Genomic DNA, 144,179 nt, shown 5'->3' on the forward strand with positions numbered 1-144,179 from the left:
GGAGTGGCTGAGCCTACCAGGTTTGGACTGAAGGTATCCAGGCTTTCACCCTAGAAATTCTAACAACACAACTAAAGGGCTCCTGCCACTAGGGCAGGAGAAAAAAACTGGAGCAACAAAATGTTTTGGCCTGGAAGTGACATATCACATCCATTTATAGCCTATTGACCCAAAGTAATCCAGTTGGCATTGTCCATCAGTCAGGGACTCAGCAAGAGAAATCTCAGCATCAGTAAACACCAGTCATGGCTTATCACTTTGGCCTTACCAGAGCCAAGGCTCTTCATGGCCAATCTGTACTTTCATCCAGCTTGAGCACTGGTTAAATTCTCCTAGGTGCGGTGTTTCACGGGTTTGAATATACTTGCATTCCTCCAGCACATGCTGATTAACTCCACTGTACTGGATGATGGGACACTAATTATTGTGGATCAGGTGTGGTGGCACTCACCTGTCATCCCAGAACTCAGGAGGCAGAGCCAGGAAGATTGCCCCAAGTTCCACGACACCCGGCCTTACATAGTGAGTCCCAGTCCTTGTACTATAGAGTAAGATCATTTCAAAATAGATAGACATATAGATTTGTGATAAAGTAATGCGTTGCCTCTGCCTCCAACTGTAGTTTAAGGTTTATCGGACATGGGACACATGTCTGTAATCCCAGCATTTGGGAGGAAGAGGCCAGCCAGGAGTGAGACCCTGTCTTAAAATGAAACAAATCCACAAAAGCCCCTAAACAGTAAAGAAGGAAAGTGCTAATGTGTCAGACATAACACCCTAGGATCAAAGCAGAAGTTATAAATGAGTGTAGACCAGCTTGAGGCTTCTCAGGGTGGAAAAAGGGTGATTCATGAGTTAGGTGAGACTCTTTTTAGGGTAAGGCCTTTGAGGTGGGCTCTGGAGAAGAGGTCAAGGGCTCCTCCAGGCAGAGACACAGCAGCAGAGAAACGCAGGGCAAACAAGGCACAGTCCGTCTCACTGGGTTGAAAGGTGGGGTGTAGCAAAAAAGGTGAGTGGTCCGACTCCTTGAGAGGATAACTTGGGATCATATCCTGGAGGAGTTAGAGCTTTTCTCTTTGATTAGAAAGTGCAGAAAGCCATTGTCTAAAGCTAGACCAAGAGCTTATGTCCTGAGTCTGAAGACCTCACAAGGAGGGAGTGGCTTCTAAAGCATCTGAAGGCTTGGTGATAAAGGCCATGTCTTTATTATTTGTCCTTGAGCCTTAGATAATTTCCATGAAGGGCTGGAGTCAGGATGGGATGTAATGTATAGAAATAAGTATAGCCTGTATGACCTTCTTGGGGTTCAGTAGGTTTAGGCCTTTGGATAAGTGGGGTGCTATATACAGTCTAGTCTCACAGTAACGCTGGCCCTGTACAGGGTCCTGGTGCCCACAGCACAGGAAGCATCCTACCCAACATCATTTGGCCTCATCACTCGGGCCTCCATCTCTGTCCGTCTAACTTTGCATTTTGCCCTGCCCCTCCACCCTCTTCTTTCTGTTTCTGGATCCAATCCATGCCACTGCTGCTTCTTTAAAGACAAACAAACATGCCAGGCGGTGGCGGCACATGCCTTTAATCCTAGCACTCGGGAGGCAGAGGCAGGCGGATCTCTGTGAGTTCGAGGCCAGCCTGGTCTACAGAGCGAGATCCAGGACAGGCACCAAAACGACACGGAGAAACCCTGTCTCGAAAAAAAACAAAATATACATATAAACAAAACCCCCAAAACTGTCTTGGTTCAATTCACCTGACTGTGGCCTCTAGATTCACCCTGCACCTGGGCCTCATTTCTCCAAACTCCAGCCGCTGTGGCAGCTGCCTTCTTCTGGGGTAAACCTTCAGAGTTGGAATCTATAACCCTGTGGTAATGGCTTGCACCTGCTTCCCTGCCATTCTCCTCCCTCCCCGGCCCCCAATGCCTGACACCTGATGCATGTAGGACATGAACTCTACCAACTGCCCTCTATCCCCAGCCTTGCGTTCTTTCTTTTTCACCTCTCATATTCTGTTTCTAGCGATGTTCTGTGTTCCTTGTATGTAAAAAGGCTCCCAGGACAGTCTTGACTTTACTTGGTCGTTGAGCAGACGAGGACAACAAACCACGGCCTTTCTCTCCTGACTTACAGCTTCAAAATCATTATCTGTAAACGGTTCCGTCAACCCTGGACCACTCCCGTGAGGTGAGCAGGATGCACAGGTCATTAGGTAGAGCGTGCGGCTGCACCATCGGCTTCTGCACTTTTACTACCAGCAGCTCGAAAGGTCAGAGACCTGCAGACTGCTTTTACCCAGACCACGGCATCGGAATATATAAAACAGCCCAGATGTGTGCTGAGTCCCAGTCCCTGTGGGATCCGGGCTGCCGATGCCGAGCCTCCGGTTTCTTTATCCTCACAGTCAAGCCTGGTACCAAGCATTCGGATGCCACAAAAGCACAGAGCCCTTCGGCCTAGAGCTGCCAGAATGGGCCTCAGGCTTCTCTAATGCTCACAGACTGGTGGGTAAAATGTCTATCACATGACCTTGAAGTGAAGATACATAACTTTTACAATCTCGATCTTCAACCCTCCCCCCGCCAAAAACCTGGACCATTTCACACAAAACTGAGCAACCTTTTAAAGTAACCAATTGCTCATATATTAAATAACACAAAACATAGTACTTTTTAAAACATTTATATTTATATATATAAAATTAAATATATAATATATAGTGTGTTTGAGGCTAAAAATATAGTACACAATATTTTTTTTTTTAAAAAAAAGGAAAAAAATGTCAGAATAGGAAAAGGTGTAAAGGACACACAGATACACATTGCTAAAAATCTATGATGGTTTGTCCTAACAAAAATACTTTTTTTTTCTTAGTTGTCATCATGGATCCATCTATGATGAGGATTTTGGTAGAGATAATTTAACTGGCATCAGAAATGGGGATTGCAATCCCAGGAATGGTTGGGGTAGACAGTTTGACCCCAAGAGCCCTGGGTGCCCTGTCACAAGTGGCAGCATGGCCTTGTAGGTCACTTTTGCTAAGGAGCCTGCTTTTGCTGTATCAGCAAATTGAATGCTCTCTCCCCAGAGTGCTGGCATTCCCAGGGGCTGTAGACAGCTCCTGAAAGCAACAGAAGAACCTGGCCACCAGTTTGCAAAGGCCAGTGCTTGGGGGCAGCAAGCAGCAAAGATGGGCTACTGAGACTGGTAAGTGGTGTTCTATGCACACAAAATTATTACTACTGTTCAGAGTAGGTTTGCACCAGAAGTTCCCAGTATGGCCTCTGTCTTCTGTGCAACAATTGTTTTCCTCTGGGAAAGGGCCCTGGGGTTCCCTCACAGTGATGCAGGAAGACTAAATGCTGCACCCTCCTCTCAAGTCTCTACTCTGCCAAGCCACAGCCCCCGCCCTCTCCACTGAACCAAGGCTGGTATCAGTGGTGAGCCGGCAAGGGTTAGCCAGCACTGGCCGGAAAGCACTGCTTTTAGGAGAAAAGGAAAAATACCATGGGAGGTGGGAAGGATGCAGGGGGAAGGGGATGTTCTGTTTAGGTGACAATTTAATAGTCCTTTCGCAACAGTTAATGCCTCACCAATGGAGTCTTGAGGTCTGTGTACCTCAGCGTTCTATTATCAGCGAGGCACTAGGCTCTATAGGTGTAGAGCATGCATGCCTGGGCTCAGATTGCACAGAAGTGAACTAGTAGGAAAACCAGGGTTTTTTGAGGCTGCAGTGGCCTTGGGAGGTCATGTGATTCACCCACAGGGACAGAACTGCTCACACAGCAGGATGAGGCAGTGACTGAGCCAGCAGACTCCACATGTCCACACAGGGTTTACCACGAGTTTCTATAAATCCCAACTGCCTCAGATTGCTATGGAGTGGGCCAAGTATACAGGGTCACCCAATCCCGTCTTAATTGGCCCAGGAGCTGTGGCTCCTGCCAGAGCACCCACATATTGACAGAGCACAAGGGGCAAGACACAGGTCAGTGTGCCCCATCCCACAGGGCAGGAGTTCCTGTCAACAGAGAGAGGGAAGCAGCAGCCAGCCTGAGGAAAGCCTATCACCAGAATCGTGGGAGCTGAGCATTGCCCCCATTCTTTCTCTCATAATAGATTTTGCTTTGTGCATATTCTGTGGTTAGACTTTGGGAGAACCAGGACTCAGCAAGCAGGCTGGGCTCTCTACAAAGAGCAAGGCCGATCCGGAGCCACAAGGACTTTTTGCATATGCAGAGTTTATGTTAAAACCACTAACCCATTCTTCCTCCACCAGCTTCCCTTTTAACCTACAGGAATGGGTAGCCGCTCTCACTCCTATCTTATGGTTCGAGACTGCTAGGACCATAGGCTTCACCTTGCTTGGTAAACAGGGGGAGCCGCCTTTGGGCCAGATGACTGTCCCCGAAGACCTAGTGGAAGGCAGCTTCCCTATCTCCCCCAGTCTATGTGTGGCAGTCTGCATCCACAGTAAAGGACACCGAGCCCTCCCGTGATCACAACAACCTGTTGAGCCTAAGAGGAGAACAACGCAGATTGCTTCATTTCACTCACGGTTAGGGTGATGGACAAGATCAAGAAGTTTGTGGTACAGGCAGGCCTCCCCTGCCCTAACCCTCACCTTGATTGCTTACTGTTTTGGGGTTCTTTTGAGAGATGGGAAATCCCTAATTTTGCCTCCCCAGATGAACACAGCCAAGACAGAATAGTTGTAGGTAAAGACCAGAAAATTGGAGGCAATGAAAACAGAGGTCAGATCATGGTTACTCAGCAAATGGCAGCTGCAGAACAGGGTCATGGATCTCTTGACTCCTGGTTCCTTATTCTTTCAACTAAAGCAATAACACTTGGGGTGCTTAGAATCATTAAGTAATAGGACACTAACATGCTGGTACCAACTAGCTTCAGATGCAAGAGCCCCATTATTAGGGGACCTTCAATTCCCCAGACACACAATTCCACTGGTCATTCAGCAGGGCCCAACTCTGATTCTGATTGCAGAATCTGAGTGGCCGGAGACAAGTCTGTCTCAGTTGCTGCTTCCTGTGCCTTGCACGGTGCTTGATAACCACAAATTTCCTGCAGGGCATGACCTTAGTGATGCTCTTGTTTCCATGGGAGGGACCTACTGCTTAAATCAGAGAGAAATAAGAGAATCAAGCCAAACCCCAAACAAAATGATTATTTTAGAGAGTATTGATGTTTAAAATGCCACTCTAGTTAGACTTGGAAGTGTCTGGTTCACCCATGGCTTCAGGTGTCAATGAAAATGAAAAACTTGCATGAATTCATATTCACAAGAACCTACACTATATGTATACACACTGCCTCACTGAGTTCTCATGAAAGGTCTCTGCAAGTGTGAGTCCTCTGAACTGGAATCCAGCTACGAGCCTGTCAATGATACAGGAAAGGCCCACTCTGTGCAGACGCAGTGACCGGAGTACAAGAGGAAGGAAAGGCTGTCTGCCAGGCTGGAAATGGAGCTCCTTGATTCCCGGTACCCAGTCCTTATCAGAAAGGAGATGGCTGAGAATGTCACCCCACAGGCCCATCTATAAGGTTAGTGATAGACCGTGGCTGATGAACATGTAAGTCATGAAAGTAAACATGACTAATGGTGACCAATGAGAAAAGGCAAGGGGTACTCTGGGAGTACTCCCTCCCATCACGTAGGCCTCAGTGGGGAGGTGGACAGTTGACTCCAGATGGGCAGAAGTTTCTTGGGAAAGTGAGGCTGAAACATGAGTTACAGATTCTCTTTGGTCAGAAGGTGGTAGATGAGAAGTGGAGTGGAATGTATGTGTGTGGTTATGTGTGTGCTGTGTGGGAAGAGACAACATAGGCCATGGAATACAATGCCTGAAGTGTTCTTCTGCACTGGGGGCTCCGTCTAGGTCAAAAAGAATTTCCCTTTGGAGCCATGTCCAGGTCCCTTCCCTTCACATCCCCTCATTTGTCTGTCCTTGACGCTAACATAGTACAACCTGGCGCTCACAAGCTCCTGCTCCCCACACAGGGACAGCATCACAAACCTGACACTCAAGGCACTGAAAATGGAAGAAGAAATTTGATTGGCCTGGGGGTGGGGTAAGGAGGAGACAAAACCAAACTTTGTCTGGATAAAGCATCTACCATGTCACCTGCAAAGGGGGCTGTAACTAGGGTGAGTCCCAGGGCAGGATGGTAGTGTCTGAGGTTCAGGACTGCTTAACTCTATCAGAACCCAGCAGTAGGCAGGTCTCACCATTTGGATGGATGTAATAGATTCAAAGTGCTTGGAGACTCAGAATAATGCAAGGTGTTAGGAGCCTGGTGGAGGACAGGTGTCCCTTTCCTTTCCACGGGGACTTGTATATAGTGGGGGAAACCCCTAGAGCGTTGCTTTCCAAATGAGTTTTTTATTGTCTTTGAAAAATATAGCTCCGTGACACCTCTGCCCTACCCTATTCTCCAAGGCTCAAGAGTTAATACCAAGAAGTGGGGCAATAACATGAGAGAAGGAAGCTGGTGAGGTCCCCACTACTGTTGGCTCTGGGAACTGCCATGTAGTACACAGTGGTCCCTGGCCAGTCAACCAGGTCACGGTCCTAACCATTCTTTGTTCACATCCAGGACACATCTGACTGGTCTAGCACAAAGTTGAGAAAAAAGGGAGCAGTGTTACCAGGGATTTCTGGAATCCTCGGCACTCAGATAGCCACGGTGACTGGCATTTTGACCCCAGCTGACCAAGGGCTGGATTTGAACTCATTGTCCCATCTGTAATCCCCTGAGATGGGAAAGATGAACACAAGGTATGAAAGAAATCAAGAGAGGGACTGGTGGGCTGTCCCGCATTCCGGCTGCCTGGACTAGAGCTGCCTAGGCCAACGCCTCCCCACCTCAGCATATCTCCATGCCCACTTACGGGAGATCAGAGGAGCAGGACAGAAGGGAAATGGTAATATGTGCTCTTTCCTCCTTTGCCCTCTGCCCCCCACCCCAGCCTCCACTGCCCTGTGCCCATGCTTGGGTCAGGTATGAACAGACGTCAGTAGAGACATCCTCCCGAGGAAGGGCTCAGCAGGCCTAGGAGTGGGGCATGCCCAGAGCGCCATCCTTGGGATGGGGTGTTCCTGGGAGACCTGCTCCTTATTTGTGACGGCAGGAGGAAGAAGGCTGGGTCCAAGAAAGGAGCAATGAGCAACGTCCCTGAATGTCAGGGAAGAGCTGGGAAGCCTTCTCCTCTGCCCCGCAGAGATACCCCAGCCAGACTCCAGCCTCTACACATGAGTCTGCATCCGCTGCTGAAATCGCTGGCCGTAGTCTGAGTGCTGAGAGGTGTAGGAGAATCGAGTGGCCGTGGCATACTTGCCAATAGGGTCATATGCCTCATAGGGGGTCCTCTCCAAGCCGGATGGTGGGGCCTGGGGGTAGCCTAGACGGTAGGTAGGATACCCGGCTGGCCCGGGGAAAGGGTGGGAGTTGAACTTCTCATAGTTCTCATAGGATAGCTGGCTGGTTGTATCGGTGCCACCTGGAGCGGAAGGGCCAGAGGGTGGGGGCTCTGTGCCATAGTCAGAGGCAGGGGCCCGGCTGTACGTATTGAGCTGGGCATAGCCACTGGAGTGGGAGAGGCGAGATGGTGGGCGGCCATCAAAACGTGTAGGGCCAGGGGCACGGTAGTCAGCATACAGCACCGCCCTGGAGGATGGGCGATCTTCGTGGGCACGCACATTGTAATAACCGTTGGTGGGATCCTGGGGGAAGGCAGCGAGAGAAGAGGGTAAGAGTGGGAGTCTCCTGCAGTGTGAGAAGATCTGAAACGGTCTTCTGCCCAGGCCCACCCCAAGCCACGTTCTTCTCCTCTTCTCTCCCGGCATCACTCTATCTTCTGTTCCCTCTGTAGACTTCTTGACCACTCCTCCCTGGCTGTCCTCACCTCTCCCTGCAGACCCTCCTTTCCCATTTCCCTTGTGCCTCCCTTCCATCCCTTTTCCCACCTTCATCTCATACTCTTCCCGCGTATCAATGGTGTCACAGCGCAGGTCCTGCTTCAGATCCACATCATCCTTAAAGGACTAAAGAACAGGAGCGGGTGTCAGGAGACGGGCGCTGCTTTTACCCCCTCCCCCACCTCTACCAATTCCATGCCCAGAGGCCGCCAGCTAAAGGAAGCTCTGGGTTAGGGCAGACTTGTGTCTCACATATAGGCTGAGGTAGGAGGACACCAGGGACCCGGCTTCTAGCATTAGCTTTGTTGCTAACATGTAATATGATATCTTGAGTATGCCATTGCTGCTGTCCGGGAGCACATCTCAGCAATGAGGAGGTTGAACCAAAAATATCTGCAGATTTCCCTCCATGTGAGGGAAGGACGGGGCAAAGGAAGTTGGAGGGGAGGGGAAGGGAGAGCAGCTTTGCACATGTATGTAAAAGTGTATATGAGCAAGTGTGCATGAGGGTGCCAATGTATGTCCAAGTGTGAGTGTGTCTACTGGTGAGCAGGTTGGTACAGAGGAGTTGAAGTGGCAGGAACAGGTTAAACTCACTGAAGAAGAGGAGGTGACAGAAGCTATTAAAAACGGGTGGGGCTGGTCTTAGGACTACGACGCGCCTAGGCGTGTGGTCCTCACCGAGTAGATGGCCTTCATGACCCGAGTTGCTGTGGAAATGCTGGCGGTATCATCCTCGCGGTCAGAATGCATTGTGAGCGGCTCCCGATTCACCGTCTCCACCTTGATGTCCAGCTTCCTCAAGGTCACATCCTTTCGACCTAGGACAGGGAGGTGTGCCCGGGCCAGGTACTTTCTACTGGTCTCTGTGGCAGTGGCTTCCAGCCCCCCCCCCCCCCCCCCGCGCCACCCCTTGCTGTGACCCTGAAGGGTAAGGCTGGGGAACGCAGGGTTCGCCGTGGCTGGGCCAAGCCTGTACTCACTGCCTTTGCGACGGCGGTAGAGGAAGAACACCAAGGCGACAAAGAAGAAGATGACCAGGATGCCTGCACCAATGGTGGCCCCAGCAATGATGCCCACAGGTAACACCTCTACAGACGAAGAGGAAGAGCAGGGGTGAGGATGGAGCCATGCGGGGACATGAAGACTTGGCCACGAGATACCGCAGCAACTCTAGATTATGGACAAAGCTAAGCTTGGCCTGAGCTGGGCTGTGTTGCTATCTGAGTCCAGGCCACACTGGACAAGATCTGGGCTGAGCCTGCCTTGAGATCTGTGCTTTAGTTTACCAGAGTTCACGTCAGGGTAGTGTTCCATCCCTGCCATCAGTTGGCCTCAGAGCCCAACAATCCATGAAGCTTGGTCCCTCCTTCCTGTAGTGGGGTAGCTGTTCCAGCTTTGACCTGGAAGTACTACCTCCAGTGAGGCTTCCAGTAACTGTCACGCCTACCTAGGACTTGCCCCTGAGGCGGGGCCAAGAGGGGAGCCCTTAAGACCCTAGATCCGGATGTGCCGGCTCTCTTGGTTCCTGGTGATCCTGGATGCTGGATGGTAGACTGATCGGAGTTCTCCAGTGAACGAACCCAGTTGGACTGCACCTCACCTCTCCCTGATCCTGTAACCAACCCCTTTACTAGCTGTAAGTTACCCGCCAAAATAAACCTCCTTTTTAACTAAGTGGAGTTGTCTGAATAAATCCTCCAATACCTTCCTGAGCTGGGCTTTTGTCTGAAGTCCGCTCTCTCCAAATTCCATCTGCCATGTCTGCTTCAACCTCCTCTATGACCTTTCTTGCCTGCAAAACTGTCTCTTCTACCTGCACTGCCCACTTGTGGCTCCAACGGTCCTCTTTAGTGCCCCTGCCTCCCTAGCTGATAACAAGTCCAAGAATTCTCCCGTTGGTCTTCTCTCTGTTTCTGGAATTACTAGTCGGATCCAGACTCTGACTATGGATCTGCCTCTGAGATCCTTCCTCCTGAGCCCCACATTACTCTTCTCTGTTCCCACACCCACCCTGCAGGTATTTTTAACTCAACCTGAACTGTTAGCTTTCCCAGACATTTCCCAGGGGTCCCCCAGATTCTCCATCTCTCTCTTTTCCATGACTAGTTCTCAAAAACCAAACAGGTGTTATTTTTCCTTCGCCAAACATCTGTCAAAGTCTAGACACCTGCTTCATCTTGCCAAAGGTACCGGAGAGAATATATCTCTTCTATAAAGGGGATTCTATTGAAGGGGTAGGGGAACCTTTAATTTTACAAAAAAAAAAAAAACCCATTCAATCCTCTCAATAACTCGCTGACTTAGGTGGTGCTAATCTGCTGCATGCATCGTTTAATTTTCCTCTGCCTGGATTCGTTTGTTTCCACTCTAGAAGTTCCTCCACTAAGATGAAGGTTTCTCGTGGACAGAGATGATGCTGTGTTCACACCCCAGCCCTTCCTTCAAAGTTTGACATATAAAGATGTTCAGGGAACATTTACACAGTAGATTAATTAGCCAAGCACTAAAGTCAGCTTCCAGCAGAGAAGCCAGAGAGCGAGAGAGAGCGAGAGAGAGCGAGAGAGAGAGCGAGAGAGAGAGAGAGAGAGCGAGAGAGAGAGAGAGAGAGAGAGAGAGAGAGAGAGAGAGAGAGAGAGAGAGAGAGAGAGAAGACGAAGCTTCAGGCTCTCCTGAGTGGCCCCCATGGCTGACCTCGCTCTTCCAGCTGGATGATGGCAGTGCCTGGCCCAAAGCTGTTCCAAGCAGTGCAGTTGTAGTGGGTCTGGAAGTCGGCCTCCATGACGTTGTTGATGGTGAGTGTGGACAGCACACCACTTCCCGAGTTAGTCCTCTCCACAGTGTACCGCTCCAGGGTCCCCACCTCCAGGAAGTTCTCCTTCCATGCCCAAGCCTGGGGTGGGGAAGGCAGGATGGACGTAAGAAAAGGGTACGTGGAAGAGGCACATGCCCCAAAGACACCTAATCCACTCTCAGGTAGCCTTACCCCAGCACCCAACAATCCTTCACCCTGAAACAACCCATGTCACACCAGCTACCACAAATCCTTGACACTGAACTTCTGTTCCAGGAGCTGTGGCTCCCACACAGTCATCAGATTTCTCTAGAGAGACTCTGAAAACTACTACCTTGAGACTTAGGTACCAAGTATGAATGTAAGGGAGAGATCCAGGAACCTGCTTCTACAGAGCTCCATGCTACAAGTATGACATTGCGTGGTATTTTGTGTTATGGAAGCAGCTGAGCGAAGGAGCCAATGTCTGAATCTTCGATGTTGCAGGGACTTGAGATCCCTGGGCTCCAGCTCATATATTCCCACCCCAGAGCAGCTACGTGGCCATGCTTTCTCTGTCTAGGCCTCCTTTTCTTCTTCTCTGAAGTAGCAGATTCTGGCCAGCATAGGACAATGCTCAGCCCTGTGATTCGAACGGCATACATGTCTATCTTACCAGCCTTACCATTAATCAACCCACAGAAACCTGCCTGGCTCTCTGGAGATGCATCTGCCTGCTCCTAATTATGAGCAGGGAGTCAAGGGGAGTGTCCCCCAGGCCTCCCATCCCTGACCTCCCCAGCTGAGGCATTCCCAACTGTGTGTTCTCATGACAGAGGGGAGGCTAAGGAGGAAGAGCAGCTCAACGCTGGCTCCTTTCCAGGGATCAGGCCTCCCAGCTCCAGGAGGCAAACCTCCCGGGAGCCAAACCGTCTTCTGCCTAGGCAGCTGTGGTAATGAAGCATCCCTGGGCAGCCCCGGAGTTAGCCAAATGGTCATTAAATGTGATGAGGGTTTTGATGGTTAGTGGCCACAGGAGGAATTCATTGTTTATGGTGTAGGGGAGTGAAGAAAAGAGTGAGGAATGGTCAGGGGCTGGTGGAGGGAAGCCAGGCAAAAAGAGAAACGAACGGGACAGGTGGGAGGGAGAAGTGATGGGGAGGGAAGAGGGGGCAGGCTGGCGGAAGGAGGGAAGAGGGGAGGGGAAGGCCAAAGAAAAGACGGGGGGGGGGGTCATAGCCAGCGTGGAAGATGAGGGAAGAGAGAGAAAGGACCTTCACTAGGAACGGGAGGGAACCCATTGTCCTCTGACTCCAAGGAACTAGGCGCTTTACATCTGCTGCTGTAGTGACTGATACATAGGGATATGGCCTCCTCTTCGAGGATGAGGAGCTGAGGCCTAAACCACTCATCTGTCCAGGGTCACACAAGTAAGGGAGGAGGTAGAATGTGGGCAGACAAAATGATACAGAAACTAAAAAGGCAGAGGATTGCAGGACCAGAAAAGGGTGGGGAGACGCTGGGCAGGTGTGGACACATCAGGGCTGCCTGGTAAGCCCGCCCGGCACTCACAATCCGATCTGGAGGTGGGGTACTCCCGATGAAGCACTCCACCTTCCCACCATCACCCCTCACAGCAAACTGCACCGCCTCGCTGGAGATAATGGGGGGTCCTACAAGCAGGAAGACATACACAGTCAGGCCAGGCAAAAGCCGTGCGGTGCTTCTCTGCTGGGTCTCGCACCCAAGGGCACTCACCATTGACGTACAGCGGTACCTCTCGCTCGGCCACTCCGATTCGAGGCACGATGGCCCGGCAGGTATAGGTGCCAGCGTCTGCCTGGGTCACTGACTTCAGCAACAGCTGATTGCTGTTACTCAGGACCTGGGCAGAGAGATTAGCCTCGGGTGGGGAGCCAGGAAGCCTGGGCCCCTAGGTCGGTGGGGGCCCCCGCATCAGAGGCATGGGAGAGAAAGCATGAAGGGCCACAGGTGAATTCCCAGAAGGCAAATGGGTTCCTGAGTCTGGTTGACCCATCCCCTGACTCTAAGCAGGCTGGCAGTAAGGCTACCATTTGTACAAGAGCGGGCAGGTATTGGCTACGGCAGTTGTGAAAGGATGCAGTCCTTTCTGACGGTCTGTCCCCGCGCTTTTATTACTAAGCCAGAGAAGACGGTTTATTTTGAAATCCCTCTTTATATCCTGGCCCAAACTGTCTAACACAGGTCTTGAGAACTACACACTGGGACTTTCTTATCCAGCTTCACCCCCTCCCTGGGGACCAATACCGCACTGAATCTGTGACTAGTGAGCAGGACCACCTGCCCCTTCATCCTCGTCACCCCGAGTTCTATGCAAAGCCCAAGAAGGGGTATGGCTGATTGCAAGTATTCTCTTCTCTCCCAAATCCCAAGACCCTACCTAGAAAGGTCCCAGTTTTGATCTGAAAACCCAATCCTGACCCCTCCCCCCATTGTCTACCCCAGGATGTCTGTGTCCCTTCCTCCCAGCGCTCCGCACAGGCAGGGAGAGGTTTACCATGTTGGAGTCCTTCTTGGTCCAGGTGAGGGTGAGGGGGGGATTCCCAACCCAGACACAGGTGAGGGTCACATCAGAGCCAATGTCTGTGGTCGTGGGCTTTGGGTCAACTACAATCCGGGGGGCAACTGAAGGAGGGAGAAGGGGCTGGTCAGAATCACAGGGCCCGAGCGTTGACTCCAATCTGCCCTCTTTCCGCTCCTGTCCACTACCTTCCCGTGTGTGTTCCCGTCTCTCCAGCTAGGCAGGGCTTCTCCTCCCCTGTACCCAAGGGACCTTGAAGGCCCCTGCTCTCTGTCGTCCCCCCCCCCCCCCCCCCCCCGCTGCCCTTCCAGCTACTCACAGTGAACGTTCACTAAAGTGCTGACGTTGGTGCTTCCCACTTTGTTGTGGACCTCACAAGACACAGGCTCCGTGAAGAAGGAGTAATCAACGTTCGTCTCATAACGACTCTCGTGGGCGTCTTCAATCAAGAACCCCCCTTTGGCCCACCTAGAGGATGAGGCAGCACAGGTGTGAGAGCAGAACTTGGGACTCTCTCACCTACAGTAATACCACCACCACCACCACCACCACCACCACTACCACCACTGCCACACCAGTCTTAGGGGCCTATATCCATTTATCACTTGCATAGCACTCCAAGACCCCGACCCTTTCACCTGTAGCCCAAGATCTCAGGGTTGGCTGTGGCCTGGCACGTGAAGATGACTCGCTCACCCTCCTGCACGGTCTGAGGCTCAATGGACAGAGTCACCGTAGGAGGATCTGCAAAGGAGGCAACAGGAAGTCAGGGTCTTTTCTTCTCTTTCCCTCCGTAACAGATGTATTCATACCACTCTGATGTGAAATGAAAATTCAGGTTTACAAAGTATCAGCTATCACCCTCACCCTTTCTACACAGTCTTTTCCAGGGGCCCTGGCCAAGAACCATACTAAAGAAACCAATTAGCCAATGGAGGTAATGATCCAATATGGCCACTAGGTGCCACTGTGGGTCAGTTTAGCTTACTGTCAGGGATAGGGTAAGAGCATCTGTGACTAGAACAGATGCCTTGGAACATCTGCCGGGAAAGCATACTCTAGCCATGCTACACGCTCTTGTGCCATAACTTCTTCAACACTCACAGCTTCGGTAAGCAGGTATAATACTGTACTCAGTGCTCCATCTACCACCATTATTACTCACGGATCAAACAGGAACGGAGGGGAGCCTTGGTCCTGGGATTCTCGGATCCCCATTCTGGGCTCTAAATCTGCCCATGTTCTGTCCCCACCTCACGTACCCTACCCAGTACTCCACTTACGGTGTACATCCAGCTCAATGGATGTCTCCCTCCCATTGGGGATGGCTTCATTCATGCTGCGGCAGGTGAAGACACGACCAATGTCTAGGTCTGTGGGGTGAATGAGCAGCTGGCTGATTGTAGTCTCTCTTTTCCCATCCTTCAGCAGTTCCTGGGGAGAGGGAAAGGTGGAGTTAAGACTAAAGCCCCTCCTCTGCTCTCAGAGAAACCAAGAATGGACCTTTATAGTGAGTTCCTTCCCCACTCCAACATCTTTATATTTTAAAGAAGTAGGCTATTTTCAAAAGCTCTCTGAGATTTACAGAAAAATCAAACAGGTTTGGCCATAGTTTCCCTTTCCACCACAGCATCCCTCGTTATTATACTTTACAGTAGGTGTGGAAATCTTACTATGACAGACACATCCATATTGATATCTTACTACTAACTGATGTGTGGTGCACATGAGCGTTTGCTCTTTGCAGTATAATTTTCTTCTGTTCAACTGAGCCTTAGTCCTGGAATTCTCTAAGTCCATGGTTAAGTTTTTCCTCTTCTAGAAAGCCTCCCCGGGCCAGGCCAGACCTCTGGGCTCTCTCCCGCCTGAACTGGTACCACTTACAGTTAGGGTGTCTTCCATCTGGCCTTAGGCACCGTGTGTCACAGTGGTGACTCTAAGTGCAGGGCCAGATTCACCAGCTGAAAGACTCGCCGGCTCAGTGACATCCCAAGCCATTTTCTATACTGTCACCTACCTGAGGAGACCACACTATGAACAAGAATAAAGCTTCTCATTCAGACAGCCGTGCATGCATCTTTGTGGGACCACAGCAGCACCCAACTGATGCAAAACACAGTGATATTTTGAAGCTCCATAGTCTTAAGTGAGTAAGCAAATGAGGGGAGCAGACAACCAATGGTATTGACAAATCAGCTCGTCTGGCTGCCGAGAGAGTTTAAAAGATGTAACTCCTCCTGCTCCCCGGAGAAAAACAACAGGTCTGGGGTCAAATGATCATTTATCAAATGATGGCACTGAGGCCATCAAGAAGACCTTCGCCCAAGGCCACAGAAGTCACTAAGAGCTAAAGCCGGGACCCAATCTCTCCATCCTCACAATCCGGGAACACAGGTGGCGGGCAGTTTCTCTCCCCACCGGGAAGTGTCTCTCGTCGTACCCAGCACAGGGCTTGGTGCACAAACATGCCGGCGGCCACAGCTGGCGGAATGGGCAGGATGTTCCTCAAGTGCAACATCTGGATTCCACAGCCATCGGCTCGGCCGTGTGATTCTGGGTAAGTCACTTAATGCCTTTGTCGTGCCTTGCCCACCAGAGGACGTGCACAACAACCCTGACTTCCACAGCTCCCAGCTGTGCCGAAGGAGGAGGGTAAAGGGGATCAGCAGGGCGGTCCGGCTCGGGTACAGAATACCAACTCTGCTGCTTGCTCTCTGCGTGACTTGGGGCCAGGCACTGGACTTCTCTGACCATTAATTTCCCCCTTTGGAAGTTGGAAGTAATGCCTACTTTATGGGACTCTTCTGGGGTTTAAGCGAAATAGCCCATAAAGCACCTAGCACACAGGAGTACTTATGGAATGGCACAGTGACCCTGGAAGTCCATTCCCTTTAGGAAAGGAAAGATCACCGGGAGCTGGGTCTAAGAGGGGCCAGGGGAGTGGGCGGGTTCTCACCGTGCTAGCCACAGCCCCCTCCTGCTGTGTTCCGTCCCGGAACCAAAGGATGGTGGCAGCAGGCTTGGCATTAAAGGCTCTGCATGTGAGGTTGTGGGGGGTGCCTGCTTGCAGCAGAATCACGGGGCCCCCATCAATCCTTGTGTCCTCTGGAGGAACTGGAGGGAAAAGGAGAACAGAATCAGCTCAGGATGCAGCCAGCTGTGCCCCCTGCCGTGGAGGTGTCCTTCCATCTGTGTGTGTCCCTCTAGGCAGGGCAATGCCACCCTCGCCCAACTCACAATCACTATATACAGTGCTTACGAAGAGGCTTCACTCCGCCCACACGCGGTCTCAGCTTGCCCGTTACTCTTTCACGGCTGCTCTTATGGTGTGAGTCTGTACTCACCACTGTTACTCAAAGGGGCTTACCTCGGATGGAGGGCTATCTCAGGTCTTGAGTAGAGATCCCGCCCTGGGGAAGGAAGGGCGTCTCCTTCACAGGATCCCTGCCATCTATCCCCTCCCATCGGCTCCTCTGCCTGGAACGGCCAGATGGGCAACTCTATCCATTACACCTCCAGCAGGCTTTGTTCTCAATAGCAGTTAAGACTATGTTCCTCTGTTCAAACACCCCTAGAGGCTACAACTGCCTGTGGCATGAATTCCAAACCCTCCAGTCTCCTGTTTTAGATTCTGCAAGCCTCGCCTTGCAGACCCTTACCTCCTCACTCGGCTTCTGCTGTTTTCTCCATGGCATGCCCTCTCTCAGGGCAGCTGTGGAGGAGTTAGCACCCTGGTCAAATCCTAGGTGATGTGGAAAGCTTCATGCGTCCACCTGAGGCAGTATTCAGCTGCCTGTTGTCTGCCCAGTGGTTACTGTCTCTCCCTGCCTCAAACCCCTTGGAAAAAGCAGGTCCCAGTCTCACTGGCATTTAAAAATAGTCTCCACTGCCTAATGCATGGCTAAAACAGGCCTTTGCTATGTGCTTGAGGAACTGAGTTAGCTATACATCTGGTTTTAAGAAATAAGACACCTTTCCTTATACTACAGCCATAGGCTTCTAAATGTTAACGTGAGTTCCCCAAGGCTAAGGGGTCTACATTCCCCGAGGGCAGGGGTTCCTCTTCATTTTTAAATAAAGTATTTATATATTTACTATTTTGAGACAGAAGCTCACGGTGCAGTCTAGGCTGGCACTGAATTCATGATTCTCCATTCTTTACCTCCCAAGTGCAGAGAGAGCCGGGATTGAGAGTGACATTGTATCCATGTCTTCCTATTAACTCTTACTATACCAGCAGGGTCTAGTCAGAGTGTGGTGAACAGCAAGCTCTTAGGGGCTGTCGGCTGAACCAGCCATTGATGGGGTAAAGAGAAAAATTTTGATAATAATCTAGGTTCACTTGATGGTCAGCAGCCAGAAATGAGCAAGGATTTGGTTTTCTTCTTTCCCAGAAAGACAAGGGAGACTGAGAAGAAACTTCTAGAGGAGACCCTTGAGGGGAGACCTGGGGAGGTCCCTGAGCTGGAGCCTGTCCCTGCGTGGGAGAAATGAAGGTCTCTGTGCTGGAGGAGCAGCTGCTGACACAGCTTTCTCTTCAGTTTCTGCACGTGGAGTGGCAGAGTGGAGGAGGAGTGGAATTTAGATCAGTACCCTTCAAACGCTGGCACCCTCCTTTACCATCGTGCGGTCTTGGTTGAGCCCCTAAAGGCACTGAGTCTGTTTCTCCCTCAAAGACCTAACAAAGCCCTTCACCGAGCCTGTGTGAGGTCAGTGTGGAGCTGCACACAGAGTACGGCATGCAGGGTATGTGTACTGTGCAAAAATGTGCTACTTTTGCTACAATGAAAGGGTGCTGGCTTCTGCCCACCCAACTCTCTCAATCCCGCCCGGCTCTCCCACCTCTTCCCTGCTCCCTGCTCCATATAATTCTGGTAACAGGGGCAGGGGTGTGGTTGTAAGTAGGAGAAACTTGAGAAGTGGAGAAATGGGGGAGGGGCCTCCTGGTCTGCCTGGCTCTCTACCGTTGTACCTCCACATGAGCTCGGTTCCCGTATGCCCAGAGATGTTGGGGCCCTGCTACAAAGAGAGTAAAGCACCTCCTCCCGCTGGTCTGTCTGCCCTCGCCATGTTTCTGTTCCCTTCACTCGGGCAAAGACCATCTGTCACCTCGGTCACCAACCCACATTTCTCTAGAGTTTCTCAAAGTCTTTGAAGCCAATTGACAATAATTTCTACCATCTACCCAATGTTTACTTGTTGTTCACTAAAGCACCTTGTGCATAGGACTTCATTTAACCCTTATCATAAAATATTAAATCTCAGGAGGAAGAAAGGAAGAAAGGAAGGAAGGAAGGAAGAAAGAAAGAAAGAAAGAAAGAAAGAAAGAAAGAAAGAAAGAAAACAAGGAAGAAAGGCTAGAAGCATGATGGTGTATTTCCATGCCAGTGATTAGGGTCACAGCACAAAAATGAACAAGGCACAACCTGAACCCAGGGCTTGGGATCCCCAGCAGCCTAGAGCTCTTTCTGTTACTAGGAGCCCCACCCCCACTCACCCTCCCTCAAATAGGAGGGAACTGGGGACACAGACTCACTTGTCTCAGTTCCTTTCTCCCTCCTCCCCACGTGAATGACTTCATGTTGGGGGAGAGCAAGGTTGAGAAGTGGAGGTCAGAGAAAAGGGACAGAGTCGGTTAGAAGGGAAGAGGGACTCACAGGAGACGGGTCCAAGCCAGAGAAAGCACTACAGAAGCACTCTGAGTTGGGGGGGATCTTAAGACCTGAAGATGGGCCACTACTGACTTTACTTTTGTTCTGTGTGGAGGACAGTCCTCTCATTATTCAGATGGCCCAAGGCTGACATGGTGACATCTACTCGGTCCCCCTGTGGGCTGCTGCTGGGAGCTCAGCTTTCAAAAGACAAGCCATCATGCCACTCTAGATGCAAACAGTCTGGCCCCTGGGTCCAGCCCCCCCCCCCCCCAGGCTCATTTCTTCTGGCTCTGGTCCCCTGTTCCCTGGTGTTCTAGGGAACATCTGACAAGAGAGGAACAGGCTGAGGGAAGGGCAGCCAAGCAGGTTGGGCTCAAAGGGAAAAGGTCTGGGCTCAGGGGCAGCAGAGAGATGGAGAGGAACAGGGATGCTCCCTAAACAACAAACCTGACTACAATGTAAATCAGGAAAAGTACAGGCTATGTCTCCATCACCATACTTCTCAGTGCAGAGAGCCCTGTTTCCACAGCTGTGCTTCACAGAAAGCTCTGGGTCCTTAGTGTGATCTGGGCAGAGGTCGGAGCAAAGGATATCACACGTGCAGAAAACATAATTCCCAGTAAATACACAGCCTCCTCCACTCTCCACCTGCTTTGAATTTTTTTTTAAGTATAATTTACATCGTGCATGGATCTAAAAACACATCTGCTTGTCTGTGTACCACACACATGCATGTGGCTGCAGAAGCCAGAAGGCATTGGAATCCCCTGGAACTGGAGTTATCAGTGGTTTTGAACCACCAGATGTGGGTGCCAGGTACTGAACCCAGATCTTCTGCAAAAATAGCAAATGCTCTTAACCACTGAGCCATCTTTCTAGTCCCGTTCACTTAGTTTTTAAAGAAGTTCATGTAAGGAGTTGTTGAGAGAGAACCAGGGAGAATAGGGACAGCAGGGAAAAAGGTGAGGCTAGGAAGAGAGGAAAAGGTTGAGACACTGAAGAGGGAACTGGAGAGGGGAGAAACGGCTTGGGAGTCATTACTGAGCACGGTGAGTTTGGCCCGTCGGGAGCGCAGGGCGGCCTCTGTGGCCTGGCACTCATATGAAGCGTCGTCAGAGAGCTCGGCATCTGTAATCTCCAAGTTGTATTGCCCAGCATCCGCAGAGCCCACGACCCGGTACCGTGGCCAGGCTGCAGGGACAGAACGGGAAAGACTAGAGTAAGACCCGGTCTTGAGGACTGGACCACACCGCCATCTGCCACCCAGGGCTCATCATGTTGGACCCTCCCCAAAGCAGAACCCGCGTCCATTCCCGGCCAGCTTTCCCCACTTGGCTCTCTCGTGGGCACCACTGGCAGGTGAGACTGTGAAGCACCAGACACAGACTTCATAACGTTGGGACCATAAAGCAGGAGGGGATGGTGAGGAATAAACAGAGAGAGAGAGATGAGCAGATGAAATCCATAGCTGTTTGCAGGTAAATGTCTCTCATTACAATAGCAAAGGAAGAGGAAGAAAAGAATGGGAAAGCAGCCAGGAGAGTGGAGAGAAGAGAGCGTGCATGCGGCACAGGTAAGCACAGGCCACCCTTCAGCACTTACTGGGCACCTCTGTGTGGCTCACAAGGCCTGGTCCCCACTCACCATGGAAGGAGAATGAGCAAGGTTTTCTGGCTCCTCAAAAGAGGACCCAAATGAGATTTCTACTTCCTTTCAAAGACATAGGGTGGGCCTCTGTATCTAGTCTGCCTTGCTCACAGGCTCCCACTAACTCCCACCATCTCCTTCCCACTGCTCCCCTTCCCCCACCCTCAGAGGCTATGGATTTTTCTGACTGCATATCTATTGACCTCAATCTCTCTCATTTTCTCTCCCATCAACAATAGATCCATCAAACTCATCTCTTTCCTTTATAGATTGTGCCATGCAGATTTCCTCAACTTAGACCCACAGCAAAGGATCTCACCACCCTCAAAAATAACGAGACCAGAAGTATACAGTCCCTCACCCACTCACATCATCATGGGGCTTCACAGTGAACAACATTATCCTCATAAAGCACAACCTGCCACTTGGTGTAAAAACCAGGGGTGCACTTTTTAGATAGGTAGGCTGTGACTGTTAGATCCGCTTCACAAATCAGCTAACCATGGCAGAGAGAGCAGTGCAAAGTGGTTTTCCTCAAGTCCATCAGTGGGCAAGTGACTGAGGTGTAGTGAGAGCCAGGTATGTTGACTCTCTACCCTCTCTGCCAAGAGGTGTTCCCAAGGCTCTCTGTGCTTGCTTTGGGATATAGGAAGTTAGGGTTTTTGTTGCTGGCCAAATCTTTATGTTTTCTTCAGCCCTGGCCGCATAGCCTGTGCTTAACAAATGCTGATGGAATTATTAAACAAGAGAGCGCTTAGGCTGGTGTTAAAAAGCGAAAGGTTGGTCTCGAAGCAGACATGGACTACATAGGTCAGAAGAGAAAAGCCTGAAGTACACAAAAGGCAGACAGGGAAGGGAGAACTGCTGTAATTATGTTCTAATTTCAAAAATTTAAAAAAAAGAGAAAGGGTAGAGGGTAGCTGAGCGTACAGCCTAGGGTAGACGGCAGCTGAGTGTACCACCGATGTAGGGTTGGGCGGGCTGGGCTTTGCTCTCCCAGCACCTGTCTGCAGCACCCCATGGCGCCTCCCTGACTCTGTCTGTCTAAAGCTCTCAGTGTAGAAGTCTGTTTCTCTTGATCTCGGAGGCTGCACACCACCTTTCTTGAGCTATTCCACGGTCTGAGGAAAGGGAGAGTTGCGGGGTAAAAGTGACAGACCTCAGAAGTCAAGAACAGGACAGAGGAAAGGATGGGTAGCGAATCCAGGAGTCTAGGCTGTGAGTGGGGAATAGGAAGAGTCCCCGGATGCTGGGGGACTGAGCAGCCACACATACACAGTTTGTTCTTCTGTCCTGTGGGTCAAACTCAAGGCCTTGCGCACCATAGCACGCACTCTGATAAAGGGGCGGTCCCAGCCCAGCACTCACCTTTGAGGCCCTGGCCCATGCCCAGAGCCAGCCCGTCCTTGGTCCACTGTACAATCCCAGAGTAGTTGAGAAGCACGCAGGAGAGCACGGCCCGCTGCCCAGCCACCACGGTCTGATCGGCTGGCTCCTGGCTGAAGCGAGTCTGGGTCCCGGGGACAGCCAAAGCTAGCCGTGGGTAAAAAGAGGAATGAGGAGGGCCTCCACCAAGGCGCTCCTTGTACGAGTCTGCTCTTATCCTGCAAGCCAGGGCCATGCCTTCCCCCGCAGGATGCCACGAGCTCCCGCAAGATGCCACGGGCTCCCTTTATTTCAGTCTCCCTTTCAGGGCCCCAGGGACAGGTCTAAGAGGTTCTGGAGGGCTGAGCGATCACAGGAATGGTTTGGCACTACCTAAAGGTTTTCGGATTGGGCCTGACCCAATTTTGAACACCGAAGCCCAGAGGGCGGCATTTACCCAATGGTCACCCACTGAACAACAGTCGAGCTAGGGCTAGACTAGGGTTAGTCAAGCCCTGGCTATCTGGGTCCAAGGCTCTTTTTTACAAGGCATCTGATGCCAACCTCTTAGACACTCAGCTTCATGGGTGATGCATTCATAACAAAGGCGACTGTTCTGCCACAATCCCTTCCTTCCCGTGCAGTGTGGACCAACAGATGCTCAGCCTCACCACGTACACCATGTCTACTGGAGTGCACAGACAATTTCAAGATGATAGTATATCCAAAGCCCAATAGCCCTGAACCTGCTTTTGGGCACACTGGCTCCGTGCCATGTGTTTACCCTTGACCCAAGGGCTGGAGCGCAGCGACGTACACACCAGTACATCTGCATGCACACAGCCTCCTGCATCATGGGAGCTGAGACAGTGTGGGACTTTGTTCAATTCTCCCTCTCGCTCCAGGAGCTGCACATGGCTGCCTGGCTGGTAGCTTGGCCGGGAGCATTTGATTAGAGAACTGCAGAGTAATTGCCTTTAATTGTGGAGCCTAAATGGAGTAGGGAATTGGATTGCAGATTTCTTCTCTCTTGCTCCCACCAACAGGCTTGCCTCATCACAGCCTGGTCCCAGGGGTGGGGCAGGCCTGCATACTGACATAGCACAATGTGACCATTAGCATCCTACACTGGGCTGTAGGGAAGGAGAGGGGCGGAGGAGGGGTCGGCAAAGGGTTAAATCGGAGGCTTCCTTGTCACAGCTCCAATAGGTCACACCAGGCAATCAGAAGCAGCTCCCTTCCAAGCTAAGACTCCTGGTTCACTTTTTCCTCCAGCTCACTGAGTTTATAGAGGCCACAAGCCCCTAACGCAACTCCTTCCAAACCCAGCTTCCCAGTTCATCCCTCCCCATTTCAAGAGCCCCCCTTCCATCCAGTGTATAGGCTTCTCCCCACCTCTTACTCTGGGATCAAACACAGGGCACTCTACCAGGAAGCAACACCCCTGCCCTGAGATCCTCGTCCGGCCCACGTCCTTTCTTCTCTCCAGTTCCATTTCTCCCCTTCCTTCCAAGCTTGTTTCCACACTCTCCATTCAGGAAAGCCTCCCAGGCTGATTCCGTAGGCCCTTGTGCAAGCACAGCCTGTCCCATCGCTCAGCCTTGCTGTGGCAGCTCTAGCTGCAGGATTTCCTGTCCAAAGCCGTCAGGGATCATGCCCATGTTTTTGTCATCAAGAGGTGGAAGGCAGCTTGTGGGTGGAGGTGTCTGCCCTGTCTGTTCCAGGAGAATGGAACCTCTCTGAGGCGGAACTCTCTCCTCTTTCTGGGTCTCCTGGGATCTGGTGGTCAGAATAAAACCCAGGAAGCAGGCTCTGCCCTTGGTTAAAATGTGGCAATGCAGCTCTTTAGATCTTGGTGGAGCCAGGAGGTGAGAAAATGGGCACCTGTGTTTTCTGTAAGTGGCTCCCCAACTCTGCAGACCTGATTCCCCATACTGTCTCTTAAAGATAAGAAAGATAAGGCTCATCCGCACTTCCAGAGAGAAGGATGGCAGGAGCTGAGGTCCTGCAGGAAGGATTGGTCAGGTGAGCAGCCAGTGTTATTAATTCAGGCATTTGCACTCATTAGTATTTAAATTTATTCATATCCTTGCACGTTCTCAAGTGTAGCTTTGTGCAATAAACTGTACTTCTGTTTCTCTTCCTCAAGGCTCCTACAGCCCAAGTCAAGGACTTGTGACATGGGTGGCCTGTGAGCTTAGATCAGTCTGGATGGATAGCCATAGCTTTTTTACATGAAGCCTGAGGGCTGGTCTTTTCTTGGCATCTCCAGAGAACAGTGGGCAGCCGGCTGCATGTTTACTTGCAATGAGATGCTGAATGACCCTGCAGTGGGATGGCGATGGGATGCACCTGAAGTCAGGAGACAAGGGTCTTGCTGGAGTGAGAAGCCAGCCACCCTGGTCTGGCTCTTCCTTACCTGGACCTCCAGTTGCTCACCGTAAGACAAGTCTGGGAGAGACTGCCAAAGACCCTCTCTGCTCAAATACTAGAATTGGCTTAGAGGAAGACAAAGGTTTCCATGGTCCCTCTGCAACTCTTCCTAAGTGGGTGGCCTTGGCCAAGTTACCCTCAAACTGCATTTTCTTACCTGGGAATGATATATCTACCTCCTGGACTACCGTGAAGCCAAGTGTGGTGCAGTGGATGCTAGACTTACCAACATCCTTTGCATGTACCTACTAAATAATCATGACCATTACTTATCCCTGAGCAGTCGGACAATGAGAGACACTTTCGGGAACCTAAGAATGAGTGACAGAGGGTAATGTCTGCTTTTCTGTGAATTTTGAAGTAAAATACATTTTTGATTTAGCTCTAGTTGAAGCGATTTGGTCTAAAATCAGAATGGGAAAAATGATGAGCAGAGAATGAGGAAGGAAATGAGGGGCCTCCCGGATTTGAACCCATGGAAAGACCACTTTCTGTACCAAAGTCACAAGCAGCATTCCATGTCCCCAAATAGCCCTGCAGCCAAGACAGCATATGACCGAGACCAGAAGCCATGGGTGATACTTCAGTCAACTTATGATTAGGGAAAACTCCATCTGATCTAATCAAGCTCTGTTCTCGAAACTATATAAGCTGGTATAGGTCACCCTTCAGGTCCTCACACACTCCTTTGGGTGTGACAGAGGGTAATCCTTTGGGATTCAAAAAGTCACCTCTTTTGGGGTGCGTTCCATGACTTACTTGCACTGCTTCAGAGCCTATCTATTGACTTTTTTGTTTGTTTGTTTGTTTTTGTTTTTTGAGACAGGGTTTCTCTGTGTAGTTTTGGTGCTTGTCCTGGATCTTGCTCTGTAGACCAAGCTGACCTTGAACTCATAGAGATCTGCCTGACTCTGCCTCCCGAGTGCTGGGATTAAAGATGTGTGCCACCACTGCCCAGCTTGACTTCTTTTTTTTTTTTTTTTTTTTTTTTTTTTTTTTTTTGCCATAGTAAGGACCACACTGCCCAGGTCACCTACCTCAGCACAGCCTGGGGCATCTTTTTGAATCTGGACTGTGCCACTCACAGCCCTAAGCCACATCACTTGGCACAGGTGCCCGACTGCCAGGCACACAGGGGTGTTCTAAGTGAGTTTGTTAATGGGTGGATTGTTAGGAGCAAACAGCCAAACTCCTTCAGGAGAAAGCAGATCTCTGCCCTCTCCCTCCACCCCGCCCCATCTAAGGGAGACCAAAACAGGCAAGATGTGGAAGGAATAGTATGCTCTCTTCTGTGAAAGGAGGAACCCTGAAAAATGGGCTGGGGAGTAGAGCTGGGAAGGATAACACTCAGTCTAGAAGGTTCTCATGCAGATGGTGAGGGGAAGTGGAACAGTGGAAGGGAATGCTGTGAACAGGAAGGGCAGAAGGGCCCTGGTAGTCCTAGTTAAAGACGAGACATAAGGTGTTGGTAAGTCCTGTAGGGTCAAGAAGGCGCCAGTAACCTAGAACATGTGGCCTAGCAAGTGGCGCATCACAACTCAAGCATGCCTCTGAGGTCCTGGGTCCTGGGTACCTGAGCTAAGCTTAGTGGAGCCTGCTCTGAATTGAGAGGAAAAATCTCAGTCCCATCTTTATGTCTGGGTCTATGCACATGTCCTCATCCATGTCCGGGAACAGAACCAGCATAGTATAGTAATGCTATATATATATAGTATAGTAACCAGAAAGGGCCTGGCCACAGACAGGTGAGCACAGACTAGCCTCTTGCTGCAGCATCAAATCAACAGCCTCATGCTTCTGATGGTATTTGAAAGTGAATTTCTACTTTGATCCTGCTTCCCCCCAATCTTCAGACTCCATCACAGATGAGATGAGCCAGCCACAGTGAAGACAGATCACCACACACTGCGCACACACACACACACACACACACACACACACACACACACACACACGAGGGGCCGTTAACAGAGGCACTGAGACAAACACTGAGAAACAGAGTCAAAGACAGACATCCACACAAAGGCAGAGGAGCAAGGAACAAGGAAAGACCCTTTAGACAAAGATGTCTGTAGAGTCATAAAGGGGCCAAGGTGGAAGGAAAGACTGCAGACAGCTACAGACAGAGAGAGCTCAAGAGCAGACAGGCCCAGGGCCTGCAGAGGTGAGGTCGGCTCAGCCTTTTCTTCAGAAGGAGTTACCTAGTAAGTACCCACTGTCTGAACAACCCTTTCTCTCCTACCTCCACTGGGGTTTCTAGGCACTCAGCGTGGATTTTCCCGCAGGGCAGCAGTGAACAGGGCGGTAGAGGTAGAGGAGAGATTCACACTGGAGAGGTAAGGGGAGCAGAGGGGTCCCAGTAGAATTTGGGAGTACAGCGGGAAGACTGCAGAGCTCTGTGCTCCCTGCTAGCCTAAAGAGTGTGGGAGCTGAGAACCCCGATCCCTGCCGCCATCCTTCTGTTTCATTCCCAGATCGCCTTCCTTCCAAGTCACCTGCCACCCCTTAGCGCCACTTTGAACCACAAAGCTTTTCTAACCTCACACTCAAAATGGTTCCTTCCTTTATTCTCCCACAGCGTTGTCTGGGCTTCTGGTTAGAGCACACACCACAACCTGCCTTGGATTAAAAATTGCTCGTGTGTGTTTTGTCTCCCCACTCTCCTGGGAGCCTCTGAGAACAGAGGTTTTGATTTACCATTTCTGTTCATTCAGTCCCAGCAACGCTCCATAATAATAAATACCTCCAATTATAAAATGCTGATTGCGTGCCACTCTGATGTCTTACGGACATTGTTCCCAGCATTATAACCCGCTACACAGTGGTAGTTATTACCTGCATTTTAAAGAAAGGGGAATTATGGTCTGGCAGAAACGAGATAAAAGCGGGCTTCTCGGCTCCATGGTCGCCACTCTTGGTATTCTGTCACGTTCTAGGAATATCCAATCTTGTAAAGGAACTGGATTCATGCCTCAGCCTGAGAAAGAGCTACTGGTAGCCTGAAGTTTCTGACCTCTCCTTTACAGCTTAGACTTCCATGTCCACACTGTTTACCTCTTGGATGGACAGCGGTGCTCAGGTCTGGAGTTTGGACCCACAGTCTGTATGTAGTACTTGCCTTGCATGCTACTATCAGCACAGGAGAGTCTTGATGTAGACGCATGGAAGGAACAGTGAGTGGTACCCAAGGCCAGAGAGAATATCTCTGTCAAGCCCAGGGAGTGTCAGCGACAAACAAAATGCCAGCCTTTAAGCCACCAATGGTTGCCAGCGCGCGCATGTGTGTGTATGTGTGTGTGTGTATGTGTGTGTAAATAGGTCCTGCATATGAAAGACTTGCTGCTATACTCAGACACACTGGTACTGTTTTACCAGGCTTGAGGACACCAAAGCTCATGGAACTGGGTAGTTACTGCTCATAATAAGAAACCACAGCTCAGAGACACTGAGTAGCTTCCCTCAGCCACATAAACATTAAGGCTGGGACACAGAAAGCCCAGGAAGAAACCAAGTTCTCCCCGGGATGCTATCTCGGTAGCCTGGCTGCTGTCTTCTCCTGGGACCCCCTGAGTCAGACACTGATGCCCAGGCCTTTACACTCTCTCCTGATGTTATCTCTGCATCCCCTCATCTACTACATTCTCGCCCATTCCTCATGACCCAGGTCTGTCCTTCAGCCCCTTTCTCCATTATCACCACAGCACTGGGGGCCAGGGCCAGGCCAGTCTTTGTTCATGAACAAATTTCCAATCTCCTTTTTCTGCTGAGCCTAGCAAGGACAGAGAGGTCAAATCTTTTTTTGTTGTTGCTTTTTTTTTTCCTGGCACTGGGCATTGAACCCAAGTACTCATGCATGCTAGGCAAAGCTCTACCACCAAACTACACCCCTAGGCCTCAAACCCTATTTTTGATGGAGAATTAGGAATTGGCCCCTAAATCTACGATATGATGGGCATGTTTATAACTTCTCACAGCCATAAACTTCATATGGTCACACATGGGCAGAAACAAGCAAGCACATGTGTTCCCTTTCCTGCCCACGTGAACACCCCTTCTGTGTCCTTGCGTGTGAGTACACATCTGTCTGTGCCCGTGGGCACCAGTCTGTTCCCTGTTCTGGAGCACGTACCCTGGTGGTCATGTTCCCAGAGCCTAGCCTGACAGGACCAACCAGAACCAGAGAGAGTGGGGCCAAGCATGAGGAAGCCAGGGAGCTAAGCAGCAGGAGAGCGGGATGGGAGGGGGGCTGAGCCCCGTCTCCCTGGATTTATCAAAGAGCAGTAATGAACCCCCTGGGCTGAAGCAGTCCCTGAGCTCACCACTCCAGACCAGGCTGCTGCTCAAAGGACAGCCTTTGATTCACACTGACAGCTTTCAGATGGAACTAAATCTCTCCACTCTACTATCCCTCCCTCCCCGTCTTCCCTCTCCTCACCCTGACAGGGCTTCCTTCCCCACCTCAGCCGTTCACTCACAACCATCACAGAGCCTTTCACAGTGGATCCTCTGAGAAAAGAGGATTTCAAGTCTTTGGGATGGGCCTGCAGAGAAGGAAGGCGAAAAGAAAGAAAGATTTGTACTTCTGATGGAGGAGGAGGAAGGTCATAGGCGAGGCTAAGGCTGGTCAGAGTGAGGACAGATAATGGGAAAGAGCAGAAGGCCGGGTCAGACACCCCGAGGCAGCCCCTCAGACTGGAAGCTCCAGGAAAGACGCTCTGTGTCAGCTCGGCTGAGCGGGCAGGAAGAATCCAGGCCTGCTGTCTCTGCTCTATGTTGAGCCCTGCCTGGAGTCCTAAAACGTTCAGATAGATGTGAGTGCCCTGTAGCGCCATGGCCTCCTCCTCCTCTGACAGATGAAGGCTTCACTTTGTGAGATGGACAACTTACAGACTCGCTTGGAGGAATGGTCTAATCAGGTGCTATGGGTAGACAGTGAAGAGCACAAATAGACCACAGCCCCAGACTCCTATCCCAATACTCAGAATGATTGCCGCATCTACCATCCCGCCCACAGAGTCCCCCAGCGTCCCCTCCCTCTTTGAGTGGAAAAACATCAGGTGGTAGGGACCTCAAATGTCCTCTTCACCACCTTCCTCCTTCCAGGCCCTTCTCCCCCACACAACCCCAATGTCCATTTCCAAAGCTGGGGATAGAGAGAACAGCCAAAGGGCACTTTTTCCAGGCACCAGATGGGATTTTGTAAATGGCCACAGCCTGGCCTGTGTCCACGCATTGGAGCAGACTACACAGGCCGTCTGGTATTTGCTGTGACAGGAAAGGAGGTTTATGGGTCTGGACAAGTGGATCAGTCTCCCAAAGAGACAGGAAGAGGCCGTGAAATACAAGGGGAAGAGTAGGGGTGAGGGACAGACTTCACACAGCTTTACCGGGGAGAGGTAGAAAAATCCATGGACCAGAAGTCAAAGAGGTGTGGGTGGACCTGGCCTCGGCTTTGCCACCGCTCTGGGTAACTCTGGGGAAGACACACCACTCCTCTGGGCAGTGGCTTCTTTAGGTGTAATAGGAAGGAGCAGAGTAATGTGGCCACAGGAGCCTCCTGACTCAGGTCACAGAGTCCATTATCCCTGCCTCTTACTTGTCTACACTTTGTCCAAGCCTTGAGGATATCCACCCAGTCGCCTTCAGACTAAAGGGAGCCTGTGCGCCTGGGCCGATCCTCATGTTTCCTGCACGGTAGAGTGTGTGGGGACAGCTGTGGGTGTGTGACAACAGGACAGTGAGTGGCCAAGAGGACCCAAATGTGGTACCCAGACTAGGAGGCAGAGGCCACTCTTTTGTTTTCCTCTGGAAGGAAGTCCCACCTGAGTTCTTACGTTCCCTCCCACAGGCTCACAGTCAAGCAACAGAGGAGAGAGAAAAGACAAGCCTGGACTCTGAGGTCGCCTGCTAGCCTGGGCCAACTCACAGGGACACTGCTCTTCAAATGTAAAGGGCTGGCAGGTGTGGCTAGAAGCAGTCCCGCCTGTCCCATTGTGGCCTCTAGCCCCGAGGTACCTGGGCCAGACCTGATCTGACAGCTCTACGCAAATACGGCCTGGCAGGGGGCCCTGACAATGTTTTATAGAACATCGTCGTCGTCGTCGTGGAATGGTCTGGAGAGCCAGGTGGGGTTGGCTGCAGCAGGTACGCCAGGCAGAAGCAGAAGGGGAACAGCAGGGCTCAGTGTCTGGTTCTGCCGAAAACACAAACCCCGAATTTCCATTTGGCTCCAGTGGGCAAGGGAAGAGGGGAGGGAGAAGAGGCGGGCGGCAAGCAGGGAGCCAGCTCAGATGGGTGAGGGGTAAAGAGGGAGAAGAGGGGGGACAAGAACAGAGATAGAGAAAGCAAGAGACAGAGGTGGGCAGGAAGCCAGCTCAGATGGGTGAGGGGTAAAGAAGGAAGTGGGGAGGGAGAAGAGGGGGGACAAGAACAGAGATAGAGAAAGCAAGAGACAGAGGTGGGCAGGGAAGGTGGGGCAGGAGACCTCTGCGATGAACTAGAAATGATTCAAACTAAGGCTGTCGATTCGTTGGTAGAGCGCTCCAATGGAATCCCTGAAAGGCCAGGGCGCCATCCCCAGCACCACAGAAAATCTGGCATGGTGGTACATGTCTATACTCTTAGAATTTGGAAGACAGAGGAAAGGCAAGCAGGATCTTAAGGCCAGCATCAGCTACATGACAAGTTCGAGGCCAGCCTGGACTGTATGAGACTATCTCAGAAAAAAAAAAGTTAGCATCAGGGAAGGAAGGAAGAAGGAAGGATGGGGTGAAGTGATACTATGTTACAAAAGAGAAAAACAACAACAACATAAGGGCACAAAGGGCAAGAGAGAAAAATAAATCAGAAGTAGAACCCTGAACATGCATAGCCCCTGAGGTGGAGCCAAAAATAAAAAGCCTAGGTCCCCGAGGCCATCTGCTAGAAAAAAAGAAAAGGAAAAAAGAGGAGCAGTGGCCTGGAGGCTAGGACTGGAAAGGGCACTGGTAAAATCCAACCCGAATTCCTTTCTTTTGAAGAAATAAACAGAGAGTGGGGGTGGGAATCACGGGGCACAGGGAAAAACCTCCAAATCCCCGGTGGTTTCAGAGCTAGCCTCCCAGTTACAGGGTTGGGTACTCCACAGTGTGCCTGTGCTAACAGAGCTGGATGGAAGCACTCAGGCCCTAAAGGAAGAACGGACAGATTGAACAAAGCACTGAAGACTGGCGGGGAGGAGAACGTCGAGAATTCCAGAGATGGGAGCCAAACTGAAGACAGGCATGAGGGCAGATCACCGCCCCTGTCCTCATCTGAAGGTTTTGATGTTTGAGGTCAAAGAAAAGGAAGGACATCTCTGAGAACTGGAGCGACTCTTGAGAGGATTGTACAAGGAGAGGAAAAGAGGAAGAGATTGGCCATATCTGAGGCAGTTCAGAAGGACCCTGTCTATCAAGGTCCAAACCTGGTACTCTCCTACAAGGTACTCGGGAGGTCTAAGCTTCGCTCTTATGTCATTTATACCTCATTTCCTACTGCCTGCCCCTGCCTCTGCACACACATACTTTCCTGGTTCTAATCCTATGGTCCCTCTTCCATGGAAGCTATTTTCTCAGGCACATGGGTCCCCAAAGTGATAGTTCTGCCCCGAAAGCCATCCTCTGCCTGTTTGAATATTCTTAGTTATTGCTGTAATGAACTTTTAGCAGAGTCAGAATGATACCTGAGTCCCCCCCTCACAGGCTTAAAGCCTAGGAAGAAATGTAGGCTAGGTCCCTCCAAAAAGATTTTCTGGAACATTCTCCAGAATAAAAATCTCAATTCAGAGACCCAGAAAGGTCTAGACAATAGTAAGAAGTTTTTCTTCACTTAGGCACTGAAAAAGCCAGAAGGAAATCTAGGTCTTGGGACCCTGGGCTTTCATTCCTGAGGGTACATCTCTGCTTTTGAGTTTATGAGGTTTATTACATTCCCATTCCCAGCAGATCCAGGGTAAATACTAATCTCATAGAATCTTCAAGCCATCATTACAGATGCCCTTTGCAGGTGTCTCTAGCCCTTTTAGAGTGATCAGCTGAGTCTATGAGCAGGATCAACCTATCTAGGAAGGCATGAGTCTTAACTCCATGAGCATTCAGCTCTTCACCGCAATGGCTAAAAAAGATGGAGGAGAGAGATACTGTGCATACACAACCTGAGTGCGCCCCGAGATACCAGGACTGTACTTCTCCACAAGATACAGGAACACATTAATGACTGTGGATCCTGGGGAACAGAGTGTTCTAGTTACATAAGAACTTCCTGAATTCCCTTTTCTCTCTTTGGAGACAAGGTCTCACTCAGCTTCCTGGGCAAGCTTTGAACTTTCAACCCTCCTGCCTCTGTACTCAAGAAGCTGGGGTTACAGACCTGTGCTACCACTATTACCCAAGCAAACTTTCTAGAAGTACAAAGCCACGTGCTCCTGTAACTAGAGGCATCACTATGAAGCAGGATGGCATCTCTCAGTAGTGTTCTAGAGAACTCTGGGTATAGGTATACTTATGATTTCTGTTTTCTTTTTTCTTTAGGTAAACACCTATCAAATAATCAATCCATGATCGTTCAGTCAAGGTAGATTTGAAAAGATAAGGAAAGAAACACTGAATCAGGACAGTTAAAGGGGAAAGAATAGGTCAACAACTATAGGTCAACAACGATCTAAGAGAGAAGTCGAGAGAAAGTGAAGGGTAGACCTTTAGTCCACAGCAATTAACCTAACTAGGAGAATTCAACATAATAGTGGTGGGCTTTGGACATGATCAAGCCTCACCTTGACTTAGACCTATGCTCATTCTATATTTTATTCTGGGTCTGTGTTCAGATGATGAGATAGAAAACCCCTTGGAATAACAGATATAATCTCATTCATCTTCTGAAATGACTAGCTTTGTATATCATGGGTTCTCAATACATACTTATTCAGTTATCTTCATTAATGATTATATCAATTAAATATACTTTATGTAACAAATATTTATTGAGTGCCTACTACCTACCAGGCACTGTTCTGGACTCAGGATGCAAAGACAGACTTGGTAGACCTGCCCTTACCCACTAAAATTCCACTAGACACACACACACACACACACACACACACACACACAAAAAAAAAAAAAAAAAAAAAACAAAAAAAAAAAAACACACCAAACAAAAAAAACCAAAAAACCAAAAAAACAAAAACAAAAACAAAAACAAAAAAACCGCTGTGTCTTCACCAAAAGGGAAAACTTGGAACCTTCTGCCTACAGACACTATAGGGTAAAGCAGAATGGAGGAAAGTATCCGAGGTTGTAGGAAGAATCCTCAAAGAACTGTTGGGTATCTATGCTGGACTTTGAGGAACGTGCAGGAGTTATATTGGACAGCAGGGAGGGAAGGGAGAATAAAATGTTCTCAGAAGACAGAAGGGCTGGGTAGCAGGACAGTCGGGAAAATACATCCATTCAGGATCCTAGACGTAGCTTAGCCTGACCACTGTGTCCTGGAAGCCAAGCATCGGAATGGACATGCTGTAGAAATGGGAAGCTGTTCTTGCTATCACATTCTATCAGGGGAGCTGGAGGAGGTGATAACCAGTTAACGGCTGAAGAGTTCCATCAGTGTCATGCTAGACAATACCAGCTAATCAATGGTGAAGAGATAAGGCCATGGGAGTGGGTTTAGTAGAGCCGTGGTATGGTTGCCCCCAACTCTAAGCATGGGGGTGTGGATCTTAGAACGTTAGCAGGCGCTTCCTGCATGAATATCATTAATGGGTATTTACTGAATGGATAAATAAACCTGATTTTGTTACATGTTTGACCTGTTCCTCCTTTGGAACTACTACTAGCTACTAGCTATAGCCACAGACCCTTTTCGTAGGTCACACACACACACACACACACACACACACACACACACACACACACACGAGCTGATAAGTCTTCATCAAAAGGGAAACCATGGAACCTTCTGCCTAAAACCAAGGCATAGTAGGCTTTTCCAACTAATCTCCGTTAAAAAGATTTCCCACCAAGACACTTCCAGAAGCCCCAAGCTGAGGTTATCTGGATCAGTCTTGTGTAGAGTAAAAGCAGTGCCAACTGGCTGTGGAACTGAGCCATCTAACTATTCACTCCGAACCTCTAAGAGGCATGGGATGTTAATTTGCTGCAGGGAGCTGGGGGAGCCTGGGGTGGGGGCTCTAAAACCCACCTTTGTAGAGCAGGGCCCCGGCAGCCTGCACAGAGGGGAGAAAGCTCAGAGATAGGCTGCTGACTCCAAGGCAGGGAGCCATGTGGGGAGGAACTTATGGTATTTGTTCCCGATCTTTCTTCCTTTGCTTGTTAAATGGGACACGCATGTCCCGAGGGCAAAGGTGAAAGAAGAAGGCTAAAGTAATTTACCTCACCACATGATGGGGACAGGGTGACAACCTGTGGGTACATGGCAAGGGTTCATGGAGGCGCCAATCCGAGACCGCTTGGATTCTAAACCTGGAGTTCCAAAGAGCTTCTACTTCATAAAAGGTTTCAGATAGGAGCCTGATGGAGCCCATGGCAGAGAAGATGTAGACACAGTATAGGAACACCCTCCAGGGTGCAGCCTGCTTGCTTTACAGCTGTTCTCTGCATCTCCGATACATACACACACACACACACACACACACACACACACACACACACACACACATATATATATATATATATATATATATATATATATATATATATAATTTTTTTTGATCACCCTCTGTTGTCCCAAGAAGGGAGGTCTCTTTCTCCTCCATTTCCACCGTCTCTGGTCCCTGAAATAACTTAGTGATTTTTGATTTAGCTGCCCAGTCCTCCACATTGAGAGGCTTCTTTCATTGCTCACGACAGCAATCTCACGACAAATTTAGCACCACGTTTCCTGGATAAGCCAATATTCCCCTTGAGTTATCTCTCTTGGGGGGAGAGGGGTGCAGTGCATTCCAACAAACAGCCTGTGGTTTCCTTGACACCAGGGTCCACCAAGCCCTCAGTCCTCAGATGGGCGGGTAGATGGATTAATGCATGGAGGTGACATCCTCCCAGGATCACGGGATGGTTCTGACAGCACAGGACGAAGGGTTAAGGAGGGGCTGGGTGGAGAGAAACCTCTAACCCAGGCTCTCAGTGGGTGGACTGCAGAGTTTTGTAAAATGGAAGGTAGAAGCAGTTTGACCTTTGCTCAGAGAGTGCTGGCACCAACTTCCTCCCTCCCGAAGTATTGGTATTTCATCTACCCAATCCCCACCCTGAACTCCTGTTACTTCACTGGGAATGAAAGAAGAGGGGGTTCTCTGCTTTGAGCCCTCGTTCCGGCATCCCTCCTCACCTGTATCCCTCGGGAGTGATGGCTCTGTGCAGAACTACCTGCTCCTGGTTGGATGCACATGATTCCTCCAGGGGTCTGCCTTAAATGGGATTTCCACAGATACAGAGGCAGTGAGAATGGATGAGGTGGGCTGTGCTCTGAGGAAACGGACTGAGGAGGACAGGCAGAGTGAAACGGCAGGGCAGAGGCAGAGGCAGGGGACGTCTTCTAAGACGTCAGCCATGGAAGAAGGGGTAAGTCAAGAGGGAGGCTGGAGAGACCAGATTCCCTGAGCACGGTAAAAACACACATAAAGACGGAAGGATCCCATGGCTGTGTAAAGACGTAGAATCGTGAGAGTCTGGGACTACAAGGGGCAGCGGTGGGGGAAGGAGGCAGGGAGTGGGGGGCAAATAGGTCATCCTAGAGACTCTAAGCAGATTAAAAATAAGAGGTAAGAGTCAGAGAGACTCAGCCACAACCCCAGGAATGCAGACACCCTGCTGGGGAAGCAGAGGAGGAGAGGAGAAGGGAAAGGGCTGGTAGCTAGGAGGGGTAACAGATGGTCACAGTCATTAAAAGGATTTCAGTAAGTCCTGCAAGCCTTAGGCAGCAAAGACAAGCTTGAGTAAGCACCAGGAGAAAAGAATTAAGCAGAGCTTTGGAAGAAGGAACTTACACAGAAACCTCTTCAATGCCACCATAATGGCTCCACATTCCTGCTTCAGTCTTTACCCCTAACCCAACCTCAACCCCAACACCAATGCATCTTAAACCGATCGTCACACCAAACCTTAAGTAGAATATGTTTGTCTTGAAGGCAAGACATCTCAGGTGACCTTAGTGTCAAGAACAGCTTGAGTGATCAAAAGACATTTATCGAATCACTAGGATCCTAGGCCACACCTTCATCTTACAAGTAACCTCAATATGGAGTCTGACCCCAGATTCCAGCTCTTTCTTATTCATCTCTACCCTAAGCCCAAAGGCCACCGTTCCTATCTCTAATTTTACTTCAACTACTTCCAACCAAAATTTTCTGCCCCCACATACCTGGATGGAGAATCTAAATCACAGAGGCCATTAAAGGCAGAGGTCAACAGAAGGTGTCAACTTCACCCCGAGGCCACATCACACTAGAAATGCAGACCTCTAGACTCTCAGGCTAACATGGTCATTACTGTTCCAAGTGGTTTGTCCTAAAAGCTGGGAGTAAAGAGGGGTCTGGGGGCGTCTGTTACAGGGATGTGAGGCTCAAAGGAATCTGATGTGGAACAGAGAGCAGTGAGAATCACGGAGACAACCAGAGGCATGTCTGAACAGACAGAGACTGTCAGCTCCAGTCCACTTGGCAGAACCTGACATCTTCTGCCTCTGACTCCTTCTTTCCAGCATGGTGCTGTGCAGGCTGCCAGCAGGAGGGCTGTGGTGGGGAGGGTGCTGTGCAGGGAGGAGGGCTGTGGTGGGGAGGGTGCTGTGCAGGGAGGCTGTGGTAGGGAGGGTGCTGTGCCGGAGGGCTGTGGTGGGGAGGGTGCTGTGCAGGGAGGCTGTGGTAGGGAGGGTGCTGTGCAGGAGGGCTGTGGTGGGGAGGGTGCTGTGCAGGAGGGAGGGCTGTGGTGGGGAGGGTGCTGTGCAGGAGGGAGGGCTGTGGTGGGGAGGGTGCTGTGCAGGAGGGAGGGCTGTGGTGGGGAGGGTGCTGTGCAGGGAGGCTGTGGTAGGGAGGGTGCTGTGCCGGAGGGCTGTGGTGGGGAGGGTGCTGTGCAGGGAGGCTGTGGTAGGGAGGGTGCTGTGCAGGGAGGCTGTGGTAGGGAGGGTGCTGTGCAGGGGGGCTGTGGTAGGGAGGGTGCTGTGCCGGAGGGCTGTGGTGGGGAGGGTGTATACAGGGTACTGAGCTGCTCTGGAGCCTGTTCCTACCTGATCCTGCCTGACTCTGGAGCAGACTTCTCCCTCTGAGCCCTGCTCCCTCCCTGTGACATCTCCGATGAGCAAAGCTCTCCACATCTCTCAGGAGCTGTTACTGTGGCGGGCGCCTGGAAATGACTGTTCTTGTCACAGCCAAATCAGATGACCGAGATGTGTGGTAGATGTGCTAGGTTTGGGCCCTCAGCTCATGGAGTAGGATGATGGAGTTAGTTATAGTTCTTTCTCCAGGGGGTGAGACACCATTTCCCAGATGTCACCTGAAACACACATTTCTAAGAGATGTCACCCTAACCAAGATCTCAGGGAGACTGAAAAATCACTCCGGCTTCCAACTGTTTCTTTTTCTTTTCTTTCTATTTTACATGTATGGGTGTTCTGCTTGCACGTACGTCTGTGAATCATGTGCCCAAGGAGGCCAGAAGAAGATGTCAGGTTCCCTGAGATTGGCGTTAAGGACAGTTTGGATAGTTAAGGTTGACAGAAATTCCAGCCACGCCCCCATGATCGGCATGCCCCAGCGGGACACTTAGTCATTTCGCCTAGTCATTTCCGGGTCATATGTCCTACGTAACCCATGCGCTGCGAGGTCACGTAAATCACGTGCTGCATGAGCACGTGAACTATGAACATTCGTGGACTAGCCTCATGGGCCTGTGTGTGCACATGCTTGGGGTGGCCCTTAAAAGGCAGGCCCCATATCCCCCCACCCCCACCCCTACCCCCTTCCCTCATGTGTCCTCTCAGCAGGCCTGGGCACATCTATCCCTTTTCCCTTTCTCAATAAAACTTTCTAGTGGGTTCTGTCGTGTTTCGTGACTTTTCCTTGTAGGATAAGAGGGCTGCTAAGAAAAACCATCAAAGGTGCCTTGTGGGTGCTGGGAATCAAGCCCCGGTCCTCTGGAAGAGCAGCCAGTAGTCTTAACCACTGAGCCATCTCTCTTGTCCCCAACTGTTTCTTGATCTAAACTACTTTGAGCCCAGAACATCTGCACTCAGATCTGAGTCTGGAAGCAAGCAGGGTCAAAATCCGTCAGAATCTCCAGTCCTTGGGTGGGCCCTATAGTCTCCAGGCAGCTGTCAATGCCTGTGACAAGTCCTTGGGAGGAGGAGAATGGATCAAGTGCCCTTGACTAGTGGCCTCTAGGCATTTCTCAACAACAAAAGTGGGCTCTGGAATCCTAGGGCAGGACAGGAAGGGAGGAGGGGGAGAATGTTCAGAATAATAATGGACTTTTGATAATTCGTCCACCGAAAAGCAGCGGAACAAAAGTTGGGGAACCTGGGTAAGGAATTGTCTTCCTGGCAGGTAAAGGAGTCAACAGGGTTGGGGGCAGGGAAGACTTCTCCATCCCTCAGGCACTATAGAGCCTGAAATCAGCCAGTGACACCAAGTGCCAACGCGCACAGAGCTTTAGGTCTGACCCTCTGTTACAAGGCTCCACTCTGGCCAGACACAGATGCCACAACCGTAGCTGAAGACACGCAGCACTCCATGAAGAAGATTCAGAGAACAACCAAAACAACCCTCCCGAAAAACACCTCCCCAGCCTGCCCCAGCGTCCATCAGCTGCACAGCAACCACACACCTACCAAAGACTTCTCTATCTGGTAGTTCATTGAGGAACTGTCACGGACAGTCACCACAAAAGGTTAAAGTAAGCTCTGGGTGAGCAGCAGCTCGAGGGCACTGAGGTCCTGAGACGCTGGACTGTTATTGCCAAAGGCGGGACCCCCAGAAACTAAAACCCAGACTGTCCGCAAATCAATAAGATGTTACTTACAAACACAGAATTACCACGGGCCTTTCAGCGAGACGAACTGTTTCAAAGAAGGCAGTATGGGAAGTGGACACTGTCGCCACCGGAGCAGCTATCTTTTGGAGAGGAATAAGGGGGTAACCGCAGGGGCCATCGTCACTTCTCCACGTCTTGGTCATTCCTTGGCTCACCCTGGGATTTCTCTGGTCTTTGGATGGCCGACGGGAAAGGATTCGGTGGTTTGCAAGTAGGGAAGAATTCTGGGTCTGGCAAAAGGCCAGGAGAGGACTAAAGAGATAAGAGTTCTGATTCCACACCCATGTGGAAGGGCACAGGAAGGGTGGTGGCTGAGGGAGGCTCACCATGAACAAGGTGAGAATCTTTTCTGTGTCTATAGACATTAGCTGGTTCCTCAACCCACAGGGAGGGTCTCCTGACCCTAAACAAAGGGGGTTGGGAGTGTGGCATCCTCTGCGGCCTTCACTTAGGCCACAGGGCTGGAGGCAGGAGCCTCACGCTCCTAGTCCATCAACCTCCAAGTGATGGCACAGGCAGGCGGCTCTGCTGAATCCCGGACTCTGGCCACCAACAGGCACACACTGGGGTTTTCATTAGTACATGAGGAATGCTAGGCACTTTCCAGTTAAGGAGAACACAGGTTTGGAAGAAGAGGATAGGGCGGGGAAAGAGAAGCCATATTTCACAGTCTAGCAGAAGGAAGAGACTTCATGACGCCTTCGCTGTTTCAGAAGGGGAAACTAAGGCACGGAAGCTCGGCATGTGTTTGAGGTGAAGAGTCAGTCCCCGAGCCCCGAGCCCAGATGGGCAGCACCACTGCTCAGCCAGCTGCTCTGGAAGATGTAAAGTGCTATCTAAACATGGTGCATTATAAACACTTTAGAAATCGTATTTCACAGCTGCCTGCCTGGGAGCTGGAAGATGAATTCCTCCTCCCGCTCTCTGGCAGGAGAATTATCCTTGGAGCTAAACATGGCAGCAATGATATGTGAGTGGGGCCGAGACGGAGTAGGCCAGGGTGGAGGAAGCGTCATCGGAGGTAGGTCCTGGGTGCCTGAGCAAGACAACCAATGTGATCTATCTTGCTCTGCCATCTGGCATGGTGATCAACTCTCCGAATGCAGAAAGGGCCTGAAATCCAGGCCCCCCCACTCTATTCCCTGAATGCAGAGCCTGTCCCCTGGAAGGAAGAGTTAGAGAGGGGGAAGGTCTCTGTACAGCCTGGCGGGAGAAACAAGTACTTGGGATCATAAGGGCCCAAGATCTGCCATGACCACCGCAATGGCTTGTCAGAGAAAGATGTACAGGAGAAGGGTTGAGTCAGGTGGGGAAGGAGTACCCTGGAAGGGCATGGGTGGCCTCCAGACAAGCCCAGAAGTGTGCAGGGGAAGGTGAGGACAGAGAGTGGCTGGGCCCATCTGGCTGGAAAGAAAGAAGTGGAAAGGATAGGGGGAGGAATGTATCCCTGGAGAGTGGGAGGAAGGAAGCAGGCCAGAGCTACATCCTGTCCTCATGGAAGAAGACACAGCCATGGGCAGCAGAATAGGTGGCGAGGAACCCCTGCAAGCCAAAGCCAGTACTTGCTCATGCCTAGGCAACCAGAAGGCTTCAGCAGTGGATGCAGAACTCACTGCCACCGCATCTAAGACCCCAAGCTCAGGTCTTCTCTGAGAATGCTGAGCTCCTCTTTCTGAGCTCCACCGGCATGGCAGGCAGCTTGTAATTAGGCACAGGGAACAGATGAACCAATTTTCAATTAAAACCTTATCTACAGGGTGCATGGATAATAAAGGTGGGTATGTTTGATTCTTTTCTCAGCCAGCCTTCAATATTTGCAGTGCCTGGAAGGAGATGCGGGGAGGGTGCCTCCGCAGCCCTGGTAACATATAAATTCTGCTCATAATTACATGACTTTCAATACCACAAGAGGCCAATAAAGTGGTTTTGAGACACACAAATTACTGGCATGCTGGCCTTCCCCAGATGGCGCCGAGACGATGGTCTAGGGAGGGTATGCTGCCCAAACCTCTGAGGTGAGGAACAGCTGTAACAAACGCAGAGCTCTCTGTTGCTCTGTTAGACAAGCCCACGTCTCTGACAGAGCTGCAAAAGCAATTCAAGGTAGGTTTCTTCTATAACGAAGCAGAAGGAACCTCAGGGGACCAGGAAGCTTCAAATAGCCATGGATAATGACAACTTAATAAATGTCAGGTCCTAGGGCCTTTCCAGGCTAGGCAACCAAGGTGGGTTTTGTTGTTGTTGTTGTTGTTGTTATTGTTGTTTTGTTTTTCTTTCCTGCTTTTTGAGGGTGGTAGAGCTGTAAATCCTTGGGCCTAGGTTCAGCCAAGTGAAGGCTCAGACTCTCAGAGTTTCAGCTCCATCAGCGATGCAACAGGGATAACAGATAAACCCAGAAATGGGTGGCAGAGAAGCCCACACAAAGGATGCTGAAGAAGCTGGTGAAATGGTCCATGAAAGGAAGGTTCCTGTGTGCACACCTGTAACTCCTCACGTCCAGAAAAGGGGTAACCTTGCGAAGAGGAGCAACTCTGTTGAGCTCACTGCTCTATTTTAAGGACCCCCCCCCTCTCCCAGCACAGCCTCTCTGCAGGAGTAGATGTTTGATAAAATAACCTTTTGCCGAATAAACAGAATTGATGGAGACAGAGGAATTCTAAGAGCAAGTCAGCGGGTGGATTTTAGTAAATAGTGTGGGGAGAAAATGTCTGCTGGGGAATAAGGGACCATCCCAGTGGTGGAGTGTTGCCTAGCATGCTCATAACCCTGGATTCCATCCCCAGCGCATGCCTCAAAAACAACAACAAAAATTTCACTGGAATTAGAAGACTGGGATTGAACAACCGCTCTGCCAGGAAGTAGGCATGTGGGCCAGCAACACTCCCCAGCTCTTATTCTCTCACCTGTAAAGTGCGTGGGCTGAACAGATCTTGAAAATGATGGTCAACGCTCAGACATCAGAGTGAAGCCAGAGAGAGGCACTGAAAATCACTATACATATTATATGACCGGTCCTCTAGCACAGTAGTGACATGGGAAGAGATACTACCCTGACCTCGGAGGTGGAGAACAGCTGTAACTAATACAGATTTAGCATGTTTCCCCATAGCTTGACATGCATCTAAGACAATCAAAACTTGAGTAATAATGTAATAATAATAATGATGATGCTTGCATAAATATCCACAAGAGACTCAGTGGTGAGAAATCTTGTTTATGACTTCTGTGAGTTGTCAAATTTAACCAGTCTTCCAGTCGATCCTACCCTCAAATTCAATTCAACCCAGATGACCACTCTCTTCATCCATTCTGGCCCATGATTCCAGAAAAAAAAAAAAAAAAAAGGAAACTCAGAAATTGAAATAGGTGATCTAATGTACTCTGCTCCTCCACTAGGGGGCACTTCATCCAGAGTTTATGGCCAACACTGTGGCGATGGGGGGGGGGGGGGATGGAGAAAGCATAGCCTCCAGGTATTAAGAACAACGAAGCTCTAGTCAAACACTAGCTCTGGTATGTAGGAGAGAAACTAATTGTTTTGTTTTGGTTGCTGTTGTTTCTGAGACAGCGCTTCACTGTGTAGCCCAGTCTGGCCGTAAACTCACAGTGATCCTCTTGTCTCAGCCTTCTGAGGGCTGGGATAACAAACATGGACCCACATCTGGGAAGAAATTAGAAATTTCAATGGTGATAAAAAAAGGAAAGAATAAAGAGTTGGGCAGAATGACGCACACCTGTAATCCCATCACTCAGAAAGTAGAGGCAGGAGGTTAAGGCCAGCCTTAGCTACATAGAGTAGGAGGCCAGGGCTAGACAGACAGCTCAGAGGTTAAGAGCACTTACTGCTCTTTGTAGAGGATCCTGGTTCCCAGCATCCACATGGTGGCTCACAACTGTCAGTAACTCCAGCTTCAGAGGATCCAGTACCCTCCTCTGACATCTATGGGCTCCTGTACACATACAGTATACAGACTTAAACTCAGGCACACAGATATACACATAAAATAAAATACATTTTAAAATAAAAAAAGTTTGAGGCCATTTTGAACTGCATAAGATCCAGTCTTGATGATGATGATGATGATGATGATGATGATGACGATGATACAAAAAGGAGGAAAGAATGAACATGAGAAGTTTGCAAAGGACAGGATGAAATCATGAGCTAGCAGATGTAACACAGTATGTACCTTTTGACAGAGGCAGCAGTGTATTGGTGTCTGGAGAACAGTGAGGCATGGCTGGGACACACAAAATTACAAATAAAATAAATCTATTTAAAAAGTAAAAATGTACCAGGCAGTGGTGGCAATTGTCTTTAATCCTTGGGAGGCAGCCTAGTCTATAGAGCGAGTTCCAGGACAGCCATGCTACACAGAGAAAAACATAACAAAACAAAAAAGTAAAAATGTATCATTATTGTGAGACAGTGTGTGTGGATGTACGTGGTGTGTGTGTGTGTGTGTGTGTGTGTGTATGTGTGTACATGATGGGTAGCCATGCATCCCATGGCATGCATGTAGATGTCTGTAGTGGCATTTGCTCTGCCCATGACCTTGGGCTATACAACCCAAAGGAGGAAGTGCTTCTTCCCATTGTATGTGACTTCTTAAAAGGAAAAGGAGAGGAGTCAAGAAGCCCCTTCTTCCTGCTTCCTGGTGTGATCGAACTGCCAGGTAGATTCGCTTCTAGACAGATAAGAGGACGACTTCAGCTGTCTACTCAGTTCTGTATTTGTGAGTGTATTTCTTCAATTTACATCCTACTAAATTCCCTAATATTCCTTAAGCACACTCCCATGGATTTCTCACTTTATCTGGCGCCCAATATGGGGTATGAACCCAAAACCCTTAGACCTAGCAGTTCGATCACACCAGGAAGCAGGAGGGAGGGAGAAGGGGCCTCATGACTCCTCTCCCTTTCACTTTAAGAAGTCACATACAATGGCAAGAAGCACCACCTCCTCTGAGCCGTATGGCCCAACGTCATGGGCAGAGCAAATACCACTACAGATGTCAGAGGCCAACTTTGTGGAGTTGGTTCTCTCCATCTGCCTGTGTACAGGTTCTAGGAATCAACTCTAGGCTTGGCATCGAGTGTCTTTACTCATTCATCCCAATAGCCCCATAAGCATTTACTGTACTGTGGTGTGTGTGTGTGTGTGTGTGTGTGTGTGTGTGTGTGTGTGTGTGTGCTACTGTTATGGTATAGAGACAAGAAGTGGAGTGCCACATCTCCTGCTCTCAAATTTACAGGTAAATACTTAAGTCACATATAAATATAGTATGGGGTTCTAGATGAAAGGACAAAGTATGAAAGGTTGGCAGAGAAGGGACATCAGCCAGTCAAAGATCTGAAATCTGGGAGGTGCTCACAAAAGCACACAAATGATTTCCGGGGAAGGTGTCCTCCAAGCAAAAACTCCAGGTAAGCAAATGGAAGGATGCACGGCATAATGCAGCACCTGCAAGTCGTTCTGATGCACTTAAGAGACAGGGCAAAGGATGGGGCAGAGGAGACAGCATTGATCGGATCACATGGACTCTCACGTGCATGAGTTTGGACTTTTCATCATGGGGGGTAGTAGAGGTCATCTGATATAGGTTGGGAAAAGGGTAGGTACAGCACAGAGTAGCTGTACCTCCTTCTGGGGGGAACTATAAGAGTTTAAAATTAAGACAGTGGATACAAAGAAATGGGAGGAACATGAAATATGCCAGTCAGCAGGGTTTACGGGTCGGAGGAATGTGGAAGCTGAGAGGAGAGGGTCGGTCCCTTACAGTGCGTCTGACCAGACAGCAGATGAAGACATTTACAAGAATCCTGGTGTAGTGGAGGGCAGGCAGAGGTCAATGATGTGCGAGTGGCCTAGTGGCCACCATAGGACTTCATCCTGTAGATGACGGGGAAGAGGTTTTACTAAGTTGTTCTTATACCTTTCCCAGGAAAAGAGTAAGCAAGAAGGGAGGATGAACGAAGAAGAGAGAGAGAATGGAGGAAGAAAGGGACATGTCTCCTCACTGCATTCTTCCCCAGGTCGGAGATAAGCAGACGTCAGAGTGGGCACAGCCACTCTAGGGCTGGTATTGCCACGGCTGTGTATCGGTTATTGGCAGTGCTGAGTTATGCGGATTTAAAGGGATTTTATGCATAGTAATGAAACAGCCACTGTTGCTATTTCACTAATGTTCACTTCATAATCTATAGATATTTGCTATGTGACCTTGAACCATTCAAAACAACAGCTTACTGGCTACTTTTATAGGTGGTGCAATCTGCAAGTGGGAGCAAGCAATCAGGATTGTCACGTGCCCCTTGCTTCAGTTCAGACAACATGAAGGAGGGTAAGCTCTTCCAGAGGATACCGTAAGCCATGAGTGCAGAGGCAGGACTGGAGACCCGAGAACAGCCTCCTATGAGAGCCTGCCTGTGCCATCTTTGGGATCTTTAGTCAGTGGTCCAAATCGTTGATTTGGTTTAGACAAAACTAAGGCATGAGGAGCGAGCCTTCATTTGGAGCTATAGGGAACAACAGATGTCTCTTCTCCCCAGACAGGTCTGTGTTGGAGCCATGTAGGGCGCTACAGACCTGTGGAAAGGTATTTGGAGAGTGGAAGCAAGAGGCTCGTGACTTCAAAGTCACCTTTTGCCGCTACTCGCTGAGTTCAAGGCCAGCCTGGGCTTCATGAGACTTAATATCTGACTATATTCTCCAGAATTGCGAGATTTCACGTTTGATGAAACCTACTGATCTAACCTGACCCTTTACTGTACAAAAAAAAATAAAAATAAAATCAGGGGTCAAAAGAGGAGACATGAATCTCCTGAAGTCTCAGGTCATAGAACCATTTAAGAGCGAAACCAGAAACGAAGTGTGAGTAGGTTCCCATAGAATCCTGCTCGTGTCATCTCCATGCCAACTATACCCCGCAGTCCTGTCCCTGTGAAAGACCTGCATGAAGCAAATGATGCAGATGCCCGCCCTATGCCACAGGCACATCCCTCTCACCTTCCACTCTCTCTCCTGAGGCTGACTTTGGCTTAAACCTAAGAAGTGCCAAGCCCTTGATCCTCAGCCAGAGACTCCCAGGAAGTGCTTACATCACCTAGACTCAGCCAATAAGGGTTGTGGCGCTGTATTTGATGATCCTCCCTCATTTACCAAGGGCCATGACTTCTGTGATGTGGGAAGATTCTCAGGTTCATTTCCTTAGTCCTTCTGTCTAGAGACCCTGTTACTTCTTCACCCTCGTTTAAACCTGAGACTCATCCAAGACTCCCTCAATGACATATATCATGGATATCCCTCCTAAGTAGGTCCGCATTTTAACCCTTCATCTCCACCCTCACCGAAGTGGTTAAAATCTCTTCCACTACTCGCCAGGACTGTTTCAATACCTTCCTGATGGTTCCCTACCTCCAGCTTGCTCCTCTTAAATCCATTCTCCACACAGCTGCCCAAATGATATTTCTAAAGCATATGCCAAGTGGTACCACTGCCCAGTTTAAAACCCTTCAGTGGTTCTCCACTGACTTCAGATGAAATACAAATTAGGGTAAGTCTTACCCAAAGCTATTGCTATTTACCTCTTCAGCATCCTCTTCTACACTTTCCAGCATCCACTTATTCACCTTTGAGGAATCTCAACTTGCCAGGGTCTTGCCCGTGCCAGCAGCATCCTACTCCAGCACCCACCCTTAGGAAGCTCCCTGCCCTACCCCTTGTTCATTTCTATTTATTTTTCAAGATGCAGTTCTGGCTTGGTGCCTGGGAGCCTTTCTAACACAAAGCCTGGGCCAAGGCCACCACAGAGTTCCTAGGGACCGTGTGTACCTCATTACTCTGCAAAACCTTGGTGTGCTCTTAGAGGACAGGTAGAGTTAATTCACCTTTGTACATAGTCAGGATATCTAGGTCTTGGTAGACATTCTCAAGCAACGTTTATAGAATCGAGCTGAACCTCAAAGTTAGCTTCCTCCACTTTTTCCAGCCTCTTACAAATATCTTATTCATTGTGATTTCTTGCCTGCTACTCCAAGTTTTTTTTCTTCCTAAATACAACCCAAATGCCTCCTCTCCAGGAGACCTTCTCCAACAAGCCCACCCACCCGACTGCTCCTCTTGGAATCCCTGGGTTCAACTGTGCTATGTCCCTTTAATCTGTCCACCTTGTCTTTCTCTCTTCTCTGAGAAGTGAGGTTGACGCCATTAGACTGTTCTGCCTATAAGTCCTCCAACATGAAGCACTTCCTACTCCTGTACTTACCCTTCTACCTGGAGAACAAGGCCTCCAGAATGGAGACTCGCTGCAATGGGATTAGTGTGTGGTTGTTCAGGGACCTGCCTTGAGTTGCCAAATCGGACATTTTGTTATTTTTGTAGATACACAAAGGCACACAGTTTCTTTCCCTTTGTGGCTATTCCATGTCATCTCCCCATGTCCCTCTTTGATGTCCTGTGATTCTATGGCTGTGAATTCAGAGAGGGTGGGGCATAGTCTATGTCTCCCTCATAGGCTCAGCAGGTTGAAGCTCAGAACAGTCAGGCTGAACAAAAAGAAGCTTTCCTGTCTTAACTCTTTCCTTTTCCACCCTGAGAGAGGCAGCAGAGTGCGGTGCTCAAGTGTGTCCATGCAGCAGCCCACTGGCCCAGTCAATCTGGGGCAACGCGCTTGCTTTGTAGAATGAAGAGAATACCAATTTCAAGGAAGGTGCAACTAGAAGCAGTCTTCCTGCTTCCTACTTCCTTCCATCCTCCTTATTTACAGCATTCTAAGGACCAACCCTCCATGTTGTTTAAACTAGACATGTCTCACAACACGCCCGAGGGACACAAGGATGACTGCACCAAGAATTATGGAGAACGCCACAGATGCAGGGAACTTGAGTTCCAGAGACCTTCTTGAAACAAGAAAATCTGAAACATGTTCAGGAAATAGGGAAGCGTTCAGGTAGAGGGGCAGCACAAAAGAAGGTCCCAGGCAGAGGACAGAAAACAGGCTTGATGGAGCAGGTTTAGGGGAACGAAGCTGGGAGACAGAGGCAAGAGACGTTTCACTCGATACCCAAACCCTGGACCAGGCTAAAAGTCACAAGACAACAGACTGGCTTTGTCAGGGCTAGAACGAGAACTGAAAGTACTCCGCAAGTGATAGGTACCTGTCGTCTATCAGACATCATTTTTTATGAAGGCTGTATCTACATAGCCTAGCCCTCCAGCAAACTCACCGGACTTGACTGAGACAGATCTCCACTATCAGACAGTGGACTATCCTTAGCCAGGAATTATGCCAATGATCATATGAACCATATGACCCCAAATCCTCACTCCTCACCCCAGCCAGGTCAGCATTTCCAGCCCACATTACACTACTTGCCTGAGTTCCTCTCCACTACTTGAAAGGGGCTGTGCTTTCAGCAGAACTCGGCCTGAGTGCCTTGGCCAGTGCAGACTACACAGTAGGTATTGAGTGCAGATTAACCAGATGAGGAGATAACACATGCAAGGACTTCTAACTCAGCCTGTAATGTAATCTTTCTTTTTGCAGCTTCTAAGCGTCAATCCTAGTTTTTCCTCTGGGGTCACATAAAATGAATCTAATTCTCTTCCACATGATAGTCCTTTAAGCATGAGAGGAGAGTTATGACATTCCCCCTGAGTCTCCTTACTTCTGACCAAATATCCTTCATTTCTAAGGCTGCTGCTGCTCCCACAGGCATCTTCCTGTAAATAGGCTGCATCTTCTCCTCTCTTGACCCCAGACAGCCACTGCTGAATCCCTAACCTCTGTTCTCCTCGTAACAGAATTGGGCACATAATCAACTCTGGCAGAATTGGGCACATAATCCTACCATCCCTCACAAATCATCCCAGAACGTTTCTCACAAAGTCACTGGGGATAGAGTTCCTCAAAGCAACACTAGCCCCGTCTTAGTCCTCCTCTTATTGGGGGTGGGTACTTATTTACCTATTTTTCCATGTGTAGAACTGGACTCGGGGATTTGCACAGGCCAGCTATGCATGTAGTCTACTGTTGAGCCTGCCCCTAGTCCTTAGCCATCTTGCCTCATGGGCCACAGTAGAACTTTCTAGTTAAAGCAGGGCCTTTCCTCACTGGTCCTGCGGAATACACATACATGATTTTTCTATGACTTTCTACCTTCTGACATTTCTTCTAAATTTTTTTTTTAATTTTTCGAATTTTTAAAAAAAATACAATATAGATTGCTGTTTTATATGTGTGTGTGTGTGTGTGTGTGTGTGTGTGTGTGTGTGTGTGTGTGAAACATACATATTCCTAAGTACAACCCGTTCGATCTGTATAATATTACTTATATGTCTTTAGGGCTGACCATTTGATATAGATAAACAACGGGTGTGCTCTTCCCTGGGGAAGACTATTTCTCCCCATCTCAGCATCCTTTAGTTGCCCATTGCTCTTTGTTGAGGCCTCCTGGGCTTTCTTCTGTTCACATTAGCATGCCAATTGTTGTTGTCCTTATTCAGTAGTCCCGTTGGTGAGACTGCATGGGTGTAGCTCTGACATTCCTAGGAAACACAATCTCTGGCTCTTACCGCTCCCTCTTCCACAACCATCCCTGAGCATTCGATGCTGGGGTTGTGTTGTAGGTGTATCCATTGGAACTGGGCCCCACCACTTTTCATTCCGATTAGTCATGATGTTCTGTAAAGCTCTCTGTCTGCCACAAAGAGTTTCCTTGAGGAGTGAGGACTTATCTGTGTGTTTCCAGGGTTTTGCTTTGGGCCTGTCTTCTCCTTTTGCTACGGTGGCGAACTCATCTAATCATGTGGTCTACGGGTACATTTGTACATATTTGTGTATGTCTGAGTGCAGTTGTGGATGGACACCAGAGGTCAACGTTGGCTATCTTTCTCTATTCTCTGCCTTATTTTTTTGAGACAGGGTCTTTCACTGAGCCTGCAACTTAGATATTCACGAGACTATCTCGCCAGCAAAATCGAAGGATCCTCCTGTCTTTCCCTCTCCAGTGCTAGGATTACAGGCTTGCACTGTTGCACCTGGCTTTTCACATGGGGACTAAGGATCTGAACTCAGTCATCATATTTGTGTGGCAAGCATTTTACCGACTGAGCCATCTCTCCAGCCGTTAGTTACGTGGCTTTAAACACCATCTCTTCTGATGTCCCATCTCGGCTGAGAACGCCCCCTCAAGACCCAGATGCATCTATCAAATGGCCTATTTAACATCTGTAGTTGGGTATCTAATTAGCAACTCACACTTAACGAAGCTCCTGGGCTGGAGATGTAGTTCAGTAACGGAGAATACGCTCAGCACATAAGGGGCCCTGGGTTTCATCCCCAGCACCATCCCCTAAAGCAAAACTAAGCCCGTGGTCTTCACCCTGACCTTGCACTGTCAATACATAACAACATCACTCCTCGGAACTTAAGGCAAAACGTATCACCCGACTCTTACTTCTTTCTTACTTTGAACCCAGACCACCAGCTAGTTCTAAATTCAAAGTAACTCTAGAGATGGGTGTCCCGGTGCTTGCCACCATTTTGTGCCTGGACAACTGGAGTCACCACGGTGAGTCCCCATGCCTTCCCAGGTCTACTTTGTTTGCTTTGATTTTTGAGACAGGGTTTCTCTGGGTAGCCCTGGATGTCCTGACCCTTCTTAGATCTCCACCCACAGATCTCTTTCAAAACTGTAAGTGTAGTGCTTTTCTGAACCCTGTGAGTCATTTGTCAAATCCAGAAGGGTCAGGGGAACTCCTAAACTTGAGCTGAGACTGCCATGTGAAGTGCAGGGAATCTTAATTGGAATGTGCTGTTCACCTTGTGAGATCTGCCCTAGTTCAGGGTGATGAGGGTCAGGAATGTACCGTGGTCCTGAAGACCTCATTACTTGCATGTTGCATTTATGCACACATGCCTCCACCCATTACATCAATTACTAGTTCTTCCCTTCAGCTCACCATGTTAGTTTTTGCTCAGCTATACGAGGCACATTCCTGCATCATACCTGTTCCTTTCTGTCCTTTGGACATTTTCTAAGTTGTCATCGTCTACGTAAGTTCTCCAGCCTGTTATGGTGTGGATCTTATCCATCTTCCCAAAGCCCACGCACTAAAGGCTTAGTCTCCAGCCCATGGTGCTGCTGGGAGATGGTGAGATCTTTAGGAGGAAGAGTCTAATGGCAGGAAGTAAGATCATCGCAGGTAAGGGGATTGGGATTCGGCTCTTTCCTCTCTCAGCTTCCTGGCTGCTGTGAGATAAGCAGCTTAGTTCTGCCACACACTCTCCACCACAATGTTCTACTTCATCAGCAAGGCAATGGGACAAAGCAACCACGGACTAAAGTCATGAGCCAGAATAAACCTTCCATCCTTATAGGTTGCTTAAATATTTGTCACAGCCACAGAAATTTGACTGACTTAAACTGTAGACCAGCCTTGCCACATCCTAGACTCCTCTTCTATTGTTTTATTGTTCTCCATGACCTTTACCATTATCCAGTGTATTCATATTGTAGTTATTAACTGATCTACTGGATCTTTCCTTTATAGATCCAAGAAGCAGGCATTTTCTTTTCCCATTTTAGTTATTACTATCAACATAACACTTAGAAAATAGACCTGGACATTTAAAGCATTAAATGGATAGACTAGACTGTTAAAGCTAGCCTTCTGTTCTTTTTTTTTTTTAATTGTTTTGTTTTATTGTTTGTTTGTTTATTTGAGACAGGGTTTATCTGTGTAACCACCCCACCCCAGCTGTCCTGGAACTCACTCTGTAGACTAGGCTAGCCTCAAACTCACAGAGATCCATCTGCCTCTGCCTCCTGAGTGGTGGGATTAAAGGTGTGCACCACCACTGCCTGGTAAGAAGTTTTATTGATCTACTTCTCATTCAAGTGGGTGTCCAGAGCCAAGAGGTTATTGTGGAATATTATTTTAACTATGCAAAGATGTATTACCTTTGTTTATGTTGCAGAATATTACTTTAACTATGTAAAAATATATTACATTTGTTTATGTTGCAGAATATTATTTTAACTATGTAAAGGTATGTTACATTTGTTTTCTGCATTTGTTTAACTATGTAAAGATGTGTTACATTTGTTTATGCTGCATTTGTTTAATGATGTAAAGATGTGTTTCTTTGCCTGCCTAAGGCACCTGATTGGTCTAATAAAAAGCTGACCGGTCAATAGCTAGGCAGGAGAGGGATAGGCAGGGCTGGTAGGCGGAGAGAATAAGTAGGAGGAGGAATCTAGGCTTGAGAGAAGAGAGAAGGAGGGAGGAAGAGGAGGACACACCAGGGCCAACCAGCCAGGCAGCCGCCAGCCAGCCATGGAGAAAGCAGGAAAAGTAGGACATACAAAATGAAAGAAAGGTAAAGCCCTGAGGCAAAACATAGATGAAGAGAAACAGGTTAAACTAAGTTATAAGAGCCAGTGGGACAAGCATAAGCTAAGGCCAAGCATTCATAATTGATAAGTCTCCATGTCTTGATTTGGAACAGTTTGGTGGTTCAGAGAAAGCCTGCTACAGGTGGCAGTGGTGGCACACACCTTTAATCCCAGCACTCTGGAGGCCGAGGCAGGTGGATCCCTGTGAGTTTGAGGCCAGCCTGGTCTACAGAATTAGTTCTAGGACAGCCGGGACTACACAAAGAAACCCTGTCTCAAGAACCCAACAAGAAAGGTGGGTGTCCAGAAAGGGTGGAAGCTATTTCCAGATGTGGACTCCCAGCACAATGCCCAGGACCACCCCCTCCCCAGGGAGGACTTTACCAGAAGTTCAGCCTTGGTCTTGAGGTAGGCAGAAGCGGGCTACCTTCTGCTCTGCCACTCTTGAGCAGCTGCCTTTACACTGTGCCTCCAATACATGGAACGTAAGCGTTGCAGACATGGTGCGTTTGCACACAGGGAGGGGCCATGTCTGTACTGCTTACTTTCTTACATCTAGATGCAGCATCGCCTCTGTTCTCGAGTTCAAATCTTCTGAAGGAATGTTTTACATAGTTGTCTCAGTGAATCCTAATGCCCACCATGAAAATTCATATCATTAATGCCACTGCACTGATGGAAATGTAGAGGTGAAAAGAAACTAAAGAATGTATGTTTCATAAACCTATTGGGATGGAAAGACGGGATTAAACAGAGGGTCTTCCTGCCATGGAGAGCATGAGTATGCTGATGGATTGCCTCAAAGCTTCAGCGCTACCCCTGTGAACACATACAGTTAATTCGTGTGAGCCTCGGTATTTTTTCATCTATAAAATATGGCCGTAAAGACTGGATGAACCACGGTATATGAAGTGCTTAGCCTTGTACATGTTATGTAGATGAAGCTATTAGTAATAATTATGATTATAAATTGACATGGAACTTCACCAGCCCTTTTATCATCAACACCATGGTTCTCAGATCACATTAAGCTAGCAAACAGTTAAGCCTTCCCCTGGTGGAACGGAGCACATGGTGCACCCAACGGGACAGCCACCATCCAACCCGGCATGAGTCCTCTCAGACGTCCATGGCTGATCCGAGGGGGACCATGTAGGGAGCAGGAGGCTCAATCCACGCTGCTATTCTTCAGTTCCCTGTTGACACTCAACCCATCCAACTCCACAGGCCTCTCCATGGGCCACATTTTTGGCTCTGCTCCCCTTTCCTCCCTGAGCAGTGACCCGGGAAAGCAAAGGCTTTCTCTACCTCCATGGGGCTCACTCACCAGTCTCAAGGAAGGTGATGCAGAGAAAAGGTCTCCAAGCTGCCCCAGGCTTCCCTAAGCCACGACATTCCCAGACACAGAGCCCTTTATCCCTGAAAGGGAGCAGCCAGGCAGAAAGACAAAGGCCATATCTGATTCCAACGGGGTGAAGACCACAAAGCTGGGGTAGGGAAGCTTACAGAAGGGGCCAAGAAAAGGGCTGGGGTGAACTGGAGGAGGAGAGGGGGAGGGGCTGGGGTGAACTGCAAGAGGAATGGGGGAGGGGCTGGCCTCGGCATTCTTATTCTTCTCCCTGTACCAGGAGGGTATACGGTGTCACGTTCACATTTCCAAGAAACTTTTCATGCAGGCTCTGTCCCCAGATACGCCAGTGTGACTCACTCTCACAGCCCCGTTATGCATACAGCATCTGATTCTTCCTCCCCTACCCTCAAGACAGTCAGTCCTTCACAGGCAGAAGACAAGAGTAACAGAGAGGGGCAAAGGCCAAAGCAGGCCACCTGCCTGTGTGCCACCTGGCTGCTATCCACCTCCTTACCTACAGAGCCGGAAAACCGTCCCAGCTTCCAGTGACGAAGACTGCAGTGTATGCAGTACACAGGCAGACTGGCTCTTAGTAGGGATTCAGTGAACAGCAGAGTGGTCTGAAGACATGGGGATTATCAGATGGCTCCAATCCCATAAGCTCACCTGGTCTCTTACCTCTCCTACTTCGCCTGAGGAAGCCAAGGCCACAAGTAACAGAGTGGAGTGATGGACAAGCTTGCGGGCCCAGGTGAAAGACTGTCAATAGCCTACCTGCCTCCCCAGGAAACGGGAGGTGGGCACAAAGGTCACCCTTACCCCACGCCTGGACCCTCTGACCTACAGGTCACCTGGCAACCCTGATCGGTTGCTACCCCAACTGAGTCGTTTTCCCCAGGGGAAGAGCCACAGGTCACTGTCATGAGCTCCTGGTGGTCTGGATTGCCCTCTGCTCTCAGGGCCGTGAGAGGTTGTCTTCGCTTTCTCTGCCCTCACCCCATGTATGCTTCCTTTAACATCGTGCCATTCCAGTAAACCTTGGCTCAGGTATGTCTTCAAACGAGTACAAGCTGGAGCCATGACCCGGCAGCCTCTGCAGGCCCTGGTCCTCTTTCCCATTCTCCTCACTTCTTACCCGTGTGAGGAGGTTGGCCTGCCACGCTTCACTACACTGTCAGGCCACTTTGTGTCCGTCCCTGCCGCCGGATGCAGGGCGGGAGTCCAGATCTTCCTCTATTCCTGAAGGCTGCACCCAGAAACTGGCTTACAGAAGGGGTCAGTTTGATTAAGGGAACAAAAGAGTGAGTGAAGGAAGGAAGGACCTCGAGTATGACATCAGCCCCCCCAGACCGAAGCAAGAGCAGAGGAACCGTCCAGAGGGAAAACAAGCCCGAGAGACTCAGTCCCATACTCCCAGCAGGAGAACCTCCTGTGCATCAACTGTCGCTCTTCCTGGAGCTCTGCTTTTAAGTACATCAACAGCCGTGAGGAGATGGCATGGTTGCCAAAAAAACAGAAACCAAACACATCAAAACAAACCAAAAAAAACCCATAACAACATTACCCACAAGTGACAAACAGAGTTCTCTCTCAAGAGCAAGCCAGACTCATTCCCTGCCTCTGGGACCTCCCTCAGAGCTCAGTACATTAACACATGTAGCAACCTCTAGGCCATCTGGAAAGGACGCCCTGAAAGAGGCAATTCATATCTCATAGGGCCAGACAGTTTTTTACATCTTCGGCGTATTTACACACGGAGTGAGGAGGAGCAGGGAAGAAATGTGCTAAGCCATAGGGTCTCTCCTCCAGGCCCGTGATCAGGGATCACGCGCGATCCGAGGGGGCAGCCCAGCTTGAAGACTGGGTGCAGCGGCAGAGTAGAAACTGAGCACACTGCCATACAGAGGCCCACTTTTCCTGGGTCCCTATCCCCCTGCCCCAGCTTGCCGGGCTCCGACATGCCACCTCATCCCACCTAGCCCTTGCCACTCTCACATCTTCTGACCCCAGCCACAAGTCAATGCTACTGTCTCATCCACTGGCCAAGTAGGGGGAACAAGGGGCTTTAAAGAGATCACACAGCACGTGATGTGCATCCAGAGATTTTTACCGCCGGCAATTTGATACAGAGAACTAAATGAGAACAACGCTGTGGGGTCAGCAAAGGTAAAAGGATTTCCAAGCGTTTCCACTTCCCACTCTCACAGACAGTTCCAAGGCAATCTAGATCCAGGCATTGTCAGCAAAGTCCAAACATTTATAATGCAAGACCAGGCAGCCTGAGCTTAGGAGGGGAGAGGACGCTTCAGCATCAGACGGGATGACAGGGAGGTCACCTTGTCCCACTCTCCCTTCGCAATCTGAAGTCCCCATCCAGCATGTCCAGCATGTGGCCTGCAGGCTCCTCCTGAACCTGACTGCGGGGCTTACTCCCTCATGAAGCAACACTTTCTTTTTGCTGACAGCTCTACTATTAAAAAGCAGTTCTTTACGGTCAGTGGGATACTGCCTCTCCATCTCAGGCTGGAGAGTATTCATGAAGGACCTACTCTGTGTCATGGTTCTAGATTCTGAATTGGTGAACAAGACAAAAGTCCTTCCTGGTACTCATAGCTAAGGGCCCATCTACTTAATGCCCCTTCCACATGACCCAAGATTCTTCCTGCCCAGACCCAGGCAGATAGATGGCAAGTCTGAGAAGAGATTCCTGAGAAACATGGTGGGCACAGAGCCACACCCTCATCAACTAGAGCCACCACCAGTGGCTGGCATGGCAGTCCTGCTCTAGCTCTAGCTGACGGAGTAGAATTTGATTCCTGCTGAGGAAGAGAGTTCAAGTGGCAGGGGTCAACTCTAAGGTACTTAGGCGCTACTCTGGGCCCTAGGGAGAGATCTGGGGACAGAGACTAGGTGCTACCTGAGAACCCCAAAGGGAAGCTATGTGATGGGGAGCACTGTGTCGTCCACAGGAGGGTAATGCTTTCTTCCCTGGAAGAGGGCTACATCCTGAGTTTAAAAGGAGAGATGAGCCGGGCAGTGGTGGCGCACACCTTTAATCCCAGCACTCGGGAGGCAGAGCCAGGAGGATCTCTGTGAGTTCGAGGCCAGCCTGGGCTACCAAGTGAGTCCCAGGAAAGGTGCAAAGCTACACAGAGAAACCCTGTCTCGAAAAACCAAAAAAAAAAAAAAGAGAGAGATGAGACATAATGGCTGACAAGAACCATGGTCACTTACTGTATAAATGTATACCAGGCATTCTGCTAACTATTTCATGAAAATAAATCCATATCATGTTTACAATACCTGGAGAAGGCAAGGTGGCTAACTACTTTCACAAATGGAGGACCCCAGCTGGATCCTGTCCTCACTCCTCCGGGTCTGACATCTTACGTCATCAACAGGCACAGACGACTACGTACCTGCTGCGTGGTCACATATTTCCCGCCTTAAAAAGCTAGACATGGTCTCTCTCTCTCTCTCTCTCTCTCTCTCTCTCTCTCTCTCTCTCTCTCTCCTTTCTGCTCTCTGCTCTGCCCCCCCCCCCCCGCTTCCCTCCCCCACCAGGCCTGCCCCCCTTCCCTCTTAATAAAGCTCTAAAAACTAACATTGGGTTCTGCCGTGGCCCATGACTTTTCTGCTGGTAACCAGCGCCAACAAACAGTGCTGTTTTACTATCTATGATGGTTCATGCCTGTAATCCCAGCTTGCAAGAAGATTGCTATAAGTTGGAGGCCAGCCCAATACTAGCAACTGCTCTCTGAGTGTCACTACATGGGGTAGACAGGCACTGTGGCCAAGAGATGCAGGGGGTCCCCCAGGGCATAGCTAAATCAGACCTTAGCAGAGGCCCCACTGTAGTTTAAGGCAGATCTACCGAGTGCCTCAGCCAGATAAAAGCCACACAGCCCACAAGCTGAATACCCTCACTCCCATTTAGTGTCCTCTTTGGTCTCTCCTACAGAGTCTTCTTTAGATAGCTTGTTCTCCACCCCAAATCATCTCTTCTTTCCCCTTCGAAGTCAGGGAACAGGGATGCGCTCAGCTATTGGGATACCTTACTCACCTGCCAGCCCAGCTTCTTGCTTTAAAATGGAAGACCCCCCACCCAATAGGTTGACCAAGATTATGCCAGTCTCTGTCAGTAGGACTCGAAAGTGTCTACCAAGCCCCTCATCTTAAGGACTGTGCTTTATCCTAGACAACTCACACCATCCAAAACCCATGAATTCCCCTCCATGGAGTCTGCTACTTTCCTTCTCGTAGACCCTGTCTATCTGGAGGGCTCCAGGAACCCCGCCCTGACTGCTCTCACTCACCTACCCCTTCACCATCCATCCATCCAGGACATCCAGCCCAGTGCCTGCTGTTAGCTGAGTATCAAGCATGCCTCTTGTGCCAGAGTACTGTAAGTTTTAATACCGTAAAGGAGTCTTGTATTCTTCATCCCAGAGTAGCTCCGTAAACCTCTTAAACTGCCTACTCTCTGATCTATAGTACCCGTCTAGACCAGCTGCACTAGAAAATATGCCTAGAACAATGAATGAGTGGCTGAGCAGCCTGCAATCCCTCACTCTGAGTCTATGCTCCAGGGGTTTGCTGGGCAGTGTGTGTAACACTTACTCTCTAATTCGCAGAGCCAAGACTCGAGGTTCCTTCTACATTGGGAAAAAAAACAAATAAACAAGCTATTGGGATCCTTGGGATCCCTGGGATCCCTTGATCTGACTGCGCTTTAGGGAAGCATCTCTCAGAATCTTGGCTGTTTGTATCTGTCAGGGTTTGAAGGCTAACCGGAAAACTTAGTCAGCCCACAAGTCTACCCCTCGGTTTGGTGTAATTCTATAGGATGCTTTCTCTTTCTAAATGACTCTTTAAGGGGCAAGAGCACGCCCCTCCAATTACTGGGCTATGAACAAGCTCTGCAGAGTGGTACAAGCTTGTAATCCCAGCATTTTAGAGGCGGAGGCAGGCAGATAACCTCAAGTTCAAGGCCAGCCTGGGATTCACAGTGAGCTCCAGGATAAAGTGGGCTACAGAGTGAAACCCTATCTCAAAAATAAAACGAACAAATGAATAAAACAAGACACCCAAACATCCGATCAGTGGTCTCCATCTAGCAGTGACATGGTCTAGCTCCTTCATCGTGAAGATCATATGAAAACCTATGAGATCATGGTAAAAAAAGAGCCATGGCCAGAGGCCCAAGTTTGGATTTCATGTATATCCTCATTTCTCTAGACCTTCTAGCTCAGCCAGAAAATAGGATCATTAATTCCTGTTTAGCAGACCTCTATGTGAATTAAAGTGAACGGTTCAACAGCAAATAGAATATTCTACAGGGCCTGTTACAGGGAACAGAGAAGGAACTCATAACTTCATTCTCTTCCCCTTGAATTCTCCCCTTTCTCCCTCCTGGTCCACTCCCCACTTTCAGTTTCCATTGTAGGGCAGGTTCCTACGTCATTCCCAAGCCCTTCTCTCCATTGATGGAGGACAGATAACATGGCAGGACTGTCTGAAGCTCTGCCGTGACGACGTGTGTGCAGGTGTGGCCACCGCAGCACACATCATCTGGACCTCCCTCTCTCCGAAGCACACCGCCTCAGGCTAAGTCTGAGGGGGCTGTTCTCACCAGGTTGCTTCTAAAAGAAAAACAGAATCTGGCAAATGGTAAGCAATTGACCCATTAGGAGGATGCTTAAGAGTGCCCTAGACAATGGCAGGCAGCTGCTGAAAGTTACCGCTTCAGTTCTAAGGGCCTGGGACCGGACACAAGCCAGGAAGGAAAGGAAAGGAAGGGAAAGGCAAAAGCAATTTTTAAAAAGGCAGAAATAAGTAAATAAAAGTACACACATAAACACCACACACATGCACAACCACCATACACACACATACACACACATTCACATATACCCCCCCCCCACACACATACCATGTTTATTAACTAGAATATACACATAATTTAAGTATTGGTTTTCTTTCTCCAGCATGCCTTGATCCCACTCCCTTTTTAAAATGTGTGTGAATACTTTGCCTGCATTAAAATGCTGATGCACTGCATGCATGCCTGATGCCTATGGAAGCCAGAAGAAGGCATGGGATTCCCTGAAACTGAAGTTAAAGGCTGCTATGAGCCACCATGTGGGTGCTGGGAATTGAACCTAGATCTTGTGGAAGAGCAGCCTGAGCCATCTATCCAGCCTGCTTTGATTTTTTTTTTTAATGAAATAAAAAGAATTTCCTGATATGTGGGATGGGAAACAAATGTATGGTCTTCTAGTATATATGGACAGGCCCAAACCCTATCCAAGTCTGCTCTACCTGCCCATGGTGTAGGCCATCCACAAAGACCTGTTCTTCAACACCAAAGGAACAGAAATAGCAAGAAATAATAATTGCTTACACTGATGAACAGCTAAGAACTCACAAATCACTTTCAAATTCATTTTAATTTTGAGCCATGAAATCTCAGCCCCAGGCAGCTGAATCTCAGAGACACGCCATGAATTCCCTGAGTTCTCACTGTTGGTCAGAGACCACAAGCCAGAGCCCACATCTGATCCCTCCCAATAGTTTGAATCTGAAATGTCCCCAGTGGCCCATGCGTTCAAAGTGTGCTCGCTAGTTTGTAGGACTATCAAGGAAGTGGTGTCGCCTTTAGGAGATGGGACCTACTGGAAGAGAGGTGGGTTACTGAGTGAGGACACTGGGATTCTAGGGTCCCTTCTTCTACTGTATTTGCACCCTATTGCCCAGGACACGAGCAGCTCCCTCTGATATGTGCTCCTGCTAGGACAGACTGCTTGGACATAAGCCCAAAAGCAACAGAGCCGAACAATCAAGGACATAGGCATCTTGTTATAGCAATGACAAAAATCAACACTACTGCTACACATTCTCTTCCTGTCAGATCACACTGGAAAGTAAAAGCTAGGAAAACAGGCTTTCAGTCTGAGGCAATGCCTATGATCCAATTATAAACCTCTGGAATATGAAGAAGGCCAAGTGCCTGGGTGGATATAGAAGAAGCCTGGAAGGTGTGAAAGGTGAGTCTGTAGGAAACTGAGGCAGCTAAAATGAAAAGAAGAATAACGAAGCTGAGACTTCAGCTCAGTAGTACAACACATGGCTAGTATGCACGATACCCTGGCTTCAGTCTCCAATACTGAACACCAAAGCAAACACACCAAAGACTGAAGAAAATTGTCATCTATCTCTGAGCAAGAACTCAACGCTACCGGGCGGTGGTGGTGCACGCCTTTAATCCTAGCACTCGGGAGGGAGGCAGAGCCAGGCGGATCTCTGTGAGTTCCAGGCCAGCCTGGTCCACGGAGCGAGATTCAGGACAGGCTCCAAAACTACACAACTACATAGAGAAACCCTGTCTCGAAAAACCAAAAAAAAAAAAAAAAAAAAAAGAACTCAGTGGCATAGTGAAGAGCTGACAGGAGAGAGGACTGCAGCAGCAGAACTCGAGAGAAGGCTGGAACAACTTCCTGGTGGGCTGCTGACAAGAGAGAGCCACAAAAATGAGCTTCTAGGAAAGGAAGAGCAGGCAAACCAACACCCCAAAGCTCCTGCCTGGCCTGGAACTGCAAGCTGCCCCTCCAAAGAGAAGGAGGTGGGGCTTGAGAGATGGCTCACTCAGAGAGTACTTGCTACTCTTGCAGGGGACTGCCCTTCAGTTCCTAGTGCCCATGTCAGAGAGTTGGCTTCAACTCCCTGGGATCCAACATCCTCTTCCAGCATCCCCCAGCATCCGCATTTACACGTGCACATACTCACACATAGTTTGTGTGTGTGTGAGAGTAAATAAATAAAACCTTTACATCAATCAATCAATCAATCTTTACAAAAAAATGAAAGAAGTGCTGCTTAATGCATTTATTCAAACTCTACTCTGTGCCAGATAGAAGCACATAGACAGACCCTCTACCTGGCACAATCCTGGTGGCCCAACTCATCACTGTTTCGCTGCATCTCTTGCCTCTAACTGGCCCCTCTTCTCAGAGCAACAGAATCCTTCTTCCAGCTTCTCAATAGTTCCCAACGGAACTATCCCAATTACACACCAAATACCTAATACTTAGTTTTCGTCCTATCTTGTGTTCTTGTGTTTCGCATATGTATGTGTATGGTATATACTGTATGTGGCGTATGTGGAGTTCATGTGTGGTAAATACGTGATGTATGTGAGGTGTTCATAATAAGAAGTCTTGCTTATGTAGCCCAGACTGGCTTTGAATTCAGACAATCTTCCCGCCTCAACCAACAGTGTTAGGGTTATAGGTATGTGCCAACACACCTGGCTCATTTGTATGTTTATAAGGATTTTTCAATTTAGATTTTAATTTTTTACATTTATCTATGTATGTATGTATGTATGTATGTATGTATGTATCTATCTATCTATCTATCTATCTATCTATCTATCTATCTATGTATCTATCTATCTATCTATGCATTACACATGTGTGCAAACACCTGCCACAGTGCACATGTGAATAGAAGACAATTTTTTCAGGAGTTGATTCTCTCCTTCCTCCATATAGGTGGGTTCTAGGGAGGAAACTCACGTTATCAGGCTTGGTAAAAAGTGCTTTTCCCTGCTGAGCCATCACACTGGCCCATCTCCTTCATAATTCACTGGGTATCCTCAAAAGACAAGAACATAATTTTTTTCCTCCATGTTTTTGCATTCAATGCACAAGGGATGATCAGTATTACAAGTTCACAAAGATTCCGGAAGTCACTCAACCATTCAGACTCACTGTACAGGCACCTCTCCCTGCTATACACCTGCGAGATATGCACTGTTTTCTGATGGGAAAACTAGTGGCTCACAAGGAAAGGTGAGGGTAGGGTGCAGTTGCACTTGGTGTCTTCTGATTGACACATCAACCGTGGGCCCAGGAAGGTGCCCAGGAAGTACCACTCTAGACCAACTTCAGTTACAAAAATTGAATCTGAGCTCTCAAGACCTCAAGGACATCATTTGTGTGTATGTGTGCATATGGTGGGAAGGAGAACAGAACAAAGGGAAGGAAGCAAGAAGGCAGAGAAATGGAAGAATAAAGGCATCTGCCTGAAAAATGGTGCTGGAAACAGGGAAGCTTCGTCCTTCTCATACTACATTAGGGAAGACATCCCACCACCTGTTTCCCATTACAGCCTTCAATTCCCTTCTCATTCAGGGGACCTGAAGCACAGAGCTGGCTTGCTGATTGATTTAAGTTTAATTCATTTGTGTAATATCCCTGTTCAGAGCAATGTCTAATTAACACTTTTGTTGGGGGGAATAAAACCTCCCATATTCATTAATGAATGGGGGAAGGGAGGAGAAGCTTTCCCAGGCAACAACCTAGGGTCTACAGGGCTGTTTGCCGGCTCTATCTTAGAGATGTCTTAATGAGACATGTCTTCATAATGGGATTATTGCTCCCTTTGGACTGGAAGAAGCAAATGGGGCTGAGATCAGCTGGGGGAATGGATAGTACATGAGTCAGCACTCACACTCACGACTCGGGACCTTGATTCTGGAAGCCGAACCCAGGGAAGGGGTACTCTCTGAGCTGCAGAATACAATTCCAAGGATAAATCCACTGCATCCTGGGTTCCTCAGCCTCCCCAGGCTTCTCAGAGAGAAATAATATTATAGATTTGTTTATGACTGCACCATTTGGAGCAGGACTCTCTATAAATGTTAGTTCAGGAGTCCAGGGAAGCAAAGAACACCAACGCTATCTCACAGGCAAAGACTCAGAGAAATCGGGGAACTCACCCAAAGTCACAGAGATAAGATAAGCAATGGCTAGGTGTGGCACCCACATCTTCTGACTCAGAAACCTGGGCTTCTCGGGGAGCAGGCTTGATTGGCAGCTCATTAGACATGTGCTGTTGCTCTCCAGAGGCATTCCTAAAGCCCTGCTGGGGATGAATGCAAAGAAGGCATTAAGGTGTGAACTTCAGCTCCTAGTGATAAAGAACTCATTTAAAATCACCATGAAATCATCCATCTAAGCGTCCAGGGCTAGACAGACAACCCAGCGGTCAACAGTATATATCACTCTTACAGAGGACCCATGTCAGGCAACTCCCAGCCACCTATAACTCTATAACTCCAGCTGCAGGAAATCTGATGCCTTCTTTTGATCCTTGCAGGCATCTGCACCCACACGCACATATCTACACATAGACACACATGAGTCCACGTAACTTTTTAAAAATACATATTAAACTATTGTAAAATTATAGATTCTATTAGTTTTAAAATCATAGTAAGAGTTTAAAGTGAAGATGGAGAGTGGTCCATAGCACTCAAAGGACTGTCAGAGGGGCCTGTGGCCCCACTGTAAGATTCAGCAATGTGGGGTTTATCTTTAACCATGCTTTCTACTCTGGGTTCTAATCTCAGCGTTCATCTGAGTGACCTCTGGGGACCTGTTTACCCTGCTCAGGCTTCTATTTTATGCCTGAAAAAGAAGAAGCATAAACCATGCTTTGCCCAACACACGAGGATTTGTTGAGGTCCAATATGCATAAACATATTGTAAGAAACTGTGGCCAAAAGACGATACAGAACAGGACCTGTTTTCACAACTCATCAGTCTGCGTTTGAAAATTTTTGTACCCGTGTGCATTAACTCCTGAAAATATAAATTAAAATCTCACAAGAATACTTCAGCCCTCGGGTTACACATTTTACACATATAATCTCCCTCAATGCTCTGGGCAGTTCTGTGCGGTAGAGATAATTTTCCCAACTGCATACGAGGAACTGAGACCGAGCACACTCAGATAAGTCAGCCAGTGTCAGCTATGTGACTAAATATTCGATGGTCTAGGATTAAAATTCTTATCGTTCTGATTTCAGAGCCGCAATCGCACACTTCCCTACATTAATTATAGATGCCTAGTCTATCTTAAAAGCTCAATGGTAAGAGATGAAAATGGTATATGTTGAAGAACAAATTTCACTATATTGCTACCGGTGTGTTTGTGTGTGTGTGGGGGAGTGTGGGGGGCTGAAACTTCCCATCATTATCTAAACATAGGACTCCTGTAACTATTTGCCTTACAACCAATTCAACTGTCCACTGCCTGCCCAAAGAAAATTGTTTAAAAATTATATATACACATACTTTAAAAAGCATTTATGTGTATACACACTTGGGGGGGGGATGGTGGCAGCTTTTTTCTTCTTCTTCTTAAAGAAAGAGAGAGGGAGAATTAGAATGGCTATTAAAAACGTTGTCCTGTGAGGCTCAGTGCTTAAGAGCACTGACTGCTCTTCCAGAGGCCCTGAGTTCAATTCCCAGCAACCACATGGCAGCTCACAACAATCTGCAGTGGAATCTGATGCCCTCTTCTGGTGTATGTGAATACAAGTCACTCACATACATAAAATAAATAGATAAATATTTAACAAGAAAAAAAAATGTTGTCATGTGGTCTGGCAGTATGGAGACAAACCCAGGCACCTTGCCTCACACAGTCTTGAACATCTAGTAGATGCTTCCTTTAATTCTGCTGCCTACTGCCCTATACTGCCAATCCATGTCAATGCCTCTGGCTTGGACTACAGCCCAAGGCAGGCAAAGGTGGGTGGGATATATCTTCACATGTCCACACTGAGCCAGACACAGTTATGTGCTTAATAAAGGCTTGTGCCAATAACACCAAGATAAAGATCATTCGTTTTTAACTTAAATGGAAGCAAAGCCTCTGGGCAGGGTAAGTTTACAGTGCCATACTGTAAAACACACACTAATGCTTGGAGAAGGTCAGGGTCAGCAGCTGGCCTCTCTGTCATGTGTTTACCTACTGGAAGACAGAGATAATATCTACTCATAGGATTGTAGTGAAAATTAAACATAGAACTATGAACTCCTTACTAAGGGAAAATCATTATGTATCAATTACTTAAAAAAAAAAAAGAATAGACACTAAGGATATATATTACTGTTACAGTACTTGCCTAGCACGCACAAGTCCTTGGGTTTGATATCCAGCCAAAAGTAAAAAAGGAGAAAAATAGATTTAAAAAATAGTAAGTGGGCAAACCCCTAAGATACTGTAGTCCCCAAACTTCCAACAGGAGAATGTCTCCTGGGTTTTGTATCCCCAGCCTCGGAAACTACTTCGCTCAGCATGGTCACTGTGCCTTCCCAAAAGCCTGGCACATCAGCGAATGGGAGGAATAAACTAGAGAGAGTCCTAAAGCTTGCTGCACCCAGCTTTGGGAGCAACTAAAGACGAAAGGAATAACCCAAGTTCTTCCTAAATTCCACTGAATTGGCATCACATTCCGGAAGGAACACTTCACACAGCTCCATACTGCCACCGCCGCCGCCACCACCACCACCACCGCCACCACCACCGCCACCGCCACCGCCACCACTGCCACCACCACCACCACTCCAGCATTAGGTAGGCAGAAATAACAGACTAGTTAGAACAATTACCATGCCATTCACCCTGAGGATCCAGGGGACCTTGAGCAGGCAGACGAGGCCAACCAAGTTTGGGGCTAGGGTAAGTTTTATAGGCTGGTTTTATAGGAAGTGAAGGTCAAGGATCAGCAGTGGAGAAAGACAGAGCAGACAGAACAGTCCATCTGGAATGTTTCAAGCCTGGTGGCAGAAGTGAGTGGGCCCCACCTTGGGGACTATGGAGTAGATAGGTGGGATGGGAGTAACAGAAATAGCATAAGCCCTCCTTATGGTCTTTGCTGAAGTTTCTAGACTCCCTGGGGCTTCCCCAGCCCTGTCCCAAAGACTGAGATCCTATTTATTAACTTACCCTGAAGGTGACGCCTCCTCTAGACATTCTAATGAGACCTGATTTCTGCTGCTCAGAGCTTCCTAGTCATGCTACCCACGTGCTAATTCAGCATTTCCTGCCTTGCTCTGAGAGGGCCTACTGTGCACCAACCTGCCAGCTGGTCCTGCTATCCAACAGTTCTATACTTTTTGAGAAACAAACAAGCAAACCACCAGCCAGTCTGATTCTAAACCCACTGTTCCGTCACATCCTCTCTGTGACTTTGGATAAGTGACTCAACTTCTCTCTGTGTGTTAGATACTTTTGTGTAAAATAATGGGGCTAATTTAAAAAAATCTCCTAAAATTACTATGAAGGTCGGTGTATTAACATCACTTAGGAAGGTGCCACCAACACATGGTTAGTGCATGAGCAAAACAACACGAAGGAATTTACTCAAGACCCAGCCGATGATTATAATCAAGTTCATCTGACTTGAAAACTCATGTTCTGCCCAATTTTGGTCTCATCTCTTTCCATCTCTCAAAGCATGTTGTCTTCCATCTCTCATGCACTTGAACCGGCTTGTAAACCCTTCACGGAACAGCACCCCCAAACCACCTTCCCGTACTCTGCGGGACCTCGCTGGGTCAGCCAGACAGCTCAGAACAGGGAGCAGGCACAGAGAAGAGGACCACCACAGAGGTGCTGGAGAAGAAAGCCCTGGTGGCAGCCACTTCCTTTGCCCTCACATGAATGTCAGGGCCCCAAGCTCCAAGCAAATTAGCACAGCCAGGTTAAGTGCGAGTCTGCTTCCAGAGAGTCCTGATTAGGACCTTGTGCACCCTACCGTCATGGTTAACCACAGACCCTGCCTGCCCTGCTCGCTGCTCTCTCCTGCTGCAGCCCTGGCTAGCTCTGCCTCCTTCCCTCTTCTGCAGTCCTGGTCCACGCCCCCCTTTTCAGCCCCACCTAACTCTCCTTCATTGGTGGTGTTCTCTTCTCCACTTTCCCTTTCTTCCTGTTCCCTCCCTTCCTGCTCTTAACCACACACCCGCCTTCCTCCATGCTTCCACCTCACTAAAGAGAGGTGTTTGTGTTGTGTCTCGGGTGAGACAGCTTGGGAAACCCCAGGAGGGCAAGGCTAGCATTAGTGTAGCCTAAGTGCCACTTGCTAGCACTGAACAGGAAGCCCAGTGACAATTTTAAGTTCGGAGAATCATGGTTAAGGAGACGCCCCTCAAGGATGCTATTTCCACACAGAGGCAGCAAGTGCCACAGGCTTTGTGTAGAGTCGTCAGAGGTCAACCTGGTGACAGGTGCCTGCCAGCCACATCTAGGCTGCCACATCTGTTGTTAAGGAAGTCTAAAGAGAGGACCTTGTTGGGATGGCTTCTTCCTGTGAGGGCAAGAAATTCCACCTTCTGAATCTCTTAGCTTCATTTAGCTACACTACCTCCAGTTTGAATCCTGAAGCCAGTGGAGCTGAAGGGAGGTTGCTTGTCACAGGGAGAACGTCTGACCTTTCTCCCAGCCTGCCTCCTTCTTCAGTCCTCCTCTGGAAACTTCCACTCCCATGTACAGTTTTCTTTTTTTTTCTTTCTTTTTTTGTTTTTTGTTTTTTTGTGGGTTTTTGTTTTGTTTTGTTTTGTTTTGTTTTGTTTTTGAGACAGAATTTCTCTGTGTAACAGCTCTGGCTGTCCTGAAACTCACTTTGTAGACCGGGCTGGCCTCAAACTCACAGTGATCCACCTGTCGCTGCCTCCTGAGTGCTGGGATTAAAGGCGTGTGCCGCCACCGCCCGGCGCAGCTTTCACGTACGGTTTCCTATAGCTGGAGCTGAAGACCTTGCCACAGTCACCCACAGGGGCTCCAACATTTCTTACAATACAGGCTCTAGGCCCTTTGTCTCTATTCTCTCCTTCCTTTTACTCCAAGCTCCTTCTCCCCAGATGCTGTTAAAGGGAGGGGTATCTTTCCTAGCAGTATAACTCAAGCATCTCTTTTCCATTTTCTGAAATGGCACTCCTTTCAAGAAGCCTTCCAACTGACCTGACCCCAAATATGGAAGAGAGCTAAGGAATTATTTAATTCCATCTTTATCTGTACGTAAGACCCTGAGTGCCAGAGTAGTTACATACATACATGTGGTGGTTTGAAAGAAAATGACCCCCATAGGCTCATATGTCTGAATAATTGGTCCCCAACTGGTAGGACTGTTTGGGAAGGATTAGGAGGTGTGGCCTTGTTGGAGGAAGTGTGTCTCTGGGGTGGCCTTTGAGGTTTCAAAATACTCATGCCGTTCCCAGTGTTCCCCCTCTGCCTCCTACTTGTGGATCCAGATGTGAGCTCTCGGCCGCTGCTCCAGCCACCTGTCTCTCTGCCCTCACTCCACCATCACAGACTCTAACTCTCTGGAAGCCCAATTAAACTCCTTCTCTCATAAGCAGCCGTGGTCATGGCGTTTTTTTGTCACAGCAATGTACAAGTAACTAAGACAGTCCACAGGGAGCCTCTATTGCCGATGGGAGAAGACAGCAGAGTCTCCTGATTCTTCTGCTCTGCTCTCTCCATCTTGCCAAGCCGTCTGCTGCTCAAAGAAGGGACAATTGTTGGTCCTGTCTGGTGGACAAGACATTCTCATTATTCCACCTCCTGTCTTCTGCCCCAAAGTGCCTTCCCATGTATTCGATCTCTTTGCTATATTTGATAGGAATGCTGTTGGTCTTAAACAAAAAGTTACTTAGCTGTGAGCTCCTGGAAAGCCAGTAAGCACATTGTATTCACCTCTGTTTACTCAGCACCTAACCATACCTGGCGCTCTACGAAGGCCTGCAAAATTGACAGTAGAATGAAAACATATTGTGGACGTCTAAAACAACAGACTTGCATTAACAGGAAGGTAAAGGAGGTTCTTTATGGAAACAAAATGGTGAAGTATGGCGCAATCCACGGACCGCCAGCACTCCCCACACTCTCCAGCATCCCAAAGGACAGTCGGGCTAAAGAAAGAATCGCTGTGGACACAACTTGCGCTTTTGCCCTTTCCACGATCAAAGGAAAATGGCATGACCTTCCAGGCCAGGGACTTTGCATCTGGGTGGAACACTTCATGGCTGCAGGCCAAACCCAAAAGAACGTTAGAAGTCACCTGGGAACCCTACCATTGAGTGAGCCCAACCGACTCTTCTCTGCCCCTCCCATCCTGGGTTCAAGATCTATCCTTACTTGACCCACACGGAACATATTTAGATCAGGGATCCTGGAAAGGCGCAGGCTGGAAGCCGGCTGGGCCCACATCGCTTCAGCAGAAGCCCCATAGAAACCCTCGCACGAGGCAAAGGAGTGTAATGAACTCGGTGGATGGGTGGGTGAGCAGAACCTGCCTGAACCGTGGCCCTCCCTTCCGTCAAGTTACTGCATTGTCTCACCAAGTCTAAGATTGTAGGAGCAGTTCACGTTTTCCCGGGGCCTTCGATTTTGGCGGAAAGGAAAGATGTAGGGCAGGTCCTGGCTTTTAGGAGGCAGCACATCTGCAGCGGGATGCACAGGTATGTTAAGGTCACTCCCCAGAGCAGCTCCAGGAGCCAAAGACAGTAGTTGGGGCTAGGAACGCATCTCAGTGGGCAGAGTGCTCCTCTGATGTGTAAGGCGCTCTGGGTTCCATCTCCGGTCCCACATAACCTGGGTGTGCTGGCACATGCCTTTAATCCCAGCTCTCAGGAGACAGAAGCAGGACAGAAATTCAGGTTAGCCTTGACTAGGTAGTGAGTTTGAAGCCAAGGCTACATAAGACCCTAGGAGAAACACACACACACACACACACGCACGCACGCACGCACGCACGCACGCACGCATACGCACAGCCCAGAACAAAACAGTGGGGTGGCACTTAGCTATATAAGGACCTTTGCTGGAGTAGAAGTCAGCAGTCAGGTCTTACAGCCAGGCTGGGTCAGAGTAAGCTGTGTGCTTTGAACAGGTCATATTTCTTTTCTGGCCTTCAGTTTTCAAACTCGGGGACCAGATCACCTCTAAGGTCCCTTCCAGAATGGACATCCTGGAACAGGGTAGGTATTCAGCACGATAATTGCTGCTATGAGATTTCCTTCTCTGGATATCTATAAAGTTGTCTATATCCCTCCATCCTTCTAGCTTCATGGGTGAAAAGGGCGCTTTCTATTATCTTGGATTCTTGCCTTCCTCCCTCCAAGTGACTGGACACTGGAACATAGCCTCTCTAGCAGCAGTTGACTTACTGGTCAAGAACCTACAGAAGCTGCCCACTAAGAATCCAGGTGCTTCAGGCTTTACCAAGCCTCACCCCACCCCCACCCCCAGCCACAGGCACTCACACACCTGAAGTGGATTTCCTTCTGCAACCCAAAACTGTTGGCTCCTCTGAGCCTTGTTGTGAATTTAACCTCTTTCAGGAAGCCTAGCCAAACCAGCACCATCCACAACACAGCCAATCCTATTTCCCGTCTCTCTGGTGTTTAACACCTTGAGTCACCTATCTGCAGCTGCTTACATACATATATGATGTGTACATATATCATATATGGTGTTAAGCACCATATACATACAAACATACATATATACATATATGTGTTTAACATCTTGAGTCACATTATACATATCTGCAGCTGCTTACATACATATATGATGTTTACATATATCATATATGGTGTTAAGCACCATATACATACAAACATACATATATATATATGGTATTTAACACCTTGAATCACATTATGTGTGTCTGCAGCTGCTTCCTTACATATATGTAAGCATGCATACATCCTGGTAACATGGGCATTCTTCTGAAAGCTGCAGGTTAACAGTGGGGTAGGGAAAGCCCTATATATTCCCTTCCACAACTGTCATGCCATAGAATCCCTAGGAGCCTGATGGTCTTCTCCAGGAAGATGAGGCTAGAGGAAGGTAAAAACATACAGGTATAACTTATTATGGGAAGCAAATGGTACTCAATCAAAAAAAAAAAGAAAAAGAAAGAAAGAAAAAGAAAAACAGAAATGTATGAACTTTTCTTTCCACTCAGACTTCAGCCTTCAGCGGCCAAGCACCACTATGTTAGCACACACACTTAATTCTGGCACTGGGGAGGCAGAGGCAGTCAGATCTGTGAGTTTCAAGCCAGCCTGGTCTATATATTGAGATCCAGGCTAGTCAAGGCTACCTAGTGAGACTTTGTCTCAAAACAAATAGCCCAAGCTGGGTGGTGGTGGCGCACGTCTTTAATCCCAGCACTCAGGAGGCAGAGGCAGGCAGATCTCTATGAGTTCGAGGTCAGCCTGGTCTACAGAGCGAGATCCAGGACAGCCACCAAAACTACACAGAGAAACCCTATCTTGAAAAAACAAAAAAAAACAAAAAAAAACAAAAAAAAACAAAAAACACAGAAACAAACAAAAAACAGATAGCCCAACTTTGTCATGTTAGGAGTCTTAGAAGCCCGAGAAGGTCAGCTAGTTGATGCCTCATCCAAGCTCTGGATATTCAAACCAGAAGAGTGAACTGGCTAAGTAGAAAGTTAACATGGAGCAGCAGAGTGGTTTCTGCTCTCTCAGTGCACCCTGGGTCTTGGTCACCCTGAGAATGGGGACATAACAGTCAGAAGAATGAAAAGATCTCATATTCTCATCCCCAAAATGAAGAGCCGGGACATGGCATTTTTTATTCTTTGTTTGAGGCTTTGGTCGAGATGCCTCCTTGATGCCAGCCCACACTGGTCATTTTTAGGCTGCTGTTCAGGCTGGGTGCTCAACACTATAGGCTCAGCCCAAGTCCAGAATCTGTAGCTATGGGCCACTGCTTCTTCCTCCTCAGACCCCACAAATCCTCTGCTTTTAAAGTGGCCTGTCATCAGTAGTAACGAAACACACATCTCCATCATCTACCATCTATCCTGCCGTACCAGCAGGGGTGTGGGCAGCACAGGTCAGCTCTGATGGGCACTGGGACTCATGGTGGTGAATTTTCAGCAGCAACTATTATGTTCTAGGGAAGGTCACACACACACACACACACACACACACACACACACACACACACACACACACCACAGTTTTCATCTTCTCAGAGAACATGAAGTGTGAAGGGCTGAGCTGGAAGAAAAACCAGACTGTGCATTGAACATCCATTAGAGACCTGCCAAATGGATAATCCAATCCCCATGGACAGGGACAGTCACCCAACAAGGTTGCTTTTCTTTACTTTTTTTTTTTTTTTTTTTTTTTTTTGGTGGTGGAGGGCACTTACTGCATAGTGGTCACTCCGTCACTCTGCTATGAGGTTAATAACATAACCAAGTCACATTCTGTCCCCTAAAGAGCACAGAGCAGGGGGCCAGTAAACAGCTCACTCTAGTTCAGCGGGGACAGTATCTACCTAAGTACAAGCAGTTGTTCTGGGAGCCCAAGGGATGCATCGGTGATTCTTTGGAGGAGTGCTCCCCTGGAGTGCTTGCAAGATGCCTCTGGAAGGCAGACACAGCCGAGGAGCTCTGAACTGCCCTGTCCAGGTGAGGTGCAAACAGACCCCTGTAACTTGGTTCCCAACTGAGGCAAAGCAGATGCTGTGGGGAAGCGGTCCCCCCTGCTTGCTCTACACGGCCATCCTTATCTCTCTCCACAAGGAGCTCTTAGAGCTTCTTCTCAAGCCAGTTCCTTCCCACTCACTGAGAGCTGGGGGGAAAAAAAACAACAACCACCAAAAAATTCACCCTGGGAACAAATTCCTGTCCGAGTCCACAACAGTCTATTTTCAAACTTCAAAATTACTCAATTCAGCACTAATTTTTCTGGGATTCCCAGATCTGGGACTTTTTCTTGGGGGAGGATTGTTACAGTTGGGGCTTTTGTTCTAGCCAGCAGCCCCTCCATAAACCCTTCTAATTGAGCCCGTTTTAAAACAAAGGGAAAAGAAGCTGGAGAGGAGGCAGTTCTCTTTGCCTCTAGCCTCTTCCCCTAGCTCTGCGGTTAACACTCAGCAATGATCCTACAAGCCTGGAATCTGAGGAATTTCCTGCCCTGTGCTCTCTGGAAGAGCTGAGAGAGACCTAGCAATTAGGCCTCCAGTTTCCATCCCAGCCTTCCTCCACCACAGCGGCACTGAGCGAAAAGCTGGTGGGGGGGCCAGAGAGGACTGCGTGTGTACCGGTCTGTGGCGGAGACATTTGTGCCCAAGGTCACTCCCTCCCTCCATTCTCTTCCAGTCGCTCACACCTTTTCCTTTGCCTGCCTGAGAGAGTGCTAGCAGTACAGGATACAGAGCTGGTAATCCTTCCTGAAGCCATCTTGTTTTTCTGCGGTTGCAAGTCAGTGTTTTTTTCTCCCCCAGCACTACAAGAGTTAAGGCACCCCTCAGAGGTTTGTCCCACCCTCTCCAGTCCATCGTCCTTCGCCCTGTGCCCACATGCTCATCATGTGTTGGTGTCTTTGATTCATGCCCTTGCACAGTGTCTGTTCCAGGGAGTGGGTCACAGGATTGCTCCTGGCAGTGTGTCAGCCTAGGGGTCTCCTAAGAGGCAGGGTAGAGGCTACGGAGCTCTCTGTTTTGGTTCAAGACAGAGACAGAAGGGCAGGAACAAGAAAGACGTTCCCAAGTTGTCTGGAGGGACCATAGGAAACATGGGCGCTGCCACAGCTGAGCAGCAGAAGCAGATTTCTCTTCTACTTAGGTTTTGTTCAGGCTAACCTTAAAATCAGTGCATATGCTGTCGCAACATATCAATTGGTGGCTGGATTCCAGGCACTCGGGCAAAAGCAGCCTGGGGTTTAAAAATTTGCCACAAATAGTTCTTAAACTGGCCAAGCCGTGCCCTTAGCAGACCCTGCTGGGAGCACAGCATCTGTGTGGCCTCCTGATGCTGGAATCCTGCTTCCCCCCTACCCACCCCCACCCCTACTCTTCTCTCTGGACTCTAAAGATCCCTGCAATCCAGAGTCCTCCAGGGAGCACTTCCTCAGTTTGATCGGCTCACCTTATCTCTCCCCAGCTTACCTGGAACTCACTATATAGCAAAGGCTATTCTAAAACTCCTGATCCTCCTGCCTCTGCCTCTCAAGTGCTGGATGTGAACCAGACCTGGCTAGTTGTCTCACTATTGATAACCGTCAACAATCCTTCATGCAGCCCTCCACAGTCTTTATCCAATCAGAGGACATCCCTGAGTCCTGTCTGCCCAAGGTCTTAGGTATGCTAGTAGTTGGAATATGACTCAGCTCCTTCCCCCCCTGCCCACAGCACCAGGCCCACCTCACCCATCTCAGTCCTTGGCAGCAATGGTGGCAGTGATCTCCCTGCTGCCCACATATGCTGCCTGGCCCTAATCTTACCACACCTCAGCTCTGCTCACTGGCTTCTCTTTCCCACTCCACAAACCATAGGCTAGGAAGACAGCCAGCCCTCAAGGCCTCGAAACCCCTGGAATTTCTGTAGACTCTTGACAATTCTGAGGCTGCATGGAATTAAAATGGCAGCTTCCTGCATCTCTTTCCCTTCCCACCAGTCTTTGCTCTCAAAACACTCTACAGGTCTCAGAGGAACCAGACTCAGAAGCACTCCACGACTTCAATGGGAATGTCCACTGATCTACAAATTTCCTCCATCTCAAGATATTTGCCTTTTGAGGGCCAATTGCCAGCTCCTCCACCCCTACTCTGCCCTCACATTCCCTTCAAACAAAGCTTTCCTGTCAGGTTTTTGACCCTGATGAAGATTTTTAACCAAAATCTTTTTTTTTTAACCCTTTCCTTTCCCCCTTCCTCTCTTAATTCTGAAGGGTCTTTTGTCTTCTAAGTCAAATAGCTCAGACTGAGAGGGCCAGATATTCTCTCTCTCTCTCTCTCTCTCTCTCTCTCTCTCTCTCTCTCTCTCTCTCTCTCATAAGTAACTGGGAAAGAATAGAGGAGGTGGGTACAGGCCTGGCAAATTCAAGGCCAGCCTGTGCTATATGAAAGCCTTCCTCTAAAAATAAAAACAAATAAAAAAGTATGGGAGTGGGCACCAACTATAAAATTATTTTCTTCCTCAAAAATCTATTTAAATAAAAACAAAGAGGAAGGCCTTGAAATGTGAAAGGAAAAGAAGACACGCCTCCCCCCCCCCCCCAAAAAAAAAAAAAAAACAAAAAGGAGAGGGGAAGCAAAATAAGGAATGGAGAACAAGGGAGGCCTGCAGACTCCTTTAGGAAAGGAGAGAGCGAGCTGAGATGCCCTTCGTGGCATGTATCCACCGAGCGGAGGAGCCAGTGCCCCTTGAGGCAGGCGGCCCCCGCTGAGAAACAGGCACATCTGCTGCAGCTCTTCTATCTGCTCTGTCCTCTGGAAACACCATTCTCTCGGCAAAACAGAATCAATGAAGAGCTGTCAGCTCTCAGGGATCCATAGGTTCTCACCCTGAGGATTATCCATGGAAAAAAAAAATCTTAATCCCAGGCAGGCTTTTACACCCAGAATGTTTGGGTATGAGCGAGCAATTAGAAGCTTGCTTAACTAGCATCCAAGCCAATTCAAAAAAGCAAACAAACCTGGATAATGTCCTCCTACCGACACGATGCATTCCACAGTGTGTGTGGAAAAGATTAGAGAAATTGGGGTAGTGGGCATTAGGAACATCGAGGCACTCCCCTCTACACAGTCCAACTGGGTGTTAACTGAGGTGGCCTTTAGTCTGGAGAGCTCTCTGAAGTCTGGTCCATCTTCACAGAGCCTCTAAAACAAAGCTAGAGACTATTCCTTTATTCGTTTCCATGAAACAGTAGTTGGCATTTTCTTTGCTTTCTTACTACTTGCCAGGCACTACGCTGTGTTATACAGCTTAACTCATTTAATTAGTTTATTTGCTCCATAAAAGATTTGAGGCAACATAAATAGACACATCTGGTCAGTAGTATAAAAAATAAACTAAGAGGACAATAGTGAGTGGGAATAGTGGTGATTAGGAGGGGGAAATCACTTAGGTTGCAGTAAAGCTCTGTGTGTGTGTGTGTGTGTGTGTGTGTGTGTGTGTGTGTGTGTGAGAGAGAGAGAGAGAGAGAGAGAGAGAGAGAGAGAGAGAGAGAGAGAGAGAGACGATGTACTAAAAGCCTCATCAGAGATGACCTGTGAGGATCAGATCAAGATTTTAAGCAGCCAATACAAAGAACAAAAAATTCAAAATTCCTGACATAATTTACACATCTAAAAAATATTTTATGTGTATGTATGTTTTGTCTGCATGTGTGTCTGTGAACCACATGAGTACATGGTGCCTTCAAGGGTCAGAAGTCATCAGATCCCTTCAAGCTGGAGTTACAGATGGTTGTGAAAAACCATGTGGGTACTGGGAACTGAACCAAGGTCCTCTGGAAGAACAGCCAGTGCTCTTACTGATGAACCACCTCTCCAGCCCCAATTTAGACATTTTGTGTGTGGGGGAGGGGGGCGGAGAGCACACATAAAAACTAACCGGAGGAACCACTACAGAACTTTCACCAGTGGGTCCTCATGAAAAGACATTCACATGTAGAGCCATGTCCTGGGCCACACCCCTATCATAAGGGTAATCAAGACCAAAGTAGAACACTGGAGGCACAGGCCAAATACTCAGCTCAGTCAGGGCAGATCTTTGGTTTTGGTTCACAACTCACTGCCCTGGTGCCCGGCTCTCTAAGGATAAACTTGAGAGTTTTTCCAGAAATGGACTAGAGGTGAGCATTGGCAGAGGCATCAGAGGTGATGCTAAACATAGACCGCCCCAACAATGCCTCTAGGCGTAAAGGCTGCTCCTTTGGACCTTTGGCAGGACAAGGCAAGAACCCTGCCACCAAAGGCTGGGGCAGGCTTTCCCTGCAGGAAGATTTTCTTTTCTTTATTTCCCACCTTGTTCTGAGGAGCCGGGACTACACAGGGCAGAGGACTAGACAGACGTGGCGTGGCTGTGGCTGGCGTTCCCGGCTGCCTCTTTGAAGTTTTCTTGGTGAGCAGGGGATGGGGAAAAGATGGGTGGCAGAAGTAGGCCAGATCGTAGGCCAGTCCCCCGACACAGGCAGGACCAAAGAACGCGCAGTGTGTTACTTAATTATCTGTAAATGGTTTTTGTTCCTGTCTTTAAACATTTACCTCTATTGAATCATCTTCCTCCTTCCACCTCCCCCCTTTACAAGCTATCTCCTTTTCTGTGCTGTTGCTATGGCAACAACTCCAGGCATATAACTGCTCTCAGATTTTAAATAAAAGTTGAGACTTCTCCTCCACCACCACCAACCCCCCTTTTTTTTCTCTCTTTCTAGGGATGAGGTTTGTCTCTCATTTCCTTTTGCCTTCACCTTCCTGGCTGCCTTCCACTTTCCTGCTCGGCTGTCTCTTTATCAAGTTCTATCACTTCCTCTTCCCATCAGCCCCTGTCCTGTCTAAGCCCTCTTCTATATCTTTGGGCTTCCAAGTTGCTCTTAACCTCCCGGGTGCCATGACAGTAAGAGTTAGGCCCCTTAGGAGGCGTGGGGGCAAAGGTTGAAAAGTTTGAGCCTATCTGGGGGAAGGAAGGGGATCTATGGACAGTTCAAGGCCAGGTCATCCTATATTCTCTGGGATATATCAAGGATATTATCACATCCTTCTTCTCTGGACCTCAGACTGCTGTGGGATGTTCTGTATGTCAAATGTGTTGCTCTGATTGGTTAGTAAATAAAACACTGATTGGCCAGTAGCCAGGCAGGAAGTATAGGTGGGACAAACAGAGAAGAGAACTCTGGGAAGTGGAAGGCTGAGTCAGAGAGACACTGCCAGCCGCCACCATGACAAGCAGCATGTGAAGATGCCGGTAAGCCACAAGCCACGTGGCAAGGTATAGATTTATAGAAATGGATTAGTTTAAGATATAAGAACAGTTAGCCATACAATTTGTAAGCAATATAAGTCTCTGTGTGTTTACTTGGTTGGGTCTGAGCTGCTGCGAGACTGGTGGGTTAGAGAGATTTGTCCTGACTGTGGGCCAGGCAGGACCAGAAAAACTCTAGCTACATCAGACCCTCCAGCAGACATGGGCAGCATGCTCCTTATACTGCCAACCACCCGACACCCATCAGGACTTTCTGATCTGTGCAGGGACGGTAAAGCAGGGTAGTCTGTGGAGAACTGGAGGAGACAGTTTTCTAGCCTGTGGTGGGTAATGAGAAGGGAGAGGGGCTATGGTGGAACCTGAAGTTCTGGGGCCTTGGGTTCCTTATTCTCCATCTTCTCATTCTGTTCATATCATTCAGGGGTTGGATGAAATCTTAGCTTTCAAACTGTACTCTAAAGGTGCCCGAGGCCTGGGTGATGGCTCAGCAGATATTTTAGGGATGGAAGGGAGGGTGCTAGGTAAAAAGGCAAGATAATGGCAAACATCTGAGACCACTATCTGTCATCCCCAGCAGTCAGTTATCCCTCGATTAAAGCAAGGGTATGGTAGATCTTCCAACAGCTCTACAGGGCATCAGAGCCTCATCCACGAGGTGCCACATGATCCTGGCTTGCCATCTTCCTAATGCAAACCTTGGATTGAGAGATGAATCAAGGCTTAAACAGAAAGCTTACCATTTCCAAAATGGATGAGAGGACAAAACATTTCCTCATTATCATTAACTTAATATTTCTCAATTTTATGAAATATTGATCAAGGATCTATGAAGGGAGGAAGAGACATGTAGCATTTTTGGAAACCCCATAACTGGGAGGCCAGGTTTTTTCTTGGTCTAGCTCCTTCTCATGCAGGCTCAATGGTTTGTCTTCAGATTGGGGCAACTTTGCTTCACAAGGCACTCTGGAAATATTTGAAGGCTCATTTTCTGTCACACCTGGAGAGGGGGTGCCACTGGCTTTCAGTGCAGAGAAGGGCCCCCCAACAAGGGTCAGCTATATCCACTTAAAAGTCAATGTGAAGTTCTGAGCCCAAATTTCTTTACCCCTAGATTCACATTTTATACTAACATGCATTTCCTAGTGTTGATATCAGGAACTGGGGAATAAATAGATACAAGACCAAGACAAAGAAGGACTGTATCGTCACCTCTATTCTCTGCTCTTGGAGTTGGGGGAAATGGGGGCAAGGAACTCATGTTCTAGCTGGAAAGGGACTTGTATAAGGTCAGTCAGAACCCCAGGCCTCCCGGATCCCTTTATCATTCCGTACTATTACATATTAAGACACAACAAAACAAGAAGACTGACAGATGACATGGGAACAGCAAAATCACCTCAAAAACTGCACTGAGATTAGCAATGTGGTCTCAACTGCCCCTCTGTGTTGACGGCACAGTTCTACTGTGAAGAGGTGAGGTGTCCTGCATACAAATTTCATCTTCCTCCTTTTTCCAGAAATAAAGGACATGTTCATTCTGGATCATAAGCAATACCTGGCAAGTTCCCCACATGCCACGGAGCAACCTGAAGCCCAGAAACAGCACGCAGCTTTGTCCAGGTGGAGAGCCGACTAGAAAGTCAAAACTCAGTCACCTGTCTGACTCCCAGTCTGAACTGGGCAATCAGGAGATAAGAATGGGGAGATGCCACTCAGAAGAAGAAAAAAGGAAGAGAGAGGCAAAGGACCAAAGACCCAAGAATCAAAGTTTTCAGAAAGAGGGAGAAGGGATGGAAGAGGAGGGGGAAACAGCTGGTGGCCATGAGCATATGGGGAGCTGCCTTCAGATGAAAAGAAAGAACTAGAGAACTTGATGCTGGGGGAGGGGAGTTTGGAAAAGAAAAAAAAAAAAAGAAAAAGATGCTGAACACAGGAAAAGGGGGCTAGATGGTTGCTGCCTGGCAACCTGTGACCTCACATGGGCATCCCTGTGGACCTGGTCACAAAACCTCCTGACTCTCTCCATCACCTGAACAGTCACCCTGGTGGAGAAGAGAAGACTCTGGAATCACATCCTTCTCATCCTCCCCACACATCACCCCCATCTTCCCCACCCACCAATGTCCCAAGGTTCCCTGCTGTCCACTAGCTCATGCCGAGGAAACGTAAGACCCCCATACACACTCCACAGGCCTCTGTGGTCCTCCACCTCTCCCACAGGCTGTCCTTTAGGGACAGCTGGGGCCCCTTGTGCCTTCCCTTCCTACTAGAGAAAGCTCCACTCAGCTCCTTAAATACTTCAATGGCTCCACTTTTCCAATGAAGGAACGCTATGGTCTACGAAAGAGCCTGGAGTTTGCTGTTTGTTTTGAACAACACATAATCCTGGGCCTTGGGGAACTTGCAATTTGGCTGGAAAACTGAAAGGTCAATACTTTAAAACTGAGTATACTGAGCCTGTAAACTGAGATAAATGGGAGGGCTGGTAAGGAAGCGCCTCTGAGCTCCATGCAGGGGCTGGCACCAGGTTCTGCGGGTCGGGGGCAGAGCAGAATAAGAAGCCTCCATCGGGGAAACTTTTAGTCTTTGCAGAGTCCTGCAAGCTGGGAGTAGATGGCCCTGGTTTTCACTTCTTCCCTTCCCCCACAGCTCAGCTCTGGTTGCCCTCTGAGATGATTAAAACCAAAAGAATTTCGGTGTCTGGAATTCACTTTTCACCACGATGCATGCGTTTGCTTCCTTTTCTCTGCAGCTTTTCCTCTGGGGAGAGAGCTGTTTGCTTCACTCCTTTCGCTGGCTCGGAGATCATTCCCGGCGTACACCAATTAACTTTGTTTTCATTTGGGGGGTGGTGGTGGTGGCTGAAGGGACAGGGGGGTTGGGTGTCGCAGGCAAAGGAGAAAGAGGAAGGATGGGCGGAGGGACCTTGATCTTGCTGGTTAAAATTCCCAGAAAAAGAAAAGAGGCAAAATAGCTTTCAGAGAAAGAAATCCGCCAAATGTTTATATTCCCACAAGACTGCAAAACCTTTTCATAGACCAAAGCTAAAGTTCAGAGAAAAGCCAGAGCCTCCTTTTTCTGGGAGAACATTTTATCAACATGAACACATAAGCACCCACACCCTTGGTGGGGTCCCCACATTCCACACAGGCCAGGCCATCTGCCCCCCAGGACAGGGTGTGTGTATGTGGGGGGGGTGTGCAGTAGTAGGTATTCACGTGTATCTGTATTTGTGGTGGGGGATGTATGAGTGCAGGTATATGTATGGGTGTGTGTGGAGTGAGGAGCGTGAATGAGAGAGTGTAGGAGTATGTGTGGGGTGTGTGTATGGTGTGTAGGCATGAACGCAAGTGTGTATGTCTCTGTATGTTTACGTGTGTCTGTGTGTGCACATGCACACGCGTTGGGGACTTCCTGCACATCTTACCCCAAATCCATATCAGATCTAAAAAAATGTATTAATATATTTGCTGCCCTTCTGGGTCCTGAGCCAAAGCTGCTTCTCCTGGGTCCCTAACTGGCTCTCTGAGACCACCAGCCTTTCTGACTCTGGTTCACAAAACAAAACAGAAGCTCCAGGGCCAGTCTTTGATGAACTCCCCCTGGCTGGCAGTCAGAAAACTGTGCATCCATAAAGTGTCTTAGAGAATGAAGGACCTTCTCAGTGTATGCCAAGAGAGCCCAAGTACCTAAGGTCACTCCACTAGGGGCACAGTGGGGCTAAAAAATCCCCGTCTGTATTCACAGTTCAGGGCTATTTCCACAGTGCCTAGCTTTTCTTATTATAGTGCCCAGGAAACCAGAAGCTGCAAGCCTTCCTCAGCTCAGTAAGACAAACCTTTTGCCATCCTGGCCCCTGATGCCCTTACACTCTGAGCGGGACGTAGCCTCAGCCCAACACCTTAGTTTGTGGAGAGACAAGGGAAACTGCCGAGCGAGCGCCAGAGCAGCGAAGCTGTGGGGGCTCTGCCTACCGGCACACCCACGCCCGGAAGTGGTGCAGAGCGAGACCCTTAGTCCCACCCTACAACCAGGAAACGGAGAAGGCCCTCCCGTACCAGCTTTATAAGAAACGGAATGGGCAACACTGCCCTTTGCTAGCTGCATTCATCCATGGTGGTAACAGTGGGAGAAACAGCAGCTGCTATTGGCTAACAGTGCCTTACCACACCAGAGACTATTTTATATGCTCAACACAAGGGTCTCAAACTCTTCAAGACTCTCCTTTACCAAAAAGGAAACGGATTGGAAAGGTCTTCATGCTGGCTAATGGCAAAGTAGTAGGAACCCATGCATTTCATCCCGAAGACCCCAAACAGCGGACCACGTTCAGGGAGAAGAAAGCCTGTGGTAGAGCCCCCTTCAAGACCCACTGAAGCCCCCGGGCCACACATACTTGTTTGGGGTTTGCTTTGCTTTTTTGTTTTGTTTTAAATAAGCTTTATTATAGAAAAGACTTGCAAATAAATAAAAACATCCACACTCCAAAATGAACCAGACCCAAAGTCTACACAACTTAATGAATTTCTGCAGTTAGAATTGGCGTTTGAAGTAGAAGTCGCGAAGCTTCACATCAAGGTCTATACTTTCAGGATCTAATATGTGTTATGGACTTCTCCACCCCACCCCACTCCTACCACCCCCCCCACAAATGCACAACAGAATTAGAGCAAGAAAAACAGTTAACTTTATAGTCTCTTTCATAATTCGTGCCCTTTACCTGCATTGATGCCTTTCTCATCCCCTTATATTTAGCCTTCTCTATTCTTTGGTTATACTCTACCCACATGAATATTGTGTGTGTGTGTGTGTGTGTGTGTGTGTGTGTGTGTGTGTGTATGTGTGTGTGTGTGTATATATATATATATATATATATATATATATATATATATATATGCATGTATGTGTATAATTTGCTAGGTTCTGAATATAAGACAGAATATGTGGTTTATTTCTTCCTGCAGCTGTGTGGCCTCACTTAGATATTATACATTCTAACCCCCCCCCCCCACTCTCCTGCAAAGTTTTTAACTTCATTTTTCTTTACAGCGGAGTAGTACTCTATTCTTTATAGATAACACGTTTTCATTATCTAGTCATCTGGTTGTGGACAACCAGGTCGGTTGAAATTCTCTGCTATAGCGAATAAAGCAGCAGTATAAGCGTGAGGCTTGACAAGGAGCAAAATGAGGACCAGATAGGGAACACATGCCGAGGTTTGCGTCCCAGTCCATTTCCACACTGGATTCACGGGGTACACTTCTCTCCCTCCTGCCTCTCGGATCCGCCATCTGAATGTGCGTCGTTTATTTGTCTAGGAGTTAGAAGTGCAAGGAAAGCCTTCGGTCCAGAGGCCTCCACAGACCCACAGTCCCCTTTCCTCTTGCCTCTTCTCTCACCCTGCTGTCCAACTTGGACTTGACTTCATGTAGCCTGGGCCAATTATTCACTCTTCTTGAACCCAGCAGAACCCAGGAAGAGTCTTCTCATGTCTAAAATGGGGTAGTGAACACAGGGACCCACCAGGCACAGCCCCCAAGTGAAGGGGGTGCGACAATGCTTGCCCTTTCCCTCCATCTGGTCAGACGATTGAATGGCTGTTCATTCCCACAGCTTCAATCCCTAGGGTAGGCATGGCCTGCTCTTCCAAAAGGGAAGAGTTCTGACCTCTGGGCCCCAATCACAGCCATGTTGCCACCATCTCAGATTGTCCCCACTTTTCAGAGACTTCACTCAGCTTCCTCTAGTGAAGGAAGTGACCCCTAAGCTCTGCGGCAATGCACATCTCATCTGCTGTGCCCCAGAGCCAATGAAAGGACCTACAATGTACAGCTCAGTAGAGAAAGACTATCACTAGAGGTTTCCCCGGGCATCACCAACCTTCTGCCCACTGGCAGGGCCCTGATCCTGTGTTCCCTCACCAATCCGCACATCCCTCTTGCTGCTTCTTCCCTGTCCCTTGCTTCACCTGTCTCACTTGCTGCCCCCTCCCCCACCTTCCTCCAGCATGTGTCTATCTGCTCTCCCCTCTCTCCCTCTCCCTTCCCACCCCCTCCATGCTGCTGCCGCCGCAGGCTTGGAGCAGGAGGTTATGAAAATGAGCTTCGTGCCCAGGAGACTGTAATTATCTGCTAAGTGTGAAAGCCAGAGTGATTAATTAAGAGATAATAAAAAGAAAAGGAGGGTGAGAGGGGGGCCTCGCCACTTCCCTTTGATGATAGAACCTGAGGTGAGCCAAGCAATTAGGGGAATCTTTATCGGGAGTTAGCTGTAATCCACAAATTATTAAGCACCAAATGCTTCAAGAGAGCCATGCATTCTTGCCTAGTGACAGACAGAGGACAGCAGGATTAAGAGAGCTGAGAACACCCATCCAGGGACAGGGAGAGCCAGAGACTGGGGCTAGCAGTGTTGCTGGAACACAGCCAACTGTCCCAAGCCAGGCCACAGTCGGTGTTAGTGGGGCTCCAGCCCATGGCTGTCCTGCCTTCCTACTCTAGAAAAAGGGAATGCCAGGTTGCACCATGGCTCACCACACTCCTCTTCCCACCCGGCTCAGCCCTTCCTCTTGAAGGCCTGATAGCCCATCCCATTCCAAAGGAGCAGGGGTGGCGTCCCCCACACAGCTGCGTAGGAAGTACATCACACAGGCTGCAGATATTCCTGGCGCAGGGGCCACAGCTGATATGAGCACACCACAGTTATCACGTCTCGGAGCTTCTAACTACACACCGCTAATTGGGCAGATCTCCCTGGGCCTCATGCTCCTCCCACCAGCTCCCTTACAAGGCAGTCAGTCTCCTTTACCTCTCTCACAAGTCCAGCCCTGTATCTCCTTCCCAGCTGGGCCCGTTATTCCCTGTTATATTGTCCCTCCACTCCTCTACAGGGCCATGTTCCTATGCGGCCGTGACCCAGCTCCAGTACCTCTTTCCATCTTCTACGCTGCGCATGCACAGTAGACACTCCCTCTGCCCACATCAGTATCCCATGAGAGCTCCGCAGGCAGAGCTGAGCTTGGGACACTCCTGATTTCAGGAAGCCTGGACTAAAACAGGTTCTGACAACGAATGGGTCCCACCCCACTGGCCCCATCCTGCCAGGTTCTTTTCCTAATAACCAGGCTTCGGCAGCGGGCACAGTTCCTTTCTCAGCCTGGCCACTATAGGAGGGGGATGAAGAGGCCCTGCAGGCTATACCTACATTGGTTGGAAGGTGCCAGAGCTATGGGCCTCACTCATCCTTCCAGCCCTGGCCAAGGACACTGCATGGTGACAGCTTCTGTCTGACCCTCAAAGAAAACGTCTTGGCTCCCATGAAGCCTGACCTCTCGGGCGTTGCTGCTCAATAAAAGGAGCATGCCATGAAGTTTGAAAAACTGGTAGGGAAAAAAATATTTATCCAGATAGAGAGAGTACTGTAGGTGTATTGAGTTACAACCTCTAATTACAGTTTCCATTCTGAGCAGGAAAGGTTCAGGTTAGACACAAAGAACTTCCTATTTGCTAGGGATTGTCAGACGTGAGAGGGAGAGAGTGGACTAATAAAACTCCTTTCTCTTCAAAAAAGGGCTATACACTGATTTCCAAATTCCCTTGAATTGGTCCCGCCTCAAGAGAGGCATCTTGGGAGTCTGAAGATGATGTTCCTAAAGGCTCACCGCTGTTTTGTACTCTGTCCCAGGAAGCCACATCCGATGGACTGCCCCCCTCCTTGTATCTTGCAAACTCCCCAGGCTGATGTGGCCGGTCACTATGTTACCTTGCACTTGCAGAGGACTGCATGAACATCAGTTTCCTGGGGTACAAGAGGAAGCAAGGGAATCAGTGGGGCGCCTGCCTGCTAGTAGACGAGGCGTCTCTACAGAGTCCGTGAGAGAAGGCAGGAGACAAATGAGTGTGCTCTGTAGGTTGAGCATCTTTAAGAGTGAGAAGCTGGCCTGTTCAGAGATGGTTCCCACTGCTCCTCTACAGCCACGTCTAGGTAAGCCAGAGTCCCTCTTCCTTCTCACTCACACATCTTGCTCGTAACCCAATTTTCAAGCCAAAGCCAGTAAGGGTCAAGGTTCTGGCTAGAAGCTCTCTCAAAATATTTCTCCTAAACCTCCCATGATGAATCATGAGAACTTAAAAAACGATGTGGAAATGACTGCTGAGGCGGGGGGAGAGTTTCCAGCAACACACAGGCTAGGGCTTCTAACTTTGCAGTAGGAAGCATGGGAAGACTTGGCATGGAGGTGGGGCTGGAACTGGGCAGGTGGCGAGGAGGAAGCCTGAGGGGTCAGTCCGGTGCTAAGGAAGCTCCCATATCTGCCTTCCCAACACTAGCATATCAATGCCTTTGAATCAATGACCCATCCAAACTGTTTTAAAAGCAAGCTCCTCTCTTGATTCGTGATGGGAGACAGGTGAAGGCATCCTCTCACACCACAACATGGTCCCTGGGACATACAGTACCAGCATCGAGTCTCATGACAATATAGAATCTGAGTTTTCCCTGGGTCCTTCAAAGCTGGAGGGTTGTTGTCCTAACACGGTGAGCTGAGGCTTCTGGAGAGATGGAGTTTGAATAGTCAACTTACCATCCTGCAATGACTCTTCCAGGATGGAGATGACCTAGAAGTAGGTGGGTAACAGTTCTCCATTTTGAAAACGAAGAACCCATGGCTCACAAAGGGTAAAGGGCCACTCAATCTCCAGACACAGAACACAGACTGAATTCTAAAGCAGGCTGCCACCCTCCCCCAGGTTCCCCCTTCTCTGAAACCTCAGACTACAAAGTGCAGGAGTTACCAAATCACTGGCCGCCTCCCTTTGCCCCACCAATACAGACTGCGTTTGGATCATCATTGTTCCTCTCTCACTCTATTGTTTCTCTTCTTGGATTTGCCTTGCACTGTGAACCCTGAAAAATCAAGCACTGTGCATTATTAATATGGTTTAGTAAGTACCAGACACTTCTGCTTCATACATCATTTCATTCAATCCCCACAATCACCCTGGGAGGCAGGGACGACCATCTGCACTTCATTGATGAGGAAGTCAAGGCTCTAAGGGGCACACAGCAGCACTCTGGCAAAAAGGCTGATCTTCCTACCGTCTGGTTAGGGAGTCCTAGGAGGTTCAGGGTTCCCTGTTTCTAGAGAGTAAGCTGTATTACATCCTGACCCAGGAGACTCAAAGTGTGTGCAAACCCCTCAGGTGCAGATGTTACCAACCTCTCTCAAATGGAGCACACAATACCAGTACAGGTAGTCCAAAAGCCATTTCAGCTTGCCTTGGCCACGCATTATCATTATTTATTATTTTACAAAGTCAGATTTTCCTAGTTATCGCTGGCTCACACTAGCAGTTAGAATGAGATTCCATTCCCTTCATCCACGGACCAGTGAAGGTAGACGTCCCCAGATATGCACTGGGAGAGAGGTGCCTGAGTCCAACATCATCCACCAAGTAAGCGATGCTGTCGTGAGTGCTGCTCATCCCTGTCAGCACAGCCACAGCGAGTGTGGAAGAGAGAGGGCCTTGTGGGCACTCTGGAGACCCTCCTTCCACAATGCAGTCAAGCTGGCAGATTTCCTCCAGGAACTGGGAATAGAGAGGGACTAAACCACAAAGCAGTGGGTACGTTCCTGGGGCTGGGGATTATGGCAAAGGAGTCCCACTGTCTAAGCAGGAAGTCCTCTGTTGCTTAAAAATGAAGATGAAGAAAACCTCAAGTTTTCGAAGAGCTCCCATCAGCCAGCATGTCTAGCCCCGGGTTTCTGTTGCTTGGAAAACGCCTTCTCCTGCTCCCTTCTGCTCTCAGTCCCTCTGGCCCATCTCTTCCTTCCCTGTAATAAACTCCCAGCTAAATGAGTGGAATGGGAAGAAGAGTTAGAAGTGCCCCGTGGTGGGGCAATGTTGGGTAATGGAGCACACAGGGCCCCAGGCTGTGCATGGAGAATTCGGGGAGAGGGAATAATAATAAAAACTCGGCTAAGCTAATTAGGAGGAGAAAGTTAATTTAGAAATCAGCTCGACTGGGCAGGAGTGGGGGCTGGGGAGAGGGAAGTGGACACCAGAGGTTGGGAGACTTGAGGAAAGGGTATTTCTACATAAACTGCCTTTGTTCTTGGGAATCAAAATCCTCCGGCGGAATGAAGACCCGGTCCCGGGGATTCCTTGGCTCCTTTCATTGGCAGCAGGGGTACAATCAAGGACTGTCCAGAGCCAGGCTATCTCGCTGCCCAGCACTCCAGCAACGGGCACAGCCTCAGGCATAGCAAGCATTACAGCCGTTTCCTCCCGCGTACTCCCAGCTTCAGGCAACCACCAGGAAAATCAGACTCCAACATTTTTCACATACTTCTCTTACAAACCTCCGCCTCACAGGACTGTCTGTGTTTACATATCCATCTCCCACACCCGGCAGAGAGTGCCTGAAGGACAGGGACTGAATCTCACCTTCTCCACCCCAGGCCTAGGACCACCACAAAACAAAAGCAATGGCTAATGCTTGTTGACTGGCTTCCTCCTCCTGGCCAGGGACCCTCTGCTGAGGTTCTTCCCACTGAAATCCTGGAGCTCCCCTCCTTGCTGAGGCCCTAAGAAATTCTAAGTAAAGAAGAGCTAAGGCGGCTGGTTAGCCGAGAAAGTCTAAGATAGACCATGAGAGTCTAAACCTGGTGTCTCTCTCAACCCTGGATGGTATAGACTACACCCAGGCTCAGAGTGGATGGCTCAGATTCATTCATCTCCAGGTATCTGGGTAAAAAGGCCCTCCTCTTCCTTATCTCTGTGAACTCTGCTTCCGGGCAGCTTTAACATACCCCGGCCGAAGGACTCTCAGAGAACACCTGCGTTTCCCAGTCTCCATACGTAGGTCCCAGATTAGAGACTTCCAGTGACGGTCCTGTGATGGTTTCTGGTTACTTCTGCCTCGCCAAATTGATTTTTACTTCATCTAGGTGTATCATTACTATTATTATTATTATTATTATTATTATTATTATTAAATTTTACCATAGGGTTTACAAGTCTCCATAGCAGCTCTACCGGGTTAAGAGTTAAGAGATTTGATGGAGAACGAGACAGGGACCCTAACGTGCTTTTAACACACCCTTCCTTTGTTTAGAAACCAGAAGACACAAGACTCAAGAGGCAGGGGCAGGAGTTTCAAGAGTTTGCAGCCTACCCGAGCTACAAAGTGAGACGTGTCAAAAGAAGAAACCCCAGAATCAGCTGGTTTCCCACTTCTTGCAGGGCGTCTGTGAGCCCTAAGTGGGGGAGGGGGGCTTTGGCAGAGGTCCCGATTGATTTGAGATCACCTCAATGACTACATCCTCGGTGCCCCTACCCCCAACCACCCCCTCCCACCCCTACCCCGGCTCACTACACTTGCACACCGGCCTGGCTATCCACCAGCAGCCACACCTTGACTTAGGAAGGTAGGCCTGTAGGGATGCTTTGCCTGCTACATATGTATCTATCTATCCCCAACTCTAAGACCACTTCTCCCAGGGAGTCCTCCCTGATCACTGCAGCCCACAGCAAACCCCTCTGTACTGAATGGTCCGGCTCTGACCTTCACACTACTGTAGTAGCCCCTTACTATCAACACACACACACACACACACACACACACACACACACATACACACACACACACACACACACACACACACACGCATGCACGCGCACGCGCACAGAGAGTCTGTGTAGTTTTGAGTTTTAGTTTCATGGAAAGAAGGAACTACATATTGTTTTCATTATTATTATTATTATTATTATTATTCCACATATTTTGTACCCAAATTTCCAAATAATTACTATATTTTTAAAAAATCAGTTGTCCCCATTTTGTGGAAGAAGAAACTGAGGCCCACAGGGTTGAATAATTTCACATAAAAGATAAAGACCCATAAGAGTAGAGATAGTATCTTAACTCATCTTGCAACACACAGTCTATCCATGTGCTACATAACGCTGTGACTATTTGTGGTGCAGAAGGCTGAGCTCAGTCGGACCTTGCACATTAGCATGGGCTCTGCCATTAAGCTTTGTACCAGTCCCACAATGATGCTTGGGGTCAGTGAGGAAATACCTACACCCAAGGAACCACAAGAGCCCATCACCTAGCGGGAGAGGCTTACCGTGTGCAAACACACAATGCGATGGTGACGCAGCTGAGGAGCCTGCCTAAAGACCCATCTCTCAGAAGGCATCTCCACCGTTCATCCATGTCCGACTGTACAGTTCTGAGCGTGCAGCCATGCCTAACTGTACATTTCTGGTGAGGGAGGGAACAAATTCTGCATTTTTTTCCACATCCTCCCATTAGGATATACTCCTCATATTGCCTCAGAAGGAAATGAAGGCCAGAGAGAACAAGCAATCCTGTCCTAAAGAAGAATTTATTATTCTTAAGCCAAGTTAGGGAGCTGGAGAAAGAGATAACACACGGAAAACAGCTTCCTGAAATAGCCCTGCTGGGCCCTGAGTGCTACATGAGACTCAGAATTCTGCTCTCCCTTCTCTGCCTCAAAACCCAGGCCCCATGGCCTTCTGGGAGATTCTGACAGCACCTTCCCAGGGCTCAGACCCAGAGTGAAGCAGCAGTACTATCTCCTGGAAAACTAGAGGCATTTGCTAGAGATGTCTAGCCCAGATTTAAGACCCTCCATCTTGAAGAGGGTGGCTGGCTGCAAGGCCCATTTATTTCAATACCATCCCAATTTTGTTGAATGGGCTTGAGAAGGGCAGAGATGGATGAGCACTGCAGTCCCCAGAGACGACAGAGGTTAATAAAAGTTGCTGAAGAAATTAAATGTGGAGGAAGGAGACACTGGGAGCGCCTTCCACATGGGAGAAGCTGATAGACAGAGGGAGAGTGGAAGAGAAAGAAAAATGATTTTCAGAGGCACCTAGAAGCTGCAGCAGCTTTCATCCTGGGTGCTGTAAGAACTCAATCAAGTTCACACTGTCTGAAAATCAAGAATGGAAAGTTTAAGAGCTGGGGGTGAAAGACACCGAGGGGGCAGGGTCAGAGAGCAGGGAACTCAAGGGCCTCAGCTTTCTCAGCCCGGCAGTGTGCACATCAATCAGAGGGGATACAGAACATGCAACTCAAGAATACTGCCCTCCAAGACTCAGGAGGGCTGCGACGGCCGGGAAGAAAAATGACGGAAATGGAACATGGTTTTGTTTTTGTTTTTGTTTCCACACCAACCAGTTCCACGGTGAATGGAAGGGCAGGACAGACATAGGTTTCTGTCCAGATGTGCCTGGGGAAGAGGAGTGCATGCACCTAGGGACTGCACCTACAGGCGTGGGTGTGGCGATACCACTAAAGAGGTAAAAGGGTGTAGTCTTCAGGAGTGTCTTTCTGGGATCTATCCCCACCCACCATCCGAATGTCACCGCTTGTCTACTGGCTGTGTCCTTTTGGACAATCTGTTTAACTTATCTAGGCCCCTAATTGTCCATCTATAAAATGGGAATAACACTTGACATTGCTATTCTAATGCAAAGCACAAAGCAAGAGTCGTTCTCCAAGAGTCATTCTCCAAGTGCGCAGGACTTCCTTCTCCATTCAGAGAGCCATTCTGCATCAAGACTCCTAGGACTCTCTCTACTCCCCGGTCTCACATTTCAAGATCAAGAACACAGCAACCTCTTTCTCCTCCTCCACTGAAACCCCCCAGCCTTTTCCAGGTCAAAACCTCCTCTGAGAGACTGCCAAACTGATTGGCCTGGAGCCCTGGGAAGAGCTGGAGAGCAAATAGAAGGCAGGAGGGTGCAGCTTGGTCGGACTCTCCCGGAGCATCTTCCCTGCCTTCAGCGGGAAAAGTCTCCCAGAAACCGGGGAGAGAGAGAAACGTGCCTCCTAGTCCACATCCTCCACCTCAGTTCTCACCCCTTTCACAAGCCATCGAACTTCTCCGGAACTCCATTTTCTCCTCTACTAAATGGAAAAATAACAATGATCCTGCCTACATCACATGCTAATCTATCAAATGTTATGGTACATGTGACAGCTACTAAAATCTGAAAGCATGACATAGTTACAAAGCCCGAAGACAGACAGGAAAGAGAGGAGGGACTAGGCCTGTAGCTTAGTGATGAAACACTTGCCTAACCCAGGGCTTGATTCCCATCACAAAATCTCCCACACCCCCAAAAAAACATACCTGAAAACACAAGAGGACAGAGACTGGGGTAACACAAACCTCTTTTGGACAGGGATTAATATCTGACTCCCACCTCTGTATGCTGATGTCAAATCCAGGGTAACTATGCGTAGCCTAGCATTCCTAGCCGAGAACCCACGGATAATTACATAGCCTATCTCAGAGGACTGTTGTATGGAACGAGACAGCAGGCCTAGGTTCTCCTCCTGTTCTAATAGAGGTTGCCAACACAGATAAGCTCTGTAGTGACATAAAAGGACTTGGATCAGGGTGTTAACACTCCAGAGATGGCCCTCGGTGAGTTGTTTAACCTCTCAATTTTGGTTTTCTTATCTATGAAATGGCAGGGACATCAGTTTTGAAAAGCACACAGCAGGAACTCAGTGAAAGGTAATGCTGACACCTGGGGATGTTGCTGACCTCCCATGATCCCTCTCAGTACCTTAAGCCGGGCAAGTCCTGAGGGAACCAGCTGAAAAGCAAAGCTGGGCACCTGCAGGTGAGCTGAACAAGACGCCTAAGTTTTCAGGCTCTACTGTGTCTACAACCCTACTGTGCCATGCCTACAGACTGCCATGCCTACAGACTGCCATGCCTACAGCCCTACTGTGCCTACAGACTGCCATGCCTACAGCCCTGCCCTGCCTACAGCCCCGCCCTGCCTACAGCCTTACAGTGCCTACAGCCCTGCCGTGCCTAGTTTGGAGGGTAAAGGTGAGAGGGCACAGGTTGTCCCCAGACTGCCCTGAGTGCATCAGCTCTTGCATGACTAAGACTCCACAGAGTCAGAAGGGGAAAGGGAAGGTCCTTGTGTGTAAATCCATGGATTAGAAAGGCTAGCTTTCATATAAGGAACAAACACAAGCATATAAATCTTATCTGGAAAGTAAAGCCCTTTTAACAAATAACCAGCAGATCGCCGTATCATAAAGAAAGACTAACCCCCAAATAGTGCAGAATCTCAAAATAAAAGACTGTTTTTAAAAGTTTAAAGGCTACTACCTTGATGAAACAGTCTTCACACTTACTCTTCCATGGACCAGAAAACAAAAATCCTGCCCCAGCCCAGCTCCACTCCCTGCTAGCTGAGGGGTCCTTGGCAAAGGAGAATGGTGTAGGTTTTAGAATCAGCTGGTTCCTATGACTGCCTACCTTAGATATCTGAACCTCAGTTTCCCATCTAGGAAAAAGGAATGAATTACCCAGCCTGTCTCAGGGGACCGTTGTAGGGCTTAAGTTAACATGCATTTAAAGTCATTAACATGAGAACTCACTGAAGGAGCTGTGTTACTTCCTCACACTGAAGCACCACCAGCCCTCACTTCACCCAAAAGCTCAAGCTCTTCCAGTTTGCCCTCCCCTCACGCCCCATCTGCAGGCCTGTTCTGAGAGCACCAACCAGGGGGGAGGCTGAATTGTGTCCTTTAGATCTGCCTCGGCCAGGTTCTCTCTATGAGAGCTGCACAGCACTGGCTTACTGAAGCCAAGGACCCAGACCAGAGGAGTTGGAACTGCAAGGAGAGCCGTAAGCAGGAAAATAGAAGGGACTGTCCACTCAACATCTGTCCACTTACATCCAGACACAAAGTCAGAACACGGTCACTGGACACTTCTGTGCCAGACACCATTCCATGCACTCTCCGTAGATTAATACATGTTGATAATCCATGGGTGAACATACATCTCACCACCACTTTGCATACATCTAAACTGGAGCACCTAATGAGCACATAACCTCTTCAGACTACCAACATGGGAGAGCTGAAGAAGTCTCTGATGATGTCTTCTATTTATTTATTTACTGGGGACTTACAATTCAGCCTTGACTGGTCTGAAACTTGGTATCTGTAGTCCAAGCTGGCCTTGAACTCACAGTCCTCCTGCCTCAGCCTCTTGAATGCCAGGATTCCAGGCATACCAGGCTGAGACTGTGACGTCATCACCATTTAATATGACCTCCAGCCTGCATTGCGGCTCACTCATCAATCGAGTATTGAGGGGAACTGACTATATGCACTGCACGGTGCCCCGCGTTGTAGGATAAGAGACAAGTGAAGGCCTGGTCCCAAGGGATCACAAAGGAGGCTTCCTCAGAGTGCAGTGCTCTGCAAGCATGGGGTAAGCATGGGGCTTCACCCTCCTACCCCACTGGAGAGGCCAAGTGGGGCCAGCTAGCCACCCAGTGGCAATAAGGAGCAAAGGTTGGAAGAACTGGATGCCACCCCCGCCTCCTGTCCTGCCCAGGTGTTGCAGACACATCCCTGTGGCACCCAGTACTGGCTTCGTGTCTCCCTCTGAGTTTGAGTAGAAGGCTGAAGATGAGTCCAGTCAAAGTCAGGGGCGGACCAACAGCTTGATTTCTGCCAGGTTCACCTACCTCTACCCCAGTTCAGTGCTCAGCTTTGGGCAGAAATAGGACATTGGGAGTGTGTGGCGTGTGTGTGTGTGTGTGTGTGTGTGTGTGTGTGTGTGTGTGTGTGCAGAACAGAACTGTAGAATCCAGGCTCTCCGTTCTCTGCCAGGATATAACTGTGCACAGGGAGCTAAATGCTGGAAACATAGGAGGCCCTTGGGCCTCTTTGTTGCACCCCTTAGTCTCCTTGGAGCAAAGGCGGAACAGCCAGGAGGAGCTTTTGGCGGGCGGGTACCAGAGGAACAGATTTCCCTCCTCCAGCCAGAGCCTCTGGAGGCAGCTCCCACTGGAGCCATCCTGTCATCCCACAGTGCTCTGATTAACTACAATCCTTCCTTTTCAATTTCTCCTCCCCGAGACTAGGGAGGGAGAAAAATCTCTTAGAAAATGAATAAATATTTCACTTTTCAGCGTAATCAGTCTGGGGAGCTGGGGCATGATGGACACAGTAGCGGGGGATGGGGGGGAGAGATAATGGTTTTCATTTAGATAAGATACAGAAAATTATTTAGTAAAAAATGAAAATGGATGGAGCCCATTGAAATCCTTTAAAACACGATTTTTATCGCCCAGCTAGGCTGAATTTCCTTCCCCATTGCTAGCTCTCCTCTGTTCTCAATGCTGTTGCCCATCTGACCACCTTCTCTTCCTCCTCACTCTCCACTACCATCCCTCTGCCTTCAACTCACAGCTGCCCACACTGTGTGCTCTCTCCCTGCCTCCGGCCTCGCTTGTCAGTGTCCCCAGGTCTCCCATTTCTCCCCTGAGGGTCTCCTCCCCAGCCCTGTGCTGAGTGTCCCCCGAAGACTCAGTAGTGATTTCCTCTCCCTCCTGGCTCCCCTCTCCCTTTGCTTTCCTCCCCCGTGACCCCCAAATACATCTACACCCCTTTTGCAGTTCTTGCTTTCACCTCTGACAGAGTCAAGAAGGCTGGGGTTCAACTGCATTCCCTAGCCACACCCACCCACAAAGATGGAGAGGTACATGGCAAGCATTTTTTTTTTTCTGACCTTCTATCAGCCCAGATTCAAGCTGCATGAATCTCCTGTTTCCTCACTGCAGCTTCTGTTTCTTAAAGCATAAGAAGGCTGCAAGAGAGGGGCAGGCAGAAGCCTGCTCCCAAAACATCAGAGCTGACACAGTTGCCCCTCACCCGCCATGCTCTTTCCCCTCCCCCTCTCTAGCAACCTGGCTGCACAAAGTCAGAACTTAACTTATCTTCCCAACTTTCTGCCAAGTAGCCAACCCTGAGGCCAGGCCTTCTTCTTCCCCCGGCCTCACTCCTGTTCTCAGAGCATGGACGTGCGCCTTTCCACGTTCTAAGAGGGTCCTGGGGCTCCGGGGAAAAAAGGTGAATCAAGACCCCTGAACTAAGCCAGGTTTGCCTTCAGAGCTGGAGGAGAGGGCTAGCAAAGAGAGGAGGGGAAACACTCCACCCCGTACATACACACCACACACACACACACACACACACACACACACACACACACCACACACACACACACACCACACACCACACACACACACACACATACACACACACACCACACACCACACACACACCACACACACACACACACACACACACACACACACACACAACGCTATTCAGGAGAGGAAGAGAGCTGGCCAATGCCTGAGGCTCTTTCCATTTCGGTGGCTTCCCTCTTCCCAGATCACTCACCCACCCCAGTGAGAGACCACCTCCTCCATTTTGAAGATGGTACATCTCTGTAGGCGCCTGCCTATAAGAATGTCTGCCCAAGTTTCTTTGTTTGCTCCATGGCTGGGGTATGTGGAAGCAATTCTGTGTGAGTGGATGTTACATCCTTTGAACGTAGCATACATGCATATACAGTGTAAGTTTGATGCCGGGGGCGTAGGACTAGGTTAAGTGTGTGCCGGCTTGGGAGAGGAATCTTCCTTCTTAAGAGGTGTCAATCAATGTCTTTGTGTCTGTGTCTGTCTCTGTGTGGGGATGTTTGTGGGGATGTCTTCGTAGGTGAGCAGTCTGTCTCAATGTCTCTGTTTGAAGCTATTTGTGTGTCAATTTCTGTGTTCCATTTCGGGGGAGGAGCCCAACAGTATTAAATCTTCCTGGGAGTCAGTCTCAGGAGACAAGACCCCATTCCCACAAGACCCCAGGCCTGGCTGGGGTTCCTTTACTACGGACACCCAGACCAGTGTACCTGAACACCCTCATCTCTCTCTCTCTCGGTTTACTTCCAACCTCTGTCCGGCCAGTTCCAAAGGAGCCTCAGATATCTGCACTTTGCTGACCTAAAGTGAGTGCCTGACCCGATCAACTCCCCTTCTCCTGATGAATCCAAACAGCCCGGGTATCTGGACTTCCACCTCTCACCCACAGCCTCCAGGGCTGGGGGCCCAATGCAGCCTTCTTTTGAGGGGCAACCCCCAAGCAGTTTGCAGCCGCACTTCAAATGAAGGTGACTCTGGGCTGGATTAGGGTAGCAGGATCCCTCTGCCTCATCTTTGGGAGACTGCGTCCGCGCTTTCGCGCACTCCACCCCCCCCCCCCCCCCAAATCTGAAATCCCACCTCTTCCCAGCCTCTCTCTTGGCCAGGACCCAGGAGTCCGGCCCTGGCCCAGGAGGTGGAGGGAGGGAGAACTGCCAGGGACGGGAGGAAACACTCTGAGCACTCGGGTCCCATTCCTACGCGGATCTCGGCTTTCGCGACCTAAGTTCTCTGTTCTCCCGCGCAGCCGGAGGAAGCAAGTTGGGCCGTTTCACTAAGAACTCCTCGGGTGTTCTCCGGGTGACTCCGCGCCCCTTCCCGGGACTCCCCAGTCCGCGGCTGGGGCTTACCTTGCGAGAAAGTGTCGGAGAGAGTGAGGATCCAGATGAGGAGGCTCAGCATGCTGTCCGTCCGCCGCTGGGCCCAAGTCGGCGCGAGCCGGGCCGCCGCTGGCTCTCTCCCCTCCCTCCCGCCCTTGCACACTCGCTTGCCCCTCTCGCCGCGGGCTCGCTCCCCTAGCCCCTCCTCTCGTCCCGCGCCCCCTAATAATTTCTGCCCTCCAGCTTTATCTCCCGGGGCCTCTCTCAACCTCCGCGCCGCTCTCTTTCTCTCCCTCTCTCTCTCTTCCCTCCCCGGCTCCCTCCCTCTTCCTGACGTCTGCTCTCCCTCCGACGGCGCCTCCCTCCACTGCCCTCCCCTGGTCCCCCAACGCGCGCGCACATACTCGCTCGGCTCGCTGGAGCCGAGATGGGAGGAGAGCAAAGAGAAAGGAATTGAGGGCAGAGGCAAGGGGTGGGGAGGGGTGGGGAGAACGCGGCGTCGCAGGCTCTGAAGCAAGGACCGCTGGGCCCCGGTCCCCCCCGCGCCCCTCCGGTGCCCAGACCTACTTTTGCCCCCAGTGGCGTAACTGACCCTGGCATAGGGTGGCAGCCAGGGCTGAGGACAAACCTCCATCAGTTGGGGGACTGTGTTGGAAGGGGTGTGCTTGTGTCTTGGGGGGGGGGGGGTGTTCTAAAAGCTTTAAGATCTCTTTTTCATTCTAATCACACGCCGCAGAATCTAACCCTAGATGCCTAAATTAAGAATTCTCAATTAACTAGAGAATGTTGGAGGGGAGAAGCTCTCCAAGCCTACAAATCTCAGACTGGAGAAATCTTGAATCTGCCTCTGAGCCCCTTTTGGAGGGCTTCACCCAGCCACGTTGAGGCCGGCCTCAGCGCCGGAGTCCGTAGCAGCCACGAAGAGGCGCGGTTAACTCTTCCTTTGTTCATCCCAGACATCTATCCATCCGGAGGGAAAGGCAACCAAGTCCATGGCTTTCTCATGTGCCTCCCTGAAGGGTTGCCACAGAAGGCAGGCAGCGAACGATCTCTAAGCACTCGGGGGCTTGAGGTGCAGTGGGGTGGAAAGGTGGAGAGCGGAAGTGGAAGGGCGTTTGGGAGGGTGGTCCTGTCAAGGGTCCAGTGTAAGTAGCCATCTCCTCCCCCAGTCCCTAAATAAGTCCTGCTTCCTGGGCTGCCGAGACAGACTGAAGCCTGGACCCTAAAGAATGAGTATAGGGAAAATAATAGTTATAGGAATTGTACAACTTTCGAATTATGCTGATCCGGAGAGGTCTCCACCTCTTTTCGGATTCTAGATCGCCTGAGTCCCTAAAAGCTCCTGGCCAAGATAGCTTGATCTTGAAGCCTGGAACTAAGGCGCATAGCTCTAGTGCCCTCTGCTGATGTGAGATGGCCACAGTTCCTCCAAAAATCTTGGCAATTAGGCTGAGTGGTCCAGACACAACCACATACAACTAGAGGACACAGAACACAGTAAACAAAACAAAAACAAAACCAGAAACCAAAAAGCTCATATTCAAAAGCGTAATATGCAAGGACTCAGAGAATTTTATGTTAAAAAACACTTGCACGCAAAGGCAAAACCATAATATAAAAACAGGGATATCTAGTCCAGAGATTGAGAATACCATCCCACACAGAGACACACACCCATACAAATACATGCCAGCACTTGGACATGTTAGAGTTTTTAGTTTATTCATTCATTAACTCATCATTCAACATATTTCTTATGTGCTTAATATGGTCCAGTCACAAAACTAGGCTTTTGGAATGCAAGTACATCTATCAATCAGTCAATCAATCAATCAATCTGGATATAGTGGTACATGTCTGTAATCCTAGCTCAGGAGACCTAGGTGGAGAATTAGATGGACATCGTGGAACACCCTTTAATCCAGTACTTGGAAAGTGGAGGTGGTCTATCTCTGTGAGTGGGGGCCAGCCTGGTCTACTAGGAAGTTCCAGGATTGCCAGGGCTTAAATGAAAGCCCATCTTAAAACAAAAGAAACAAAAAAACAGAACCATAAGTTCAAGGAGAACTCAGGAACCCAGCCTAATAATGGCACACCCTGTCACAGAAAAAGCACACGTGATAAACAGAAACTCCCCCCTTTAGTGTTTCACTTGAGGGGTAGGGGGATCCATAAAAATGATAATGTACTGGGTTGTGTTAAATGTTATGGGTAGGAAGAAAGGAGTGGTTTTCCTTACAAATGGTCAAGGAAAGTGCCCCCCCTGGGGTAACACTGCAGATTTGTCTCTGCAGGCCTCTGAGGACAGAACACGGCAAGTGGACAGTCATAGACCATATTCCTCCTCAGGTCAGGGAATTCTGGAAGTGAAACAGAATTTTACCCTGATGAGTGCATGCTGTGGAGGGGCTGGCAAAAAGTGAGGAAAGAAGATGCTAAGAAGATGTCTCTAGCAGCCAAAGAGCTCCTTCCCTGGGCCTTAGCTTGCCCGGCCCTCTCCCTTTAAATACAAATCTCCATCCAAGCTCTGCTCCATTTTCGCCCCTGTAACACCAGCGCTCACAGTTCTGTCTCAGCTGGTTAACCGAGTCTCCTGAGGTCTGACCACAAACCTTTCATCAAAGGAGGCATCCTGAAGCTCAGTCTTCCGAGAGGTACTGTGAAGAGAAACTCCAGGTGTCCCAACAAACTAGATAGACTTCTTCCTTAGCACAGGATGTCTGCCTCCTCATTAAAATTTAGCTCCTTGAAGGCAAGGACTGTCTCTGTCTCCTTAGTGTAGAACTTCCTGAGAGTACAGAAGAAGCTGGATCGCCCTTCTTAATCACTGGAATAGCAGAGTAGTTGAAAAGTGGCAAATGTGGGTGGACACTGAACCAGACAGAGTGGAAGATTCTCTCCCTGATATTTACTATAGAGATAGGAAAGAAAGGCTAAGATCTTAATTCTCCAGCCTGGAAAATAATCTTGACCCTAACATGGTGGTTCTCAACCTTTCTAATGCTGCAACCAAAAAGACTCTTTAATGCAGTTCCTCATGTTGCTACTTCATAACCGTAATTTTGCTACGGTTATGAATCATAATGTAAATACTTGACCTGTAGGCTATCTGTTGAGTGACCCTTGTGAAAGAGTCGTTCAGTTCCCAAGGAGTTGAGACCCACAGGTTGAGAAGGGCCACTCTAACAGAAACCTCTACCAGAGTCCCTCTGGGTGAGGGAACCCCAGAAACTTTGCCCTTTCTCCTCTTTACTGTTCTTTGCTGAGCCGAGCCAGCAGCCCAGAGTTGGGGAGTCATAGCTTTTCTCCAGACTCCTCCAAGCAGAGGCAGCTGTCTCTCACTGTGTCCTTACATGTCTGATAGCTGCACGAATCCTTCCAGATGGTAGGCTTTGAGTTTCCAGCTGCTACAACAGTCCATTTGCTCATCTTTTAATTTTCTTTAAGGCACCAGCGTTTGATGCATATAGCAATGGGGCAGGAGCCAGGAGGGACTCCAGTCTGCACAGTGAGGGAAGCGTGGTGAGCAGAGGAAGAACAAGCATCCATCGAAGCATCCTGAACCATTAGGCCAAGGAGCGCCGGACCCTCTGTGAAGGGTACCCAGCCCTGCAAAAGGAGTGGGAAAAGAAGTTCTAGGCATACAAACCGCTGGGTCCTCATCTCATATTTGCTGGCTGTGCTTGACGTCTTGCCAAGGATTAGGGTGCCGGCAGTTGAAATGGTATCCGCCCTCTATATGTGTGCAAAGCAAAGGAGATAGTCTATGGATGCCCGGCTTTCTGGCTCAGTAAGACCTAGAGCTGTCAGGAGGAAGTTCAGCTGAAATTGGGCATCCTAGGCAACCACTAAGCAGCCATCTTCCCTCAGCCTCCTGAAGAAGTCAAAGACCACAGGTGGAAGATGGGTGTCAGGGCCTAAGTGAGGGAACAGCGTGTCTATTAGAGAAGACAAAAGGCTAGGCCCTATGTCCACCTGATTTGAATGTGAAACGCCTAGGACATCAGTGAAGCAGACCTTTCCAGACACAATTAAGTCATAAATTCTAACAAATGGTTTGGCAGGGTGTAGAACTTTGGAAAGTGGAGAGTCTGGTTCAAGGAAGTAGGTCATTGGGAGTGTGTCCCTGTGGCGTAAGACTCTGGCCCATTCCTGTTACTGATCTGCTGTGTTCCCTGTCTACCATGATGTGAGCTGTGGTTCTTGGGAGATTTCTGTTTTACCCAGCATCATTGAGTGAAACATTTGGAATCACCAGCAAAAGCAACCCTTTCCCCTTACGTCGTTTCTATCAGGTATTTGGTCAGAGTGACAATAAAACAAAAACATTGTAAGCGACCACCTGCTGCTGTGAGAGGCTGGACTATTTAGGGAAAGATGGTGTGAGTAGGTTGAAACTTCTCTGGATTTTAGAGGAGAACATTGGCCAAGACACATTCCCCATGTGCACCAGCCTTGCCTGTGAACAGCTGACCTCCAGTCCACACCACTCATTTTTAGTGTTTTATATTTGAGTTCCACACAGGAAGACTATTGGTGTGAAATGGACCAGTTAACTCTTATTGGGTGTAATAAAGATTTCACTGTCTAAGCTTACAGGAATTAGAAGCTCTCTGCTTCTAGTAATTGGTCCGTTGAGAAGGTCTCTCAGCTCAGGATCTGCCCACGGATATTGTTACCCACCCCTCTTCCCCTTCTGTATCCAAGTGCCAGTCCAGATATTTGATCACAGAAGTCATCCTTATACCCAAATGACTCTGACTCTTATATACTTTTGCCCTGGCAGGTCTCTGAAAATTGGGAAATCAAGTGGGGGGAAACTGAGGGACACTAGGGAGATTGCTCCTTCTCCTCCTCCTTTTTCTTTTTGGAAGACAGGATTTCTCTGTGTAGCCTTGGCTGTCCTGGAAATCGCTCTGTAGACCAGGCTGGCCTTGAACTCAAAAAGTCACTGCTGTCTGCCTCCCTTGTCTTCTTTGGGTTTTAGTTTTCATTACTTTTCTTTTTTCCTTATAATCACTTTAAATGCATTAATTTTATTTACTTATTTATTTACTTTTATTGAAAATTCACACACTATGTTCTGATCACAGTTTCTCCTCCTCCATCTTTTCCCAGATCCCCCCATCTTCCAACCTTCCAACTCCACACCTCTTTCTCTCCTTTTTTGGGAAACAAATAGGAAAAAAAAAGCCAGAATTAACAACAATAACAACAACAACAACAACAAAAAAGCCACAAGAAACATACACACCATAAACACGTAAAATTGGAAACCATAATATACAAACAAAGGACCATTAAGATAAAATAACAAAAAACAAATAAAAACAGCTAGGAGGTGGTGGTGCACAACTTTAGTCCTAGCACTTGGGAGGCAGAGGCAGGCCGATCTTTGTGAGTTCAAGGCCAGCCTGGTCTACAAAGTGAGTTTCAGGACAGCCAGGGCTACACAGAGAAAATGTCTCAAAAAAACAAAACAAAACAAAACAAACAAACAAACAAAATACCACACACAAGAAGCCCAAACAAAACAATATGAGACACAAAAATGATCTACAAAAGCAACATTGAGTTTGTTTTGTGTTGGCCACCTTCTGCTGCACATGGGACTTACCCTTAAGTGTGATTTATATACCTACTGAGACTCCGTTGAACAAAACATATTTTTTCTTTGCCAGTAGATGTCGATTCCAAATAACTTTTTGGTTATGGGTGGGAGCATGTGTCCACTTTCCCCTCTCAATGCTGGGACACTGTCTGGCTTGAACCTGTGCTGGACTTGTGCATGCTGCCACCGTCTCTGTGAGTTGACACATGCATCAGTCCTGTTGTGTCTTGGAGACTGATCCCTCGTGTCATCCATCTTCTCTGGCTCTTAAAATCTTTTGGCCTCCTCATCTGCATACTTCCCTGAGCCCTCAGGCAATGGGTCTGGGTGCTCCAAAGTTTCTCATTCTCTGCACATTGGCCAGTTGTGGATCTTTATATTAGTTCCCATCTGCTACAAGAAGAAGCATCTCTGAAGACAGCTGAGAAAGATACTGATCTATGGTATAGCCAAATGTTTTTAGGAGGCATTCTATTACTGTCTTCCTTTAGCAGAACAATACTATTTGGTTTTCCCCTAGACCCATGTACTATCGATTCTCAGGTTTTGGGCTACCAGAGCAGTATCAGGTATGGGTTCCATCTCTTGTGTAGTGGGACTTAAATCCAATCAGAGAGTGGTTGACTATTTCCATAATGTGTGTGCCATTATTGCACCAGTATATCATGCAGGCAGGTCACCATTGTAGATCTCAGGTTTTGTAGCTGGGTTGGTGGTTATCTGCTGGGGGATGTCTTTCTGTACGATGTGAATACGTGTTGTTTCCATTGGTTAATAAATAAGCTGCTTTGGCCTATGGCAAGGCAGCTTAGAGGAAGGTAGGAAATCCAAGGAGAAAGACAGGAAAGAGAAAGGCAGAGTCTGGGGAGACGCCAGCCTGCCGCCCAAGGAGCAACATGCCAGCAGACCAGTAAAACCATGGAACACGTGGCAAAACATAGATTAATAGAAATGGGTTAATTTAAGATATAAGAGCTAGCAAGAGACCTGCCATAGGCCATACAGTTTATAGTTAATATTAAGCCTCTGAATGATTATTTTATAAGCTGCTGAGGGACCGCTGGGCTGGGCAGGACAGGAGAAACCTTCCAGCTACAGTTATCTTTCTCCTCTGATGGCATGTAGAGTATCTTCCAGTACCATGAACACTAGTCAGTAGGGGCCAAGGATCTAGGTAGGCGCCAGCTCAACTTCTCTGTTCAGTGAGATATGTATGTGTTCTCTTCAGCATTAGGACCTTACCATCAGTTTTTGGAGAGCAATCAATAGCCTTGACAATAACCTGAGTTGTTTAGGGGATTCTATGGGGCCCTTTTGGCCAACAACTCAACTAGCTGTAATTCATTCCTGCCGCTGGAAGTCTCACTGGGTGGCAAAATATATCTAGTCGGGGCATTCTTTCCCCATTATTTGCTGACTTCATTTAGATTTCTTTCATATACATATATATTTTAGGAAGTTTCTACTGAAGTAGGTTTCCATGTGACTGTTTAGATGGTCCTCAGAATTAGTTGTCCCTCCCTGAACTCCCTGCATTACTCTCCTATTCTTTTCCCCTCCCCTTTTAATCCTCCCATTCTAGTCTTGCCCATTCACTCCATAACTCTATATTATATTTCCCCTTCCTTGGGAGTCTCTTATTCAATACATAACCTCTGTGGTTATATGGATTGTAGCATGCCTATCAAAGGCTTAAAAGCTAATTTTACGTGTAAGAGAATACATACTGTATTTGTCTTTTTAGATCTGGATTAGATCACTCAGAATGAATTTTTTCTAACTCCATCCATTTACCATCAAATTTCATTATTTCTTTTTAACAGCTAAATAATATTCCATTGTGTAAATGTACCACATTTTCTTTATCTGTTTATCCATTGACAGACATCTAGATGACTTCTAATTTCTGGCTATTATGAATAGAGCAGCAATGAACATGAATGTGCAAATATTTTTGTAGTAGGATGTAGAGCTTTTGGATATATGCACAAGAGTAATATAGCTGGATTGTATAGAATCCAGTATGAATGAAGTAGATCTATCTACCCACAACTTCCCGAGGAAACACCACACTGGTTTCCAAAGAGGCTATACAAGTTTGCACTCTTTATACAAGTTTGCACTCTTTATACAAGTTTGCACTCTCATCACAATGGATACGTGTTCCCCTTCCCCCACATCCTCACCAGTATGAGCTATAATTTGTTTTATTTATTTATTTATTTATTTATTTATTTATTTATTTATTTATTTTGGTTTTTCGAGACAGGGTTTCTCTGTGTAGCTTTGCGCCTCTCCTGGAACTCACTTGGTAGCCCAGGCTGGCCTCGAACTCACAGAGATTCGCCTGGCTCTGCCTCCTGAGTGCTGGGATTAAAGGCGTGCGCCACCACCGCCCGGCTTAATTTGTTTTATTTTATTTGTTTTCAAGACAAGGTTTCTCTGTATAACAGCCCTGGCTGTTCTGGAACTCATTCTGTAGACCAGGTGGCCTTAAACTCACAGAGATCCACCTGCCTCTGTCTCCCGAGTGCTGGGGTTAAAGGCATGCGCCACCACTGCCCGCCATGTCATTTGTTTTATTAATATTGGCCATTCTGACTGCCATAAGATGAATCTCAAAGTAGTTTTGATTTTCATTTCCCTGATGACTAACGAGGTTGAACATTTCTTTTGTTTTTAGCCATCTATGTTTCATCTATTGAGATTTCTCAGTTTAGTTCTGTACCCCATTTTTTAAATTGGATTATTTGATTTTCTGGTGTCCACTTTTTTGAGTTCTCTATATAGTTTATATATTAACCTGCTATCAGATGTGTAGTTGGTAAAAAAAACTTCTCTCATCCCGTATCCTACCTCCTTGGCTGAATGACGGTGTCCTTTGCTTATAGAAGCTTTTCGGTTTCATGAGGTCCCATTTATTTTTTTTTCATTTTTCTTTATCATGGTCCCATTTATTATTATCTTTGTACCAGTGCTATTGGTGTCCTGCTTAGAAAGTCTTTTCCTATGCCTATGAGTTCAATGCTATTTTTTACTTTCTTTTCTATCTATCAAGATGAGACTAGCTAGCTTTCTGTTGAGGTCCTTGCTCTGCCTGGAATTCAGTTTTGTGCAGGGTGATAACTATGAGTGTATTTGCATTCTTCTATGTGCAGCCATCCGGTTTCACCAGCGCCATTTGGTGAAGATGCTGTCTTTTTTCCAGTGTGTATTTCTGGATTCTTTGTCAATAATCAGGTGTCCACCTATGTCTGGGTCTTCAATTTGATGCCATTGGTCAATGTATCAGTTTTTATGTCAGTACCACGCTGCTTTTATGACCATACCTCTGTATTACAACTTGAAATTGGGAATGGTGACACCTCATGCAGTTCTTTTATTGTTCAGTATTGTTTTAGCTATACTGGATTGTTTTGTGTGTCTATACAAAGCTGAAAACTTTTTTTCAATTTCTATGAAGAATTATGTTGGTATTTTGATGGGGATTGCATCGAATCTGTAGATTCTTTTGATAGAATGACCATTTTACTACATTAATCCTACCAATCCAAGAGCATCATTCCAGCTTCTGATTCTTCTTTCTTTCTTTCTTTCTTTCTTTCTTTCTTTCTTTCTTTCTTTCTTTCTTTCTTTCTTTCTTTCTGTCTTTCTGTCTTTTCTTTCTTTCTTCAATGTCTTAAAGTTTTTATTATGTGTTTTTCACTTTCTTGATTAGAATTACCCAAGGATTTTTTTTTTTTTTTGCAGCTATTATGAAAGGTATTCTTTCCCTGATTTCTTTCTCAGCCGGTCATTTGTATACAGTTACACACTGATTTGTAAGTGATAGTTTTGTATCTGAAAGTGTTTATCAGCTATAGAAGTTTTCTGGTGAAATTTTTGGGGTCATTTATGTATACGACCATATAATCTACAAATAAAGATACTTTGACTTCTTCCTTTCCAGTTTGTATCCCTTTAGTCCCCTTCAGTTGTCGTATTGCTTTAGCTAAGACTTCTAGTATTATATTGAATAGGTATGGAGAGAGTGGACATCCTTATCTTGTCCCTGGTTTTAGTGGAAATGCTTGGAGTTTCTCTCCATTTAGATTGATGCTGTCTGTGAGCTTACTGTAAATTGTTTTTATTATGTTGAAGTATGTCTCTTGTAATCTATTCCATCTTTTACCATAAAGGAATGTTGGATTATGGCAGTGGCCTTTTCTGTATCTAATGAGATGGTCATACAGTTTTTGCCTTCAGTTTGTTTATCTCTTGGATTACATCTATTGATTTATATATGTTGAATCATCGTTGCATCTCAGGGGTGAAGCAGACTTGATCATGGTGGATAACCTTTTGATGCGTTCTTGGATTCAGTTTACAAGTATTTTATTGAGAAGGTTTGCATTTGTGTTCATAAGGGAAATTGGTCTGTAATTTTCTTTCTTTGTTGGGTCTTTGTGTGGTTTAGGTATCAGGGTAACTGTGGCCTCATAAAATAAATTAGGCAATGTTCCTGTGTTTCTATTTTGTTAAATTATTTGAGGAATACAGGCACTAATTCTTCTGTGAAGCATCAGGTAGAATTCTGTGCGGAATCCATCTGGCTCTGGTTTCTTTTTGTTGGGAGAGTTTTAATTCCAACCTCTATTTCACTGGGTTTTGTGGGTCCATTTAAACTGCTTATTTAATATTGATTTATCTTTAGTGGGTCTCATATATCATTAAATTTATCCATGTCTTTTAAGTTTTCCAGTTTGGCAGAGTACAGGTTTTTGTTGTTGTTGTTGTTGTTGTTTGTTTGTTTCTTTGTTTTCTGTTTTTTTTTTTTTGAGACAAGGTTTCTCTGTGTAGCTTTGGAACCTGTCCTGGATCTCACTCTGTAGACCAGGCTGGCCTCGAACTCACAGAGATCCGCCTGGCTCTGCTTCCCAAGTGCTGGGATTAAAGGTGTGCGCCACCACCACGTGGTGGTGGCAGATTTTGTAAGTATGTCATTATGATTCTCTAGCTTCTTGGTGTCTGTTGTTTTGTCCCCCTTTCATCTCAATTTTGTTCATTTGGATCTTCTCTTTTCACCTTTTAATTTTGCTAAAGGTTTATCAATCTTGTTGATTTTCTTAATGAATCAACTCTTTGGTTTTTTTGATTCTTTGCAGTGTTTTTTTGTTTCTATTTTATTGATTTCAGTCCTGAGTTTGATTATGTCTTGCTTCTAGTCTTTGTGGATGTTATTTCTTCTTTATGTTCTAGAGCTTTCAGGTTTACCACTAAGTTGCTAATATGAAATCTCTCAATTTTTTTTATGTAGGCACTAAGTGCTATGAACTTGCCTCTTAGGACTACCTTCTTTATATCTATCCCATAAGTTTGGGTATGTTGTGTTTTTATTTTCATTCAATTCTTTAAAAAATATTTAATTTCCTTCTTGATTTCTGTCTTGATCTATTTTCATTCAGTAAAGCGGTGTTTTGTCTCTATGAGTTTATATGATATCCAGTTTTTGTTGATATCCAGCTTTAATCCATGGCAGTCAGATAGGATTCAGGATGTTATTTCAATTTTCTTGTATTTGTTGAGACTTGCTCTGTGTCCAAATATGTGGTCAGCTTTGGAAGAAGTTCCGTGAGCTGCTAAGAGGAAGGTATATTCTTCTGTGTTTGGGTGAAATGTTCTATTGATATTTGCTAGATTTTATTTATGATGTCATCTTTTCCCAGCATTTCTCTGTTTAGTTTCTGTCTGTTTGATCCCCTGTCTATTGGTCAGAGAGGGGTATTGAAGTCACCCACTATCACTGTGTGAGGGTATTTATGTAAATTTAGCTGTAGTAGTGTTTCTTTTATGAACGTGGGTGCCCTTGTGTTTTGTGCATAGATGTTAAGTATTGCCATATCCTCTTGGTGAGTTTTTCCTTTGCTGAGTGTGTGTCCTTCCCTATCTCTTCTGATTAGGTTTGTTTTGAAGTCTGTTTCGTTGGAATTTAAGGTAGCTATACCTGCTTGCTTCTTCAAAATATCGTTTTTCCATCCTTTACCCTGAGCTGATGTCTATCCTTGATATAATGTGTGTTTCTTGCTGCAGCAGAAGGATGGATCCTATTTTCATATCCATTCTGTTAGTCTGTGTTTTTTTAATTGGGGGACTGAGTGTTATCAACAAGCAGTGTTGTTTGATTCCTGTTATTTTATTGTTGCAGTGTGAACATTTGATTTACTATTCTGGGATTATTTGTTCCTTGTTGTTGTTGTTTGGGGGTGCATTTAACCTCTTCAGGTTGAAGTTTCCTTCTAGTACCTTCTCTAGAGCTGGATTTCTAGATAGAAACGGCTTACATTATTTTTATCATGGAATGTTTTCCTTTCCCTGTCTGTTATGATCAAAGCTTTGCTGGGTATAGCCATCTGTGCTGGCGTCTTTAGTGCCTCAGTTTGTGGAATATCTGTCCAAGTCCTTATGGCTTTTAGAGTCTCCATCGAAAAAGCAGGTGTTGTTCTAATAGTCTGCCTTTATATATTACCTGGTCTTTTTCTTTTCAGCTTTTACTATTCTTTTTTTGTCCTGTGCATTTAATGTTTTGATTATTATTTGTTGTAGGGATTTTCTTTTCTGGTCCAGTCTATTTGGTGCTCTGTATATTTCTTGTACCTTGATAGGAACCTCCTTCTTTAGTTGGGGATCTTTTCTTCTATGAATTTGTTGGAAATAGTTTCTGTACTTTTGACCTAGGTTTCTGCTCTTTCTTCTGTTCCTATTATTTATTGATTTGGTCTTTTCATAGTGTCCAAGATTTCCAGATATTTTGTACCTGGGATTTTTTTAGATTTAATATTTTCTTTGACTGGGGTATCCATTTCTTCTATTTTATCTTCAGTGCCTGAGAGTCTCTTCTATGTGTTGTACTCTGTTGGTGAGGCTTACTTCTGAGGTTTTTATTTGACTTCCTGAATTTATCATTTTTAGTTTTATCTCAGTTTGGGTTTTCTTTAGTGATTTTTTTTCTACTTTTGTGTCTTGAACTGTTTCCTGATTTCATTCCACTCTTTGTGTTTTCATAGACTTTGTTAACAGACTCATTCATGTCCTCTTGAAGGTCCTTGAACACGTTCATAATTGGAATTTTGAAGTCATTGTCTTTCACTTTTAGTTATATTGCTTTTCTCGGGGCCTATTGTGGTAGGGGCACCGGGTTCTGGTGGAAGCATATTGTCTTGGCTGTGATGTTTATGGTTTTGCTCGGGTATGTACTTAGCATCTGGGGTTGGGATGACTGAAGTGATTCTAGGTGTTGGTCTTACCTTGTCCGGGTTTGGTGGGTGTTCCTTTCCTTGGTTTCTGTCACCCTCTCTGGACATTAGAAAAGTGTGGTGGTTTCGGCTTACCCGGTATGGAGTGCTCCTGCATGTCGGTGGTTGGCAGAGAAGAATCGAGGTGGGCTAGGAGGAAATACTGAGAGGGCCTTCAGGAAAGAGCTAAGGGATCCTGTTCACACCTAGAAGTGGGGTCCTCAGGGAGTTGGGTGTGTGGTGGGTAGACATGGGATCCTGCAAGTAGGGTACAGTAATGCAAAGAATAATCTGGAGAGACAGAGATGAAAGGGTTGGGTCTGAACCAAGAGTTGGTGTCTCCAGTGAATGGAGCTGAGGTGGTGACTGTAAGCAGGCTGATACCAGGCTTAGGGTGAGAATGGAGAAATCGCAATGGAGGCCAAGAAGGACAGTGTGATTCTCCCACCTGAGTTCCTGCCAGGTGTGGTCACTGGGGGTCCCGGGTAAAATGTTTTTAGGTATTAGGGGCTGACACAAAGGAATAGGAATGGCCTAGAAGGGAGGGCTGAGAGGGTCCACAGGAAGGAGGGAAGCTGTGTCCACACCAAGGTTTGGCACAGTCCTCCGGGAATGGAGGTAGGGTAGGAGGAAAGCAGGCCGCCCCTGGGCTGGGGATGAGACTGGAGAGGTTGTGATGGAGAACGGGAAGGAGAGTGAACATCACCTACCTGAGTACAGGTCCAGTGTGGTCACCGGGGGTGGGGGTGTCCCAGGTAGAAAGTCTTTCTAGGTATTGGCAACTGACACAAAGGAATGATATAGGCCAGAAGGGAGAGCTGAGGGTGTCCACAGGAAGGAAGAGTTGGGTCTGTTGCATTTTCCAGCAAAGTCCCCGTGAATGGGCATTAGTTTTTTAAATCCCGCCTAAGAATATAGACTCTGACCCTCAGCCTTCTTCAATGCTTTCTTTGAAGACCTAAGCCCACACGTCATTAGACCCATGCATCGGGATTGAGTTTCGTTGTTGTGGTTTACATTTTCATCCAAGGCAGAGCTGAGGTTGAGGAGGTAGCTAGAATTGCAGCCTGAAATAGTACAGAGCTCACTGAATACCATGGTTGATTTACCAGTGAAACAGAACAAGGTTTGTGTGAATGGAAATAAAAGGGTTAGGCTTACTGGAAAAACAAATATTTTATGTACTGTCTCATTTGGGGTTCCTAGATTCTGTAAAGTACATAAAATTATGTCTATGCAAATGACAGGAAAGTGGAAATAAAACTGTCCATAAGACAAAGGAGACTTCTAGTAGGAGAGGGAGAATGAGGCGGGTGAGGGCACAGGGCGAGTGTGCTCAGCATACAGTACATATGTGTATGAAGAAGTTGTTTAGTGTAAAATACAATTTCAGGTGGACTAAACAAAATTATAAAACTTTCAAAAGACATTTGCATAGATAAATAAACCATATACATGTTGGGGTTATTCAACCATAGTTACGAGAAGGACTATTATCTTAAACCATAGGTCTTTTTTAAAAAGATTTATTTATGTATGTATTTTATGTATATAGTGCTCTATTTGCATGTATGCTTATATGTCAGATGAGGGCATCAGATCCCCTTAGAGATGGTTGTGAGCCACCATGTGGTTGCTGGGAACTGAACTCAGGACCTTTGGAAGAGCAGTCGGTGCTCTTAACCTCTGAGCCATCTCTCCAGCCCAAACCATAGCTCTTAATGATGTCACCTCAGTTATTATAACCCCCTAAATAGAGGCTTGCTAATGATTTAGGTAGAGATTAATTAAATATTCAGTTTGTTCACCCTTCCTCCTTAGTTATCTCCCAACTCTACTTAAAAAGCTCCCTTCCTGCCAAACTTGAGATAAAAAGAGCAATTTCCCTTTACTCCAGGAGCTCACATCCATGGGAAAGATGGGCAAAGGGGTAAAAAAAGCTGGGGTGTGCAGAGATGGGAAAATGGCCACGCTTAAGAGTCTAGAGCAGGCCAGGTGGTGGTGGCACACACCTTTAATCTCAGCACTCGGGAGGCAGAGCCAGGCGGCGATCTCTGTGAGTTTGAGGCCAGCCTGGTCTACAGAGCAAGATCTAGAACAAGCACCAAAACTACACAGGGAAACCCTGTCTCGGAAAAAAAAAAAAAAAAGAGTCTACAACAGGATTACTGAGCTCAGCTTGCACGGAGGCATAAAGAAAGTTTTTTTCTGAGGCCAGTGTGAAGAATGACCTGGCATGAGATGGTGCTCCTCTCCTGGCCTCAGATACTCCGTGGCCCAATAGTACTCTGCCTGTAGCACGAAATGAGGGCCATTCCCTGGAGATTCTTGTTGAGATGTTCCATCCTGCCCATGGGGTAGTTTATGGATATCCTGGTTTTGAGAACCTAGGGTCCATTTTCTTCCCCAGAAACTACAGCTAAGATTCTGTTTCCTAGTTCCTGCACTTCATGCATGTGACTCGATGGGGCTTCTTACCTGACAGCCAAACTCTGGCTAAGAGTATACTGTTCTCTCTTTTGCTGACTCCCCACTTGAACGTCAGGGAACAACCCAAGCAGAACCTTCCAGGCAGTCTGGCTGCTGGCTCAGGAGGCATTTCCCAAATGAATAGATGGAGAACGTTGGTTTAATGTCCCTCCAGTGGTTCCGTTTCAGCCTCAAAGACACAGAAACAAGGCTCTGGCACCAAGTCCCTGCTTCCCAGCAAGAGCATTCCCTTCCTCTGCTGGCCCTTAGCCTCCGCCCCAGTCTCCCTCCAGCCCTGTGCCTCAGCCCTCCCAAAGCGGAGCCCTAGTCTAGGCTTCGGGACTAGATCCAAGGAATCTCAAACCATGAGGAAAATGTAGCCCTTCTGCTGAAGCCCAGCAAGAGAAACCACGGAGCATTCTGTCAGGCACGCCCCTACTGAGGAGGCCTTGCCTCCAACCGGACTCATTCCTTCTCGGTGAGAGGGAGAAACTCCAGAGACTCAGGAAGCTGAGGAACCTTACTGGGTGCAGGAAGCTAGTGAAACTCAATTAGTTTAGAAAGTCCAGATTTACAAGACTTCTTCCAGAGGTTTTAAAAGCCATGAACAATGGCTGGGGAGAGGCGCCTCACAGCAGCCCTGCTGTCTGTAAGTGCAGGGAGCTCGGAGGGGGCAGCTTAGGTGAGTCATCACTCACAGCGGGGGAGGGAGGAGGGGAGGGGGGGAGGGGGGCTTTTCAGTGGTGCAGCTGCGCTTGGGTCACCCCACTCCTGTAAGTAACCACTCACCTCGGTTCTTGTCAATAACCACAGTAAACTCACAGCCTCACTTCGCCTCGCTTGGCTTGAACTGTTACATTGGTCTGTGGTGAGAGAGTACCTTGTCTGGGCTGAAGAGGCTTCTATTAACGACTCTCCAGGAGAAGTCACACAATCTGATCACTGGCCTTTGGTCAAGAATGTACCCCCCCCACTCCTACACACACACACACACACACACACACACACACACACACACACAAACATACACACGCACGCTTGCACACACACATATGCACATATGCACATGCACACACACCTGAACCGCATTTTATCCCATAAACCAGACATCTGCCAGTCTGTTCCTAACTTCTGTCCCTTCACACCTGACCTCTGAATCCTGCTCATCTGCTTCCTTCCACCTCAGCTGTTACCACCTGATCAATGCTGTCATTTGCTTCCATCTACAGAAATGGAGGCCTCTCCTTTCGCTCACACCCCCACCCGTGGACTCGTCCTTCTGTAACTCCAGTTGCCTTTCTTAAGCACAGATTTAACTACATCCCTGCACTGCTTAGGACTTGCCGGTGAGCTCCACTGTCTTTATAATCAGACACAGCACCCTTCCCCCAGCTTCCAGAGCCTGTCTGGGGTGGGTGTGACTTCTCCCCAACCTCACTGCTCCCCACATTCCTCTTGTCCACCAGGTGTCTTCCAGTTCCTCGGATTGCCCAGATCTTTCTAACCATGATGCTCTCTGTTTCCTTCTCGGCAACGTTCTTTACCAGGGCCCTGCCCCAAGGGGTCTTGCTCATCCTTCAGACCTTAAGACAAATGTCCCTTTCCACAGAATCTTCTCTACTGCTTCCAGACAAATGGCTGTCTCACTATTGCTGTCAAATCCCCTCCACGTCTACCAGCAGCATTGATCACACTTGTAACTAGATATTTCATGTCTGTTTTCTCTGCTGGTTGGTAAGCCTGGAATGTAAGCGAGGACTGTCGTCACTAGAACCGGGCACCTGGAACTGGAGGAAAAGGGAGATGTTTCCATTCTGATTGCTTCAAGTGTTCTCTGGAATGTCAACAGAACTGGCTCCACTGTGCAGAGACCTAGTAATTAGATTAGAAGAGGAACTTCCCCAGAAAGCAGACATTTGTTAAATTTCAAGAAATTATTCTTCCTTGGGGCTGAAACAGAAGAGGAGAAACGGCATAAAAGTTTATCTTCTGTTGTTCAAAATATGTGGGGGAGATACACAGTGCCTATAACGTAAAGAAGAATCCCAGGGAGCAGCGAACAGAGTGATAAATATAGCTGAGTGTGGGATGACACACCTGAGCACCAAGCAGCAATTTACAGCCACGTCACATGGCCCTGGAGGGAATTTACAGTGTTGTAACTCAGTAGTATTTCTACATGCCTCACTAACGCCCACTTCAGTCTCTTGCTCAGAGGTGACTACATCTCTTGCTCTTAAAAAAAAATCTCTTGAGATTGTAAGATAATTACATCATTCCTTCCTTCCCTTCCTTTCCTCCTTTCAAACCCACCCACATATCCCTCTTGGTTCTCTTTCAAATTCATTTCAAATTCCCTTTTTTATTAATTGTTTTTACACACACACACACACACACACACACATGCAAGCACGCACGCACGCACACATGGATGCACACACACACACACACACACACACACACACGCACACACACACGCAGACAATCTGCTCAGTCTGTGTAATGGAAGGCGTTACCTGTATGGATGTTTTCAAGTCTGATCATTTGGGTATCGATAGACATGCTAACGTGGATAGGGTGGTGTGGGATGCGGCGGATGCCCAGGAGGCCTCAACCCTGCACGAAGAACTACAGGCAACTAAGGAATGCTCAGGGCAGGAGAAATAGTCTCCCTTGCTCTTTTGATGAAGCAAGATGGCTGGGCCAAATGGGGTTAAGATATTTACGAGATCTGAGGAGAGAAGATATCATATCATCAGAATCCTTTCCCTTTCCAGGTGAATTCTGGACATAGACATCAGCATTTCAGAGTACACAAAGCCTCCACTGGCCCTCTGCTTTCATGGGCAGCCTTGTTCACATACCAAGAAGCCCCCATTCTTTATTCCCTGCTTAGCTTTGGTCTAGGCAGCCCCCAGGTTTCTGCCTTTTGCTCCCTCGTTCATGATTTCCCTTCCATGTGGGGTGGTTTTTATTTGTTTGTTTTTGCTTTTTCCTTTCACGACAGACACTATCCTTCAGCTAGTAAAGTGGTACACGTATTCAACCACAGCACAGACACAAGGATCCCTGCAAGTTCAGAGCCACCCTGGTCTACACAGCAAGATCTTGTTTCGACAGCATCACAAGCAAAAGCCACCCCAAACCCCACTTTCCTCAAGGCCCAGCTGTGGTGCACAGCTCTCCCTGAGCTATGGTGGGACAACACACCTTTTCCAATGTCACCACCTGTCCTAGTCACTGTTCTACTGCTGTCAAGAGACACCACGACCACGACAACTCTCACAAAGGAAAACGTTTGTTTGGGGGCTTGATTACAGTTTCAGAAGTAAGTCCATGATCATCACGGTGGGGAGCATGGCGGCAGGCAAGCAGGTGCTGAAGTAGTAGCTGAGAGCTACATCCTGATCCACAAGCAGCAGGCAGAGAGAGACAGAGAGACAGAGACAGAGAGAGAGACAGAAAGACACACAGAGGCTCTGGGCTTCACTTGGGGTTTTGGTATCTCAAAGCCCACACCCGGTGGATTACTTTCTCCAACAGGGCCACACCTCCTCATCCTTTCAAATAGTGCCACTCCCTGGTGACCAAGCATTCAAATCTAGGAGCCCATGGGGGGCCATTCTCATTGAAAGCACTGCACTGACACTCTGTTCCCTGAAGCCACCTGTTTACTATTAGAGCCGCATACACATGTGTTTCATCTCCCCCTCAAAACTTCCCCACACATGTGGACCCCCTAGGGGTCTGGCACATGAAAGAATCTCAGGGAACTTTTCAATGAAATGCCTCTACCTGTCTGTTCCTTCTGTGGTCTCTGTCCCCCTTGAGCATCTACAACTGTCAGGTATTGTACTAGGAACACGTGGGTCTTTGTCATTACAATGGCCAAGGAGCATAACTTCTGTGTAGGGGAACTGAGTCAGAAGCCCCCAAAGGCACCCATCAAGTAGAGGTGGTCTCTGGATTCTGCCACTACCACACACCTTCTACTCCTGGACTCCACGGGCTGTGTGTTTGAGAGCCTGGCTTCCATCTCACATCCCAGCCTCGTGTTCTCTCCTCGGTTAACCGGAAGCTGCCTCTTGACAGCTGTCAGGATGTGGCTTGAGCAGGTAACTCAAGCGGTGGGGTCTTCAAAGCACAGGGAACTGACCAGCAAATCACTTCTAGGAAAAACTGCAGCCCGGAACTCTACCTGTTATCCCGAGCCTTCCTCTGCCCCGGCAGCCTGACAGATGCAGGGGAGTGTCACCTGTTAAGGCAGCTCTTCTCACAGGACTCTCCCCTTGCTCCCCACCTCACCTCTGCTCTGAATGGAGATAGAAGGGAAGGTGAAAGATGCTCACTCACACCTCTGGTCACAGAACGCTCACCTCAGGGAGTATACACCAGAGGTCACCCTTTGAGGATACGGGTGGAGGTCCCCCAGGCTGCCTTTCACTGGGCTCTCCTAAGTTGTAGTTGGGAAGTGGGACTGGTGATAGACCGCTGGGGTGAGGTGAGGTGTGGGGGGTGTCATCATAAATGGGGAAAATGATGTCTTTACAGTTCAGTTTGAGCACTCAGTAAAATCTAAAACATCCATTAAGAAAAGTGATTAATTAATTAAATAAATGCCTTTAATCCCAGCACTTAGGAGGCAGAGGTAGGTGGAGCTCCAGACTAACTTGGTCTACATAGCAAGTTCTAGACCAGCCAGGACTACACAGTCACACACACAGACACACACACACACAGACACAGACACACACACACACACACACACACACACACACACGAGAGACAGAGAGAGAGAGAGAGGTATGTGTGTGTGTGTGTGTGTGTGTGTGATATCACTGAAAAATTATTATTTTGAGGCAGGGTCTGTCTGTATCACCCTGGCTAGCCTTGAACTTGCAATTGTCCTGATCAGACTCCTGAGTGCTGGGATTACAGGCCCAAGGCAACACATCAGCTCTGGATAATATTACTATTACTAATATATTTTTATTAATTTTTTTTGAGACAAAGTCTTACTATGTTGCCTTGGCTGACCTACTACTCCCTATGTGGCTCAGTGTGGTCTCAAACTCCCAGCAATCCCCCTGCTTCATCTTCCCAATCCTCCTTCCGGCTGATGTTACAGGTATGAGCCACTACTTCTACCATTCCACACAGAAAAGAATCTAACACGGCTAGCCTTTATTTTTGTTGTTTGTTTGTTTGTTGACTTTAGATTGTTGATAACAAGATCCTGCTCCCTGTCACTCCGCCAGGCTCCAGCCTTTCCTTTCTGAGTCTCTATTCCAGAATCCTCAGAATTGTTTTATTCAAACTTGCCTGGGGAATAAATTCATAAAACATGTGAGGGGCCGCATTTCCTGGTCCACCTCCCCTTTCAACATGCATTTTTAAAGAGAACGGTAGCTAGCACTGGAACAATGCCTTCACCTTACATTATAAGAAGACATCTGAGGAAGAATGTAGAAAGACATTTTACAGCCCTGGAAATGATGCCTAGTCCAAGAGCCTGCAGGGCGACCTCCCATAATGCCCACAAGGCTCACATACATTCTTGGGCCATGGGGAACAGCTGCCTGCAAAGCTAACATGGTTCTTGAGAAGATACAGGAGTGAAATGTTGTGGCCACTGCTGGTTAAAACGGCTGTCCCTGGTTGTGATGAAATGGTTCACAGCTGTTTAGAATTCGGTTGTTGCCAACTCTGGTGGCGAGAGAATGGTTTCCAGAATGACTCCTACAGTTACAGCCAGGCAGTGCCGAGATGTGTGTATTGTAGAAGTGGGAATATGGCCTCTTGTGCTCGGGCCTAAGCACAGTGCCTGCTGTGTGTAGGGTTCTGACTCCACAGCAGTGGAGTTGTTCGTCATCGGCTGTAACACTGTGAGCAGTGTGTGTGGTTCCGTCCTGGCTGGAGTCTGCTCGATAAAGCAGTGAATGCACCCACAGGCACCCCGTGCACATGTCTCCACACACTTTCATGTGAAATTATCAGAAATCACTGACATTAAGAAGCGAATTGTAACATAAAACTCAGATTATCCCCTGAGAGATACTACATCAAGAAGATGAGATGGGTCTCTAACAGGCTCTGGGATTGCTTGGTAATATGGAAGAGGAATTTATATGCACACACTGGAAAATGTTTTAAATTTCTTGATTTGATGAAGAAAACAATCACAAAACTCCCAATGGACTGTTACCACTCTGGCAAACTAGTTACTGAATACTATCCTTTAAGCCAAGATTACTTAAGTATTTAGGATTACTTACTGCTTAAGAAAACCATGAAAGAAATCTTTAGCTCAATTAAAAAAAAATCCTGTAGAAGCTTTCCCTGCCCAAATTGGACAATTCCCAAAATACATGCTATTTATTACTAGCAGTAAATTCTAAAGTTGAAAGGCACTTTTAATGACTGTCAAGTTTTGATCACCCATGCTACAGGGAAACTAAATTATCCTTCTGTTCCCCCCTCAACAAAATCATTATGAAAAATTGGAATGCAGAGCCAAAAACTGGGGCAACTATAAGCATGTGGAGCAGTTGATTAATCAAATGTGTATGGTTTTCCTGAATTTTTAATAATTTTGATTTGCCTGCTTAAAAATTTCATAACTTGTTTTGACGCCTTTACTCATTTTTAAAATAAAATTTCACTTCTGCATTAATTTTGTATTGATGCATTGTCTTTTCCTGTATGGGAGAAACTCCTAACCACCGTAAACTCTGACTTTGCCCCTCTCCACAGCGTCAAGGGCCAGACAAGCTCAACACGCAGATGGTGGCACTCTTCTCCTAACCTGTGTGCCCACAGTTCCCAGGAGAGTTCCCTTTCTCTTGCTCTCCACAGCCCCATGCCCCTACTCTTGCAGAGGAAGAAGAACTGATGATACCAGGTGACCTGCTCAGTCTTATTCAGCCGGGAGGTTGCAGAGTCTGGGGCCACCCAGGTACCTGTTTCTGCCCTGTTTTCCTCCCTTTCCTCCATTCCAGACTCAAGTGCAAGATCCTCAGACTTTACACAATTTGTGCTTTCTAGGGTGCACCAAGGGCTTAGAAGGGGTGACTGACTCGCCAGGAGCCGCAGAGCTGACAGACAGAAGCAGGATTAGACCTGCAGTCTGCAAGTTTTCCCTTCCTGTGCCACCCAGCACTGGCTCAAAGCCAGGCGGTGGTTAAGGCAGGTGTCTCCCGCTGCAGCTTGGGGCCGGCGGGGCAGGCTGGGGACGGGTGAGACACGCCTTTAGAAGGTAGGTGCCTCCAGGGGACACAGCAGGAGCAGCAACTTAGCCTCCCCATTTTATTCTTTTAAATAAAGTAAGCCACAAAGGGCTGGGAGGGAATATTCCCAGCTGCAGAGGCCAGGAAGCTTGGGAGAAGGCCCCACGGATAATTCCCAGGCAGGAAGCTCTGGAACCAGAGAGCTTCCAAAACAGCTTTGCACAGGCCTTTCCCTAGAGCCAAGTGTGGTTCCAGTAAGACAGAGGGATAGAGCATGTGACCCAGGGAAGGTCCCAGGGTCTGCCGCTACCATCTGCCAAGTTTCTAATTCTCCTCTTGGTCTGTCACACTCACCTTAGCACAGTTCCACAGACCGGGGCCTAAATAATGCAAATCATTTGTATCAGTCTTTCTCTAGAGCAGTAGTTCTCAACCTTCCTAATGGTGAGACCCTTTCACATAGTTCCTCAGGTTGTTGTGACCCCCAGCCATAAAATTATTTTTGTCGCTACTCCGTAACTGTAATTTTGCTGCTATTCTGAATCATGATGTAAATATCTGATATGGGACCCCTGTAAAAGGGTCGTTCCATCCTCAAAGGGGTCATGACCCTCAGGTTGAAAAACGATTCTCTAGAGAAACTGAATGTATATGGGATTTATTAGAAGGCCTTACAGGCTGTGGCCCAGCTAGTCCAACAATGGTTGTCTACCAACAGAACATCCAAGAATCCAGTAGTTGTTCAGTCCATGAGGCTGGATCTACAGTCTACACTGGAATTCCAAAGAAGTAGGTTTTAATGCCAGTGAAGGAAAGATTTGCCATCAAGAGTGAGAGCAAGCAGGTAAAAGGAACAAGCTTCCTTCTTTTGTGTCCTTCATATAGACTGTCAGCGGAAGGTCTGGCCCAGATTAGTGGTGAATCTTCCCACCTCAAAGGATCTGGATTGAAAGTGGATGTTCCCACTTCCAATGATTTAATTAAGAAAAGAGTACCTCAAAGGTATACCTAGCCACCTGGGTTTTAGTTCATTCCAGATGTAGACAAGTTGACAACCAAGAATAGCCATCACACTATTGTTTCATAGTCAGGAGACTAAAATTCCTCCCAGATCAAGGTATTGACTAGGTTGGCTCCTCCTGAAGCTCCTCCCTGGCTCCTAGGTATGTGTTTTCTCAGTACCCACGTGGCCATCCCTACATGCCTGGGTCTTAATTTCAGCTGTCTGTATTGGATTAAGGTGCACCTTACTGACCTCATTTGACTTAGCACTCTCTAGAGACCGTGTTAGATCACAGACTCTCTAGCCGACTTTCTTTATCTCTCCAGAAGTCAGGTATGGCATCTGCAGCCTTTCTGCCTGGCTCCTTCCCACCTGCAGCTGTAGGAAGACCCAGTCCCCCTGATTCCTAGACCAGGGCAACTTTGCTTGATAACTTTACTTTTATTGGTTCCTTCCTGAATGTTAGAACATAGGCCAGGCTGGGCTAGACCGTTTGGAGTGGCATTTGCCTATCCTGCTCCTGGGAAATGAATAAGAATCAGAACTGTCTGAGTGTCCTCTCACTTGAAAGTCTGATCATGGCTACCTATAGCCAGAAGGCTCTTCTAACAAACCATGTCTGAAGGGTATTTTATGTCAGCATCCTTCCCCGCCCCCCCCCCCCAAGACCTTATTCCAAGTGCAGTCAGTTCTGAGATACTGGGAATTAACGTATGAATTTAGGTTTCAGCCTGTGAAACCTTCAGTGTGAAGGAGGTTAAAAGTGCATGTAGGGAGAACATGAACAGGATTCCTAAGAGGGTTGCTTCCTTTCTCATGGGAAAAGTGGTAGGAAGGGGAAGGCCCACTCAGAGACAGATATCCAGAAGTCTTATAAAACATCTCACCCAGAGGCCCACTCCACACTCCCACACACATCCTAAGAACTCCCGAATCTGGGTGTCCTGTGTTCCCTCCCATCCCAACAGGAGCTGCCAACTTGTGCTCCGTGGTCGCTTTTGCCTTCTCCTCTCTGCATTTCAGGCTGGTGGCTTTCTTCCTTGCCTGTCTATCCCACTGAATGAAGTCAGCCAACATCAGGATCTTTCTTTCAGGTATACAGACCAGTCTGCTGCTAAGTCCTGGAGATTGTGGGGCTAACTCTGGATTGGACGCTGACATCCACAAAGCTACCCTGTTGTATGGCTTTTTCTCCAGGCATAACAAGATGCCTTCTTGGAGGAGGGATTAACTTGGCCGGGCAGCTGTGCCACCTAGACAAGAACACAGTGATAGGCACGTTATGGCAATGGTAATGGAGCCGGTGACACTCCCCAGTAGGAGGAAGCAGGGGAGGGTCCAGTGGTCTTCATCTGGGATTGTTCTCGGATGCTTCCTCCACTCTACCCCACCCCCACCTTCACCACAAATCACCGGCCAGGTGCAAGTGATGTGTGGTGAAGATGGAGATGGTAGACTATTGTGACGCAGAAAGTTAATTGGAAGGGAGAGCCCATGGTGTAGCTGTCGTGAGGGTGCCATCCATGATGGGTGGGACTTTATGGTGACACTTTGGAGTCACCATGCTCCTTTAAGTACCTCTTCACCTATGTTCTAGAAGGAAATCCAGGAAACTCATTAGTCTCATCATCTTGGACTTGGATGAGGTCGTACTTTGGCCTGTCATTGATGCCCGTTGGGAGTGGATGGCAGGAAAAATTGAGAAAGCAGACTATCTCCTTTACTTTCCTTTTACACATTCAAGGTTTCTCGGAAGTGCCAGGTAAAAAGTTTCAGGTTTGAGGCTCAAGGGAAACACTGAACAGATTTCCTTTGGGTAAGAGATCTACTAGAAGAGTTATTAATGACATAGGCAGACAGCAGCATGGTAGAAGCTCCGGGACAAAGTCAGGCCCAGGTGACCAAGTAGACATTCCTTCTCATAGGTTTCAGAGGACGGGAGGGTGTTGACTGGTTGGTGTCAATTTGACACAAATTAGAGTCATCTGAGAGGAGGGAACCTCATTGAGAAAATGCCTCCATTAGAGGACAGGCCATGGTGGTGCATGTCTTTAATCCCAGACTGTGAATGCAGAGGCAAACACATCTCTGTGAGCTTGAGGCCAACAGCTGCTAATTAGGCAACCATATTGGCCTAGCCTCTAATCTTTCCTATTTTACGGGAAAACAAACACTAAGAAGAGTGTTTAGAATACAAATTTACAGAACTTGTCATTAACACTAGCAGTGACTGTATATAGGTAGCAGGTGTGTAGATGTAGAGCTGTGTGTGTGCACATATGGGTGTAAGTAGATGTGTGTTTGTGTGTGTGTAGCAGGTGTGTGTACATGCATACATATGTGTGTATGGTGTATGTGTGTGTGTGTGTGTGTGTGTGTGTGTGTGTGTGTAGGACAGAGGTCAGCCCAAGCTATTCTGCCTGAGCTACGTACTTTGTATTTATTTTGTTTTATCCATCTTGCTTTTTGTGCCTTTCACTAGGTCCTAGTGATTAGGATCATTGATGAGGATTAGGATCATTGATTAGGCTAGTCTGGTTGTCCATCATGTTCCAGGGATCTGCCTGTCTTCACCTTCCTGGCACTGGGATTGCAAGTGTGTCCCACTCATCTGTATTTTCACATGGGTGTGGGAACCCAAATCAGATTCTCAGGCTTGTGCAGCAAGCGTTTTCCCAACTGAGTCGCATTCCCAGCCTGGCCAGTAGTGATTTTAACAGTGCTTTAATAACACCCACGTGGCGTACCAGGGAGAGATGGGACTCCTTCATCTGTCTCCACACATTAAAATGATTGTGCTGCCTTTACTGCCATCCCTAGTACCTATCACAGCACAGTGTAAGTCAGAAAAGCAGATACCCAACAGCTATTTGTGGATTCAATGGCTGATGAAGAACAGAGAAACAGCACCGAGCGTGGAGACTCAGGAAGGAAGGAGGGGTTGCGCAATGTCTGGGCCAATTGGCATGGCTTCAGGATGGGGAGGGCCACACCCTCTCAATACCACAGCCTGAAGGGATCTGGCAACGGAGCTGAACCTAAGCAGTGCTTTCTTGGTAAGTGCTCTGTGGGGAGGTGTAATGTGTCTCTATTTAAAACCAATTTTCAGAGTTGGAATCCCTACTCTGAGAGGTTTCTGGCAGGACTGGGAAGCCATAACTTCAGAGAGAATGCAATAAACCAGAAATTTCCTCCCAGGTGAGCAAGCAACTCTTCAATGTTCTGAAGAGAACACTTTCTGGGACTTTGCTCATCCTGTAGCTGGTTTGAAAGTCATGTCTTCTGTTTGTAAGTGAAGCGCATTCCTGTTTGCTGCCTGTTCTCCATTCTAAAAGATGGGCTGAAGCCAAGGAAGAACACAGGCAATTTCACTTAGGACCGGGGCTGCTTCTGTATCCACGTGTGAATCAAGTAGCACTTAATGCTCTGGAATTTCACTGCTCACTGCCCGTGGTACACTAGATTTGGAGACTAGATCAGCTTGAAGAAAGGTTCATAGAGTGTAGGTGCCACAAATACAGATCATTTATTCAGTGAGTAAGGAGAAACTGAAATACATAAACAAGCTCTCCCTTTATGGACAATGCACAATAGACAAAATGATGAATAAATATGTATAGCCTGGTGGAGACTGAGGAGCTAGAGTAGAGAGAAATAAAGACTATTGAAATTGTGATGGATCACATATCGTCAGCTTGTTAGGATCTAGAATACAGCAAGCACTAAAGAGATGCCTCTGGGCACGTCTGTGAGGAATCATCTAGATTTTGTTAACTGAGACCGGAATCCTGAGTGTGAGCGACACCATTTTAAATATCGGGGTCTCAGATTAAATACAAATGAACAGAGCTGAGGACAAGCGTTCCTCCCTCTCTACTCTCTGACCGGGACACACTGGGACCAGTGCCCCCCCCCCCACTTCCCCCTTCCTTCTTGCCGTGGTGGCCTGTGTTCTCTGAAACTGTCAATCAGAATGATCCCACCCTCTCTGACGTTGTTCTTGGCAGGGATTGGCTGCAGCAATAACGTAAGTAACCAATATAGAGACGAAGGGCCTTTGCTGTGATAAACCTGACTGTGTTGTTCCTGAGCCTTTGGAAATCATTCGTGGAAGAAATGGGCAAGAGTTTGGAACATGGGGCTTGAAAAGCCCTAGCATGCTGTTAGCAGAGCTTGAGGACACTCTGGTGGGAGTTTTGAAGACCAGAATGGAGAGAAACAAGGACAGTAGAGGTTAGAGAGAAGAGGACTCTACTGCGTGCGTGCGTGCGTGCGTGCGTGCGTGCGTGCGTGCGTGCGTGCGTGCGTGTGTGTGTGTGTGTGTGTGTGTGTACCTGAACACGTGTGTCACGACATGTGAGTTGAGATCGGAAGACAACTTATAGGACTTAGCCTCTTTCCACTATTAGTTCATCCACTATCTGGGGATGAACTCAGGGCCTTTACCTGATAAACCATCTCCCGGGCTCAAATCTGGCTGCATTCTGCCTGCATCCTGAGAACTTAAATGAGGCTAAACACAGGAAAAATTGACTAGTGTGTGTGTGTGTGTGTGTGTGTGTGTGTGTGTGTGTGTGTGTGTGTGTGTGTGTGTGTGTGCAGTGAATCTCAAAACAGTACAGCACTCAGGCTAGGGCCTGGTCAGCTCCGAGGTGAAAGAGCAGAATGGAGGAGGAAGATGAGAAATGCTGAAAGAGCAGAATGGAGGAGGAAGATGAGAAATGCGCCTTTCGGTGAGGAAATAGTGTGAGCAAGTTTAGCCTTACAGATACACCAGGCTTGGAAGTAGCTGTAGTTGTTAAGGAGGTGACTGCCATTGAAGAGAAACATGGCATTTGGCCCTGGGACAACAGGAAAGGTGTTCTGAGGACATGATCCCACCCATTACAGGCTCCATCTTATGAACTTCCAAACCCGTTTGAGAGGAAAGAGCCCAAAATGAGAGGGCTACTGTGTTCCTCAAAGGTTCCTCCAGGGAAGCATTTCCTCGGGGTCAGCACAGAAGCTGAGGCAATGAGGCCCAGGGAGATCAGGTCCCATCCCAAGCATCAGCAGAACATGGTGGAACCGCACCATGTGGTACTGTTTTTTCAGGTATAGAAGATGCCGGATTGAGGGTGTCATGGAATCTTGCCTTACAATTCCACAGAACCGTCATTTTGTGACTCTGCAACTTACATAACTTTGGACAGTGACTAAACTATTGTTTATTATTATCAACTTCCTGGAACATACAGTGGAACTATTAACAGCATTTGCCTCATGGGGTTGTCATGTAGAGAAAACAAATCAATACATGCATAGATCACACAACATCTGGCACATAGTATATGCTCAATAAATGCCAGCTTTTCTAATTAGTAGATTCATACAATAAACTAGGACTTGGTGGGACGGGAGGTGGAAGACAGAGCTTTTTAGGTATGGAGGACTTGTATGCTTTATTAAGGATCCTGAAACTATTTCAAGGTTTTAGACTTGGGACCAACATAACCATATTAGTGTTTTAAGAGCCTCACCATGGTTGCATCATTAAAGAGAGCTACAGGTCGAAGAACTGGAGACTTCAGACAACCTGGTTGCATGTGAATCAACTTCTTCTCCGACCCTCTTTCTTCATTTGTTATATTAGCTCATTTTATTCTACATTGCTTACTTTTCTGTTGCTGTGATGAAACATCATGACCAAGGCAACTTAGAGAAGAAAGAAATTATCTTGGTTTGTGGTTCCGGAGGGATAAGGTTTTACAGGTGGTGGGAGAGCATGGCAGCAGGCAGCAGGCAAGGCAGGAGGAGGTGGCCTAGAGCTCACAGCTTGAGCTGCAAGTATGAGGCAGGGAGAGTAAACTGGAAGTGATGGGCAAGGCTGGACGCCTAAACCTCCCCACACAGTACCACCAACTGGGGATCAAGTGTTCAAACACCTGAGCACATAGGGAACGTTTCTCATTCAAACCACTACATTCCACACTGTGGCCTCTGTAGGCTCATGGCTGTATCATAAATATGTTTAACCAACTTCAAAAGTCCCCATAGTCTCTCATAGTCTCAATACTACTTAAAAGTTTCAAGTGAAAAGTCTCTTCTGAAACTTAAGGCAATTTCATAATTTTCACCCCCCCCATAAACTTAAAAAATTACATACTTCCACCCTATAATGGCACTGAATGTACTTTACTATTCCAAATCAAGGAATTGGGAGCATAGAGGAAATACTGGACCCAAACAAGACCAGAATCCAGTAGGCAAACATCAGATCCTGTGGCTCCGTGTCTGATGTTGGGGACTTTAATTTCAAAGGCCTTAGATTGTCCGGCTCCTTGAGCTTGGCTCCCTGCATATATATCCTTCTCTTGGGCAGGTTCCACTTCCTGTCTGCAGCTCTTCTGGGCAAATGTCTCATGGCTCTGGCATCTCCAACATCTTGGGGTCTCCACTGTAAGTCAGGCTTAGCTTTCATAGCTTCACACATTGGCTTCTCAAACCTCTTGCCCTCTCAGGGTCTTCACTCAAGGGTTACCCTACCACACAGTGCCTGGCCTCAGTGGCTCTCTTGAAACTGTGTAGGAAGATTCTATGACGCCCCCCCCCCCTCCTCCACACTTTACGCTAGCATCCTTCGTGAGTCCAAAACCAGCACGGTGTGGACAGCACCGCGGCCTTTTATCTCCAGCTCAGGATGGATACTCAGCCCCCTAGAATCTCATTGGCGGCAGCTCTTCTACTCAGTCTCCTGTTAGAAGAAGAAAGTGCCTTAGGTTCTCTCTCACAAGCTGGGCTGGGTGAGGTCTTGCTCGAGGGCACTCCTCTTTGTCCAGTGCTGAAGTGAAGGCTTTTCCTTAATGGTTTTGATCTTATCTCTTCTAGCACAAGCCTTGGCTGAAACATTAAGTTTCCTGGTGCCTTTTTTTTTTTTCATCTTCAAACTGTACATTTATATTTCTTTCTGATTCCTTTGCTCTTTCTCATTGTATAACCTCTATAACAGCCATGATAATAACCATACTAGAGTTGGTGAGTTGGCTCAGCAGTTAAGAGCACTCACTGGCTGCTCTTCCAGAGGACCTGAGTTCTGTCCCTGGCACCCACACAGCAGCTGACCACTGTCTATACCTCTAGTACCAGGGGATCTGATGCCCTTTTCTGGCCTCCAAGGGCAATGCATGAATAGACACATAGACACACAGGCAGGCAAAATACCCATACACATAAAATAAAAATAAAGGTTAAGAAAAACCCATAGAGTCAATATTATGCAGCCTTGAAATCATTCCTGACAAACAAATTAGTCCATTACTTTTAGATTTAGCCTTAGGCAAGTTCTTCTTAGGACGAGGGCAGAAGGCACCTAGATTCTTTGCCAAAATATCACAAGAATGGCCTCCAGCTGAGTTCCCAACATTGTTTGCTGCTGAAACCTTTTGAGCAAGATCTCCCTAGTCTGCATAGCTCTGGGCACTGTCAACTTCCAGGCTCCTACCAAGCTCTTCAATCTCTGCTTACAGCATGCATACAAATTATTGGTTTTTTTGAAACAGGGTTTCTCTGTGTAACAGCCCTCGCTGTCCTGGGACTCATTTTGTAGACCAGGCTGGCCTTGAACTCACAGAGATCTGCCTGCCTCTGTCTCCTGAGTCCTGGGATTAAAAGTGTGGGATACCACATCCGACCAAAAAAAAATTAAATTCTTAAATCATTTCAATCAAAAATACAAAACCTCTTAGTTAAAATGAGTCTAATATTCATTGCAGTTTCTAACAATTTGTAACTCACAACTCAGTTAGCTAACTAAAAGTATTTTTGAGCATTGTCAAAATAGTATCTTCAGCAGGAAAAAAAAAAGTGTTGTTCTGTGGAATAAATAAAATAATAGCACAAAGTCCTACTACAGTGCATGGCATACAGTAAAAAGCAAATGCCTGTTTTGATTTTGATATCAGAAGCTTTGTACGGCAGAAGGAAAAAAGTCCCCAGTTTATTCATCTTGGTGGCCTGTGCTATGACCAGTGTCAAACCATCTTATTTTTCTTGGCTTCTAGAAACACATTAGGGACAGACGAACTGGTTCATGACCTGTCGTATCACTATCATACCTTCCTACCCTGCTTTTCTAACCTCCACATTGCTCAGTTCACCCTACTCCACAGCCAGATCCCGACCTCCCATAAAGTACCATCTCCAAGCTAAAAGCAGGGTGTGTAAACACCTGTTTTGCTTAGCACACCCTTGCTCCTGGCAGAGACTGTTGAATGTCCTGAATGAAGAGCTGACTGATGCTCGCACAGTGCTGAAATCTTGCCAAGGTGTGAATAAGTGTCCAATTATGAGACAGGAAATCATGTTTCCCTTCTCTTCCACCACCTAGGGCTTACTTAGGCAGAGCAGGCCAGGCTGTGACTTGTGGGCCCCAAAGTACCCCCTAGACAATCTAAACAACAATCAGCTCGTTGAGTTTATGATCCCCCACGCACCTGATGAAAGAGGCATGGGGCCTTGGCACAAGTCGCTCAAGGCACACTGCCCAGCCCCGGGGCGGCACCTCCAGGAGTCATCTGGAGATGAGCATCCTCCACAGCTTTCTTCCTCCTGCTTCCTTTTCGCTGACGCAACAGCACAGCCACAGGAACAGATGTTCCTGGCCTCTGGGAAGGTGTCAGAGGCCCTGACCCCATGACAAGACCCTTCCCTTCTTCCTTGAGTCTTGTTATTTTTCTGTGGCTAGGGTAAAACACCACACCCAAAGTCAACTTAAGAAGAAGAGAGTTTATTTTGGCCCCCGGTTCCAGAGGGTTAAGAATTGATCATGACACACAGAGCAGTATGGCTGCCAGTAGCAGTGGCAACGAGAGCAGGAAGCTGAGGGATCAGAACTTGAACCATAGGCATGAGTCAGACACTGGAAGTAGGGTGGGGCTCCGTGGGAACTCTCCCAGACTGCTCCGGGCAGTCGGCACGCTTCCTCCAGTCAACTGGAGAGCAAGTACCGGAGCCTAGGGAGGTTTTTCTCATCCAGACCATCACACTCGGCCACTGGAACCCAGGTGATGATTCGTGCAGCACCAGGTCAAGGAGCTGATACAGGAAAGCTGTGAGCTGGGCATGAGGTCGCCTGAGAAGAGAATCAGAGAGATCAGAGAGTCGAAGGTTTCTGGCCCAGGCCTGAGCTTCTAGATTGTATTATTCATGCTCTAGTCCTGAGGTTGATAACTGAAGTCTGAGGTTGGGAGGGGGGTGATCTGTACATGTGTACAGAGGGGATAGAAGATGGCAGCACGTCAGGTAGGCCTGCTTTGCCACCCGCTACCAACACCTGCTTCTAGCTGAAGGTATTGTTGGAAATGATGCTGAGAGGAAGGATGCTGTCTCAGAAAACGTTAGCTGGTGAAGTGGAGTGTGTGTGTGTGTGTGTGTGTGTGTGTGTGTGTGCATGTGTGTGTGTGCACGTGAGTGCATGCATGCACATACATATACTCACATGCTCAAGTGTATGCATGTGTTTGTGAACATGACTCACTCCTTATTTTTCAGCCTTTAGTAGCCACTTCCTCTGGAATACCTCTATTACTGCTACGGATACTGACGAGGGTACCAATAGCTCATAAAGCCCCAGGCACTCGCTATGTCTGAGTGGTGCTAAGAGTGCCACATGGGTTATCTAATTTAATCCTCTGAAATATCCATTGCGACTATGACCTCTGTTTCAGAGCTAAAGAAATGAAAGAAAAGATGCTTTTCAATATCTTGGTTAGCTCTGGCTGTGCAGTAAATGCTATCAGCAAAACAGGCTGGTCTCTGCAGAGAGTACTTTCCTAGCCTGTGGATGACTAGTCTCTTGAAATGTCCTCTTCTACAGGTGAGCGTGGAATCATCTTAAGGCACTTACCCTATCCCAGGGGCAGCAGTGGTGGTATGGTAGGAGTAGTGTAGTAGCAGCAGCAGTAGTAGTATTTCAGTAGAAGTGGACACTGGAAGCTGAATATTAAAGAGTGAGTCATGTCCACTTTAAATCTGACCACACTGACAACTAGAAGTCTAACACACCAGTTTGCAGTCTACAGAAGTCAATGAGTTCACAGAGTTACACAGAGCAGTAGAATTGGATACAGATATTTCTCTCCCCTAGCTTTTCTCTTTCCTTCCAGGTTAGAATTTTTTGGTCTCAGTTCAACTCACGGACTCACTGTGCTAGCAAAACCAAGAATGGAAGTGTTCCCTCTAATCAGAAATTCAAGGAGCCAGGTGGGCTTGCCCCACTTCAAGAACTGACTTAGAGGCTCACTCGATGAACTGGAATAAGTCTGTAATGGTGCCGATCACAATGCACCCTCCACCCCCGTCTCCTTCCCTTCAGGTACACTTCTGTGTTTGGCTTCCTAGTGTGTATCAGAGAACCCGAGACCCATGGGTGTTCCCACATTTGCAATGAATGAATGTGGGAAGGAAAAGGTCCCTGAGCCGTGCAGTACTACCTGATAGGACAAATCCAGGAGTTAGATCAGCTCAGCTCATATTTGACTCCACATTCTTGTGAGGTGATGTAGTAGAAGTTTTCCTGTGTCCTGCCTGGTCCCGTAGCTGCTCAGACCCAAATAAACATACAGAGGCTTATATTATTTTCAAACTATATGACCTAATGGCCTGGGCTTCTTGCTAGCTAGCTCTTACATCTTAAATTAACCCGTTTCTATAAGTCTATACTTTGCCAGTGGCTTGTGGCTTACCAGTACTTTACATCTTGCTAGCAGTGTTTCCTCTGCTCTGTCTTTCTCCTTCCTCTCTCTCTCTCTAGTTGGAATGTCCCACCTAACCTTATTCTGCCTCACCATTGGCCAAACAGCTTTATTTACCAACCAATCAGAGCAACACATATTCACATCATACAGAACATCCCACAGCAAGGTGATGTCATAGTTATTGTTCTATTGCCATGAAGAGACACCATGACCAAAGCAACTTATAGAAGAAAGCATTGAATTGGGGGGTTTAATCAGGTTCAGAGGGTGAGTCCATTTTCATCATAGTGGAGAGCACAGCAGCAGGCAGGCAGGCATGGCGCTGGAGAAGTAGCTGAGAGCCCACATATGACCTGCCAATTGCAGGCCAAGAGAAAGACACTGTGCCTGGCATGGACTTTTGAAACCTCAAAGCCCACTCCCAGTGATACACCTTCTCCAACAGGGCCACACCTCCTAATTCTTGCCAAACAGTTCCACTCCCTGGTGACTAAGCATTCAAATATATGAGCCTATGGGGCCATTCTCATTCAAACCACCACAGATAACATGAGAGGGTTGCCTGTTTCTTGTAACCTTATTTCTGAGGGGCTCTGCCAGGTAGCCTGTCACCTGGAGAGTCTGCCCACCTGATGGGAAGAATTTGTCTCACTCTGTGCAGCTCTCAGCAGTAAATCAGCAGGTCTAAGGGATTTACCCCCAGTAGCATTTCACCACTGGAAACCAATGAATAATCTATAAAACCCATTAAGAACATGCAGAATTATGTACTTGTGAGAACTTTCTGACAGACCCGAAGCTTAGTATCTTTTATCCTCAAGTATTAGTCAGGGTTCTTTAAAAAAAAAAACAGAACTGACAGAATGAATATATACACACATATAAAAAGGGGATTGATAGGTTGTGGTTCAGCTAGTCCAATAATGGCTGTTTCCCAATGGAACGTCCAAGAATCCAACAGTTGTTCAGCCCATGAGGTTGGATGCCTCAGCTGGTCTTCAGGATACGTCAGAATCCCGAAGAAGTAGGCTCTTACATCAGTAAAGGGATGCCTCCGCAGCAGAATATATGAAATTGTCTGTGAGAATCAGGGCAAGCAGGCAAAAGCAAGCTTCTTCCATGTACTTGATAAAGGCTGCCACGAGAAGGTGTGGCCCAGATTTATGGTGGGTCTTCCCACCTCAAATGATCCAATCAAGAAAAATCCCTTCACAGGTGCTGTGCCTACAGGTTTTTAGTTAATCTGATAGTCAAGTTGATAACCAAGAATAGCCATGATACCCTGTGAACATTTAACCAGGGCCATTAGTAAATAACTGACTTAGTAATGCATTCTAGAGTATGCGTTGGTATTGTGACTTACTATCTCATGTAGGTATGCAGTGAAAGAATTGGAGGTGAGGGCTGGGGAAGGGGAGGCAGTGGAGGTCTTCCGGATGCAGGAGCTGTCTGGGCTACAGGGCTTATCTTTTGAGCCCATGTCACACTACAGAACAGGAGTGCTTCATCCCTGGCCTAATCTTTGTCCACATATCGAGGAGAGATGATAGCAAGTGCTCGTAGGCTGCTCTGAAACCGTTGGGGCCCAGATCCGACCAGGGTGAAGACAGAGCGTCAAGTGTCTGCACAGCAATGGGGAGAGTGGTCAACACGAGGATTGCTCATACTTCAGGGAACCACTTGAAAAATTAAGTGAGGCTGCAAAGGTGAAACCATTGGCTAACATGTCCAACTCATGGTCAGCTCCCAATATGTGTTTTCCAAATTTGAAATCAAGAAAAGCAGATGGCTGATGTCTGGCGCCCTCACCCATGGTGACTACTAACCCGTCTTAACTCGTTTTCCTTGATCTAGTGCTGTGGAACAATCCTTTTCGACACTGTGAATATGTATTACTCTCATTGGTTAATAAAGAGCTGTCAGGCCGATAGCTGGGCAGGAAGTTAGGCAGGAAGCCAAGCTGAGAATGATGGGAAGAAGGAGGGCAGAGTCAGAGAGTCACCAGCCAGATGGAGAATGAGTCAGACATACAAAATGGGATAGAGGTAAAAAGCCACGAGCTCTTGGACAGCACATAGATGAGTAGAAATGAGTTAATTTAAGTTGTGAGAGCTTGTTAGTAATAAGCCCGAGCCATCAGCCAAGCATTTATAAATAATATTAAGCCTCTGTGTGTTTATTTGGGACTAGGCGGACAGGGCAGGAAAACTCTGTTTACAAGCTAGTGATCATCAAGTACTGTGGCCCATGACCAAAGGCTACACGTTTTTTAGCTGTTGTGGAAGGCCAGAGGTGGTTTCACTTCCTCCAGCTTTGGTCTTTGCAGGTGCATCTATGCTGTGTATGCCACAATGAAGCAGGTAGTAATTAGAAGACACAGAGGTCATGGACTGCAACCTGAAACTGGTAACTGTTTTCTGGAGAAGGACAACAGATTAACGTGGGTTTACAGTGTCGCTAAAAAGTCTTGGATTTAGTTAGTGTCAGGAGTCTGGACTATGACCCAGGTTTGCTTGGTCACTCCTATTTTATCTTGGGCAAGCCTCTTTCTCCCTTAGGCACCACAGTTTTTATCAGTGAAGTGATACATGGCCATCTGACTTTACCTTAGACTGAAGGAGTTCTCAGGATATTGGTCTTTCGTCCTAAAACCAGGAAAACCCAGAGCAACTGGATCAGGTTGGCCAGTGCTGCCTACCAGCCTATTTCCTAATAAGCTAAGTTTCAGTCACTGGCCTACCCAGTTTAAACTGTTTTAAGTGCTTTCAGTCGCAAGAAATAGAGTACTCACTGAAAGGATAAATGGCGCTGGTTGGTCAGCGGAAGAGTCACGAGCCATGGCTACCAGAGTTAGAATGGGCTTTATTAGAAAGAAGAGGGGATAGGATGGGGAAGTCAGGCCTGGCAGAGAGGAGACAGAAAGAGAGGTGTGCAGAGAGAGAGAGCGTGTGGGTGCATGTCCAGCTTTAAGGCTGGTATGCACTCCCCCTTTGATGATGTAATAAGGCGCCAGACAAGATCCCCGAGCTGGGCATGTACAGAATCCTAACACTCACCTAACTCTGGCTTTTGAAAAAATGATGGACAAGTGTTTGGAGGTGAGCGGGCCCCGTCTTACTCCAACGGCATCATCATGGACTGCACCATCATTCAGCATCTTTTCATTCTCAGGATTGCCATCCCTGGTCACAAGACTGCTACTGACGCTCCAAGAATCACAACTGTCTTCAATGCACACAGAAGGAAGCAGAAGCAAGTACTTCTGATGATGAGGAAAGCAAAGGACGTTCTAGAACACCCCAGCAGACTTCTCGTATGCCATCGTTCAAGACTTGGTGGCACAGCTACTTCTTCTAGCTGCCAGAGAGCTTTCTGCTCTCTGAGAGTTGAGGCAGCAAGAAAGATTCCACAGGTCCTTGGAGTGGCTGGCTAGCAAATATTTTCTAATACAGCCTTCCTGAGAATAAGGATGAGGAAGCCTCTGGGTAAAGAGGGCAAAGACCCTGGGAAAGTTTAAGCCTTTCCCTTGGAGACAAATCAGATGGCTCTAATGGGAAGACCCGGGCATCATGAAGGAAGCTCAGCATTCTGCGGTCTGGAGCGCTGAACAGAGGTGTGAGCAGGCTGGGAGGACAACTCTATGTTTGTTGCACCCGAGAGTGACACCCTCTTCTTGCCTCCCCTTTCCCAGGGTCTCTATATAGTCCAGGTGCTTAGACCTGTGCAGTATGTGGGCATTGCTGAGATCTAGAAATGGCATTCCTGTGCCATCTCTCAGGAAATAAATGATGCCTGGATCCCACTGAGGTAGCCACACAGGATCATCCAATTCCTGAACAACTGTGTGGGATTCGGGGAGGAGGCCCCTGCTTTACAAGAAGCACACCCGAACAACTGTGTGGGATTTGGGGAGGAGGCCCCTGCTTTACAAGAAACATGCCTGTCTGCTTGTATCAGCATTATACTATTCTTCTCATAGGGCAAATAATTCAGCATTATTTCTAATAAGGACAGGGTTCATTGGTGGCCAGTGACAGTTACACATTGACAGAACCTAGCACAGTCAGGCTGGTGCAGGTTTTGCCTTTGTTACGTATGATTGTTAGGTGCTGTTCCTACACTTTGTGAAATTAATGGCAAATGGGTAGGCACTTCATACATGTGAAATTACTAACTCCCCCCACCAGCTTCTTCCACTTCCTGGTTTCTGAAGAACTTACCTTTCTCCCCGTCATGTGTGTGCGGCATGTGTGCGTGCATATACGGATGCTCCCTTATGTGTGGGCACACATGGATGTGTGGGCGAATGTAGAGGTCTCAGGTTGATGTTGGGAGTCTTCCTCCAGCAATTTTAGCCAATTCAGCATTGAGGCAGAATCTCCAAGTTGCACCCAGAGCTCACCAATAGAGCTAGTCTGAATAGCCAGATTGTCCCAAGGATACCCCTGTCTTTGCCTACTGAGTGCTGGAACTATGGGTGGGCTATCAAACCCATCTGGCATGTCCGTAGGTTCTGGGGACCAGAGCTGCAGTCATCATCCTGGCGTAACTCTCCTTTAATCACCGAGCCATCTGGACAGTCTAGAACTTTAACTTTTTAATGGAAATCTGTATCGCAGCACCTTTCAAAAGAATGCCTGGCACATGGGACATATTTGTGGGACAACAGTTACATAAAAAAAGATTCACACCCCCTCAGGCTTTCTAGGTGTTTGTACAGATAGAGAAAATGTGTTGGGACTGGTTGGTTTAAATTCTCTACTTTTGTTAGTGAGATTCAAGACTAGCACGGAGAAAATGATCTGCACAGAGCTCCCGGCTGATTTACAAGGTGCCTTTACTCTGCTCAGCGTTGGGTAGCACGAACAGCCAGGATTCCTGAATGGAGCTAGAGGGATGACAACCGGGCCTGGTATTGAGGTCAGACGGAACACCCAGGGGTGAATCTTGCTTTATTTGTTAGGGTTGCTTTCTCATTATGAGGCAAGGTTTAGTAAAACTGTTGAAAAAAAAAAATCTAGACTAAAATATCAGGTGGCTTCTTGATTCCAGCAGTAGCTGGATTGATAGTCTTGTCGTCTCACCTACCTGCTCAGTGTCTGCAAAGAAGTGGAAATAATGGAAGTGCTTACCTGGCAAGACTGCTGTGAGGAAGAAATGAGAGGTTCGGCGCAAAAGCGTTTCCGCACACACGTGAACGGCGGCGTGAACAGTCAATCAACTGCAGCCCTTGGGATGGCTGCACCATTATTAGATGCAGCGTGCTGGGCGAGAGTATTCTACTTTGTGGCTGCCCCACTTTCTCTTGTCCTCCAATGGGAGAGGTCTCTCGTTGCAGAAGGTCATCGAAGTCCAAGGTTTGGTTTTACACAGATCCCCTGTCTCTTTTGACACGTGTTTCTGCCTATCTCTGTACTGTCCACTCTCCTAGGCCTTTCAAGTTGGCCTCAGGTGAACTTGGTGGGGCCTGCCAGAATGCCCTGGCACTCTGTTTTTCACACTGGTGCCCCTTTGTTACTCCAAGGAAGAGAGACTGGCTTGTCAGCTGGCGGTAGGCTGAAATCTGGAGACGATTTGACAGGGAAAGGACAGCAGTCATTGCCTCCCACAAGGAGCTATTTATTCTATTCCACTGGTACCAGTTGAAGCCAACAATGAAACATCCATAAATTTGCCCACCAGTTGTAAAGTGTTAAATACCAAGGAATTTTGTGAGCTAGTCATTAAGCCTCAGGCATCTTGAAACCAACTGTGGTGAGTTTATTTACACCAAAAGCAATTGGCAGACACCACATATCAGGACATCGCAACCCCTGCAGATAGCATGTTACTGAACAAATCCTTCCACAACTTCACTAGCCAAAAAAAGAAGACTACAGAATTCCGGCTTGCACTGTGGTTTTACATCTACATTTTTATAAAAGTGGTTTCTTAAATTATAAAAGTAATACGGGTTTTTAATGACGTATTCAGATAACTATGGGACAGTAAAAATGCAACAGTAGAAGTCCTTTTTCATTTATACCTTCTACCTACAAGTAGGGATATTTCTACCTCCTCTCATTTTCTTTTGTGTCTCTCCAGAAGACTTTGTGGATAGAGGAAAAATAACACACACCCCCCGGTTCGTCAAACGGGCTGAACTTAAACCATGAGGCAGTTTCATTCTTCTCTGTCTTCAGTCACTGCTATTCACCTCGCTCTACACAATCCCTCTGACTTGCCCCTGAAGACTGGCTTGAGCAGACATAATAGCTTTCTGGTAACTTCCAGGCACTGAAAAAAAAATAGTTCAGTCCAGTTCAATTGAAAACTTAAACCTCAAATCCAGTTGAAAGTGCCTCTCATCTCCCAATCTTAGGCCTGACCTGGGGCTCAGAAACCTGTGGTGGGAAACAGATCACTCATTCTCCAGCCGTTCCCTCCCCTGGAAGCAGAGGCAGGTAGGTGAATTATTTTTATTTGGTGGTTGCCTTTTGCAGATCCATTGTGGCTCAGAAGGTTGGCTTTCTCCCTTCTATTATGGCAGCCAACCTACTGTGAGATCTGCCTCTGAGGGCTTCCTTATGTAGGTGTCCTGCTGGCTGGCCTCGGGTAACCCTCAGTATATTCTTTAGCCATTTGCTGAGTGTCCTGTGCCCAGAGAAGGCAGCCTTCTTGGGTGGAAGAGTATCAAAACAGCTCTAAAAACATTCAGAATCACCCAGGCCCAGGACTGCCTCGAGTGTACCTAGGTGAGCTGTGGGTCTCTGTAGCTCAGGGAACTTGCAGTTAGAAGAGGAGCCAAGTATAAGTGTCCCAGTGTGTGTGTGTGTGTGTGTGTGTGTGTGTGTGTGTGTGTGTGTGTGTGTGTACTACTCTTTGGGGACTTTCTTCAGTTGATTTGTGCTGCAGAGAAGCCCCCTACTACTCCTCTGGATTTTTCTCATTGTTGTGACCAATACCTGACAAGAAATAATTTGAAGGGGAAAGTGTCTGCTGTGGTTTACAGTTTCAGGAAACACACTCCATCATAACGAGGAAGGCATGGTGGCAGAAGGGGGAGGCCAAGTGGTCACATTGTATCAGCAGTCAGGAAGCAGAGCGGGGACAGGAAGTGGAGCCAGGCTATAAAACATCAAGCCTCGCCTCCTGCCCTGGGACTCACTTCCTGCAGCAAGGTTCTATTCGCTAAAGGTTCCACAGATGCTCCTACCTGGGGACCAAGTATTTAAACACACGAGGCTTTAGGGACCGTTTCACATTAAAACCACCACATCTTACCACTGGCATCCATAGACTCGTGGACGTCTCATTACACAAAACACACTCATTCCAAATTCCATAGTCTTTCGCAGTGCCAAGACTGTCCAAAGCCTTTTCTGAGACTCAAGGCAGATAGATTTCTTACCTGTGAGGCTCTCTTAATCAAAACACAAGTTACATACTTCCAGTATACATTAGCACAGAGTAAACATTTCCATTCCAAAAGAAAAATGGAGGCATAACAAGCAAATATTGGACAAAGCAAGCCAGAAATTTAACAGACAAGCACCCAACCTAGAGCTCTGTGTCGGCACCTGGGGATCCCGATGGAACGGTCGGAACTCCAGAGAGCTTAGGTGGTCCTGCATCTCCAGTTTTTCTTCTCATAGCACATAAAGCCTCTCTGTTGAGAATGTCATTTCCTTCCACAGATGACACATGGTTCTGGCCTCTCCAACATCTTGGGCTTTCTATTAAAGTCAGGACTTTACCTTCACAGCTACAGGCTTATGGTCTATTAAGAATTTTCTAGCAGTGATTCCAACCATTGCACGGTCTTGGTAACTCTCTGCAACTGTGGACTAAAACTCTATGTACCTCCTCAATCTGGTGTTTCTTCATGACTGAGAAACCCGCACCATATAGACAGTCTTGCCTAGTTCAATTGCCAGCTTTACATAAAGACTGGCCTCCTTAGGTATCAATTGTGGCAGCCTCTGTGTGTTGATTCCAGGGGCTCCCTCCAGCATTCCGAGTGCAGGGTCTCTCTCTAATGAATTTGTCTTTTCACAAAGAGAAAGAAGACTTCGGTGGGTGTCTCCTCTAAGTCGCTTTATGTCAGGACATTTTATCACCGTAAGAAATTAAATTGGGGCAGACCACGGTGCAGAGGGGTGGGGCTGGTACTGTGGGAATTTTAAACTTTTAGGGACTTTTTTTGGGGGCAGGGGTGAGGAGGAAGGCAGAAGAGTTGGAACTTTGGGCTAGGAAAGCTGATGAGTGTTGTGGGTACAGCTTAGGCCACTCTAGTGGGAGCTAGGAAGCCAAGAGTGCCGAGAGAATGATGAACAGCAGAAGCCTGGTTCGGAAGGTTTCAGGCAGAAACAAGGATTTTTATCAGGAACCTCGATAGAGGTTATTGATATTTCGGACAAGAATTGGGCTGTATTCTGCCTGTCCAGGGAGCGTAAATGAATTTGAACCTGGAAATGATGCCCTGGTTGACATGGCAGAGAAAGTTTCAGGATCAGGAAACATCCAGGTTGGTGCTGAAGAGGGGAGAGCAGCGCCATTGTAGAGAGCCTCCCGCACTTCACTGGAGCAGTGAGAAGGTATTCCCTCCAGGTTTGCTCACTGAAGCAGATCCAATGGAGATTCAGGGGGCTGGGCCACATCTCAAGCAGGGAGCAGCATTTGGCAATGTCATAAACACTGAGCTAGCCAGTTTTGTATCAACTTCACACAAACTGGTCATTTGGAAAGAGGGACATTAAATTGAGAAAATGCCTTTATAAGAGAAGTCTGTAGCATGTTCTCTTAGTCGGTGATTGATGTGGGAGGGCCCAGCTCATTGTGAGTGGTGCCTCCCCTGGGCTGGGGGTCCTGGGTGCTATCAGGAAGCAGGCTGAGCAAGCCAGGAGCAAGCAAGTCAGGAAGCAGCACTCCTCCATGACTTCTGCTTCAATTCTTGCATTCAGGTTCCTGTCTTGAGATCCTGCTCTAACTTCTTTTGGTAATGGACGGTGATGTGGAAATGTAAGTAAGATAAATCCTTTCCAACCTAAGTGGGTTTTGGTCATGGTGTTTTATTACAGCAAGACAAAGCTAACTAAGACAAGCATTGTCCATGTGGGACTGGTTTTGAAGGCATGAAGGATGTAATATTGAGGAAATTATGCAGAGCTTCGGAGGCCAGGCACTGTTTGGCAAGGTCAGAGTCTCTGTAGAGAGACCCCAAGGGGCATATTGATGGTTGCTGTTATGAGTCAGTTGCAGTCATGACCCCAGCATATTGGAGATGCCAGGGCCATGGGCCATTTGCTGTGGAGAGATGAAGATGTGGAATGGAGCCAACCTACATCTAAGAGAGATGCTCTCTCTGCTTACTTCAGGTGACAAGGCTGAAAGAATGGGAATGTCTGAGGTCTTTGCAGCCCAGATGTCAGACACAGAGCTTCAGGATTTGGCATTTGCCCTGCTGGATTTGGGTTTTGTTTTGGTATTATTGTCTTATGCCCTTATTCTCCTCCTTTGGAAAAAGTGTGTTTACTTTGTACCATTATAAGTTGGAAGTTGATACCTTGTGGCTGGGATCCCAGAGTGTATAAGTGGAGAAGGTGATCTGAACTACAGAATGCATCTATTGCTCTCTGCTTCCTAATTGTGGGCCAGATCTTTCCAGCTGCTCTAAGTTCCCTCCATCTTAACTTCCCTGTTATGATGGAATATTCCTGGAACTATGAGACAGAACAAACACTTTCTCCCTTAACTTGATTTCTTTTCAGGATATTTTATCACAACAACAGTACAAGAAACTAAGACAGTCTATTCATTATATGAATTTTAATTTAATTCTGTTGTAATATAAACACCAAAATATACATAATTATACATGCAGGTAAACTAACTGGTCAAGCACACTAAAGAAAGGACAGTCATAGGACAGAGTAAAGAAGGACCAAGTAACTTTTAGGATCCTAGACTGAAATAGTACTTTAGTTTACATTTTAGTGATTATTCATAAATTCATATGTATTGTATAGTCTCCTACCATGTGTCTTCAGAGTCCAGAGTTACACAGTGGAACTATTCATACCACTTGTCTTAAATTTAATCATAATTAAATAAGTAACAGTCATTGTAATTTAGTTGATAAGGATGCATTTTATTTTTAAGCGAAAGTGTGTGTGCATACACAAGTGTGTGCTAATGCCCCATGGAAGCCAGAAGAGGGCATTGCATTGCTCTGGAGCTGGAGTTATAGGTGGTCACAAACAGCCTGACTGGGGTTATAGGTTTTAAGTAAAAGTTTTGATATCATGAATTTTCCACCTGGTGATTTATGTGTCTTGTTTGATTAAAAAATGATTCAAAGGCAGGGACAGTAGCTCATGTCTGTAATCCCTGCACTGTGGGAGGCTGAGAAAGGAAGATAATGAATTTGAGGCCAGCCTGGGTTCCATAATAAGTTCCTGGCCAGTGTGGGCTACAAGAAACAAACAGCAACAAAAACAAGCAAACAAGAAAGACTCGGGCTACACTATTGGCTTTAATAATGCTCTTAATGAAAGCAATCACTACACTCTTTTGATTTGACAAAGGAAGACAGGCAGGAGTGAGGATCTCTAGATGAACAGTTGTTACTGTGCACTGGCCCAACTGTACATGGTCATTCTCATTAGAAGTGGAGTAGGTGGTGTTTTATGTCATTTTTCATCAAATTGGGAAAAGATTATTTGTAAACCATGCTTCCTGGTTTTTTTTGAGGGGGCAGTTGAAGGGGGGCTTCTGTGGGATGTCTTTCTGTACGCTGTGAATATGTGTTGCTCTGATTGGTTGATAAATAAGGCTGCACTGGGCAGGGCAGGATAAAGTTAGGTGGTACATTGAAACGGAATATGAGTCCAAGAAGGGTGGAGTTGAGAGATGCCAGCCCGCAGCCAAAGGATCAACAAAATGCCAGCAGACTGGTAATGCCATAGCCGCATGACAACATACAGATTAATAGAAATGGGTTAGTTTCAGATGAATGAGCTAGCCAACAAGAAGCTGAAACCATAGGGCATACAGTTTGTAATTAATATAAGCCTCTGAGTAATTATTTTATAAGCAGCCGGGGGACGCGCGGGTGGGAGAGATTCATCCGGACTGCTGGGCAAGGCAAGACTGGAGAAATTTCTGGCTACAGGGGCCAGAAAACAAAAGAAAGATAAAATATGGATAAAGTCAGACAACCTTGAGAAATACCCGATAGGATTTTGACCTCAGGCTGACACTATTTAATAACGCACTGTTCAATTGCTTCTTCTGCTTTAGAGTATAGTTTAAAGGAAGAAAGAGTTTTAATTTTGTCTTTTCTCTTTATTAACTGGAAAATAGCTTGAAGTAATTTGTTCTAAGATGAGGCCCTGCATGGCAAGCATGTGCTCTGATCCCTTTTGTTTCTGACACTTGATTCCACAGGAGAACAGTCCAACTGGGCGCACAGTCTCAGGGAAAAACACTGTATCAGTTCCTTCTCTTACTGTTATGACAAAACACTTGACAAAAATCAACTTACGGAGGGGTTTATTGTGACTTACAGCTTGAGGGGATGAGTCCATCACCATGGTCAAAGAGAGAGGCTGGGCGATCACACTACACAGAGTGATGGATGCTTGTATTTCCTTGGCTTCCTTCTTTTATGCATCCTGGGATCCCAGCCTTTGGAATGGTGCCACCCACTCTTAGGTT

General features: G+C 47.8%; 1 protein-coding gene and 1 long non-coding RNA gene across 2 annotated transcripts; both read right to left on the reverse strand.

The window, feature by feature from the left end:
* Window positions 1-4,484: 4,484 nt before the first annotated feature.
* Window positions 4,485-64,102, reverse strand: Kirrel1 (kirre like nephrin family adhesion molecule 1). The gene is made up of 15 exons (XM_059265572.1): window positions 63,964-64,102; window positions 21,945-22,109; window positions 19,971-20,120; window positions 16,232-16,389; window positions 14,559-14,709; window positions 13,914-14,019; window positions 13,595-13,743; window positions 13,252-13,379; window positions 12,471-12,597; window positions 12,285-12,385; window positions 10,634-10,832; window positions 8,923-9,030; window positions 8,621-8,760; window positions 7,988-8,065; window positions 4,485-7,744 (listed from the first exon to the last, which is right to left on the reverse strand). The coding sequence occupies exons 1-15, from the start codon at window positions 64,094-64,096 to the stop codon at window positions 7,268-7,270; spliced, it is 2,370 nt and encodes a 789-aa protein (XP_059121555.1). The 5' UTR covers window positions 64,097-64,102; the 3' UTR covers window positions 4,485-7,267.
* Window positions 64,103-130,530: 66,428 nt separating this feature from the next.
* Window positions 130,531-132,574, reverse strand: LOC131912484 (uncharacterized). The gene is made up of 4 exons (XR_009379646.1): window positions 132,471-132,574; window positions 132,219-132,324; window positions 131,633-131,721; window positions 130,531-130,858 (listed from the first exon to the last, which is right to left on the reverse strand). It is a non-coding gene; the product is annotated as an uncharacterized LOC131912484 (long non-coding RNA).
* Window positions 132,575-144,179: the final 11,605 nt, after the last annotated feature.

Source organism: Peromyscus eremicus, chromosome 6 (genome assembly GCF_949786415.1).
Source record: "Peromyscus eremicus chromosome 6, PerEre_H2_v1, whole genome shotgun sequence".
NCBI lineage: Eukaryota > Metazoa > Chordata > Mammalia > Rodentia > Cricetidae > Peromyscus > Peromyscus eremicus.

Bases quoted from the DNA above. Each gene is read 5' to 3' on its own strand.
- Kirrel1 (XM_059265572.1), bottom strand. From the start codon at position 64,096: ATGCCTCTGGAGAGCAACAGCACATGTCTAATGAGCTGCCAATCAAGC. The intron at 20,121-21,944 runs GTGAGTGCTGGG...CTGTCCCTGCAG, and splicing joins CATGGGCCAGGGCCTCAAAG to CCTGGCCACGGTACCGGGTC. The intron at 8,066-8,620 runs GTGAGGACCACA...CCTGTTCTTTAG, and splicing joins TCATGAAGGCCATCTACTCG to TCCTTTAAGGATGATGTGGA.